General features: G+C 43.0%; 2 protein-coding genes across 2 annotated transcripts; both read right to left on the bottom strand.

Moving 5' to 3' along the window:
• Positions 1 to 6,580: 6,580 nt before the first annotated feature.
• sort1a (sortilin 1a) lies at positions 6,581 to 76,200 on the bottom strand. The gene is made up of 20 exons (XM_063065193.1): positions 75,970 to 76,200; positions 63,466 to 63,525; positions 55,412 to 55,485; positions 53,617 to 53,719; positions 48,762 to 48,926; positions 43,080 to 43,153; positions 38,204 to 38,253; positions 34,226 to 34,353; positions 33,683 to 33,827; positions 30,312 to 30,467; positions 29,296 to 29,402; positions 28,688 to 28,790; positions 24,107 to 24,278; positions 21,148 to 21,338; positions 18,665 to 18,854; positions 17,225 to 17,341; positions 13,968 to 14,076; positions 13,512 to 13,624; positions 10,965 to 11,079; positions 6,581 to 8,821 (listed from the first exon to the last, which is right to left on the bottom strand). The coding sequence occupies exons 1-20, from the start codon at positions 76,141 to 76,143 to the stop codon at positions 8,807 to 8,809; spliced, it is 2,361 nt and encodes a 786-aa protein (XP_062921263.1). The 5' UTR covers positions 76,144 to 76,200; the 3' UTR covers positions 6,581 to 8,806.
• A 15,512-nt stretch (positions 76,201 to 91,712) lies between these two features.
• psma5 (proteasome 20S subunit alpha 5) lies at positions 91,713 to 119,191 on the bottom strand. The gene is made up of 9 exons (XM_063066418.1): positions 119,041 to 119,191; positions 107,644 to 107,710; positions 105,330 to 105,456; positions 100,842 to 100,909; positions 99,427 to 99,534; positions 97,979 to 98,037; positions 93,936 to 94,038; positions 93,318 to 93,404; positions 91,713 to 92,026 (listed from the first exon to the last, which is right to left on the bottom strand). Exons 1-9 carry the CDS (start codon positions 119,067 to 119,069, stop codon positions 91,949 to 91,951), a joined length of 726 nt encoding a protein of 241 aa, XP_062922488.1. The 5' UTR covers positions 119,070 to 119,191; the 3' UTR covers positions 91,713 to 91,948.
• Positions 119,192 to 122,334: the final 3,143 nt, after the last annotated feature.

The raw sequence follows: 122,334 nt of genomic DNA, 5'->3' as shown, positions 1-122,334 counted from the left end.
GACCTGCTGAGTTCCTCCAGCGTTTTGTGTGTGTTACTCTGGATTTACAGCGTCTGCAGAATTTCTTTGTTTTCCAAACATTGGTGACCACTTTGACCATTTTGCACTAAAATAGACTTTATTTGTTTCTAATTGCATTGTTTCTTGCTGAAGTGTGTTTGATTTACGTTTTCCTTGTGGATGCTGTTTATCTGATGCTGTGTTTGTAGTGCTGCGGCAAGGCAGGTTTTCCATGGCATTCTCTGCACAGGCACACACTTTGCCAGACCACCGTAAGCTCTCTGATGACACATTAAACCTTTGGGACCTCCCGCCTCTATAGGAGAGTCAGTCATTAAATCAAACAGCGAAATTATCCTTGAAAGGAGTAGAATGGCTTTTTTCATCACTGCGGAGTCTGGGTCTCACCATGGTAACGCAGTCGGTGACACTTGCAGACAGCCTCCAGCGCATCCTTGGACTGTATTGGTTGTTGATGCAAATGATGCATTTTTCAAAGTTTCGATGCACACGCGATCTCAGCGGCTCAGGCGGGCTCTGTGGGTGGGGAATAGACAGTCAACGTTTCTAGCTGAGACCCAGTCCCAATGAACGGGGTCCCTGACGATGGACGCCGCTTTCTTGCGATAGCATTTCTTGTAGATGGTGGAGAGGGCTTTACCCATGATGGACTGGGCTATATCCACTTTTATTGGGATTTTCCGTTCAAGGGCGTTGGTGTTTCCACACCAGGCTGTGATATAGCCAGTCAATATACTCTCCATCATACATCAATAGAAGTTTGTCAAAGTTTTAGATGTCATGTGTTGTGTTGGTGCGTGGCCAAGTGGTTAAGGTGTTCGTCTAGTGATCTGACGGTCGCTAGTTCGAGCCTTGGCCGAGGCAGCGTGTTGTGTCCTTGAGCAAGGCACTTAACCGCACATTGCTCTGCGACGACACTGCTGCCAAGCTGTATGGGTCCTAATGCCCTTCCCTTGGTCAACTTTGGTGGCGTGGAGAGGGGAGACTTGCAGCACAGGCAACTGCCGATCTTCCATACAACCTTGCCCAGGCCTGCGCCCTGGAAACTTTCCAAGGCGCAAACCCATGGTCTCATGAGACTAACGGATGCCTATAGATGTCATGTCAAATCTGTACAAACTTCTGGGGAAGACGAGGCACTGCTGTGCTTCCCCTGTAATTACACTTACATGCTGGGCCCAAGACAGGTCCTCCAAAATAATACTGCTGAGAAATTTAAAGTTGCTGACCTTCTCTACCTCTGATCCCCCCGATGACGACTGGCTCCTGGACGTCTGGTTTCCCCCTCCTGACATTGAGTAAGAGGTTCTTGTTTTGGTACCACTCAGCCAGATTTTCACTCTCCCTCCTGTATACTGATTGATTCATCACCACCTTCGAATCCGCTGTAACAGTGGTGTCGCCATCAAACTTGAATGTGGCAATGGAGCTGTGCTTAGCCTCACAGTCATAAGTGCAAAGCAAATAGAGCAGGGGGCTGAGCACACAGCCTTGGGGTGCACCTGTACTGATGGAAATTGTGGAGGAGATGTTGTTGCCAATTTGAACTGACTAGGGTCTGCAAGTTAGGGAAGTGAGGATCCAATTGTACAAGGTGGTCTTGAAGTTATTGATTAGTTTTGAGGGGATGGTGATATTGAATGCCGAGCTATAGCCAATAAAGAGCATCCTGATGTATGCATCCTTCCTGTTCAGATGTTCCAGGGTTGAGTGAAGAGCCAATGAGGTGGCACCTACTGTGGACCTGTTGTGACGGTAGGGAAACTGGAGTGGATCCAAGTCCTTCTCAGTTGATATGTTTGATCATCAACCTCTCAAAGCACTTCAGCACAGCAGACGAGTGCTCCTGGATGATAGTCATTGAGGCAGGCTTAGGCACCAGTAGGATAGAAGTCTGCATGAAGTAGGTGGGTACCTCAGACTGCCAGAGTGAGAGGGTTAAGATCTCAGTGAACTCTCCAGGTCAGCACAGGTCTTTAGTGTTCAGCCAGTTGCCCCATCTGGGCTGGATGCTCTTTGTGAGCTCACCCTCCTGAAGGTACGTCAGCCTCAGAGACTGAAATCAGAGGGTCACTGGGCACTGAGGGTTCCTCCCTGTTTTGATGGTCAAAGCGAGCACAGGAGGCATTGTGTTCATCTGGGAGTGAAGCCTTGTTGCCACCTATGTTGCAAAGTTTCACTTTGTAAGAGGTGATAGCACTCAAGCCCTGTCACAGCTGTCGAACATCCTCCAGTAAGTTAGGTTTGGTCCCGAATTGCCACTTTGCCCGTGAGATGGCTCTGCAGAAGTAAACCTTGCTGCACCGAGACTTTCATTTTGCACCTGTGCACACATGGACTGGTGCACCTGACAATAAACACAACGTTGTCTTTAGACCTTAAGTTCCCTCTCCTTTCTTGATTCACATTTTGTACTGTAGTAATTTTAGGTCTTTGCGCTGTACTGCTGCCGCAAAGGAAGACATTTCCCATCATATACGACAGTGATAATAAACCTGATTCTGCTTTAATACCTTCTACTCCCCGGGTGGTCGCACGAGCAGCCGGTGCACATCACAAGTCCTGGTTATGCCACCACTGACACCAGACAGATGATCTCTGAAGAGTATTGATAATGGCTGGGCTCACCAGTCTTGTAAAGACACTGCCCAGAGGAAGGCAATGGCAAACCTCTTCTCTTCTGCAGAAAAACTTGCCAAGGACAATCATGGTGATGGAGGGACTGTGGCTGCCCAAGTCGAGACAGTGTGGAACAGGCCCCTTCAGCCAGATGAGGCACACTGCCCAGCAACACTCAGCACAGTGACAGGAGGAAACTAGAGATCAGATTGGTCATTAGGGACAGGGAAATGACACAGCACATTATGAACGAACAAACCCTCTAACTCCAAATCTAGATTCTTCGGCTACATTACCAAATCTCCTCAAATTCCTAACAAAGTAGAAGATAAACACAAGAGATTCTGCAGATGCTGGAAATCCAGAGCAACGCCCACAAAATACTGGAGGAACTCAACAGATCGGTCAGGCAGCATCTATGGAGAGGAATAAACAGTCGATGTTTCTGTCCAAGACCTGAGATCCTCCAGCATTTTGTGTGTGTTACCTGAACAAAGAGGAGTTGCTTCATAATTGCGTCACCGTGTTCAGCCCGGGTCAGATCCTTGAGTACATTAACACCCAGGAACTCGAAGCTGCTCACCCTTTCCACTGCTGATCCCTCGGTGAGGACTGGAGTGTCTTACTGACAATGAGTGCAAGGCTGTTGTTATGACACCACTCAATCAGCTGATCTACCTCACTCCCGTACCCCTCCTCATAGATGTCTGAGATTTTAACAATAGCAGTGTCACCTGTGAATTTATAGATGGTGTTTGACCTGTGCCTAGCCACGCAGTCATGAGTGTAGAGAGAGTAGAGCAGTGGGCTAAGCACAAATCCTTGAGGTGTTCCTCTGTTGACTATCAGATGGGATTATGCGTACAAAGGAGGATTTTACAAAGACTTTTAGATTAGATTAGATTAGATTCAACTTTATTGTCATTGTGCTGAGTACAGATACAAAGCCAATGAAATGCATTTAGCATCTGACCAGAAATGCAAAGAATAGTGTTAGTTACAAAATAACTGTGAATAAAAAAGTGCTACAGCAAACAAATATAAAAGTACTGAGACAGTACAATACGGATGCAATACTGCTTAGCGCTGTGATGAGAGGTTCAGCAGGGTCACAGCCTCAGGGAAGAAGCTCTTCCTGTGCCTGCTGGTGCGGGAGCGGAGGCTCCTGTAGCACCTACCGGATGGGAGGAGAGTAAAAAGCCTGTGGTTAGGGTGAGATGCATCCCTGATAATGCTTTTCGCCCTGCCCAGGCAGCATTTATGGTAGATGTTCTCAATGGTGGGCAATTGGGTGCCGATAATCCGCTGGGCAGTTTTCACCACACGCTGGAGTGCTTTGCGGTCCGATACGGGACAATGAGATGCAGTTGGTGAGTATGCTCTCAATGGTACAGCGGTAAAAGTCCGTCAGTATCCTGGGGCAGAGGTCAGCTTTCTTCATGCTCCACAGGAAATAAAGGCCGTATTCAGTATATAAATCACATATTAGAGGTATGTTGGCATCAGAACTCAGTGTATTCCTCACCAACATTCGATGTTCCGTTCTCGCCATCCCATTATAGAAAGAATGTGTAATAAGTAGACAGGATGATGCCCTGATTAGAGAGCATGTCTTCTGAGGATAGGGTAAGCGAACTAGAGCTTTTCTGTTTGGAGTGAAGGAGGGTGAGAGGTGACTTGATAGAGGTGTGCAAGATGATGAGCCATAGATTGATTGGATAGCCAGAGACCTTTTCCCCCAGGGTGGAAATGCCTAATGAACACCCTTCCAGAGGTGGTAAAGGCAGATACATTAGGGGCATTTAAGAAACTCTTGGATGATAGAGAATGGAAGGTTATGTGAGAGGGAAGGGTCAGATTGATCATGGGATGGCTCTGTTCTGCGTAAACAAGAACTCCCTGTTGGGGAAATCCAAAGGAGGTGGAATTCACAACGTTTGGTGCACAATTCATCTGTAGTTAGCAGTCACTGCTCAGGGGAAATTGAGTATCTTACAATTAAATGCCAATCACATTACTTGCTCAGGGAATTTGCTGTTGTGTTCATCATCGCTGTCTACATCCCCTCCAGTATGAATGCCAAGGGCACACTGGGAGAGCTTTATTAGCTCTCTACAAAGCAACCATTCAGCTGGTCTCTTCAGACTTCAGTCATGCTAACCTATAGGACATTTTACCCAAATTCCACCAACATGCCACCATGGCCACTAGGGGAACAAACGGACTGGACCACGTTTATACAAACAGACTCGGTACTTACAAAGCCACCCTGCACCCCCAGTTAGGCCTCTCTGACCACATCTCCATAATGTTAATTCCAGCGTACTGGTGGCCACTGAGAATGGAGAAACCAGTTAAATCCATCAGGTCTATTTTTACCAGAAGGAGAGATCTGTACTCATGCCATCAGGTTGTATGTCAACCAGACACAATATAAGGTGTACACAAGAGGAATTCTGCAGATGCTGGAAATTCAAGCAACACACATAAAAGTTGCTGGTGAACGCAGCAGGCCAAGCAGCATCTATAGGAAGAGGTGCAGTCGACGTTTCAGGCCGAGACCCTTCGTCAGGACTAACTGAAGGAAGAGTGAGTAAGGGATTTGAAAGTTGGAGGGGGAGGGGGAGATCCAAAATGATAGGAGAAGACAGGAGGCGGAGGGATGGAGCCAAGAGCTGGACAGGTGATAGGCAAAAGGGATACGATAGGATCATGGGACAGGAGGTCTGGGAAGAAAAACAAGGCGGGGGGACCCAGAGGATGGGCAACTTTTATACAATATAAGGTGTTACTCCTCCACCCTGAGGATGCCTCATCTTGGCACAAGGGGAGGCCACGGACCAACATGTCAGAATGGGAATCAGAATTAAAACTTTTGGCCACCAGTAAGCTCTGCTTTTGTCAGATGGAGCGGAGGTGCTAGATGCTGCCTGACCTGCTGAATTCCCCCAGCATTTTGTGCATGTGACGCTCTGGATTTCGTGTTTAAAGATATTGACCCTTTGCTGTTTACTATCCTCAGCACACCAGCTATCTGCTGATGGAATCAATTCCTATTTTGGTGTGAAGCTAACTGTAAGTGAATCAATCCACATTTTTCTCTTCCAGGCTGGGAAGAGCTGAGCCTGACCCCAACCCTGGTTCCATCTGTAATCCAGGATGGTGCATGGAGGGACTCAGCCAGTCAAACCAAATTCTACCGCTGTGCTCAGGTAGCCATCTTCGAGGAGTGTGCTGAGAAAATGGTCTTCAGTGAGGATTGCAAGTGTTGTACTTGGCCTCGGGTCAAGGATGCTCAGGAATCAGAGTGCAGCTCTAAACATGATGGAAATTCCCTCAGACCTGGCGTTCACGCTGCTACTTGGATAATAAACGACTACAATAACAGGGCTGTTTAGAAATTATATTTTTCAACATTCTTTTTACTGGCCTTTCAAAGCAATCTATTGAAAATTCAACTCATTCAGAACGCCACTGCTAAACTTTTACCCAAAACCAGGACGAGAGAGCTCATCACTCCTGTACTAACTATTCTGCATTGGCTTCTTGTATCTTTTAGAATTGAATTTAAAGGTCTCTTACTCGTTTTTAGGTTCTTAATATTCTGCGACCAGAGTGAGTCACAGAATCACTTTCTTTTAACAATGCTGATCGAGTTTCTTCCACTATCTCTTAAATTTAAACAATCTCCCTCAAAAGATAATTGGCAGGTCAGTTTTTTTGAACTAAGCTCATAAACTCTGGAATTTCAATGCCTAAAACTATAAGGGATGCAGACTCAGTTGACACTTTTAAACACCAGTTCAACCCTATTTACTTAACCTTGTTTTTAACTAATATCATTTTGTTTTTTCATGTTTGCACTTTATCCCATTGAAAAGCACTTTGAATTACATCGTCTGTATGAACTGTGTTCTATAAATAAGTTATTTTTTTAATTCAAGATTGCTCACATCATAAGCATACATTTAATACCATGGTTCTGGAGGGCCAGAATTTTGCTCACTGACAGAATATAAAGTTGAAACAAAGATTATGGGAAGATACATGCAGCAAAATTATGCACAAAACCCAATGTGCAAAGCATAACAATAATATGATGAAGCTTGCATAGGTCAAAATCCAGTAGAAGAATATTCAAAGTTTGAATCATACAGTGATGCTTATATTGGACAGCAGTAAATCATCACATTTCCCTACACAGACAAAAGTAACAAATATAGCCATGAATAAATGCGTAAGGTGGAAAGCCCCTTCTAAAATCACAGTACTGAAGTTTCAGAGCCTCCGTCACCTCATAAACTGCATGCACAATCAGAGCATTTGCTTGCTTGAGGGAGTTTATGGGTAGGTATACTGCGACATCGGTTCACAGAGAGACATTTCCATTCTTCCCATTCACAATGTACATGGGCAGCATAAAGCAAAGAACAATTCAATATCATCTTCAAAAGCAAGAAACTGATTCGTTATTAAAGCTTTTCGAATTCAAGAGGTGTAAGTGTAGAATATTGTTAACAAATAAATTAACAGCTGTAGAGTATTCCCAGAAGAGTTTTCCCAAATTAATGTATATACTCAATTAACTTGCGACTTCTTCAAAATAAATAGCACTGAGATAACACACTAGAAGTGAAAAGGCACAACAATTTTACATGGCTCTCCAATTTAGCACTGAACCATGTAAAGACAAATGTCAGCTGGAAAGATTCATACTCTTAGTGGATTGTCAGAGAGGCGCTCGGGCCATGAATCAGATATTATTCGATTTATTGAATTCTCCTTTCATCCCCATTTCTCTCTTCTTTTTCCACTCCCATTCTGGTTCGCCTCTCACTCCTTCTCTTCTCCTCACCTGCCCATCATGTCCATCCGGTTTCTCTCCTCCACCCCTTTCTCCCATGGCCTACTGTCCTCTCCTATCAGATTCCTCCTTCTTCAGCCCTTCACCTCTTCCACCTATCACCTCCCAGCTTCTTACTTCACCCCACTTCCCCCCCTCACCTATCACCTGCCAGTTTATACTCCTCCTCCTGCGCCCCCGTTCTTCCTCTGGCTTATCCCTCCTTCCTTTCCAGTCCTGATGAAGGGGCTCGGCCCAAAACATCGACTGGTTTTTCCCCTCCATAGATGCTGCCTGACCTGCGCCATTTCCTGTGCGCGCGCGCGTGTGTGTGTTGCTCTGAGGTTATTGAATACCTCTTTAAAAATATATTCACCAGCAATGAAAGAAACAGGGAAAAAAAAGTGCAGCAGGTTAGGACACAAGCATTCAATTTTAATTTAAAATTAAAGTACAATTGACAATTGATTAGGATTGACTCTAAATGTGAATGCTCTCATTAATTACTTCTTCATGATTTAAGTATAACACTTTCAAATGGTAAATTAAAACAGTATGTCTGATTTAATACATTGCTGAACTAGTTTTCATATATCAATATGTGCATCTCTAATGTCAAGTATATAGAGCAATATCTCTATAACAGAGTTCCTATGTGATCGTTGCTTTTCAGGGTTTAACTTTCCTAATTAAAAGCTTGTTATGAGAAAGAAATTCCAAGACCACTAATCCAAACATGTGGCGCAACATGTTGAGTAGTTTTGCGAAAAGGACTGTGCTAAAGTTAATGCCACTTTTGAAGCCTAGGTGTAGAACTCTGACTGGGTTTGTGGATTCAATGGGGCTCCAAGCTATATTACTATTTATGAATTCACCCAGTGAATTTAATTTGTCACATTACTAGTCCCAAGACAAAAAAAAAGTTTATGTTCGTTAGTGAGGCCTTTTTTTTCCCCAAAAGTGGCAGATCATATAAAAATAAGCCCATTAGAGTGTTGTATACCCAGAAGGAGATTTTAAAAAGCTCTGAAAAGAAATCAAAATCAAAAAATCACAGAAGATTCCCCTTCATTAATGAAGACATCTCTGGTCAACACCAATTCTCTTCTCTCCTCACAATTCCAGTGAACCAGGACAGCTGTCCCACGTTGAGTGTAGATATAGATACACCACATTCATAAAAGTATCACATCGCCTGCACCTGCTGTCGAATCAGAGTTTAATTTTTCGAGAACATCCGAACGGAGGCAGCAGCATTTCTACAGAACTAAAGTGATGTTTGTTTGGCAAGAACAGAATCTTGTAACTTCAAAATAGTTTTCTCTACTCCAGAAGATCCTGTTAAAAGAAATAATATCAGCTTAAAATTTTTTTAAGACTACCTTTATTTGTTACATGTAAATATACCTAATGACATACACCCAATGACTTGTCCTCCACAGCCGTCTGTGGCAATGAATTCCACACATTCACCACCTCCTGGCTAAAGAAACTCCTCCTCATCTCCATTCTAAAGGGACATCCCTCTAGTCTGAGGCTGTGTCCTCTGGTTCTACTCTCCCCCACTATAGGAAATGTTCTCTCCACATCCACCTATCTTGGTCTTTCAGTATACCACAGGCTTCAGAGAGATCCAAGCTGGCATTGGAGGTGATTTGGATGCCAGAAAGAGTAGTGAGGGAAATGACCCCTCTCCCCACCCCTACAGACAGCAGAGCGGAGTAGCTGGTCGAGCCACTGCCTCTCAGTGCCAGAGAAGAGTTCAATCCTGATCCTGCATGCTATTGATGTGAAGTTAGCACATTCTCTCTGTGATCCAGTGAGTTTCTTCCCGTTTCCTCGCACAAGACAAAAGGCACAATTTACAGAGCAGATTAACCTGCGAACCCCTTCACATGAAGGTTGGCATGTCAGCCTTGTTTCTGTAAATTGTGCCGGTACCGTATTGGATCGATAGCGAGAACAAGGCAGGTATGCATGTGGCCAAACGATTTGATCAGGCCTCCGATGCATGGAGGGCTTTCTCTCTTCAGAGCGTGGGCTTTTAAATGCGCAGGTCTTTTGATTCAGCTGGCCCAGTCCATCACTCCCACACTTACCCAGCATGTACGTTACTAACATGACTGAGCTTGAAAACCTTTAATTATACGACCCTGTTGCCATTCTTGCTGCGCCCAGACGTAATGCTGCATATTGTGTAGATGAGTGGCAGAATCTTCTGTGGGGGTTGTGGGTTGATGTGAAAATGAAAAGAATATACAAAGTGAATTTCTGTAGGATTAGGGCAAATGATTTGCTGAGGGTCAGCATGGACTTGGTGGGCTGAAGGGCCTGTTTCAGTGCCTCCTCTCAGTGACTATTACACTGGACAACAAAGATTTTGCTTCCCAAATACTTCTGGGTGTATCTTATAGATTTTGGACTACTGATCATAAGACCATGACCATAAGACATGGGAGCAGAATTAGGGCATCTGGCCCATCCAGTCTGCTTTGCCATTCAATCACAGCTGATCCTTTTTCCTACCTCCTCCTCACCGCAGTTCCTGGCCTTCTCACTGTAACCTTTGATGCCATGTCCATAAAAATCACAATGAAATTTCCCCATCATACGCCATTCCTTTTGAAATGGCCTATACTTATTTCAATTCATAATTCAAGTCAGAGTAATTGATGCCCAGATTAAGGAATGCATTTTTGTTGGTCCACATATCAAACAGGTCATTAATGACAGGCAATTCAAAGAACTTCTAGTGGGACCGGAGAAAATCGCATGGAAGGTATTCAAGGATGTTGCTGAAAATATTCTTGGCAACTCCATGTAGCTGGTTGACAACATGCTTCAACCATATAAAACCATAAAGTGCAACATGTCACTAAAGATTCATTTTCTGCATTCCCATTTAGACTCTTCCCTGCAAATCTTGGTGCTGTCAGTGATGAGCATGGTGAAAGGTTGCACCAGGACATTGTGATCACGGAGAAACGGTATCAGGGCAACTGAAATCCATCAATGCTGGCCGATTATTGTTGGACACTTAAGCAAGAAGCCTCAGACACTGAGTACAAATAAAAATCACCAACAAAACATTTTTAGTTTAGTTGAACTATTGCAAAGCATCTGCATCATTATGTAATTAAGCAATTAGGGTAAATTTCTTGTTTCTCCAAATTCCTACGTGATGCAAGTAGTTTGAAATTATATTTGCATTCAGCTTCAAGCAGCCTATCATAAACAAAGAAAAATTTCTGAGGAAGCAACATATTCTAAAAAAATGATTGCCCGTGTTATTAAGAGCGATGATTCAATATCAGTAGAACACCCTGCTCAAATTCAGAGCATTGCAAACTTCTGACCACCTCTCGGACAGGTAGATCTGAAGATGGCCTGAAAACACTAATCAAGTGCCAACAATCAAACTAGCAGAGAGAGCTACTGGCATTTGCCCGTGGTACTTCAAAATAAACTATTCTACACTTGCCTCATCGGAGTCATCATGGTACTCTGGTTTATTGGCAGATATTGCCTTGTCTAGTTCATCTGCAGCATTTGACTCCACGTGCTGCTGTAGGACTGAGTACCGATGTACCAAAAATCTGAAAGATGAAAACAAACGGAGAAATTACAGTTTGGTTATTAGTTCAATGCTCATAAACCATTTTCATTGGAGAAAGTGCGTGAGAAGAAACTGGTCTTCCAGTCTCAGCCGATACTAAGAACAGGCAGCAGCCATATTCTAGAGGTACATCTGGAGGTATGTCACAGGTAGATAGGGTCATAAATTTTGGCACACTGGCCTTCATAAATCAAAGTATTTAGCACAGGAGATGGGATATTATGTTAAAGTTGTATAAGACTTTGATGAGGCCTAATTCGGAGTAGTGTGTGCAGTTCAGGTCACCTACCTACAGGAAAGATGTAAATAAGGTTGAAAGAGTACAGAGAAGATTTACAAGGATGTTGCTGGGTCTGGAGGACCCGAGTTATAAGGAAAGAATGAATAAGTTATGACTTCATCAAATCTCCTCTCAATCTTCTATATTCTAAGGAATTGAGGTGGATGGCCCTGAGTTCAAATCCGGCCGGGTCCCAACCTGGGCAGCTGCTGTATCTACGCAGAAGAAAGGCCTGGCAATCTGCTTCCATATCTCACCACAAAAACCCTATGGACAACTATCCTACCCATCCAGTCACTATAAGTCGACAACAATTCAACTGCACTCAACAACAACTAACAATAGATAGAGTAAATGAAAGCAGGTTTTTTCCACGGAGGTTGGGAGGTTAACATTACCATTAATTTGAGTGAATCTTCAGGTTAAGGGTGAAAGGTGAAAAGTTTACGGGGAAACTTCTTTCACTCAGAGTTGTGAGAGTGGGGAATGAGCTGCCAGTGCAAGTGGTGCACGTGAGCTTGACTTCAACATTTAAGTAAAGTTTGGATAGGTACATGGATGGTATGGAAGGCTATGGTCCTGGTGCAGGTCAATGGGAGTAGGTAGCTTAAATGGTCTCAGCATGGACTAGATGGGCCGAATGGCCTGTTTTTCGTGCTGTACTTTTCTTTGACTCTGTGGCATTTGAGCAAACCTATTGGGTCTCAGTTAATGGCGTACGTTGAGATTACGACCTCAATTGAAAATAGAGAATTATAGGGAGTCTATTATGTTAGAACGGAGGAATACAAATCCTTTTCACTTGGTTCCTCAAATTTTTACTCAAGATTTAGCAAGTTATGGAAACCAGAAACATGCACCGACCTCTTTAAAGGATTATATACTTCAAGTAAATACTAAACACGCATGATTCCAAGGAGCACATATAAAATTGCAGATGGAAACAGCATGATTTCATCTGCATTTTGTCATCTTGACTCCATGATCCTTCCCAAAGGGATAAAAAAATATTCTTTTGCTTTTGTCATCTTTATATGTGATACCTGTACTTTAAGATTCACTTAGATTAATGGTAATGCTAAACGCTTCACACACAGGTTCCCAGTGTGTACCATATTCAAATCTGACCCAAGATTTATGCTACAATTCTAATGAAAGCCATTGCACATTAAACTAGGACCTTACTGAAGCCTGTGAAGTGGATAAACCTTGAATATTTCATTCTAAGGTGCAGGAGTCTTGGGTCTTGGGCAAGGTTTGATTGCCGCAGTTTGTGGAGTGGACTCATTTTAAAAGAATCTGCTGTTCATGTTATGTGTGTTCTGGTTTCTGATGACCCCTTTCATCATCGCTATTTTGCACTATTTTGATTGGAACGGGTTGGCTCTGCAGCCTGTAGTCAATGAACAACACAGCACTAAATAGAACTGAACGTTCCCAGCCTGTTTCAAGACTCTGAAGTCTGATGTTTAATATTCTGTGTGCTATTTGCTCGTGTTTTGGCATTTGCACAATTTGTTCTTTTTCTTTTGCATGTTTGCGCGTTTGAGGTTTTCTTTGAATGGGTTCCATGGTACTACTTTGCTTTGTGACTGTCTGCAGGAAGACGAATCTCGGGCGTTATATACTGTATACATACCCTGATAACAAATACACTTTGAACCTTGACCTGCACTTCTCAGCCAAATAAAGGTAGCTGGCTGATCCCAATTTACACAGGTGCATTTTTTCTCCCTTTCAAAGCATTCCTAAAAGGTGCTCAGCTCACTGGGGAGTGATGCATCACAGCCATTTATGACGTTAATTTTTGCCCCGTAGGAGGTAATGGCCAGCAAACCCTGCTACAGCTGACAGGCTTTTGAACAAATGCACTATTAGAAATCCCCAAGACAACTGCATGTACAAATTTAATTCATGGGTAACTTAACAGCGCATTCTAAATGGCTCAAAGACAGCAAGCAAAATACAGCCTGAAATACAAATCAACTTCCCTGCACTGAACCCCCATCACCGGAGAAAAAAAATTGGATTTGTTCCCTTCCAGTTTCAAAATCATTTTCTAACTGGACAATGACCTGAAGTGGAAAATTAAAGTTTGTTACGTATAACAACAGAAAGTCACATCTACTTACCGTCCACCGCATACATATTTCTTGATAAAGATCACTCCAAAGATTACCACGATCAGTAAAAGTACTATTACTGTGGCAATAATTGGCACAGAGTTGGTACTGTGTGAACCAAGCTGAAATCAAAGGAAATTTTATTTAATCCATATAGTGTTATAATCAGAGATTTCAGTTCCCTCTTCAAGCCACTTTGACGGTGCTCCCAAAAGCTAAGTCAGTATTACCAAGGACTGAACAGCAGCATTTAAACCAGAATCAGTCTTGCCAATTTTAATATCTTACAATTCAATACAAACAATTAGCCATAATTGTCAAATTGAAAATGTTTGCAGAATAAAAGCTAACACTACTTGTGCATATTTTAACCAAGAAATTTATTATTCTATCCAAAATGTTATTTTTGTTTCTGTCTAAGTCAAAATGCCCTCATTCGCAAATCTTGACTACAGGTGCACTTACCAGCTCCTGGGGTTCAATCAAAGTACTGACACATTTTTTACTGATATCCTTCACAGTGCGATCCACTTGGACACCTCCATAACACTGGTCTCCAGGAATCTTTCGGTATCTAAAGTACAAGATATTTACAAATCTGTCAGCATATTAAACTTTAAAATGGTCCAGAATGAATTAAATATAATAACCGGTCTTCAGTGTGTTTAGCTCATGGTAAAGTCATGACTAGATTCAGAGTACTACAGCACAGAAACAAGCCCCTTGGCCCATCTATTCCATGCTCAACCATTATTCTGCCTACTCTCATAGACCCACACCTGAACCGCAGCCCTCCACACCCCTCGTGTCCATGCACATAATCGAAACATCTCTTAAATATTGAAATTGAAACTGTATCCACATGTCTGCAGGCAGCTTGTTCCACGTTCACACCATCCTCAGAGCGAACAAGATCGCCCACAGGTTCCCCTTAAATATTTCATCTTTCACTCTTACCCAGTGACCTCTGGTTCCAGCCTCACGGGAGGTAGCCTGTTGGCGTTATTTTTATTTTAGGAATACAACGTGAATTAGCCCTTCAAGCTGCACTGACCAGCAACCCCTGACAACCCTAACTAACCTAACCACAGCACAATTTACAATGATCAACTGACCTAGCCAGGAGACTGTGACTGTGGGAGGAAACCAGAGGACCTGGAGAAAACCTATGCCCTATCGCCCCCAACTTTGCATACCCCCTTCAAATCTCCCCTCATTCTCCTGTGCTCCATGGAAAATAGCCCTAACCTATTCTGGACTACACCAGAAAATTTAAGTGAACAATTTTTATGGCGAACTTTTCGAAAGAGCACATGACCGACTTAAAGATCTCAAGTATAATTGACAAAGTGGACGTGTTATCTTAAGCAAAAAAAGTCCTTTATGTAAAATTGCAAATCACATTAAATGAGGAGAATACATGGAGGTTGCTGATAAGGTCAAACGTTTAATAGGAATCATATCCTTTATGCTTCAGTTCCTGTTTATTGCCTCATTTAAAAAAATCACAAACGTTAGCAAATTCTGTACAAGTACTGGATTTCTGTGCAGCTCATACATACAAATGAGTATTTGGGACACCACGGGGTGGCTTTGCCAGGTGCTGCAGGCAACCGTTCTTGACACTACTTGAAACTTTGCCACATCAAACCCAAGAAGAATATTTTCTAGTTAACCCACTGATACCCACTTTAAGAATCCTGTTTAGGGATACAACACCCAGGCCAGCAGCAGTGTCCTTTGTAAAACCACCAAAAACTCGTCTGCAGGCCATATTTGTTAACATCAGCTTCATTATTAAAAATGGTAAAAACAAAAAAATGTGGAAAGCAGGAGAATGGGGTTGAGAGGGATAATAAATCAGCCAGGATCAAATGGCAGAGCAGGCTTGATGGGATGAATACTTCTGCATCTTATAGTGTAAGATTTAAAATGCTTCTCCAGGCTCACTGTTTCCGTGGAAAACAGACCTTTCCAGGCACCTTCTGCCCTGTAGGAACTGTTTTTGGGGCTGCATTTCCAAATTATGAACTGCCCAGGTTACGAAGAGTTTCAGAAATGGAGCCCTGTCGTCACCTGGGGAGGACCTGCTGGAAGTGGAGTTTATAGAACACGTTTGGCAATCAGAATACGTCCACTGCTTAGTGGATTCAATGCTATCCTTCCCTGTCAGTTCTGAACAACTTGTCCACCAAGGAACAAGGTGCTTCTCATCCTCTCTACACATGCCGGAAGCCGGTTGGGGTACTGAGCTCAAAACTTTGAATCCTTGGTGTGTATTGGGCCAGGACTTACTGGCCCATTGCTCCACACCAGTAGTTACCTAATAGATCATCCGTCTGGTTCTCAGTAAACAACAGACTGGGCCTGACCCATCAGTAAACCTGGGACATGGGTTTTCTGATATTCACAATAAAGGCACGACAGCACCTCTACTTTCTTGGACGTTGGTACAGACTTGGCACAACACCAAAAACTTTGACAAACTTCAATACATGCACAGCGGAGGGATTCTACCTACATCATGGTCTGGTATGGAAACACCAATGCCCAGAAATAGAAATGGCTACAAAAAGAAGTGGATACAGCTCAGTCCATCACAGGGAAAGGCCTCCCCACATGGAGTACTGCCACAAGAAAGCAGCATCCATAATCAAAGACTCTCACCATCTAGGCCATGCACTCTTCTTGCTGCTCTCGTCCGGCAGGAGGTGCAGAAACCCTAGTTCCCACACCACCAGGCTCAGGAACAGTTTTGACCCAAGAACTATCAGGCTCATGAACCAGTATGGATAACTTCACTCACCACAACTTGGGATTGATTCTACAGCCTATAGACCTAAAGAACTTTTTGCAACTCATGTTCTCAGTATTATTACTTTCATTTATTTGTGCATTTTGTCTTCTTTTGCACATTGAACCATAGAATCATAGAACATTACAGCACAGAAACAGGCCTTTTGGCCCTTCTTGGCTGTGCCGTGCCTTTTCCCTGCCTAGTCCCACTGACCTGCGCCTGGACCATATCCCTCTATACACCTCCATCCATGGTTATCAGTGTAGGTTTATCTTTATAATTTCTATTGTACTTTATATTTTTCTGTTAAAACCTGCAAGAAAGTAAATCTCAAGGTAGTATTTAGTAATATAACTACTTTCAAGTCAAGTCAAGTCACTTTTTATTGTCATTTTGACCATAACTGCTGGTACAGTACACAGTAAAAACGAGAGAATGTTTTTCAGGACCATGGTGCTACATGAACAATACAAAAACTACACTGAACTATGTAAAACAACACAAAACTATGCTAGACTACAGACCTACCCAGGACTGCATAAAGTGCACAAAACAGTGCAGGCATTACAATAAATAATAAACAAGACAATAGGTACAGTAGAGGGCAGTAGGTTGGTGTCAGTCCAGGCTCTGGGTATTGAGGAGTCTGACGGCTTACATAATAAATGTTACTTTGACTTTGTGCTTCCATGGATGTCACAGACTAACTGTTTAAACTATGGGGGAAAACTGCTGGATTAGCCAGAGATTTCTAGTGCTTAATTCTGGTGGGCATACACATCACCAAGTCAGGTTGTCTGACAACCTAACAGGAGTACAGACAAAATGATGCTCTTGACCTGGAATGAAATTTACACAGAAGTTTGTGCAAATCTATAAATCCGTCCCCCGCCCCTGCATGAATTTGGTTAAGATACATTCATACCCATTTGTCTTCAGTATTTCTTTTTTCCCTTGTAGACAGAACTCCAGGTCGTGGCCCTTGAGATCAGACTGCTCGATACATTCTGAGCTATTCTCCTTTCGATAGTATCCAAAGTCACTGGAGAGGAAAAGATAACAAGCTTGAGAAATAAAGTCTTTCCAGGACTATTTATCAAACCTCAAAATTCATCTAAAACTGCTGTCGGTTGACTCGGAGGTTTCCGAAGCTGTATAGAACTACATTTTAGATCAGTACTGTACAGAACAGGCCCTTCGACCCACAATGTTGTGCTGATCTTTTAATCTACTCCAAAATCAAACTAACGCTTCCCTCTCACATATCCCTTCATTTTCCTTTCATCTATGTGTTTAAGGGTCTCCTAAATGTCCCTAATGCATCACTCTCTACCACCACCCGGGCAGCATATTCTACGCACCTACCACTCTCTGTAGAAATTTATCTCTGACATCTCCCCCATACTTTCCTCCAATCACCTTAAAATTATGCTGTCTCATGTTAAACCATTTCTGCCACGGATAAAATTCACTGGTCGTCCACTCTATCTATGCCTCTTACCTTTTACACTTCTAATCAAGTCACCTCTCACCCTCCTTCGCTTCGAAGAGAAAAGTCCTAGCCAGCTTAATCTATCCCCATAAGGTGTACTCTCCAATACACGCAGAATTCTGGTAGATCTTCTCTGCACCTCACAGCTGGCTGTGGTCGGCTGCTTCCAAGGCATCGGCAAGTTGACGGTGCCTGGAGGTTTATGGCAGGGAGTTTCTCCCTTTTGCCGCCTGCTATCGGGGATTCGGGAGTCGATCGACTCGGGGACTTTGAGACTTTTTTTTACCGTGCCCATGGTTTGTTCTTCATCAAATTATGGTATTGCTTTGCACTGCTGTAACTATATGTTATAATTATGTGGTTCTGTCAGCGTTAGTCTTTGGTTTGTCCTGTTCTCTGTGATATCACTCCGGAGAAACATTGTATCATTTCTTAATGCATGTATGCATTTCTAAATGACAATAAAAGAGGACCGAGTGTTCTCATATTCTAAAGGTATGATGTGTTCAGTTCTGAGGCGACCAGAACTGTAATACAATACTCCAAGTGGGGTCGAACCAGTGTTTTATAGAGCTGCAACTTTACCTCATGGCTCTTGAACTTGATCCTTCAACTAATACATGCCAACACACACCATGTACCTTCTTAACAACCCTAACAAATTGTATGAAAACTTTGAGGGATCTACGGGTGAAGACCCCGATATCCCTCTGCTCCCACACAAAGCCAACCTCGTCCACGTTTGCCCACTACAAGGTACTTCACAGATTTCTAGACATTTGTAATAATCAGCTGATTTACCAAATGCTACATATTTCAAACAGTTAGAATGGATGAAGAGATGTAACGTGAACCATTGGATAAGCAGCATACCACAGATAATCATCCAGGGTACAGGGACAGACATTGGGCTGTTTATTGACGATGTAGCCATGTCCATTCCGGCACAGCGATGATTTCCTCAAGCGGCGGAACTTCTCTTTGTAGCCCAACATACAGCCATCATTGGGATCATTAACGTTACTCGAATGGGCAAGCCACTGTATGTAGTCATCATCAGAACCTGGCGAAATAAGAAGTAAACACTGAGTCAGTGAAGAATCTGGCCCTTCACCACACCTGGAGTATTGTGTGCAGTTTTGGTCCCCTAATCTGAGGAAAGACATCTTTGCCATAGAGGGAGTACAAAGAAGGTTCACCAGATTGATTCCTGGGATGGCAGGACTTTCATATGAAGAAAGACTGGATGAACTGGGCTTGTACTCGTTGGAATTTAGAAGATTGAGGGGGGATCTGATTGAAACGTATAAGATCCTAAAGGGATTGGACAGGCTAGATGCAGGAAGATTGTTCCCGATGTTGGGGAAGTCCAGAACGAGGGGCCACAGTTTGAGGATAGAGGGGAAGCCTTTTAGGACCGAGATTAGGAAAAATTTCTTCACACAGAGAGTGGTGAATCTGTGGAATTCTCTGCCACAGGAAACAGTTGAGGTCAGTTCATTGGCTATATTTAAGAGGGAGTTAGATATGGCCCTTGTGGCTACGGGGGTCAGGGGGTATGGAGGGAAGGCTGGGGCGGGGTTCTGAGTTGGATGATCAGCCATGATCATAATAAATGGAGGTGCAGGCTCGAAGGGCCGAATGGCCTACTCCTGCACCTATTTTCTATGTTTCTATGTGTTAATGCTAACTCAAAAGCATGTACCTCTACTAATCCCAGCACTCACACCGTAGTTTTCTATGGTATTGCTCATCAATTGCTCTTTTAAATACTAATTAGTTACTGTGAACAGCCCAAGTGGTCATCTCAGTGTTGTGATGTCTGAGATGCCGTTGGTCCACCCCAAGACTCGAGGGATTGAGGTAGAGGAGACATTGGACAGACCAGGACAATTCTCCTTGGAGTAGGGCTCCCAGCCTGCAGTCCATAGATCCCTCAGTTAATGGTAGGGATCATGGAATTAAAAAAGATTGGAAACCCTGCCTTAGAGCATAGGAAACTGAGGGGTGATTTTATATAAAGGCTGAGGAGTATTTAGTCCAAGGTTCGGAAATTAAGAACTAGATGCCATTGGTTTAAGGTGAGAGAATAAAGACTTAATAGGAACTCAAGAGGCAACTTTTTCCACACAGAGGCTGGTATACGTGCACGGGTTGAGCTGCCAGAGGAAGTGCTGGAGGTGGGTAGAACCACATTTAAACGACACAGACAGGTATATGGATAGGGAAATTTTGGAGTGGTATGGGTCGAACCCAGGCAATGGGACTAGCTTAGGATGTTCAGCATGGATGAGGCGGGCTGAAGACCCATACTGTATTTGTGCTGTGTGACTCAGACTCTATGATCTGTCTGTCACAAAGGGCACAAGAGCCTGCAAGTCAGGGCCAGGGACCGGAGCTTGGAGGCCTGATGTCTGAGAGTCCGAGGTCAAGGCCTATATGTATGTGTGTGTGAGTGAGTGAGTGGAAGGGGCTTGTTTTGCTGTTAGCGTTGCTCTGCTGAACATGGTGGGAATGCTACGTTGGTGCCGGAATGTGTGGTGACATTTGCGGGCTGCCCCCAGCACATACTAAGGCTGCGTTGGCTGATAACACAAATGATGGACTTCACTGTGTGTTTTGATGAACGCGCGATTAAATAATTGAATCCGATCTGATCAAGAGAACCCAACGATGGCACCACGGTAGTGTAGTGGTTAGCACAACTCTATTACAGCTCGGGACGGTCTGCTACTCCATGTTCAATTCCGACACCATTCTGTAGAGAGTCTGTACTGTAGAATGCATGGGTTTTCCCCAGGTGCTCTGGTTTCTTCCCACAGTGCAAAGGTTAGTTGGTCATTATAAATTGTCCCATGACTAGTTTAGGATTAAATGAGGTTGTGGGGTTGCCGGGGCAGCACGGCTTAAAGAGCCAGAAGGGCCTCTGTACTGTATCGCTCAATAAATAACATTAAAGGGCAAGGAAATATATTTATTTTAACTAGTGTTAATCCATTTACTAAATTGAATAGCCGAGTCATTCATCATTGCAGAGCCTTTATGTTCAAACCAAGCTGTATTTGGTTTAAAATAAACCACTTGCTGCAATATGACAGTGGTTCCAGTAACTTCTCTCCACAAACGCATTCAACAGTGGAGGGCATAAAGATCACAGTGACGACAAATCATCAGAAAGAGACCCGGCGCTAAACAACCTAACTCATTTGTCAGCCTGCGCAGTAACAGCCTACAATCTTTCGAGTACTTGCAACTTAAATGACACTCAGCAACAACGAGACAGTTCGAATTCAATAACGGCCAAGGTGTTTCACTTAAACTGTACTGGCTCTCCAGAGGAATGAATCTGAACTCACAGTCTCTTGTAAGGAGCTCTTCAAAGTCGATGGTGACTGAGACCCAGCTTTGTGTAAGTATGAGGTTCACATATCCCCAGACACTGACATTCATCGATCTAGCTCCTGGTTCCGAAGCAAGGCCAGTAAATATAATGGGGTCTTTGGTGAATTTATATGAATACCAGCACTGTCCCTCATCGATTGAAAACCTAGAAACCAAAGAAACTCACTGAGACATAGAACTACAGAAGAGACTCACTTTCAAGGACTCTTCATCTCATGTTCTCAATATTTATTGCTTATTTATGTATTATTATTATTTTTCTTTTCCTATTTGCACAGTTTGTTGTCTTCTGCACTCTGGTTGAGCACCCAAGTTGGGCGGTCTTTCATTGCTTTCTGTCAAAAGAGAATGATGATCAAATTAAATCCACCTCATCAAGGTTCTGCCAAACTACCAGACGAGCCAGTGAAGCATAGATATATGAACCAGAATCAAAATTAACTTTAAAATAACATTTCAAAGAGGCTTAGAATAGTAAGCTCAGAAAAACTGTCCTCTTTTACAATAATCAGGGAGAGAAATTTAGGAAGCTGGTATTAAATGGCTAATACAAGGGGTCATAAACTTTCAGGAGTTGAGAAGAAAGTATAGGGGGATGTCAGAGGTAGGTGTTCTTTTTTTTTACACAGAGTGGTTGGTGTCTGGAATATGCGGCCAGATACATCAGGGACATTTTAAAGACTTTTACATAGGTACATGGATTAAATAAAGATAGAGGGATATGTAGGAGGGAAATTCCACCAAGCCCGTCTGCGAAAGGAGGAAGGTCAGGCATGGGCTGGCAACCCCATTCTGTCAAAACCCAGAGCTACAGAAATGTCAACAGAGGTTGCAAAGACCTCATCCCTCCCTGATACTAGAAGGATCATTGCCTAGACTAGGATGAGGTGGGCTACACCTGGGGACAAATTGAAAGTCTGGCTCAGGACAGAAGACTATGTCAATCTGCTGTCAGTGGCCTGTGGCCAGTAGGGGTGATGGGCTGAAGGATGTAGGAAGGAAAGGTTAGATCGATGTTAGAATACGCTAAAAACGTGGGCAAAGAGCCTGAACTGTGCTATACTGTTCTGTGCGCTATGTTCTATTCAGATAGTTTTTTTCAAAAACCCATTCAATAAATCAGAAGAATAAACCCATGGATGCATGGGTTATGCACAAAGGCTAGGTACTGCGGTCAATCCATCCTGAACTTGCAACATTAATAACGCTGTTCCATTAACAAAAAAAAAATCAGCTGTTGATGACAAACTGCAGTTTCTGTTCATTATTGTCCAGTTAATTCTCCAGTAAAACAAGAAAGGACAAGCTGACAGGCACCTGGAGGGTTTTGAATTAGAGTTTGGTTGGATGACCAAGTTCCAAAGCACTGACTGAAGTGAGGGGAACAGGGAATGACAGGTCTTCATCTTAGCATTAATGCTGGATGAGTTGGGCACGGACGTTAAAGATGAATGATGAGTGGAAATTAGGAAAATAGCACTGTAAAATGCATCTTGCATAACTTATTAGCCCATGTACTCCCTTGGGGGCAGGGGGAATTTTTTTTACCAGACGGAAAAATCGATATTCATGCCATCAGGTTGGAGGCTACCCCGACGGAATATACAAGGGGTTGCTCCTCTACCCTGAGGGTGGCCTCATCTTGGCTGGAAAGGAGGCCATGGACTGACACGTTGGAACAGGAATGGGAACCGGAATTAAAATGTTTGGCCACCGGAAGGCGCTGCTTGTGGCAGGTGGTGTAGAGATGCTCAACGAAGCGGTCCCCCAATAAACGTCTGGATACCCGCAACCCGATGGTATAAATATCGATTCCACCGCCCCCCCCCCACTTCCTCCGTTCTCCAGTCCGAATTTATACTTCCTTTGACCTATCACTTCCCCCGGGTCCTCTCCTCCTTCCCTTTCTCCGATCGTCCACTCTCCTCTCCTATCCAGCCCTTGACCCTTCCTACCCACTTAGCTTCACCTATCACCTTCCAGCTTGCCTCCTCCCCTTTCCTTCTCAGCCCGAAATGTCGACCATTTAATCTTTTCCACAGATGCTGCCTGACCGGCCGAGTTCCTCTAGCACTTTGTGTGTGTTGCTTTGGATTTCCAATATCCGCACACTTCCTCGTGTTGATATATAGGTAGGGGGTTTAAGATTTTTGCACAGAAATGTAGTAATTTTATGTAGTGCACTGTACTGCTGCCACAAAAAAAAAACAAATTTCATGACATACGTGAGTGATGATAAACCTGATTCTGATATGAGTCTCTCTTAATCTAAACATTTCATGAACAAATTTCCTCATGACTATCTCTAGCTTTCAAAACTGCCTGCTTCTCCAGTCTGTTTGTCACTGAAATCCCCCTTTCCCTTCCTATTTTAGTAATTCTCTTTCGAGAGCACTTCAAGGATGGAACATTCACTTGAATCCATGTTGTATTTTTGAGATTCAGCAAGATGCATGCTATTTTTCAAAAGAGCCAAGGATTCTATTTTTATTTTTAAAAAATCTATTGCTAGATCATGATGATACTGATTTTCCTTGATTAGCTTTATTAGTCTTTTGTTTTTACTGAACTTTGATTGAGTAGGCGTGGAAGTCCAAACCTGTTATTTTCTATGCTCCTAATACAACGTGATATTGTAACCGCTTCTGTACAAAATCTAAACCCCCACGAACCAAATGACTCACCACACAGGGGGAAAAAAAATCAAATTTTAAGATCTTTGGAAGTATTCTGAAATGCTACCAACCACATATGTTCTACGGACATACAGTATAATTAGTATGCTTATGAAAATGCAGGCACCTCATGGTTGAATATATTGAAGAAATTGCTTCTCACTCCTGACACTACGCAACTATTTCCAGGAGACTGACAATCAAATACACTGGCATGTTATTGAGCAACAATACTTACTTGATGGTATTGACACGCTGATACAAGTTATACTCCACAGCAACTATCAAGCCTCCAGAATCCAGGATGGCATAATAATGGGGTCCCTTTAAAGCCTTAAACCAAGAGTATCCACCATCATCAGACACGTACACATCAGGATTCATTACAGAGATAGCATCCCCCACGCTGCCTAGAAATGACAAAACAGAAATTACAACTATTGGGTGACTAAAAACCGAGCAATTACCTCTGTGATAAAATCTCACATTGCTGAAAACTGTAGATATGCAACCCCATCACTTAACAATTTGCTACAACAGTAGAAGAACATTTAATAGTTTTACTCTCACTTAAAGGAACATCTTAAATGACTAGGAAGAAGTTCTAATGCAGAAAGGGAACATTAAAATTTAATAGCCATGCATTAAAGAGAACAGATTGGTACTATAAACTAGCTGCTGTTCAAAAACATTAGCTAGTTTTGTGCAGTGTTGTTTGTCGTGGCGATCATGGTCTTTCCATGACCACATTGTTCTTGGCAAATCTTTTCTACTTAAGTGGTTTTCCATTAGCCCTTCTTAAACACCAAGAGCAGCATTATTGATTTTCAATAAACATCTGCACTGAAGAAAATCTGTTTTATTTGATACAGTCTGAGCAAGAACAACTTCTTCCACACCATAATCAGATTTCTGAATAGCCCATGAACTATTTTTGCTCTCTTTTTGTATCACTGATCTATTTTTAATATGTTTTTATTGTAATTTACAGCACATAGCTCCAAAAGGGCGACAATCATGCCGCAGGTTTTAGAGGCCTATGTGCCTCAGTGACCTGGAGAGCTGTGTTGGCTGGAGTCAGGGCTTTATGCTTTGGCACTTGGTAGGGTCACCCATATCAAACAGGTCAAAGGGCAGAGGCCACAGGCCAGAATAAGAGTAGTTCACCAGCCCTCCAGGTTCGGGGGTTCAACTCAGGGCTAACAATCCTGACTGGTAAAACAAAACTGTTATGGAAACAGTAATGAAAATCCTTCTACATCTGAGTGGGATGGTATTCCTGACTCTCCATCTAGGACTTGCACGACTGAGAGCAGTGAAAACTGAGCTACTGTCAAGATGAAGGAAGCCCTGGACATGGTCAGAGATGGAGGACCTTCATTACTGCCCTAAACGCCAGTGACATAACAGGCAGTACAGAGTATTGCACCGTACTGTTGCTGCCAGACAACAATTTTCACTACATATGTCAGTGATAATAAACCTGATTCTGAAGTACTTAATTGATTCAAACGACATGTTAGCAAGATGCTATAACAATACTTGGGTTTTCCTTAACGGCATTAATATACTTTTTGCTCAGCATCTCTCCTGTGGCTCAAAAAGTAAAAGATGCAAGTACTCAATATCTAAAGTGCATTCCACAACAAAATTATAGACAAACTTTAGAGTGACATGTTAATGCCACTCTGCTGGCAATATTGAAGGATCATTCAGTTCCTGCCTGTGTGCAGCAGAGACCCACGTCCTGATGATCTACCATTATGAGCTATTACGATTTCTGGGAGGAAGGTACTCAAGATAAGCAACAATCAGCTAATGCAAGTGGACCAAGAAGGGAAACAGCAGAATTAAAATCTACCACTACACAAAATCACCAATGCTTCCAAAATCAGAATCAGGTTCATTGTCACTGACATGTTCTGCTGTTTATTGGCTACAGCCCAGCATTCAACATACCCTGAGTTCTAATTAACAAACTCCAAGACCCAGGCCTCTATACTTCCCCCTGTGACTGGACCTTTCACTTCCTCACTGGCAGATGAGTGCAGATCAGAAGTAACACCTCCTCCTCACTGACAATCAGTGATGGCGTGCTTAACCCACTGCTCTACTTTCTCTACACCCACAACTGTGTGGCTAGGCACAGGTCAACGGCATTATAAATTCACCAGCAACACAACTACTGTTGGCAGAATTTCAGGTGGTGACAAGAAGGCATACAGGAGCGGAATAGGACAGATGGTTGAGTGGTGTCACAACAGTAACCTTGTATTCAGTGTCAGTAAGACCAAGGAATTGATTGTGGACTTCTGGAAGGGGGAGTTGAGGGAACACACAGCACCCCACATCGAGGGGTCACAGCAGTTTCTGTCTCTAAGGATCTATCCTGGGCTCAACATATTGATGCAATTACAAAGACACAAAAAGTGGCTATACTTCATTAGAAGTTTGAGATTTAGTATGTCACCAAAGACGCTTGCAAATTTCTACAGAGAGCATTCTAACTGCATCACCGTCTGGCATGTAGGGGTCAGGCCACAGGATCGGAAAACAGGTAGAAAACTGTAAACTCAGTCAGCTTCATCACGGGCAGTAGCCTCCCCAGCATCCAGGGCACCTTCAAAAGGTGATGCTTCAAAAAGATGTCATCCATCATTAAGGGCCCCCTTCACCTAAGACACGAGCTCTTCTCACTGTTACCATCAAAGAGGAGGTACAGGAGCCTGAAAACACACACTCAACATTTCAGGAACAGCTTCTTTTCCTCTGCTGTCAGGTTTCTAAATAGACAATGAACCCATTTACACTTCCTCAGCATCTTCCCTCTCTTTTTGCACAGATTATTTATTTATTTTTATATATACTTATTGTAATTTAGTCTTTTTTTCCCCTACAATGCCTTGATAAAGTAATCAGCCCCCAATTCTTTGTTCACATCAATGAGTATTACAACCAGGATTTTGATCAATTTAACTGAGAATTTTTATTTGTGAATCACACGCTCCTTTTTTCACAGTAACCTCCTCCAAAAAAAAACAGAAAATTATAAAGCATCAAAAGCTAAAAAATTCAGAAACTTTGAAATGTCAACAGTTCAAAGTATTCATACTCCTTTGCTCAGTACTCAGCTGAACCACCTCTCAGCTATCACAGCCAGTAGCCTTTTTGGACAAGTCTGTATTAGCTTTGCACAATATGATGAAGCAAAATTTTTCCCATTCCTCCTTGTAAAATTGATCAAGTTGTGCCAGGTTAGTTGTGAGCGGCATTGGCCAGCAATCGAGGCTTAGCCAGATCTGGTTAAGGTCAGAACTCTGACTGGGCCACTCAAGGACATCAATTTTCTTCATTTGAAGCCACTCCGTGGTTGCTCTGGCAGTGTGCTTTGGGTCATTGTCCTGCTGAAAGACAAACTTATTCCCCAGTTTAAGCTTTCTGGCAGAGGTGAGCAGATTTTTATCCAGGGTCTCTCTATAGAGCAGCTTTCATCTTCCCATCAGTCCTGACCAGATTTCCAGTCCCTCCTACAGAAAAGACATCCCCACATCATGACGTTACCTCCACCATACTTTACCTGGCTGATGCGCAGTAATACGTATTGCTTAGTGTTGAGGCCAGAAAGTTCCACTTTAGTCTCATCAGACCACAAGACATTCTTCCACATCTTTACAGTATCTTCTAAGTGTAGCTTCGCAAAGTTTTTATGGGCAAGGTTAAGCGCTTTTTTTTTAAAAGCCAGGGATTCTTTGCTACTCTCCTACAAAACCCTTTTTTGCACAAGGCCTTAGAAATTGTGGAGCCATGAGCTTCAAATGCAGCCACTGACTTCTGCAGCTCCTTCAGAGTGACTGTTGGCATCACAGTAGCCTCTCTTATAGGTGCCATTGTTCTCTGGCAACTAAGTTTAGAGGGGTGGCCTGACCTAACCAACGGTCATATTTTTCCACTTTTTCATGATGGACTGCACTGAGCGCCAAGGTATGTTCAGTGCCTTTGAGCTGGATTTGTGCCCTTCCCCAGATTTGTGCTTCTCTATTATCATGTCCCTGACTTGTCTTGAATGCTCTTTTGCTTTATCTATTTGGTTTGATTTATTGAAAATCTACCACACTGTTTGACATTACAGAGAAAGGGGGTATTTATTATGAATTCATTGAAAATAGGTGATCCTCCAATTTTCTACATCAACAAATTGGGTGAGTTGGTAGGGTAATACGCAGTACTGCACCCGAGGAAAGTCAGCGTAGTAATTACAAAGGGGATGAATTCTTTTTCAGCCTCACAATTTTGGTTTTTAAATTTTAGTAAACTGTTGACAAGTTTTGTAATTTCTCTTTTGATTTGGCATGATGCACAATTGTTTGTAGATTAGTTCTAAAAATCCTGCTTCAATATATTTTAAATTTAGAAAATGAGACAGTAAAATGTAAAAATAGTTGTTGGGGTTGAAATACTTTTGCAAGGCACTGTATGTATTGCAACGCACTGCTGCCCAAATCAATAAATCTCACGACACATGTCGGTGATACTAAACCTGATTCTGAAATGCTGTGGAATTTGGATTTTTAGAACTAATCCACAAACAATTGTGCATCATGTCAAATCAAAAGAGAAATTACAAAACTTGTAAACAATTTACTAAAAATTAAAAGACAAAACTGTTTTGTGGCAGCAGTAAAGCACAATTAAAGGTTACTAGAAGTTACAATAAAAATAGTGCTAAAGGGGAATAGTGAAATAGACAAATAGCTTAGATGATATTGTAGTGTCTAGAGAGAGAAAACACTGAGATGATTAAAAAGTTTTAGATTAATACCGTGTGCAATGATCAGACCAACAGCATTGGGTTCAGACAGCGGTGGCATCGGTACATTCAGTTTCTGAGAAATGCTGTAGGATGCATGGATGTGCAGACTACACTGGAGAATCAAAGACAAGAATTAGGACTACTCAATAATGAATCAAACTGCAGAGATAGTATCTGTTAAGATAAAAATATTTTAAAAGTAAATATTAGAATAAACATATACTTTGGCAGAGGGACAACACTCAGGAGGCATGAATTATATCTAATAACAAATTAATGGTTCTGTTCTGAGGTAAACTTTATTAAAATGGCTCTTTTTTTACCGGTATACCAGCGGAAGATGTGAATTAGAAAGTTCTACCATTTTTAAATGATTTGAATTATACTTGACTTATCTATTAGATAGGAACATGGATGAAAGTGGAGGGCTACGTGGGAGTAAAAGGTTAGCTTGATCTTGGAGTAGGCCAAAAGGTCAGCACAACATAGTGGGCCGAAGGGCCTGTACTGTGCTTACTGTTCGATGTTCTATACACAAATCCTTCATTAGCAGGCGGCAGAGGAAAGATCTTAACACATCACGAGGACTCAGAGCTACATCTTCAGCATATACTCACCTCATCCTTATTTTTGGCAGTTGAATCACAATCACTGTTTTCTGGTTTTCTTAACGGCTGCCATTTCCCTCCTCTATCAAATGTAATGACAGACTGAACAGAACCATCTAAAGAGAAAACACAAACAGTATTTAATAGTCTAGACATGATACCAAAATCTAATTACAACTACTGGAGGTTTCAGCAGTGAAGTGACATTAAATTAGAAGCCAGGTTGCAGTGAGTGACAAACATTTCCGTCACTGTATAACCTACAATAGTATTTTGGCCCAATCACAGAGCCGCAGATTCTCAGCTTAAGGTGCAATTCATTAGCCAACACAAAAACTGTAAGCAGAGAGCAGTTCGGCCATCTTACCCCTTCCACATGAAACAAAGATGCAGGAAGACGAAGGGGGAAAAAAAGATAGCCATTAAGCAAGTTCTCAGAGCGTCTAATAAACAGAAGACTTGTGCACCAGTCAAGCACATACTGAATACCAAAACCAGAACATCACAGTTTAATAATAAAAGCTTGCACTAAAGCCACTAATCACCTAATACGGAAACTGTTATATTTACTAATTTTTGCTTACTTATCTCCCTTTCTTTGTTACTTTTCAGAAAAAGGGACACAAGAGAGTCTGCAGATGCTGGAAATATTAAGTAAAACACAGAAAATGCTGGAGGAACTCATGTCAGGCAGCATCAACTTGTCTGACATGCTGAGTTCCTCCAGCATCTTGCATGTGTTTTTCAGAAAAGGGAACAAGATTCCAAATAATATCAAGCTTAACATAATGCAATTTTACATGCTTGCTTTTAAGAAAGAGTTTAATTATACTGCTAAAGTTTTAAAGTGCATTCTTCATCAAAATTAGATCCAACCTCAGAAGTTTTTATCTAATCGCACTGTAGGAGTCACACTCCAGATGGTCAAAGCAGTGACTTCCACTACTTTGCAGATGATTAGAGATAAGCAATTAACACTAGTTTGACCAACAATACCTCCACCCTGTAAACAAGAGTTTCCTTACCTTCTGCAAGTATGCTACTAACATATACTCCACGCAGTGAGGTAATATTTGTGAAGTCCGTCTCGCCTCTTGTCGCTGTGTACAAGTGTCGCTCAAGGGATTTAGAATACACTATTCCGCGATCATCTGAAGCATAAATGGTACCATAGCCTGTGTCTGGATGGGGAAGAAAACCAAAATTTAATGCTATGAGTTAGTTGAACAGAATAAGCCATACAGAGCAATGTGGTGTAGATGTTGGAAATCTTAGGCAAGTTCAGATGCTTTTAAAAAGGTACTGTAGTGCACATGAATACCACTGCAATTTTAATCAATGCAGATCAGTGAGATAGAATTAAATTACTGCAGTAATTTATTAATTTAAAAAAGCTCAATTCCAGGCACTGGTAGTCCCTTGATTAAGCAAGGGTTCCATTCCCGAGAACTGGAGCAGCAGACTCGACAGCCAGAGGAGAAGTAACTTGTGACATTTAAACCGTGAGTGCATGGTATTCCTCCAGATGATCCGGTTTCCTCTCACAGTTCAAAGACGTACTGGTTGGCAGATTAATTGTAAATTGTCCTGTGATTAGGCTAGGATTAAATCGGGGGAATTGCTGGGCAGCACAGTTCAAAGGACCGGAAGGGCCTATTCCATGCCGCATCTCAATAAAATTCTAATTGGAATTTCTATTGCAAACAAGCCTTAAACATCTTTTAAAATCCTTTAACATCTGTTGGACGATGCTGAGGATGTTCTACGAATCTGTGGTGGACAGTGCTATCATGTTTGCTGTTGTGTGCTGGGGCAGCAGGCTGAGGGTAGCAGACACCAACAGAATCAACAAACTCATTCGTAAGGCCAGTGATGTTGTGGGGATGGAACTGGACTCTCTGATGGTGGTGTCTGAAAAGAGGATGCTGTCCAAGTTGCATGCCATCTTGGACGATGTCTCCTATCCACTACATAATGTACTGGGTGGGTACAGGAGTACATTCAGCCAGAGACTCATTCCACCAAGATGCAGCACAGAGCATCATAGGAAGTCATTCCTGCCTGTGGCCATCAAACTTTATAACTCCTCCCTTGGAGGGTCAGACACCCTGAGCCAATAGACTGGTCCTGGAATTATTTCCTGGCATAATTTACATATTACTATTTAATTATTTATGGTGCAACGAAAACCAATTTCCCCTGGGATCAATATGACTATGACTTAAAGACAGTTTACTATTAGACAAGCAACAGGAAATCTGCAGATGCTGTTAATTCAAGCAACACACAGCAAAGTTGCTGGTGAACGCAGCAGGCTAGGCAGCATCTCTAGGAAGAGGTACAGTCGACGTTTTGGGCCGAGACCCTTCGTCAGGACTAACTGAAGGACAAACTACATGGAGTCCCCTAACAAGTGCTTAAGATAAGTTGAGGATTCAAGTTATCAACCGTTTGATTTGGTGGCTCAAAATGCTTTCAGAATTCAAAACCATGAATGATATCAAACAATGCGGGGTAACAAAAGGGCACTTCAGAAAGTAATACCAGTCTTTCATGTCACCCTAGTCAGAAAAATACCAGGAAGGGACTGGCAAAACGTTTGATAAGAAGCAGCAAATCATAAACACTAGAGATTCTGCAGATTCTGGAATTCCAGGGCAATAAGCAAAACTATGGAAAACTCAGCAGGTCAGGCAGTATCCATGGAGAAGACTCGAAAAGAGTTGCGGCCCAAAACATTGGCTCTTTATTCCTCTCCATTGAAAATTCTGACCTGCTGAGTGATTAGGTGCAGGTTTCCTGAAACACCTTCAGAACAGGACACCCTAATGACACAAGTTTGAGTTAAGTTATGGGGTTGAGTGGGATCCAGGATCAGCCATGCTGGAATAGCAGGGCTCTCGATGGGCTGAATGGTCTAATTCTGTTCCTATGTCTTATGGTCTAAGGAACAAGTGAGTGGATAGTTAAACTACTACGTAAAATCTTAGACACACGTATAGGTACATATATAGCTAGGGTGCCTAGGAACTTTGCACAGTATGGTACTTGTCAACATAGAGCTGAGAGCCAATTTGTAGATCTGGTGGGAGCAAAGGATATTGGGAATGGCAAGGGTGCAGCGCTGTGGGAGGGGTGTGGGACAGTAGGAGCGGTGGGGTGGGGTGGTGGCGTGGATGCAGACACACCCTGCCCTGAGATACCAGGCAAGATCGTTTGATTCCAAACAATTGGGTTATTGATCATTATAGAACATCTCTCTGGTGCTTCCCACTCCCTCCCTCTCCCCAACCATGATTTCTCTCTCCCTGTTCCCTTCCCACTCTTAGTCCACAATAGAGAACGATATCAGAATCAGGTTTATCATTATTCACATCGGTCATGAAATTTGTTTGGGTTTTTTTTGCAGAAGCAGCAGTATAGTGCAATACATAAAATTACTAGAGTACTGTGCAAAAGTCTTTCGGACCCTGGCAATATACATGTGCCAAAGACTTTTGCATAGTACTGTATAAGCTAGCGAAGATGCACAAACACAAGAGATTCTGCAGATGCTGGCAACACGCACAAAATGCTGGAGGAATTCAGCAAGTCAGGCAACACCTATGGAAATGAACAAACAGTTGACGTTTTGGGTTGAGACTTTTCTTCAGGACACAAAGGGAAGAAGGAAGAAAGCAAGTTCTGAAGGAGGCTCTCTGCCTGAATCATCAGCTGTTTATTCATTTCCATAGATGCTGCCTGACCTGTTGAGCTCCTCCAGCATTTAATGAGAGATGCACAAAAGAGCAAATCTGAACTTTAGAGTTGTGAAGGAGTAGAACTGGAAAGCACATTAAAAATAATTACAATTTTAAAGTGAAGGCTTTGAGGAGAACAGAGCTAGGCAAAGTCAACAAGGACTTGGTTGATGGATGCAGTGCAGGACAGAACAAGGGTAGATTTGCTCCAAATATACCCAAGTTAAAATTTCTCGAATTGAATTTTACGGGAAGTCTCCTAGAAGGCTAATGGAATAATCAGGTTGCAGAATGACAAAGGTAAAAACTTCAGTGGCTGGTGGGCTGACACTTGGCAAGTGGAAATCGTCTATTGGTATAATAAGATGACAACAGAGTCCAATATTCTGGCTGGAGAAACAGTTTTGGTGATGCTGATGGGCCAAGGTAACTTTTGAAAAGAGGTGAAGGGGAGCAATTAAATCAATGGCTGGAATCTAGCACGGAAATCAATAGTTAATCTTTCTGATATTTAACTGTACAGAGACTGTGCAGGGAAAAAGGAGATGATGGAAGCAAAGAAGGAGATGCTTTGGCACACAAATGGCAGCTGATCATCTATCTACAGACAAGGGAGAGTGTAGTCAAATGAGAGGAAGATAACCGTGACTACCTACCACCAGGATCATCGACGTGCATAAACACCATGTCGTCATTGGCAGCCAGAATGGAGTAGAACTGCTCAGTGGTTACGTGAGGCAACTGTGCTATATTCCAGGTCTCTCCCATATCCTTAGACACGTGGAGTGCCCTTAAACTGGCCTAAGTGACAATGTAAATAATGAAAACTTTTTAATGAATAATGGTGAGAACATCGAAGGATTACAAAAACCAACATTTGTATGGCACATTTAATACGTAAATTAAAACTACACAGCCATACTGAATAAAGTAATAAGTGTGGAACAAACAGCCAGCAGAAGTAGTGGATCTAGGTTCAATTGCAACATTTAAGAGAAATTTGGATAAATGCACGGATGGGAGGGGTATGAAGGTCTATGGCCCAGGTGCAGGTCAATGAGTCTGGACAGAGTTATAGCTTGGCATGGACTAGATGAGCCAAAGATCCTGTTTCTGTGCTGCGGTGCTTTATGTCTGTATGACTAAGAGAAATTCAAGTTGTGTAAAAAATTTGAGTATTTCTAAAAAAAAATCTTTACCTTGTCTGTCATAACTGAAGCAAAGAGGAAACTGCCCCCTAGTCCAAATGAGTAAACTTTTGACGCAATAGTTTTGAAAGTATTTCCAAAATCATCTGTTCGTTTGAGCTCCAACAAACCCTTTGCAGCTACAAAAACAAAAGTTCATGGGTTGCGAAACACATTACTAACAGGTATCTTGTTTAACATTTACTAGAATATTTAAATCAACATTTTGCATAGCAGTTAACACATACAAATAAGCTCCAATACATTTGGACTACGAAAAACAAATGCTTTGTATTATAAACTCAAAAATCTGGCCGCCTGATTGAAACAAAATCCGTGATGATTTGATCTGCAATCTGTAAAGAACAATACTGGAGAGTTTACTGTGATTTATGTTCAATGTTTCACTAAAATAGGGAAACAACCAAAAACGGGTGTTGCAAAATCAGCGTGCACAAAAAGCACGGTAAAAGAAAATAAATATATGCAGTTATTACTGATGGATACACAGATTCTGGTACCAACAAGTTTGCTCCTTAATGGAGGATCGAATCAATTCTAGGCAAGAGTTTTACACAGTTAAAAAGACTGAATTCATGAATACTAGCAAGAGACTTACATGAAGTAAAACTGAATATATAGAAAAAAGTTGACTATTTTACAAAAGTATTTTTTTTATTTGGATAAGGAATTCACAATTATCATGTACTTTTTTCACACATATAACCTTTTCCATTTTTTTATATGTATAAAACTACAATTATTTATACATTCTTAAGTACACATTGAGATGATATAAAAGGAAAATAAACATTTAAATAGATAATTATGTACTGTGGTAAATCTAATCTATTAGGCTAAGTAATGAAATTAGTTGTTAAGAAAAATGGTAATAATAGTTTCCATACAACCCTTCTGGACCATTTCCACTGGTCCAAAATGTTGCATACAAGCCTATATACCAACCATTGTAGGTGTTTATATCCCAATTTGTTCGTGCTTGTTCCTGCCCGCAGACATAATTATCCAATCCCTATGTACTTATTTACTTAATTTTTTCATTTTTTTTTTATCCCTTTCCCAAATCTTTCCCTTTACTTGTGTTAATTCTCTATTTTCCAAAAAAAAACAAACATTTAGACTAGGGGTGCTTACGTTAGCAATATTACTGTGTTGATGAGAAGAGCAATATAAATCATTAGGAGAGTCATCTAAAGTCTGCTCGCATTGGGGTTATATATTCAATCCATTTATTCCAGATTTGATAAAATGTTTCTTTTTGAGTTCTCAGGGAGTAAGTCAACTTTTCCATTTTAAATAGTTCCAAGATAATTTCGTACCAATCTTCTAATGTAGGTGGTATTGGATTTAGCCATTTTCTAGTGATTGATTTCTTACTTGCCGCTAAGAGGGCCTGCAGCAACTTTATATCTTCCTTCTGTTCAAGGAACAATACATGCCCCAAATAGAGCGTCTCAAAGTTCAGAGGTATCTGGGACCTAAGTACCTTAACTAATGTTCTATGAATACCTTCCCAAAATAGACTTAATTTAGGGCAATCCCAGAAAATATGAAAATGATTTGCCTCCTTGGAGCCGCACCTTCTCCAACACATCACATTTGTATCTTTATATTTTTCCTGATATGGGGTCTTGAAGTATCTTATAATGTTTTTCCAACAATGTTCTCTCCAAGTCAAAGAATTAGTCGAGGACCATTGAAAGCTGCAGATTTTCCCCCAAGCCTCCTCTGAAAGTACCAACCCCGCTTCTTTCTCCCACTTCTCTTTAATATACAGTGTATTTACATTTTTAGCATGGGAGAGTGCATTATATAGGCGAGAAACTGATTTACTAGGTATTGAACTGCAAGCCGAATTCAGAATCTTGAAAAATTCTAATTCTACTGTTGATAGGTCTGTATATCTACAACTCTGATTAACATAGTTTCGTATTTGAAGGTACCTAAAAAAGTCATTATGTTCTAGGCCATGTTTGTCCTGCAGGATTTGGAAACTTTGTAATACCCTTTTATCTATAAATGAGAGGTAGGTTGTAAGACCTTTCTTTATCCATAGCTCAAATCTTTTATCTCCTCTGTTGGGAAGGAATTCGGTATCATATGCACACCATCTAAAGAGTTTTAACATGTTATTAATTCCACATGAATTAACCACCTTCTGCCATACTTTTAATGTAAGATTTATCCAAGCATTATTAAATTTTTCCAACTGGGCCATCAATCCTTTGTCAGCTATTGAGGCCTGAAGAGGAAAACTGTCAACTAATCCAAATTCTATTTCCTTCCCTCTAGCCTTATATTCCCTATTACACCAATATAACTGAGGGGGTTATCTGTGAGGCATAAAAATAATTTCTCAGGCAAGGAAGAACCATACCTCCTCCTTCCTTCCCTAACTGTAAGGTGTTATATCGAATTCTAGGTTTCCTTCCTTGCCCAAAAGTATTTTTAAAAGTAATTAAACATTTAAGTTCCCTTGAAAAGGCACTCAGAATATTGTACTGGTAACTCAACCAACACAACTGACCAAAGGAGACTCACTCTTCTGTAACTACAGAAGCAAAACTTGAGCAATAATAGCTTGTTTGCATTTCTGCTAACTCACACCATTTTGTCAGCCACAAAAAAACTTTGAAAATGGTTTACTCAGCAGATTCACTCAAACCAGTTACAGGACTACACAACTGTCCCGCCTTTCAACTTCCTCTTTCTCCCTGAACAAGGAGAATGGTGTGGGTGCACTTTTGCTAATGCTGAACTGTTAGCAGAACTACTTGTGACGGATCGCTAAAGATCGGGTTATTGTCACACAACGTGATAACGAGGGAGCTTGCTTTGAACAAATTTTTTGTTGCGTCCTTACAGTGGCTGCACTTTAAATATTTGTGTTACGGTGTTTCTGGGGTTAGTACTTCAGCAACTAACTTCAGCCACCAATCTTCAAATCTGAATATGGACTGTAGGTTAAATTTAAAATGCAACTCTAAACAATGGGTTCCTAAGGGCCATGAATCACAGCTAAAATTCATTAGAGTGTCTGTAGTGTGGGTGCAAAGAGGGTGCTGTGTGTAATTCAAAGGAAGCATTGTGGATGCATTGTAAATATGGAATTGTCCTCTGATCTTTAGCATATAGAATGTGATGTAGTGTTGGGTCAAGCAGATCTCTTCCTCTGAAAGGGTCTCAATATGATGCCTGCTGTGCCTCATTTGGTCAGCCAAGTCTCTCCGGTGATTTTGTTCACACGACAACAATTTGCTTTTAGTGTTAAAGGGATGGGGAAAATTTAAAGGAGATGTGCGATGTGAGTTTTTATTTCCTTTTGATTTGAAGTACACAGAAGTGTTTGGAGCCTGGAACAGGCTGCCAGTGGAGATGGTGGAAGCAACAGCAATGTTTAAGGGCCATTTAGACAGGCACAAGAACATGGAATAGAGGGACATAGATCCATTGCAAGCGGATATGGAGTTTAAATTAGAACCATGTTCAGCATAGGCTGAAGGGCCTGTTCCTGTGCAGGTATGTAATGGGTGACGGGTGACACGTATTGTTCAGAATAGAAAATGTTCTACATAATTCAGAAACACTGTCATTGAGTTGTTGTGTTCACTTTAGGAGATGGTTTCTGACGTAGTGTCATCAATACAAGGTGACCGACTGATTTTGGTTTGTTCATAATGAAGGAAAAGGGCGGCAACTTTCGTTATGCGCACAAAACCTGCCAGAGCAGCTTTATTTGCAAAATCTTATGCAATACCGTTTTATATTCTATATAATTCTTTCAGTAGTAAATGTGATGCCAACATAAGAACCATACCCTTAAAAGCACACAAATGGAAGCAGAGAAGTACAAGAGACCTGTATATCAACGTTACACTTTGAATTATGAACCAAGACAAAAAACATTTCGGAGAGCTTGTCATGAGGTATTGGGATGTGGGATTTAAGTGCTTCGGAGAGGCAACTTACTGCAAGATCCATTCAGGTGGGTAGTGAAGAAAACTCTATTTTTTGGCCCCCTGAGGACAAAAAGAAAGAGAAACAAATGATGATAATGCATGAATTATAGACAGGAACTAAAAAACAGATGTACGAGTTAGATTTGCAAATTAAACACCACTAGCAAAACCCTGGAGTTTTAAACATGAACTAATTCATGGCAATGTATCTGATGAGTGGGAGACATTTCAGTTCTTCATATACACTGAATCAGATATATGAGAGAACATGCTACCATCTCTGGACACTAATAATTTTTTTTTGTTAACACTGTTTAGTAATAAAAGCGTCTAGATAACACAATAACCACAAAGATGATATTGTATTTACTGATCGGTCAAGGACTATAAAACAATACTATGCTTCATAAATTACACAGTCAGTCACAAATGTCCCAAAAAACATTCCATAGAAACCATAGAAACTACAGCACAGAAACAGGCCTTTTGGCCCTTCTTGGCTGTGCCGAACCATTTTTTGCCTAGTCCCACTGACCTGCACACGGACCATATCCCTCCATACACCTCCCATCCATGTATCTGTCCAATTTATTCTTAAATGTTAAAAAAGAACCCGCATTTACCACCTCGTCTGGCAGCTCATTCCATACTCCCACCACTCTCTGTGTGAAGAAGCCCCCCCAATGTTCCCTTTAAACTTTCCCCCCTCACCCTAAACCCATGTCCTCTGGTTTTTTTCTCCCCTTGCCTCAGTGGAAAAAGCCTGCTTGTATTCACTCTATCTATACCCATCATAATTTTATATACCTCTACCAAATCTCCCCTCATTCATCTACGCTCCAGGGAATAAAGTCCCAACCTATTCAACCTTTCTCTGTAACTGAGTTTCTCAAGTCCCGGCAACATCCTTGTAAACCTTCTCTGCACTCTTTCAACCTTATTTATATCCTTCCTGTAACTTGGTGACCAAAACTGAACACAATACTCCATATTCGGCCTCACCAATGCCTTATACAACCTCATCATAACATTCCAGCTCTTATACTCAATACTTTGATTAATAAAGGCCAATGTACCAAAAGCTCTCTTTACGACCCTATCTGCCTGTGATGACACTTTTAGGGAATTTTGTATCTGTATTCCCAGATCCCTCTGTTCCACTGCACTCCTCAGTGCCTTACCATTAACCCTGTATGTTCTACATTGGTTCGTCCTTCCAACATGTAATACCTCACACTTGTCAGTATTAAACTCCATCTGCCATTTTTTAGCCCATTTTTCCAGCTGGTCCAAGTCCCTCTGCAGGCTCTGAAAACCTTCCTCATTGTCTACTACACCTCCAATCTTTGTATCATCAGCAAACTTGCTGATCCAATTTACCACATTATCATCCAGATCATTGATATAGATGACAAATAACAATGGACCCAGCACTGATCCCTGTGGCACACCACTAGTCACAGGCCTCCACTCAGAGAAGCAATTCTCTACCACCACTCTCTGGCTTCTTCCATCGAGCCAATGTCTAATCCAATTTACCACCTCTCCATGTATACCTAGCGACTGAATTTTCCTAACTAACCTCCCATGCGGGACCTTGTCAAAGGCCTTACTGAAGTCCATGTAGACAATATCCACTGCCTTCCCTTCATCCACTTTCCTGGTAACCTCCTCGAAAAACTCCAATAGATTGGTCAAACATGACCTACAATGCACAAAGCCATGTTGACTCTCCCTAATAAGTCCCAGTCTATCCAAATGCTTGTAGATTCTGTCTCTTAGTACTCCCTCCAATAACTTACCTACTACCGACGTTAAACTTACTGGCCTATAATTTCCCGGATTACTTTTCAATCCTTTTTTAAACAATGGAATAACATGAGCCACTTTATTAAGTTAACCTCCTTGTTAATGCAAATATCTATTCAGCCAATCATGTAGCAACAAGTCAATGCATAAAAGCATGCGGACATGATCAAGAGATTCAGTTGTTGTTCAGATGAAAAATCAAATTGGGGAAGGAATGTGATCGAAGTGACTTTGACTGTTCAATGACTGTTGGTGCCACAAGCATCTCAGAAACAGCTGTTAGTCATAAAGTCACAGAAAATGACAACACAGAAACAGACCCTTTGGCTATCTAGTCTGCGCCAAACCATAAATCTTAATCCCATCAACCAGCACCCTGACCATAGCCCTCCATACCCTTCCCATCCACGTACCTTATCCAAATTTCTCTGAAATGTTTAATACCCACATTCACCACTTGCACTGGCAGCTCGGTCCACACTCACCACCCTGAGTAAAGTTGTTTCCCTCATGTTCTTCTTAAACTTCTCACCCATTACCCTTAACCCATAACCTCTGATTGTTGTCCCAAACAACCTCAGTGGAAAAAGCCTGCTTGTATTTACTCTGTCTCTACCCCTCATAATGCTGTCTACCTCCAGCAAATCTCCCTATGTTCTAGGGAATAAACCTTCTACGTTCTAGGGAATGAAGTCCTAATCTACTTAACCTTTCCCTATAACTCAGGTCCTCGAGACCTGGCAACATCCTTGTAAGTTTTCTCTGCACTCTTTCAATTTTGTTCCCACCTTTCCTGTACCTGGGTGACTAAAACTGTACACAATACACCAAATTAGGCCTCACCAATGCTTTGTACAATTTGAACATAAAATCTCAACTCCTGTACTCAATACATCGAGTTATGAAGGCCAATGTGCCAAAAGCTTTCTTTACAACCCTTTCCATCTGTGATGCCACTTTCAAGGAATTATTGATCTATAGTCCCAGTTCCCTCTGTCCTTCCGCACTTCTCGGTGCCCTACCTCTTACCATGTAAGACCTACCCTGGTTGGGCTTCCCAAAGTGAAATACCTCACACCAGTCTGCATTAAATCCCTTCTGCCAATTTTCAGCCCATTTTTCTAACTGGTTCAGATCCCGCTGCAAGCTATGATAGACTTCCTCGCTGTCCTCTACACCCCCAATCTCGGTTCATGTATAAATTTTCTGCTCCATTTTACCACATTATCATCCAGATTGCTGACATGGATGACAAACAACAACAGACCCAGCACCAATCCCTGAGGCACACCACTTGTCACAGGCCTCCAGTCAGAGAGACAACCATCTACTACCACTCTTTGGCTTCTTCTGTGATGCCAATGTCTAATCCAATTTACTACCTCATGAATGCCAAATGACTGAACCTTCTTGACCAATTTTGCATGTGGGATCTCGTCAAAGGCCTTGCCTTCAACTTTCTTGGTTAGACACGACTTACCACACACAAAGCTATGTTGACTATTCCTAATTACTCACTAACTACCCAAATATATATTCATTCCTTCAGGATATCTTTCAATAACTATCTCATTACTCATATCATACTCACCGACATACAATTTCCTGCCTTATCCTTGGAGCCTTTTTTAAAGTTCAAAACAACATTGGTTGTCCTCCAGCCCTCCGGTATCTCACCAGTGACTAAGGATGTTCTACACATCTCTGCTCGGGCTCCTGCAATTTTGCACTAGCATCCCACAGGGTCCGAAGGAACAACCCACCAGACCCCGGGGATCTATCCACCCTAATTTGTCTCAAAACTGCAAACACATTCCCCTTTGAAATCTGTATGTCCTACGCTCTGTCCACCAGAAAAAGCGGGATCTCCCAGGGTCCACCCATTTTAATTCCACTTCCCATTCCGACATGTCAGTTTCCTCTACTGTTGCAATGAGGCCACACTCAGACTACAGGAGCAACACCTTATATTCCGTCTGGGTAGCCTCCAACCTGATAGCAAGAACATAGATTCCTCAAACTTCTGCTAATGCCCCCCCACCCTCTCCTTCACCATTCCCCTCTCTCACCTTATCTCCTTACCTGCCTATCACCTCTCTCTGGTGCTCCTCCACATTATCTTTCTTCTTCTCCTATCAGATTCCTCCTTCCCCAACCCTGTATCTCTTTCACTAATCAACTTCCCAGCTCTTTACTTCACCCCTCCTCCCCTCCCGGTTTCACCCATTACCTTGTGGTTTTTCCTCCCTCCCCCAACTTTCTTACTCTGACTCATCTTTTTTTCCCAGTTCTGATGAAGGGTCTCAGCCTAAAACGTCGTCTGTTTACTCCTTTCCAAAGATGCTGTCTGGCCTGCTGAGTTCCTCCAGCACTGTGCGTGTATTACCATCACAACCTAATGTTCCTTGCAGCAATCTGCAATCTCTCTACAAATTTGCACCTGTAAATTCTGCAGAGTGTTGGGTGGGTTTTAAAATAGTCCCACCAATGTGGTCATACCTTTCTTATTCCTCAGTTCTACCCATAAAGCCTCACTGGACAAGCTCTGCAGTCTGGTTGAGCACTGCTATGAAATCCTCCCTGACTGGTAATGTCATCCCTCCCCCTTTAATCCCTCCTGCTCTGTCACGTCTACAACAATAAAACCCCAGAACATTGAGCTGCTAGTAAGGGCTCCCAACCTGGAGTCTACGGACTCCTTGCTTAATGGTATTGATCCATGGTATAAAAAAGGCTGGGAACCTCTGCTCCGTAGCTTCACATCCATTCTATTATAGTTGTCTCTTGCAAGGCAGCCCTGAAATAAGGTCATTAATAAACTCTTTGGAGTTGCCTTCATAAACCAGAGGTGACTATAGCGGGTACACTTCAAATCACACTGAAGTTTACTTGTCTTACAAACCCTCCACATTCTCCAACCACACTAGCCAACTTCCCACCTCACTTTTAACGGAGAGCTTGGACCACTCTAGACTTGGAAATGGTGCCATATTAAACAAAAAGTTCAAGTCTAATTAGTTATTGCAAATGTTAAAATAAACTGCCACTGAGGTAACCATTAACCAAATTTTACTTACCACTTCACAAGGCATACAAAGTCATGTATTTTTCTCCATATTTCACCAAAATCAGGGGAAAACCACAACTCATTCTGGAATATTATTGAATAAAACAGCAGTCAAAAGAAAAACAGGATTAGACAAATCAATGTGTCATGAGTACACAGTGGATTCTGGTTCATTGGGCATCAGTTAACCAGGCAACCCGTTATTTGGGACAACTCTTACAGAAAAACTCATTGAGAAAATAGCCAGGATTCCTTTGCTTACTTGGGAAACTATGCTGCTTAATTGGAACAAGAGACTGTTACCTAACAGTTTCTAACTAGCCTCAGTCGTGTGAACTTGTGTGGCCGTTAAGACACTACACTGCTCTTAGAGCAATCAGTTTTTAAATAGCGTCAGTTGTGTGTGTTTGTGTTCAAACAGCAGTGATTTTTGTCACTGATAACTGGCAAGAAATGAGCAGTAAGACATTTCAGAACTGTTTTGCTCACTGTGGTTTCAAGTATTCAGGCTTGGAGGTGCAGAAATAGCTGGGATTGGGAATGAAAACGAAACAAATTATATACTTAAATAAACTTAGAACAGTACCAATGCTATTACAGTACTATAAAACTGAACTGGTCCTAATAATTATTGCCGGAGGAATTCATCCAGTGTATAATACTTCAACAAGTTAGAAGCTGCAAAGAATTTGAAGGTATCAACAATCATCGTCAATGTTACAATGAAAATGAAGATTTAGGTCAGGGGATCCCAACCTTTATTTGCCATGGACCCCAACCATTAATTGAGGGGTCCATGGACCCCAGGTTGGGAAACCCTGATTAAGAGGATGCAATCATCAAAAGCAATATAGGAAGACATTATCCGCACAAGGTGTCTGTGCTAATGTTGTTCACTTACAATCAATCAAAAGAACACAGACCATACACTGGATGACTTCCTCCGGCGATAACTATTAGACTACTACAGTTTTATACTGTTGTAGTACTGGTAGTGTTCTAAGTCGTTCTGTATTTCATTGAAATATATTATTTATTACTCAGTTACACAGTCTGCCTCCTTTATACCTTTTTAACTATTTTCATGAAACTTCAAATAATTGGGACTGCTGCCTAATTGGGCCAAAGTGTACTGATCCTGATGTGTCCCAATTAACTGGAATCCACTGTTTTCCCAATGCAAAAATAATCTCATTTGTATAATGAAACCAATTTAGATTACCAGCATCTATATTCCAATCAACACACACAAAATGCTGGAGAAACTCAGCAGGCTATCAATAGAAAAGAGTAAACAGTGGACATTTCGAGCCAAGACCTTTAATTGAGACTGGGGAAAAAAGATGAAAGGTCAGAGTGAGGTGGTGAGGGGAGGGGAGGGAATAGTACAAAGTGGTAGGTGATAAGTGAAACTGGGAGAGGGGGAGTGGTGACGTAAAGAGCTGGGAAGTTGATTGGTGAAACAGATAAAGGGCTGGAGAAAGGAATCTAACAGAAGGTCATGGAAAAAAGGGAACGGGGAGGAACACCAGAGGGAGGTAATGGGCAGGTATGGTGAGAAAGGAAATGGGAATGAGGCATGGTGAAGAAGGGGGGTGCAAGGAAGTTTGAAAAATTGATGTTTATGCCATCAGATTGGAGGCTACTCAGATGGAATGCAAGGTGTTACTCCTCCAACCTGAGTGTGGCTTCATCGCGGCGGTAGAGAAACCTGTTGGAATGGGAATAGGTATTTCAATGATTGTTTTGTTCTATATAAACATTCCCAGCTCACTGACAAACATTCGTTTGTTGTAGAAATGCACGTAACAAAACAATATGCCTTGTGGCTTAAACGTTGACTTCTCGGTATCTGCCTCTCTTGAGCTAACTCCCATTCATGTAATAAACTACTTTAGAATATCCAGTGCATGGTGACAAGCAAAAAGCAGCAAGGGATGAATTAAGGGAGAAAAAGTGATCTTCAAAGAAGGACATTGCTTGGGGTGCAATCTTACAACATCCAGTAAACTTCCACCCGATTGGTTTTAGTGATAATTTAAAGAAAATATATTATGAATTTTATAATTATGTTTATCAATACTATAAAGTGTATGTTATTTTATACTACCCTAAGATTAATTTTCTTGCAGGGGTTTACAGCAAGAAGTACAATAGAATTTAGCTTTGTTGGAATACCACAGTTAAGTAACATCGAAACAGCAAGCTGTTGGCCTTTACTCTCACTGTAGCAGGAGCACTCTCTCAATACCTCTCTCGATGGACTCTAGATCATGGTCTCTGGGGGTTTGCCATTGCTTGCGTGGTGGGGTGGGGGGGTCGATGTTTTTGCTGGAGCAAGTGGTTGGACGGTTGTGCGTGGGAGGGGTTCTGTGGGGGTCCAACTTTTTTCTCTTATTCATTCTTTGGGAGTTTCTTTCTCTGTTTCAAGGATGCCGGCAAAGAGTAAATATTTCAGGTTGTATAATGTATACATTATTTAATATTAAATTGAACCATTGAATTATTAAACCATTAAGAAAGATTAGAAACTTTGAATTTTGCTAATTCAACTGCAAATGTTATTTTTTGCCAACAACATATTGCACATTTCAAGGTGGAATTGGGGAATTGGTTGATTATGAAGATTAGCTTTATCTGTCACATGTACATCAAAACATACAGTGAAATGTACGATGAAGTTCCGATAAAGGTCCTCAGCAGGAAACATCGACTGTTTATTTTTTTCCATAGATGCTGCCTGGCCTGCTGAGTTCCTCCAGCATTTTGTGAGTATTACTTTGATTTCCAACATCTGCAGACTTTCTCATTTGCGATACAGTGAAATGCGTTGTTTGCGTCAACGACCAACATAGTCTGAGGAAGTGCTGGGGCAGCCTGCTCCTGGTGCCAACATACCATGCCCACAACTGACTGACCTGATCTTGGGAACGTGTGAGATAACAAAACATCCAGAGCAACACCCACAAAATTCTGGAGAAATGTTCACAGGAAGAACTAACAAACTCCTTACAGACTGTGGCGGGAATAGAACCCCCATCTTAGAGTTGGTACTGTGAAACGTTTGGTTAACCACGCTGCATTGGTCAATGTTCACTTTTTGCTACGCTATTTTGCCTAATTAGTTTTTTTAGTTAAATTTTAAAGCTGCAGGCTCAGATCACTGCCTATAGCTTTCAATATTTTTTGTAACAAACCAGAAACGTGAATGCAAATTGCAAACCTGTGGGAAGCAACAGTGGCTGTGCCTCTGGCACAGAGTCTGGCCCTGTGGCTCAGAAGGGTAGGGAAAGGAAGAGGATGGCAGCAGTGATAGGGGACTCTATAGTTAAGGGGTCAGACAGGCAATTCTGTGGATGCAGGAAAGAAGCACGGATGGTAGTTTGCCTCCCAGGTGCCAGGGCTGGGATGTTTCTGACCACGTCCATGATATCCTGAAGTGCAAAGCAGAACAGCCAGAGGTTGTGGTACATATTGGTACCAACGACATAGGCAGGAAAAAGGAGGAGGTCCTGAAAGCAGACTACAGGGAGTTAGGAAGAAAGTTGAGAAGCAGGACCACAAAAGTAGTCACTTCGGGATTACTGCCTGTGCCAAGCGATAGTGAGTATAGGAATAGAGTGAGGTGGAGTAAATGTGTGGCTGAGGGATTGGAGCAAGGGGCAGGGATTCAGATTTCTGGATCATTGGGTCGTCTTTTGGGGCAGGCATGACCTGTACAAAAAGGATGGGTTGCACTTGAATCCCAGGGGGACCCATATCCTGGCACGGAGGTTTGCTAAGGCAGTTGGGGAGAGTTTAAACTAGGATTCCTGGGGGGTGGGAACCAAACTGAAGAGATGGAGGAAGAGGCAGTTGGCTCACAAATAGAGAAAGCTTGGAGACAGTGCGAAAAGGGGGATAGGCAGGTGATCGAGAGGGGACGCACTCAGACCAACGGTTTGAGATGTGTCTATTTTAATGCAAGGAGTATTACGAACAAAGCAGATGAGCTTAGAGTGTGGATCAGTACTTGGAGCTGTGATGTTGTGGCCATTTCAAATACTTGGATTTCAGCAAAGCATTTGACAAGGAACCCATGCAAGGCTTATTGAGAAAGTAAGGAGGGATAGGATCCAAGGGGGCCTTGCTTTGTGGATCCAGAACTGGCTTGCCCACAGAAGGCAAAGAATGGTTGTAGACGGGTCATATTCTGCATGAAGTTCGGTGACCAGTGATGTGCCTCAGGGATCAGTTCTGGGACCCTTACTCTTTGTGATTTTTATAAATGACCTGGATGAGGAAGTCGAGGGACTGGTTAGTAAACTTGCTGATGACACAAAGGTTGGAGGTATTGTGGATAGTGTGGGGGGCTGTCAGAGGTTACATCGGGACATTGATAGGATGCAAAAATGGGCAGAGAAGTGGCAGATGGTGTTCAACCCAGATAAGTGTGAGGTGGTTCATTTTGGTAGATCAAATGTGATGACAGAATAGAGTATTAGTGGTAAGACTCTTGGCAGCATGGAAGATCAGAAGGATCTTGGGCTTTGAGTCCATAGGACACTCAAGGCTGCTGCGCAGGTTGAATCTGTGGTTAAGAGAGCATATGGAGAATTGGCCTTCATCAACCGTGGGATTGAGTTTAGGAGCCGAGAGGTAATGTTGCAGCTGTATAGGACCTTGGTCAGACCCCACTTGGAATACTGTGCTCATTTCTGGTCGCCTCACTACAGGAAAGATGTGGAAGCCATAGAAAGGGTGCAGAGGAGATTCACAAGGATGTTGCCTGGATTGGGGAGCATGCCTTATGAGAACAAGTTGTGTGAACTTGGCCTTTTTTCCTTGGAGCGACGGAGGATGAGAGGTGACCTCATAGAGATATATAAGATGATGAGAGGTATTGTGTGGATAGTCAGAGGCTTTTTCCCCCAGAGCTGAAATGGCTAGCACGAGAGGACACAGTTTTAAGGTGCTTGGAAGTAGGTACAGAAGAGATATCAGTTTTTTTTATGCAAAGAGTGGTGAGTGCGTGGAATGGGCTGCCGGCAACGGTGGTGGAGGCGGATACGAATACGATAGGGTCTTTTAAGAGACTCCTGGACAGGTATATGGAGCTCAGAAAAGTAGAGGACTATGGGTAACCCTAGGTAATTTCTCAGGTAAGGACATGTTCGGCACAACTTTGTGGGTTGAAGGGCCTGTATTGTGCTGTAGGTTTTCTATGTCTCTATGTAAACAGAGATCTGATGTCTCATCCTTCAGAAAGAGAATTATACAAATGCTAAGCACAGAGAAGCCCCATTATCTATTAGGTGAATGAATTTCAAAAAGTGAAAAGATGTACTGTGATGAGACTGACAGAAGGGACAATGGTGCAAGGGGAAGTGTGGTGGAATAAAATAGCTTGGGCCAGAGGGAAGTGTAGTGTGGCACAGTGGTGTAGTGGATAGTGTAACAGTTTGCAGCTGTTCCAGCACATCTTTAGACTGTTAGTCATTGACATAAAACAAAACACGTACTGTATTTCAGCAAGCTAATCTTGATTTTTTAATAATACAAGATGACATTGATTCCAGAAAGCCATGAATGTGTCAAATCAAAAGATGCTGATTATAATGACAAAACTAATTGCAGAAGGCTAAAAATGGCACAAACAAAACATTTTGTATTTTCCAAAAATTGACTAGTATTTTCTCTCTGATATACTTACATCGATGCTTAATGCCAACAGATGTTCCGAATTCTCTGAATGATAAAGGATTTGCAATAGTGGATGGAAAGGAAGGTTTGTGGCGACAAAATTCTTTCCAAAATCACTTGATCTAAATATTCTCCCACCACTACTCCTTCCAGAAACATCAGCAGTAAGGATCACCTAAAATAAAAGGAAAAAGCACAATCAATATTTTAAAATCCACAGCTAAAATTCCATTTAAAATACAGAGTAAGTTCTCAAGTTGTTTATCAATGCTGTCCAGAATATTACAGTGTCACAGCTAAAACTGTTACCTCACAATCCCAGCTGCCCCATTCAATCCTCACATCTGGTGCCGTCACTGTGGAATGCACACATTATCCTCATGACCAGTGCTCCCAAAAGTGTGCAGGCTGGTGGTAACTGCCCAATGTGCGTGTCCGTGAGTGGGAGAATCTTGGGGCAGTTTATGGGTTAAGAAGAAAATAAAATTGTATCAATGTAGGCCCACGAACCCCCTGGTTAATGGTAAGGGTCTATGGGAACCCATCAGTTTTTATCATCAGTGCAGAGTCAATGGGTGAGAAGGTCTGTTTTTGTATAGTACTACTGAACTCTGATAACAAAACAGCACCCAACAGACCCTTTGGCTCATCACACTTTTCGTCCCTCTTCCCTCCAGGAGAAGGCTCAGGAGCTTGAAGACTTGTACGGCCAGATTTGGGAACAGCTTCTTTCCAACTGTGATAAGACTGCTGAACGGATCCTGACCCGGATCTGGGCCGTACCCTCCAAATATCTGGACCTGCCTCTCCGTTTTTTTGCCCTACCTTACATTTTTCTATTTTCTATTTATAATTTATAATTTAAATTTTTAATATTTACTAATTTTTACTATTTTTAATATTTAATATTTGTAATCCAGGGAGTGTGAAGCGCAGAATCAAGTATCACTGTGATGATTGTACGTACCAGTATCACTTGTTTGGCGACAATAAAGTATAAAGTATAAACAAGAGAAAATCTGCAGATGCTGGAAATCATTGTGGGCTGAAGGGCCTATACTGTACTGAGCAACACACACAAAATGCTGAAGGAACTCAGCAGGCCAGGCAGCATCTACGGAAAAAAGTACAGTCAACGTTTTGGGCCAAAACCCTTCGGCAGGACTGGAGAAAAATAGCTGAGGAGTAGATTTAAAAGGTGGGGGGAGGGGACAGAGAACTATCATGTTGTGTGGAAGTAATTAAATGCCTAAACTAATCCCTTTTGGCTACACAATGTCCATAGCCCTCCATTCGCTACACATTATGTGCTATCTAAGAACATTTTAAATGCTTCTATCATATTTGCCTCCACTTAAAACCTTGCTAGACCATTCCAGGCACCCCACAGTGTAAACCAAAACTGACCCTCACGTCTCCTTTGAACTTAACCCCTCCCCAGCTTGAAACGTATGCCCTCAAGTACTAGACATTTCAACCCCCAGGGAAAAAGGTACCCCTTCCAAAGCATCCACATCTTTTCCATAATGGGGTGATACTACAGATGTGGCCCAACAAAAGTTTTTATATAACTGCCAACAACTTCCCAACTTCATGAACTCAATTCCTCAACCAATAAAGGCAAGCATGCCATATGCCTTATTTACTGTAGGTTCACGAGGTTAATTCCTGGGATGGCGGGACTGTCATATGTTGAAAGATTGGAGTGACTGGGGTTGTATACACTGGAATTTAGAAGGATGAGAAGGGATCTGATTGAAACATATAAGATTATTAAGGGATTGGACATGCTAGAGGCAGGAAACATGTTCCCGATGTTGGGGGAGTCCAGAACCAGAGGCCACAGTTTAAGAATAAGGGGTAGACAATTTAGAACGGAGTTGAGGAAAAACTTTTTCACACAGAGGGTTGTGGTTCTGTGGAATGCTCTGCCTCAGAAGGCAGTGGAGGCCAATTCTCTGGATTCTTTCAAGAAAGAATTAGATAGAGCTCTTAAAGATAGCGAAGTGAAGGGATATGGGGAGAAGGCAGGAAAAGGGTACTGATTGTGGATGATCAGCCATGATCACAGTGAATGGTGGTGCTGGCTCGAAGGACTGAATGGCCTACTGCACCTATTGTCTATTTACCGTCACTAAGCTGTGCAGTCGCTTACAGCAAGCTATGACTTGAACCCCAAGATTCCTTTGAACATATTCACTGTTATTTTTGTATCATCTGCAAATTTACCTTAATATTTTCATTCAGGTTATTTATAATTTATCACACAATCCGTAGTGGTCTTATTGCAGTTCCTGTGGAACAGTACTAACCATGTACCTCTAGACATACATTATCACTTCACATGCTGATGAAATGGAATGAATAGCCACAAATTTACAAAAGCAAGATTTGGACATCTTCATGAAGACGCTTCAAATCCATTTAACTCCGACAGGCAGATGTAAACCCAAACGAAATCCTAATTCATTCACCATGACAACACTGCGATGTCGGGGGCAGGGGAAGCAATTATCAGAAGCTTGAGAAATTTATGTTCATGTCATCAGGCTTGAAGCTACATTTCACCTGTGAGTCTGTTGGGGTCATCTTGCCCCCCCCCCTTCACCATTCCCCACTCCCGTTTCTCTCTCTCTCACACCTCATCTCTTTTCCTACCCATCACCTCCTCCACCTTCCCTTCCTTTCATGGTCTTCTACCCTCTCCTATCAAATTTCCCTTCTCCAGCCCTTTATCTCTTTCACCTATCAACTTCCCAGTTCTTTACTTCATCCCCTCCCGGTTTCATCTATCATTTACCTCCCCCACCCCAGCTCCTTGCTCTGACTTCTCATCTTCTTTTCCCCAGTCCTGATGAAAAGGTCTCAGTCCAAAACGTCGACTATGTACTCTTTTCCACAGATGTTGCCTGGCTGGCTGAGTTCCTCCAGCCTTTTGTGTGTGTTGCGGGGCTAAGCAGGTGCTACACCAAGTCCAAGGGTGACCTGCAGGAGGGAGCGAGCACTTTACACCTCCTTTGGTAGAGACGCATCCCCACCCAAAGTGTATCTACACCCTCCCCCCAACCCAATTTAGGGTATCCCAGTTGCTACTGAGAAAATGACTTCCTTTCTACGGTAGAAAGGAAAGGCAGAATTGGACGCCTGCTTTCAGCAACATCAAAAGAGAGAGCAAATTTCCATTTGCCAGTCACTTCAGTGATCATGTTGACTTCTTTCTGTCCTTAGCCTCTGATATATTGGCAACAGGTGCAAAGCACACTCATGAAACAGAAGCTCATCTTCCATCCAAGCACAGTTCAAATCCTTGGAAATCAAAACTTATCTGAACAACTTCAGATAAAACCTGAGCTGATTAGTTTTAATGTAGGCTCTCCAGCTGTAACTTTCCTAGTTTACCCGCCCTACTATCCAATCTGCTGACTGTCCCAACGTTTTATTTGCTACTTCTAACTACCTGAACCCTGCCACGGACAGTCCCAAGCCTGGCTGTGAAAGGACGAGGGTCGGGAATGGAGCTAGCAACCCCAATCCATAAAACACAGAGCTACAGAAATGCCAACAGAGGCTCCAAAGACCTTGAGGATTCTGGCAAGCCGCTATCAACAGCTGATGCCCCAGTAGGGGTGATGGGCTTATAGAAAAACAGAAAAAACTTGTGTATTTTGGAACAGCTTCTTCCCCACCACCACTAGATTATATATACATAAGACATAGGAGCATAATTAGGCCATTCGGTTCATCGAGTCTGTTCCACCATTCCATCATTGCTGATTTATTATTTCCCTCAACCCCATTCTCCTTGTAACCTTTTACACCTTAACTAATCAAAAAATTATCAACCTCTGCTTTAAATACACTCAATGATTGGCCTCCACAGCAGTTCATTCAATGAACTTGACAGATTCGTGACCCTCTGGCCGAAGAAATTCCTCCATTTCCGTTCTAAATAAACGTTTCTCTATTCTGAGGCTGTACCCTCTATTCCTAGACTCTCCTACTGTAGCAAACATTTTCTCCATGTCCACTCTATGTCCACTTGCCTTTAAATATTTGATAGGTTTCAATGAGATCTAATAATATATCATTGTAATTAGTTTTCTATGTAAAGCACTATACTGCTGCTGCAAATCAACAAATTTCACGATATTTGTCAGTGCTATTAAACCTGATTCATATTCTCTTGTTGATATTTATCAAATAGCATTAGTAAAAAAAATGTCTTATTTCATAGTTGAGTTATTAAAAATCTTTTCCTACTTTTAAGTCTTCCTGTATCGATTAAGCTACCCATATATGCCTGATCAAGTTTTTCACTAATATTTTCCATACCCTGAGTTTATTGTCATAGAACTATACACATGCATATAAATGAGAGAAAGTTTCTCTGAACCAGGGAGTAAAGCACTGCAGCATACATAACACATATTAACTTATGAAAATAAGGATGAAATCTACAGATGGTTCACAAATAAATGAACAAACTAAAGTGCATAAATTAAATATTGTAAGGTACGTAACAGATTAACCAGTGACACTTTGAATGTGATGCCACAGGGAGTTCAGAAGCTTAATAATTTGAAGGAAGAAACTGTTTCCCCTCCTGACTGTTCTTGTTTTTTATGCAAAGCAGCCCAAAATGATCATTTTCACTGATATGAGCATGGCATACCACACCAGTGCTGACTACACAGAATGGACGACACCTGCAGTTTTACATGATGCAGCAAAATAATCCAGGGCTGTCAATCCTAACCTTGACTACAGCAGGAGGTCCAAAATCAATAAAATGTAAGGACATTTTAAAAACAATAAAAAGTAGCATTATATCATTTGAACAGATCTAGCAATCAAATATGATTTACCTTTCCAGAGTTGTCAGGACCAATAGCAATTCCAAATTCAGTACGAATGAATGTATTATTGATGAGCTTTGTAATATCAGAGTAAGTCTTCCCATAATTATCACTGAAACGAAAGTAAAATACAATAAAGCCCAGGATAATTAAACAATATTTGAAAGTGCCGAGTATCATGAGCAGTTTTGGGCCCCTTATCTAAGAAAGGATGTGCTGGTATTGGAGAGTCCAGACGAGGTTCACAAGAATTAACATGGGAATGAAAAGGTTAACGTATGAAGAGCTCTGGGCCTGTACTTGGAGTTTAGGATCTCATTGAAACCTATTGAATATTGAAATGCCTACTGGACATGGAGGTGATGTTTCCTATAGTGAGGGAGTCTAGGACCAGCGGGCATTGCTTCAGATTGTAAGAAAGTCCCTCAGAACAGAGAACAGGAGGAATTTCTTTTGCCAGGAGGTGATGAATCTGTGGAATTCATTGCCACAGAAAGCTCTGGAGGCCAACTTATTGGATACGTTTAAAGTGGATGTTAATAAATTCTTGATTAGTTGGGGCATCAAGGGTTACTGGGAGAAGGCAGGAGAATGGGGTTAAGAGGCAAAATAATTCAGTCAAGATGAACTGGTGAAGTGGACTAGATGGGCTAAATAGCCTAATTCTATTCCAATGACTTAATTCACTCACTTGAGGTATATACAGTGAATCTGAGGTCAAATTAACATGTTGGCCTTTATTAGGCTGTTTGCTATTTGTATTAATTGCTTGGATAAAAATATGTACTATACAAGTCTGCAACTGATGCAAAGCTAGGTGAAAAATGAGGTATGAGAATTTGTAAGGAGGCAAAGAGGCACAGACAGAATGAGTGCAGGAAGGCACCAAATGTGTTCTGTGGGACCACATTCAAGAGAACAAAAATTCTTTAAATATCGAGAAATTTGCAAATGTTGGTGTACAAAGGGCTCAGCGTATTAGTTGATGAGGCAAATATACAGGTAGAGCGTGAAGACAAGAATTGGCAAAAGGCAGAATCCGATACAAAATATTGGAAGACATCAGAGGCTCAAGCAGAATCAGTGGACACAAATGCTGTAAGTTGATGTTTCAGGTCAAGACCCTGCATCAGGATGGAGGGAAGAGGAAAGATTACCAGTATATTGGTAAATTGGTTTATTACAGAGACATATATCTCTAAAAAGGAGGTATGAAGCACTCCTTCCCTCCACGAGCCTGCAGGTTACCCTTGGGCAAGGTGTAGCACCTGCTTAGACCACCACCCCCCCACCCCAGATCAGGATCATGTGAAGCCTTGGAAGTAGCTGGTGGATGGTCATATCAACAGCGGGTTCATATCAAGTCCTGGTTATGCGACCATTGACGCCAGACAATCTCTGAAGAATATTGATAATGGCTGGGGTCACCCATTTTGTAAAGACACTGCCCAGAAGAAGGCAATGACAAACCACTTCTGTAGAAAAATTTCCCAAGAACAATCATGGTCATGGAAAGACCATGATTGTCGACGTCATACCTCTCTGCACAAATGAAGGAAATTGTCTGAAGAGATATGCAGGATGCTCTGTTGTAAGTGAGACAGCTGTCACTGCTATTCCTTACTTTAAAAGGAATTTATTTTTCAGACATCCCTAACTTCAGCATGGTCTATTAATCACCCAAAATTGTTTTCTGCAATGGGATTTATTATTCTCCAAACCTACAAGTTGAAACTCATTAATGTAACATCCTCGGTTGTCTCAAATTTCCATTTCAAAAGACACTGAAAGCTTTATACACTACCTTCTGTACAACTGTGATTGTCCAAAGTGTTTGCCCAACAACGGCAACTGGAAAGTTGTTAATGCCAAGAGAACCTGTGATGGAAAAAAATACATATAATCACATGACCAAACTTTCCACCGTATCAGCACAAAATGCTTAGAACCAAAACAGTTTGAACTCCAAAAACAAAATATTTACATTCATAGATGTGGGGGGAGAAAAAGCTATCCAACTCAACTCCCATTTTCTAGTTTTTGATTTATGGCCAATAGGTCAGTAATCACAGCAGCATGGTAGAGTAGTGGTCAGCACAAAGCTTTATAGTGCCAGTGACCCAGATTCAATTCCTGCTGCTGCCTGTAAGGAGTTTGTATGTTCTCCTTGTGACCACGTGAGTTTCTTCAGGAACTCTGCTTTCCTCCCACAGTCCAAAGACAAACTGGTTGGCAGGTTAACTGGTCAATGTAAATTGTCCTGTGATTAGGTTAGGATTAAATTAGATTAGATTAGATTATGAGGACACGCAGTCCTCTTTTATTGTTATTTAGTAATACATGCATTAAGAAATGATACAATGTTCCTCCAGAATGTTATCACAGAAACACAAAACAAATCAAGACTGAAAAACTGACAAAAACCATATAATTATAACATGTAGTTACAACAGTGCAAAGCAATACCGTAATTTGATAAAGAACAGACCATGGCCACGGTAAAAAAAAATCTCAAAGTCTCTCGAAAGTCCCATCATCTCATGCAGACGATAGAAGGAAGAAAAAAAACTCTTCCTGCCATGAGCTTCCAGCGCCGCAAACTTGCCGATGCAGCACCCTGGAAGGACCCAACCACAGCCGACTCGAGTCCGTCCGAAAACTTCGAGCCTCCGACCAGCCCTCCAACACCGAGTACCGTGAACCATCTCTGCCGAGCGCTTCAACCCCGGCCCTGGCAACAGGCAATAGGCAAAGCCAAGGATTTGGGGCCTTCCCCTCCGGGGATTCGCACAGTAGCAGCGGCAGCGAAGCGGGCATTTCAGAAGTTTCTCCAGATGTTCCTCCATGCTTCTCACGTCTGTCTCCATCAAATCAAGATTCTGCACGGCCCCTACTTAACAAATATGATATCATTTCGGAGCGGCTGTGCGTGCTGCATCGCGCCGCCATCTTCCCCTCCCCTCCCTTAAACTGGGAGATTGCTGGGTAGCACAGCTCAAAGGGCCAGAGGGCCTAAACCACACTGTATATCAATAAATAATAAATAAATATACCAGATGAGCATTCAAGAAAAAGTTAAACAGACCCCAATCAAGCTTCCGTTCCGTAGAGCCAGGCAACACATAGCAAGCTGATAGTTGAGGTTTAAGAAATTTGCAAGCTGATAGTTGTGGTTTATGAAATTTGTTCCACAAAATAATGACAAACAGGATAACACGGTGAGTATTTCTTACTACTATGTGGGGAAGACACCCATGCTTTACTTTAAAAGACTTTACATATTTGGTATGTGACCCTGAATTACCCCTATGAACTGTGCTCCATTACCCCTATGAACTGTGCTCCATTACCCCTATGAACTGTGCTTTTGAAAAAAGAGACAGAGAGAGAGCGAGAGAGAGATTTTAACACTGACATCTTGTTTTTAAGAGAGAGAGCGAAAGAGAGAGAGAGGCGAAGACTGCTCACAGTATGTTTACATTTCTACAAAGATGCTGCCTGCTTGGAAATTCTTACAGACAGAGAAGGGAGGAGCTGTTTGAGTGGCAGTTGGTATTCAGCACAGGGAGATAAATAGAAGGTCAGATGATAGACCTTAGACACATGGTTTTGGACACTGAATGACCTTTGTTGTGCCCACAGAAAAAGTGGGTTTTGGAGGATCGATCAGTGGCTCTCGCAGTGTGAACAGGGTGTGACCGGTGGGGAGTTATTTGTGTGCCAACCCTTGCCTGGGTTGATAATTCCACCACAGAAGAATGGTCCCCTTTGTTGTGGTCACAGTCGGTGACTTCTAAAGGATTTTGCAGGACAACGGGAAGATCGACGGCATCAGCTCACCTGAAGACTCAAATCTCTCCCTCTTTCTCCATCACTACTCAACTCAATACCACGAACTGAACTGAACTTTATTCATCATCGTAAGACTGTATCTATTTACCCCTAGACTTGAAGAAGCTTGGTCTTCATATATTTCCACACTTACTGATATACTTACTTATATATAATCATTGCTAATCTGTTTGATTTATCGGCATTTAAATTACTGTATTGCGTAGTTACTAATAAATTCCATTAGTTAACAGCAATAACAGACTCTAAAATGTTTTCCATTTCTGCTGGTTCTTTAACCTGTCACGGAGTACGTGACAAAATTGGGGGCTCATCCGGGATATGAACAAGTTGTGTGGGAGGCTTGTTTGAATTGATTGGGGAAAATCCCTTTTGATTTGCTTGTCTGGAATGACAGCAGAAAAGGAGTTTGAGGTTAGTAATTTTATGGCAGAACCAACCCCTGAAGCATTGGATGATGCTAAAAGGGATGTGCTGTTGGCAATCGCTCAAAAGTTAAGACTAAAGGTGACCACTAAAATGAGGAAGGCTGAGATGCAGACGGCAATAGCCCAGCATTATATAACTAAGGGGAAGTTTGCTGAGGAGGTGTTAGAGTTATTCGTTGAAGGTAAGGTACTTACTGAGGCTGAGGTTCAGTTGCAATTGAAATTGAAATTAAAACAGCACGAGGCTGATGAAGCAGAAAAGCAGAGGGTTCGTGAGGCTAGAAAGGCAGACAGAGAGAAGAGGCAGACAAATGGAAAGAAGAGATAGAACGACAGAGACAGTTTGAGAGGGAGGTGTGGCAGCTGAGAGGTTTAGTGTCGCACCCTGACGATTTTTACAGCTCGGAAGAGCTTGTTTTGTTTGACGAATTAAAAGTTGTGTCCCCTATGATGTAAGGGCATACCTAGATGAAGAGGATGCTGCCACCCTGTGGGGGTCCGCTAAGAAAGCAGACGAAATTGTTTTAACCCACAAGGTTGAGTTTGCTCCAGATGAGAGTTACCCAGAGAGTAGCTGGGAGGTTCGGGGTGACCTTGAATTTGAAACTGGGACATGTGATCAAAGCCCAGAAGAGGCAGCTGTCCCGATTGCCTGTGTTCAGGTTGTTGAGGTACCTGTGGATTCACAGGATACTGAACCTTGTGTTGAAACTCAGTTAAGGTCTGAGGTGTCTGGCTTGGTTGGAAAGGAATGCAGTTCTTTTGTGTCAGATGGTTTTGGTTCAGTGAATAAGGGGTTAACCTTGGTACCAGTGGAAATTGAGAATTCTCAGTCACTTGTATTAGACAGTGTTTTAAAAGTTAGTAATGAGATAAAAATTGGTGAGGTAAGTGTTACTGAAAATAATGGGAGAAGTGTTGTTCCTGGACTTTTGAATAAAGTACTGGGTGAGGTTAAATTGGTTGCATGACCTTTGACCCAGACAAAGGCCTGCTGAGGAAGTATGTCCCCCTCTGTTGAATTTTGTTTCAACATTTTGGAGGTAAACACCTTCAAGATCATGATTGTTCAAGTTTGGGGTGTGGAGAGACAAAACTTGAGGGGTTGTTGCGACCAGGAGGGATCACTGGTGGAAGTTGCTATGGAGACAAGTCGAAGTAAAGGTCGTAGAAATTTGATAAATGGATTGTTTGGCCTCTTCCACAATGTACACATGGTTCTTATAAGTCTGGTGATGGTGCTAAGTTTAGTAAACAATGTGGGGAGGTTGACACCTCTCCAAGGAAAGGGTGATTTAACAATTTGACTAGTAAGCAAAGTTGCTGCTAGTGAACCACACAGAAAGACTGATGTTTATCCCACATGCGTAATTACTCCAAGCACGTTTAGAAAGTCTGCTGAGGCCCATGATAGCAAAACCAGAGGTTTAAAGTCTCATGATGTGTCACAGACTTCTCTACCTTCCATGTTACAACAGGATTTAGAGAGTAAGGTGTATGAGAAAGGTTTGTCGAGGAAGGAATTTATAGAGGAACAGAATAAAGATTCTGAAATGGTGGGTTTAAAAGAGACAGCTCTCTCTGAGGATGAAGTTCAGAAAGAGACAGTGGGATATTACCCGAAAGATGAGGTGTTGATGAGGAAGTGGAGACCAGCCACTGTGCCTGCAAGTGAGGTTTGGGCTATTGTGCAGGTGATTCCGAAAGTTTACAGGGCTGAAATGTTAAATGTGGCTTACAATATGTCTTTAGGTGGATATTTTAGAGTGAGAAAGACAGGGAACAGATTTATGAAGGAATTCTACTGGCCTAATTTAAAAGGGGATGTTGTGAATCTTTGCAGGACTTGCCATACCTGCCAGGTTGAGGGGAAACTTAATCAGGTTATTCAAGTAATACCACTTAAACCGATACCTGCTTTTGATGAACCTTTTTCTAGGGTCACAGTGGATTGTGTAGGCCCACTGCTAAAGACTGCAGCTGGTCATCAGTATCTGTTAACAATTATGTGTGCTGTGGCTAGGTTCCCTGAAGCCAAGCCTCTCGGAAACATCAAGTCCAAGAATGTGGTAAAAGCATTAAGTTTTTCACACTGATAGGTCTGTCCAAAGAAATTCAACTTGACCAGGGTAGTAACTTTACTTCGAGAACATTCCAGGGGATAGTTGGAGAACTGGGAGCTAAGCACATTGTGTCATCTGCATATCACACAGAGTCCAAGGAAACCTTGGAATAGTTCAACTCCACTCTTAAGACCATGATTAAAACATATTGTGTGAAAAATGGGAAAAACTGGGAAGAGGGGGTTCCCCTACTCTTATTTGCTGTTGGAGATACGATTCAAAAATCACTGGAAGGTAGTCTGTTTGAACCTGTGTTCGGTCACAGGCCAAAAGGACCTTTGACCCTACTCAGAGAACTGTGGTCTGATGTGGAAATATGGGTCAATATGCGGAAAAGATTTAATAAGGTTTGTGACCTTGCAAAGGGAAGTTTGCAGAATGTTCAAATTAAAATAAAACACTTGTTTGATAAGGTAGCACCTGTGGGTACTGTTATAAAAACAAATGGAGTCATGGAGGCTGAAAATGAGATGAAAAATCATTTTAACCCGCTGAATCAACAAGATTTAAGAATTCCCTTGTTTTGAAAACTATTACTGAGAAGGTCCATCAGTTTTAACCTACACTGCAAAAACAAGTGAAGGAATTAATTAGCAAGCATAAAGATTTATTCCCTGACATTCTAAGACAGTGTACAGCTGAAGGGCATGACGTCATTGTAAATTCAGCCCAGCCCATCAGAGAGCATCCTTACAGAATGAAATTAGAGGAAAGTAAAATGGTTGAACAAGAAATTGGAAACAAGAAGGAACAAGGAGAGAGTGGATGACTCTTTACCTTATAAAGATTGTCTTGTTAAAAGGATATTGGTGTGTTCCTTTGACAGAAAGGGCTAAGGAGATATCAGCATTTGTGACACCATCTGTACTGTATGAATATAATGTTTTACCCTTGGGGATGAAAAATGCTCCGGGGACATTTCAAAGAATGATCAATTCTGTGATTAGAGGTTTAGAAAACACAGAGGCCTATATTGACGATTTAGTGGTCTGGAATGACACGTGGGATATTGCAGCGGTAGAAAAACTGTTTGACAGACTTTCTAAGGCCAATCTTACTGTGAACCTTGCTAAAAGTGAGTTTGGTCATGCCACAGTTACATATCTGGGCTATGTAGTAGGCCAGACCCAACTGGATCCTGTATAGGCCAAGGTTCAACCTATTGCTGAGGTTCCTATTCCAACCGGCAAGAAAGCTTTAAGAAGATTTTTAGGAATGGTTGGGTATTATCGTAAGTTTTGTAAGAACTTTGCTGATGTCGCTCTCCCCTTACCAAAACTCCTAGGGAAGAGTGAAAGATTTGTATGGAGTGATTTTTGCCAGGAGGCATTTGAACATCTGAAAACCATTCTGTGTTATCATCCTGTGCTCAAGGCACCTGATTTTTCCCAAGCCACTTTCTATAGCAACAGATGCTAGTGACGAAGCTGCTGGGGCGGTACTTTTACAGAAGGGAGTGGATGACATTGAACACCCAGCAGCCTATTTCCCAAAGAAATTTAATGTGCACCAGAAAAATTACTCCACCATCGAAAAGGAATTGCTAGCACTTATTCTGGCTTTACAACATTTTGAAGTCTATGTCTGTCCTGCTCAGAGGCCACTTGTGGTTTACACGGATCACAATCCGTTGGTTTTTCTAACTAAGATGAAGGATAAGAATAGAAGGTTATTAAATTGGAGTCTGCTATTGCAAGAATATGACCTGAAAATCAAACATGTGAAAGGTACTGACAATATTATAGCTGATTGTTTATCCAGATGTTAAGTTGGAAATTGTGCACGTTTTGCTCCGTCATCTGATGAATATATATGTATTGTTTCAAGCTCTGAAATTTCCAGTTAAACAAAAATTTTGTCTTCTTCAAAATTTTTTCTCTCAAGGGGGTGTGATGGGGTCCTGAATTACCCCTATGAACTGTGCTTGATTAGCCCTATGAACTGTGCTTTTGAAAAGAGAGAGAGAGAGAGAGAGGTACTTAACACCAACTGCTTGGAAATTCTTACAGACAGAGAAGGGAGGAGCTATTCGAGTGGCAGTTGGTATTAAGCACAGGAAGATAAATAGGAGGTCAGATGATAAACCTCAGACACATGGTTTTGGACACTGAATGAGCTTTGTTGTGCCCACAGAAAAAATGGGTTTTGAAGGATCGATCAGTGGCTCTCGCAGTGTGAACAGGGTGTGACCGGTGGGGAGTTATTTGTGTGTCCAACTCTTGCCTGGTTTGATAGCTCCACCACAGAAGAACGGTCCCCTTTGTTGTGGTCACAGTCGGTGACTTCTAAAGGATTTCGCAGGACAATGGGAAGATTGATGGCGTTAGCTCACCTGAAGACTCAAATCTCTCCCTCTCTCTTCATCACTACTCAACTCAATACCACGAACTGAACTGAACTTTACTCATCATCGTTAGACTGTATCTATTTACCCCTAGACTTGAAGAAGCTTGGTCTTCATATATTTCCACACTTACTGATATACTTACTTATATATAATCATTGCTAATCTGTTTGATTTATTGCATTTATATTACTGTATTGCGTAGTTACTAATAAATGCCATTAGTTAATAGCAATACCGGACTCCAAAGTGTTTTACATTTCTGCTGCTTCTTTAACCCATCATGGGGTACGTGACAGGTATGTGTCACTATTTGTAATTCGCAGTCAAAAGAAAATTATCTGATGGTCAAAACATGACACACATTCACGAATTCTGTTCAGCTGCCTCTACAGCAGCCAGAGCAACACATTTCCCATACCAGCAGACCGTGAGGAAGATCTTTAATAATATTGCCAAGGATCAAAGATCAACTTTATTCAACATATACATTTGGATGTATTAGAAATTTGTTGTAATATGTTGGTGGAACTTGCAATGAAAACAATTATAATTATAATAATAAACTTATAAGTTAAAGTACAGATATGGAATAAAATGGGTATGTACATAAATATATTCACATATTACAATGTAAACAGAATTATAGAAAAAGTGGTTTAAAGTGTTTACAAATTTCTGTAACCCAAATGGCGAAAAGGCAGGTTGGCTAATACTATCATTTACCCTGATAGCAATCACAAGTCACTGCCCTAAATTTGAGATATGGAATAAATTCATCCGTATATAATATGTGGACAAACAAATTTGTTGTAGAAAGTTCTTTCAAAACATGCTACATAAAAGATTACTTTAATATGCACATAAAATTTCTGCCATTCAATACCATAATAAAAGTGTCAACTTCAAAACTGATTAAATCTCATTTTTGTTTTCTCAAATTTGACTAGGTTTATCTTACATTCCACAAGATGTACGTACAGGCTCCAGAGAACATTTAATGCTTCGTTTAAAATAGCCGCCCACCTCTTTGTTTCAGCATGGTGCTGACATTTGAGGTTACAAAATGTACAGACAAAACTAAGAAAAACATAGCTCAGATCATACTTACACCAGTTCCATCACCAACCCATGCCAATGTCACAGATCCACTCAGGTCCACAAACCGATACTGCAAAAATAAAGTGTTTAGCATTTTTATTGCAAAGAAAAATGTCATATCCTGATTTGTACTTATGTACTATGGGGCAGAGTTCTTCCTGCCGCTACTCCATAACACAGCTAACCTGTCTCAGAGTTGCCTTGCAGCGCTGTATGGAGTTTGCATGCTCTCGAGTAACACAAACAAAATGCTGGAGGAACTCCGTAGGTCAGGCAGCATCCATGGAGAGAACTTTCTCCAAGGTTTCCATATTCTCGCTGTGACCATCTGGATTGCTACAGCTCCCTTCCATGCCCCAAAGTTACAGACTCTGGTAAGTTAATTGGCTACACTAACATTATGGGTGGTGGGCTGGAGATATGTCTCTACCAAAGGAGGTGTAAGGCGCTCCTTCCCTCCGCTGGCCTGCAGGTCACCCTTGGACAAGGTGTAGCATCCGCTTAGCCCCCCTCCTCCTCCTCCCCCCCCCCCCAAAATCAGGGTTGAGTGAAGCCATGGGATCAGGTGGTGGATGGTCAAATGAGCAGCTAGTGCAGATCATAAGTCTTGGTTATGTGACCACTGACACCAGGCAGACAACCTCTGAAGAGTATTGATAATGGCTGGGGTCGCCTGTTTCGTAAAGACACTGCCCCGAAGAGAGCAACGGCAAGCCACTTCTGTAGAAAGATTTACCAAGAACAATCATGCTCAGGGAAAGACCATGATCACCTACGTTATACATCACAGCACACTATGATTGACTGAACACTAACATTACCCCTGGTGTTGGGGTGGGGGGGGGTTAGAACAATCAAGGGGTTGGGGAGAAGGATGTGCCTGTTCTCTCATTCTTTACAATATTGCATAGTGAAACTCAAGAGTGAATACTAAAATTGAAATTTTGAAAGGTCTAGGTAGTGAGGATCTAGATACAATGCTTCCAGTGGTGGGGGAGTCTAGGATCAGAGGGCACATCTCATCTCTTTGGAAGATTCAAGATTCAGAAAACTTTACTGTCATTCTAACTGTACATCAGCTCTGCAGGGCAGAATGAGACAGCGTTTCTCAGGGGCAGTGCAATCATAACATAACAAACACAACACTAAATAAACATAACAATAAATAGTAAAACACAACAGCAACATGTCAGTTAAAATCAAGTAATAAGTGTCCAGTGCAAGTTAAAAGTGTCCAAAGCAGAGTCAGGTAGAGCAGCTATTTAGCAGTCTGACTGCCTGTGGGAGGAAGCTGTTTAGTAGCCTTCTGGTTTTAGTTTTGATGCTCCTGTAACATTTGCCTGATGGCAGAAGAACAAACAGTTCATGGAGAGGGTGTGAGGGGTCTTTAATGATGTACCGTGTCTTCTGGAGGCATCGACTCTGAAAGAGGTCTTGGACAGAAGGTAGGGAGACCCCAATAATCTTCTCTGCTCCCCTAACCACCCTCTGCAAGGCTTTTTTGTCGACAGCACTGCAGCTGGAGTACCAGGTTGTGATGCAAAAGGTCATCAGAATAGAAGGATGTCCCTTTAGAAAAGAGATGAGGAGACATTTCTTTAGCCAGAAGGTACTGAGTCTGTGAAATTCATTGCTACAGACGGGTGTGGAGGCTAAGTCATTAGAAACTGTATATTTAAAGCAGAGCTTGACAGCCCCTTGATTAGTGAGGGCTTCAAAAGATATGGGCAGAAAGCAGGAGAATGAGTTGGAGAGGGAAACTGAACTTTATACGCCTGTGTTTCAGCATTTCCACTGACCAGTTACAATTGCCACCAACACCACCCTTGATATTACTGAACATGTCTGGTTGCCTCAAATACTTCCAACTTTCTAGATTTTACATGGAATTCCTTGCTAGCTGGTCCAACTTGAAAATTTGTCCTTAAAGGTTATGCATGGCAGAAGGACGAAGTAACCATGGTTGCAAAATATGCTTGGCCAACAAAATGTATTAACGTTCAAAGTATGTGATGTGTGGTAAATGACAAATAATTATCCAAACAAGTGCCTGTCACAGCACATTCAAAATCCCATTTAAATTTGATCTGAGGGGATGGTAACAATCTCTTAGAGAAAAAAGGCTGCAAGTAGTGGATCATCCAAGCCATGATTGCTAATACAATTGGGTAGGAGGTATAGGAGCCTTGAGATCCTACACCACCAGGTTCAGGAATGGTTATTATCCTACAACCATCAGGCTCCTAATCTAGTGTGGATAAGCTCATTCACCTCAACACCGAACACTAACTATGGACACACTTTCAAGAAGTCTACGATACATGTACTCAGCATTATTTATTTATTATTATCCTTTTTTTACACAGTTTGTCTTCTTTTGCACCTTGGTTGCCTGTCAGTCTTTGTGAGTAGTCATCTACAAGGACAACCTTCTTCTTGGGCACTAGCCTACAAAGGATCCTGGACATCTTCAAGGACTGGTGTCTCAGAAAGGCAGCATCCATTATTAAGGACATCCAGCACCCAGAGCATGCCCTTTTCTCACTGTTACCATCAGGTAATAATAATAAATAATAAAGGCATCCGTTAGTCTTGCAAGACCATGGATCTGCGCCTGGAAAGTCTTCACTCTCCAGGGAGCAGGCCTGGGCAAGGTTGTATGGAAGACCGGCAGTTGTCCATGCAGCAAGTCTCCCCTCTCCACGACACCAATGTTGTCCAAGGGGAGGGCATTAGGACCCATACAGCTTGGCACCAGTGTCGTCGCAGAGCAATGTGTGATTAAGTGCCTTGCTCAAGGACACAAGACGTTCCCTCGGATGGGGCTCGAACTCACGACCCTCAGGACACTAGTCCAATGCCTTAACCACTTGGCCACGTGCCCACAAATACCATCAGGTAGGAGGTACAGAAGACTGAAGGCACACACTTAGCGATTCAGGAACAGCTTCTTCCCCTCTGCCATCCGATTCCTAAATGGACATTGAACCCTTAGACACTACCTCACTTTTTTAATATACATCTTATTTCTGGTTTTTTTTGCACGATTTTTAACCTATATTATTAATTTTTTCCCCTTCTATATTATGTATTGCATTGAACTGCTGCTGCTAAGTTAACAAATTTCACGGCACATGCCAGTGATAATAAACCCGATTCTGAGAAGCAGCATCCACCATCCTGGCCATGCTTTGTTCCTGCTGCTGCCATCAGGCAGGAGGCACAGAAGCCTTAGGTCCCATACCACCAGGTTCAGGAACGGTTATTATCCTTCAACCATCAGACTCCTGAACTGGCGTGGATAACTTCACACCCCTCAACTCTGAACTGACTCCACAAACTACAGACTCGCCTTCAAAAACTCCCCAACTCATGTTCTCAGAATTCATCATTCTTCTTTTTTATTTATTATTTGCACGATTAATCCTGTTTTGCACATTGGATGTATGTCAGTCTTTGTTATCTATAGTCTCTCATAAACCCTGTGGTATTTCTTTATTTTCCTGTAATGCCCACAAGAAACTGAATCTCAAGATTACATATGGTGATATGATGATAAAGTTACTTTGAACTTTAATGCCAATGACATTTTAACTTTTCAATGAGTGTGCTTCGAATAATTTTCTTTAATGCACGGTGAACATCAGTATGGTTGTTGCTAGCTGACAGCTGGTGATCAGGTGCCTGGTATTTTCTGAGAGAGGGGAAAAGTTTATTCAGCAGCTGTTGACAGCCTTTGCTGGTCATGTTTGACAGCAACTGGAAGAGCTGTGAAAAATTTGATCCCATCCCAAAGATCAGGCATCATTCAGAACTATTGAGAGTTCTTGTAACAGTCAATTAGATGGAAAATTCATCTACCTTAATTGCTCAGATCACATGCACTACGAAGATTAATTTGTTGTTCTATTACCAAATTTCACAATCTGCAGACTGAACACAATCTTGCATCAACTTTTCTGAAATACCAATTACTGAAAGAGTGACTCTTTCCTCTCCACTGCTCTCCCTCCTAGCACTTAACCCTACAAGTGGGACAAGCACTACACCTGCTTCTCACCGCCTTTCAAGGTCCTGATGTAGACTGGGGGAGCGCTTCGTTAAGCACATTCGCTCTATCCGCCGCAAAAGGCAGGAATTCCTAGTGGCTACCCATTTCAATTTGACTTCCCATTCTCATTCTGACATGTTGGTCCATGGCCTCCTCTACTGCCAATATGAGGCCGAACTCAGGTTGGGAGGAGCAATACCTTATATTCCGTCTGGGTAGCCTCCAATCTTCTCTCCATTCTGGTTCCCCTGTCACCCCACCTCTTTTCCTCACCTGTCGATCACTTCCCTCTAGGTCCCCTCCTCTTTCCCTTTCTTCCATGGTCCTCTCCTATTGGATTCCTTCTTTTCAGTGGAAAAGTTAGTCTTGCAAAAAAAAAGTTCAGTCGAACACATGAAAACAGTTTCTGTTTGCCACACAAACAAAGCTATTGCCTCAGTACTGCTTGGGCAAAATATGTTTTGTGTGGGATACCAAAACATTAAGGCTATTGGGCTTCGCTCAAATTTGAAAACAGCTTTCAAGTGATTTTAAGTCTATTACCCCTAAGCTAAGAGTAAAAGAAGGGAATAGAACGTTTAGAACCATCTAAGAAGTTCTGCACGATTATAGTGCTGCAGTTCAGATTGTGCAGCAGCAAAACACCAACACTGAACCAAGTGAAGAACCAATTTCAGACTATTTGGCAGAATAGCACATCACACAGGAAGATGGAACTATTTCAGTACAGCAGTTAACCGCTTAACTGTTGAGGCCATACGCTTCTGTACCCAAATGCAGATAACACCATAAAAAGCTATTTTTGTAGCAGACAGGAAAATTCACTAAGACAAAGTGAACTTAGCTATACAACTAAGTTTATGTACTGCAAACACTCTGCAAACTTAAAAAATATTGCGTACAAGGCAATTTATATTCTATTAAGGAATTTCTGGGTTTTGGGGCTATATTACCATGGCAACCAATACCAGAGAACACAGGCGAGCTACAAGTCAAGAATATTCCAGCTTATTTGTACAGATGGTGGCATATTTTTCTAAAGAGAAAGAAACTTAAACTTGAAACCTGAAATAACCAAAATGACTCTGCGGGTTTCAAACAGGTCATTGACTTGGAATGTTGAGTACTTCCATCACTGCGTTGTTTACAGCAAGTTACAAAGGACCTGGCTGGAAAATTAACTGGTCACTGTAACTTGCTAAGTGTGTAGGTGAGAAGTGGAGTCTGGAGAGAGATTGTGTGAATGTAGGCATGGGAAGGGAATTTAGGGGAACATGGAGACTTCTGTAAATGGACCTTGGATGGTTGTGTGCAGATTCAGTGAGATAAAGGGTCTGTTTCCATATTGTATCTAACTAGCACAAAACCTTAAATACAAGCCCCACTTTTAGAACATAGAATATTACAGCATAGTACAGGCCATCTAGTCGACAATGTTGTGTTGACCCTTCACCTACTCCAAGATCAACCTAACCCTTCCCTCCCACATAGGCCTCCATTTCTCTTTCTGCTATGTGCCTATCTAAGTCTCTTAAATCTCCCTAATGTATCTGCCTCCACCACCACCCTTGGCAGGGTGATTCAAACATCCACCACTCTGTGTACAAACCTACCTCCTCTTTCCTCCAATCACCTTAAAATCATGCCCCCTTGTAGTAGCCATTTCTGCCCTGGGGAAAAGTCTCTGGCTGTCCACTCAATCTACACCTCTTTGTTACTTATTCGGGTGCAGCACGGAATAAGCTCTTCCGGTCCTTCGAGCCGCACCACCCAGCAATCTCCCAATTTAACCCAAGCCTAATCATGGGCAATTTACAATGACCAATTAACCTACCAACCTTTGGACTGTGGGAGGAAACCCACAGGGTCATGGGCAGAACGTACAAACTCCTTACAGGCAGCAGCGGGAATTGAACCCGGGACGCCTGTACTGTAAAGTGTTATGCTAACCACTATGCTACCATGCCGCCCCATCTTGTCATCTTGAACAGTTTTATGAAGTCATCTCTCATCTTCCTTTCCTTCAAAGAAGAAATCCAATTAATTCTCGAAAGACATGCTCACCAATCCAGGCATTTCCCTGGTAAATCCCCTCTGAACCCTCTCTAAAGATTCCACATCCTTCCTAAAATGGGATGACCAGAAATGAACACAATATTCCAGGAACACACATCAAAGTTGCTGGTGAACGCAGCAGGCCAGGCAGCATCTCTAGGAAGAGGTGCAGTCGACGTTTCAGGCCGAGACCCTTCTTCAGGACTAACTGAAGGAAGAGTGACTCTCTTCTTTCAGTTAGTCCTGAAGATGGGTCTCGGCCTGAAACGTCGACTGCACCTCTTCCTAGAGATGCTGCCTGGCCTGCTGCGTTCACCAGCAACTTTGAAGTGTGTTGCTTGAATTTCCAGCATTTGCAGAATTCCTGTTGTTTACAATATTCCAGGTAAAGTTTTGGTCCATTACTTGATCTTGAATATGCACTTAGTTCAAAGCTTGAAGATGTTTTAAACAACAACTAAAAGGCACTCATGGAATTGTCACTTAAGCTCAAGTGTTACTAATGCAGTATTTTATTTTAAATACCAGTTATCAAAAACTCAGATGATGGTATTTTTACCAAGATTTCACCCCCACTATATACTAAAATTAAAAGTTCACCAAAACAATTCCAGTTTCTGAACAGGTGGGATTGAAACAAAATAAGACTGCACTACAAAGGGAGTTAAATTTAGGATTTCAAGGAATAGTTCTCCCCCCAGAGTATAATTTTAAAGCAACCAGTCTTCACTCCCTTCACAGGGAACAATCAACCACAAAAACGTTGACCCATAAATTTGGATAAATTTGTCTTTTAAACTGTTGGAACCACAGATTCTGCCTCCTAATTTTTTTTTTAATTGCCGTGGCAGATGCTAAAGAAAATAATACCGGAGCTATATTCTAATCAGAATGAGCCAACAATTAGAGGTGAGTTACACAGTAATTATTTTATAAAGCTTGACAAGGAGGAAAATTGTAGTGAACCAGATTTTTTATAAAGGAAAACAAGGTATCAACAAAGTAAGGCAAAAAGCAAACTCGTACCATGCACCAGTAAAAGTAACTGATGTAATCAGTAGAAATGGATTAAAAATCAACAATGCAAGTGAAAAAATAAACACAACAGAGAAAAATACTGCCCAAGTTACAAACAGTAATCTTCTACACAAACTGAGACGCTCCAGTCAGAAACAAAACATACAACTTAACAGCACAGTACAGGCACTTTGGCCAACAATATTGGGCCACCCTTTCAACCTGCTCCAAGATTAATCTAACCCTTCCCTTGTACATGGTAAAGCAGTTTTCTATCATACACATGCCCATCTAAGTTTCTTAAATGGCCTAAGGTATCTGTCTCTACCACCAATCCTGGCAGCACATTCTATGTACCTATCACTCTGTATATAAAAAAAACTATCTCCTATACTTTCCTCCAATCACCTTAAAATTATGCCCCCTCGTATTAGCCATTTCCGTCCTGGGAGAAAATCTCTGATTCTCCACTCAATTTATACCAATTCAGCTTTCAGCCTCCTTTGTTCCAAAGAGAAAAGCCCTAGCTCACTCAACCTATCCTCATATGAAATGTCTGAAATAAAATTAGAATCTTGAAGTTGCAATTTGGCTTGTACATAAACTTAAGGAAGTTCTGAACAAGGACCAGCAGAAACACTGAAAATTGCAAGTCTCACATACACTTTAAAGAACGCAGATAACACCTACTTTAAAAACTTGCACATTTTCACAACTGCAATTCATAAATTGTGACTGCTTTTGAAACTACAGCACTTGTTTCAAAAATAAATTAAAATAATCAAATCACAAAATACTTAGGATTCTGAATATGAATTGTTCTGACATGCCTGTCACTACAAATACACAAGCCTCAAAAAGAGAACAGATTCTACCCCCTACGTTACTTAGTGACCACAGCATGCAACCACGTGTTGAGCAGTATAAACTGGTTTATATAGCAAGTGAGGATTTTAGTACACACGCCGTTATAATCTGACGAACACATCTCATGATCTTCACTGTTACCAAATTTGACAGCACATTTCCAATAACAGTAGCTTCTGAAAATTCAAAATGCTTACTTAAAATCAAAGCATCTAGTTTCATACCAATTAAAATCAGAATCTTCTACACCCATGGTATTTATGAAATTATATTGATTAGGAGGATATTTTTAAGAACATGAATTGCGTTGGATGAAAATACTCTTTACTCAGTATGTTCACAAACCCTGATGCTCACAAAGTAGTTTAACTGTATTTATGGCATTACAGGAGTGATAAACAAACTCATTAAAAACCTTTTACTTTTAAAAATTCTGATGCAACTTTGTGTCTTAAAAAAGTTAAGGGTATTCTAAAGATTAAATGACATTACTTGTGTATGTACTCCATTTTTGTTGACAGGTAAGGTGGACTTAAATATGCAGAAAGTGGAAATGATCAACAGGCAGCATCAATGGAAAGGAATAAACAGTCAATGTTTCAGACCGAGAACTTTCTGCAGGACTTCTTTAGGTCTCAGCCTGAAATGTTGACTATTTATTGCTTTCTATAGATGCTGCTTGACCTGCTGAGTTCGTCCAGCATTTTCTGTGCGTTGCTTACAATTCCAGCATCTGCAGACTTTCTTCTGTTTATGCTATAATTTGCGTCAAATCAGTTATATTTCAAACTGATACTGAGAAGATAAGGAACCAGAAGACAAGCAAAAGAAAGCAGATGCAATGAGAGAGCAAAGCTGAACTTCAAAGTTCCTGAAATTCAGGAATGGAATTAATTTTAGAACATTTTTTAAACCTCAGGACATTATAAATCACTTCACAAATGTTAATCAATGCCAATTTTTAAAAATAATTCCTGACAGAGCAGAAACATTTTTCAGTAAACACAGTTTTTTTAAAAAAGTGCAGTTACTAGCGCAATGTCTGAAATAAGACAAGCAATTTACATACAGCCAGCAGCCCAAAAATGTGATAACGACCAGATGTTTAGTCACACAGACAGAATATGTAAGGTTAAGCACCTGCCACTACACTTCCAAAGAGTTTCATATCACAAGACAGCATCAGGGTAGGATGAAGCCTCGCAGGTCACCAGGTTCAAGAATAGTTATTATCGTTCAACCATCAGGCTCCTGAACCAGCATGGATAACTTCACTCACCTCAATACTGAACTGATTCCATCAACTACAGACTCACTTTCAGGGACTCGTGCTCTGAGTTTTTTTTTGCAGTTTGTCTTGCACATTGGTTGTTTACCAATTAACCTACCCAGTATGTCTTTGGACTGTGGCAGAAAACCAGAGAACCTGGAGAAAACCCATGCATTCCATGGGGTGAATATACAGAGTCTCCTTACAGAGGACGCCAGGATTGAACTGCGAACTCCGACGCCCAAAGCTGTAATAACACCATGCCAACCACAGCTTATTAATCACAGTTTAGCTGTCTTTTTTGTTATAAAAATATGTATATTGCAAATTTACAATTCTACAACAAAATGGAGACAATAAAAGGGACTGAGACAAACATTCCCAACCCTATCTAGGATGACATTCAGCCACTGTGTTGCTCACGATCCTGGACACATCTGTCTGGAGATGTAAACGGGGGTGGTGGAGGAGCTGACAGAACGGAGCAGAGGGCAAAGTCACTGCTGGAACTTTGAGACATACTTCACTGCTTTAGCTAGACATCTGAAAATAATCTCTCTGAACTACCTAGCAGGTCAGACAACACCTGGAGAGAGACAGCCAACCCTTGTGTAACAGGTTGGTGAAGTTTCATCAGAACTGGTCAGTTCCAACAAAACTGAACAAGTTGGTTACCTGAACAAGATGGTGCCAGCCAACAGCGCAACCAACGGTGACGTTACGAAACTACTTATTTCAAATATGATTCCGCTACTGAGCTGGGTGCGATTGGAATGTGTGAGCTGTTTCGATGGTGTGTTTTCAGGCCAATTGAGCGATCTGATGCTTTGCTGTCTCTAAGGGAGTTTGGTGAGGTTTGGAGCAGAGTGTGCAGCCTGGAGGCCTGGACACCATGATCAACTCCACTGCTTCTCTTCCACTGAGGTGTTGAGCAAGGTTGAAGTCGACGAGGATGAGAGCTGAGGTTTTTTGGTCCACTCTGCCTGTGTTTGACCGGTCTTCCTCTTCCTCTCCTAGCTGCTGTCGGTGGAACGTGCAGGAGCCTTGGGGTCAATGCTGGAAGGATTGATCAGCGAGGCTGTGGAGTCATTTTGGGGGACTTTGAGGTTCACATTGGGCACATGGCCAAGTGGGCTGAAGGTCGCTAGTTCGAGTCTCAGCTGTAGCAGCGTGTTTGTGTCCTTGAACAAGGCACTTAACCACACATTACTCTAGTCTGTGCGAGGAGTGGCGCCCCACACAGACTTCCAATCTGCGCCTTATAAGGCATGAAAATGCCTGACGCAGGCATCTCATGGTCTGAGTCGACGTTCCTTCCCTCCCTCCCTTGAGGTTCATGGTGGATGGACTTCTGGATTTTGGTTACTCTTTTTGCTGTTTTTGAGCGGTCTGATGAGGGCAATCAAAACGGACTGGGGTGCTTCAGTGAAGAATGGCTCTGCGTGCAGCCCACAGTGGGCTAGCTGCACAGCGCTGAACTAAACTAAACTGAATACTGCTGGACTCCTGGTTCGATGTTTTATATTCTATGTGTTATTCGCCTGCTTTTTGCCGCTTGCGCAATTTGTTCTTTTATCGCGCGGTGGGTATTTTATTGTTTTCTTGAACAAATTCCAACATGTTTCTATTTCGTACCTGCCTGTGGGAGGACGAAACTCAAAAGTCGTATTCTGCATACATACAGTAATTTGATAATAAAAGTACTTTGAACCTTTTAATCTTTGAATCTGAAGTTCCTGTAGGGTGTGACGTACTTCAACAGGAGATGGATCACTGGCCCAGGCTTGTGTTCAGCTTCACTGGATTGGCACAAGAAGTCATAAACACAGGGATGGAGAGTCAAAGTGGCCACCAACTTCAAAGTAAATTTATTATCAAAGTATGCATACATCACCATATACTACTACCCTGACGTTCATTTTCTTGCAAGCATTTACAGTAGAACAAAGAAATAGGAATCATTGAAAGACTACACACAAAAAACTGACAAATGACCAATGTGCAAGGGACAGCAAGCTGCAAATTCAAAAAATATAGAAATAGTAAAAGTAAATAACATGGAGAACATGAGTTGTGGAGTCCTTAAAAGTGAGTCCGTAGGTTGTGGTATCAGTTCAGTGTTGAGGTAAGTGCTGGTTCAGAAGCCTGTTGGTTGAGGTATAATAACTGTTCCTGAACCTGGTGGTGTGTGACCCAAGACCCCTGTACCTTCTCAATCACTCCTGCAGACTGAACAGAATAGTCACACATTTGATTTCTCTGATGCAGATGGGGCCTCATCCTGAGCACTGAATTTAACACACTATATTAGAAGAACTGCTTTGCCTGGATAAGCTGGTTGGGTCCTCGTGGCGACAGAAAGGAAACAGGTGCTGCCTTCCTTGTATTTCGATTGGGCAGTGCTGTGAGTTGACATCGATGGAGATAGACTAGAGTCAGGGGGGAATGGTCCCTTTAGACGTTGGAAGAGAGCAAGTGAGAATTTCCTGGTGCTGGCAAGATGATTATGGAGGGAGATCTGTAAACGGTGGGGTGCAATGCAAGAACAAAATGAACCCTATCTTTTCACTGAGTGGGAGGAGAGGGCAAGAGCAGAAAACACAATAATTCAATTCAGATGTCAACTAAGTGAAGGCTTAACCAGAGATGACTGAAGCTCTGGTATGTAAAATGTGTTTATCTGATAGAGTCGGGGGGAGAGAAGGGAATTCTTACAGGAACCGGAGGTGGAGACCATGTGACCATAAAACATTGGAGCTGAATTAGGCAATTCGGCCCATCGAGGCCGCTCTTCGGCCTGGCAAACAGATGGACAGTATGAGACCTGCGGACGATCGCCCAGGGAAACATCGCAACAAAACCCCGGTTTGCCAAGTGCCAGCACCTTGTGGAACGAATGCCTCACCCTTCAACATCAGGTGAAATGTCACAGTCGATGCATCATATATAACGCTAAGTGCGACTGCAGACACCGAGGCTCCGCAACGATCCTCCAACCGGAGCCACGGCTGGACTCGCCTGTCCCCCAGGCCGTACTGCCCCGAATAACCTCCTTTCAAGACCACGTCCGGATCACCAGCTGGACCTCCCCATTCCCCGTCCCCCGTCCCCCGTCCCCCAGCCTTATCGCCTGGACCCCCAGGTATCACTCTACCAAGATCGCCGTCCCCGGGACCTCCGCTCCGACTCCCACCCCCGATCTCCCTAATCTCCACCCTTGGCGGATGGCGGACCCCCGGGACCCCCCCGTTCACCTCGTGCGTGTGTTCGGTCAGGTTGTCCTGGAAAGCCCGGCTCTGCTGACAGGAGACCCCTTCGGCTTCGCTGACGCTACCGCGGGGCAGTCGTGAAGCGGAGACCAGGGCGGGAGTCGCGGCGGCGACCGCCGCCAACAGCAGCAGCCGGAGCAGCCCCGCCGCCTCGGACATGTTCACCTCACGCAGCACCGTCAGCGCCAAGCCGGCATCACGGCCGCTTTAAAGCTTCGTCTCCGCCTCGCCCAAGGTGTTGTCCAATGGGCTGACCCCATGCCCACAACGCCGCCGGTGACTGGCGGATCCCACATCAATCCGATCGCGTGACATAACTAGGCCCGCCTCCTGTTCGGCGTCTGCAGTTCGGGGTACCACAAGAATGCAATGACGCAGCTCTCACAGTGATGCAACAGGAGTTCAACAACACCGTAACACAGTCTCCACAGTGCTTCAACAACACCGTAACGCACTCTCCACAGTGCTTCAACAACACCGTAACACAGTCTCCACAGTGCTTCAACAACACCGTAACGCACTCTCCACAGTGCTTCAACAACACCGTAACACAGTCTCCACAGTGCTTCAACAACACCGTAACGCACTCTCCACAGTGCTTCAACAACACCGTAACGCACTCTCCACAGTGCTTCAACAACACCGTAACGGAGTCTCCACAGTGCTTCAACAACACCGTAACGCAGTCTCCACAGTGCTTCAACAACACCGTAACGCGCTCTCCACAGTGGTTCACACAACACCGTAACGCACTCTCCACAGTGCTTCAACAACACCGTAACGGAGTCTCCACAGTGCTTCAACAACACCGTAACGCACTCTCCACAGTGCTTCAACAACACCGTAACGGAGTCTCCACAGTGCTTCAACAACACCGTAACGCACTCTCCACAGTGCTTCAACAACACCGTAACGGAGTCTCCACAGTGCTTCAACAACACCGTAACGCACTCTCCACAGTGCTTCAACAACACCGTAACGGAGTCTCCACAGTGCTTCAACAACACCGTAACGCACTCTCCACAGTGCTTCAGCAACACCGTAACGCAGTCTCCACAGCGGTTCAACAATGCCGTAACGCAGTCTCCACAGCGGTTCAGCAACACCGTAACACAGTCTCCACAGCGCTTCAGCAACACCGTAACGCAGTCTCCACAGCGGTTCACACAACACCGTAATGCACTCTCCACAGTGGTTCAACAACACCGTAACGCAGTCTCCACAGTGGTTCAACAACACCGTAACGCAGTCTCCACAGTGGTTCACACAACACCGTAACGCAGTCTCCACAGCGCTTCAGCAACACCGTAACGCAGTCTCCACAGCGGTTCAACAACACCGTAACGCAGTCTCCACAGTGCTTCAACAACACCGTAACGCAGTCTCCACAGCGGTTCAACAACACCGTAACGCAGTCTCCACAGTGCTTCAACAACACCGTAACGCAGTCTCCACAGCGGTTCAGCAACACCGTAACGCAGTCTCCACAGCGGTTCAACAACACCGTAACGCAGTCTCCACAGTGCTTCAGCAACACCGTAACGCACTCTCCACAGCGGTTCAACAACACCGTAACCCACTCTCCACAGCGGTTCAACAACACCGTAACGCAGTCTCCACAGCGGTTCACACAACACCGTAACGCAGTCTCCACAGCGGTTCAACAACACCGTAACGGAGTCTCCACAGCGGTTCACACAACACCGTAACGCGGTCTCCACAGTGCTTCAACAACACCTTAACGGAGTCTCCACAGCGGTTCAACAACACCGTAACGCAGTCTCCACAGTGCTTCAACAACACCGTAACGCACTCTCCACAGCGGTTCAACAACACCGTAATGCAATCTCCACAGCGGTTCAACAACACCGTAACGCAGTCTCCACAGTGCTTCAACAACACCGTAACGCAGTCTCCACAGCGGTTCAACAACACCGTAACGCAGTCTCCACAGTGCTTCAACAACACCGTAACGCAGTCTCCACAGCGGTTCAGCAACACCGTAACGCAGTCTCCACAGTGGTTCAACAACACCGTAACGCAGTCTCCACAGTGCTTCAGCAACACCGTAACGCAGTCTCCACAGCGGTTCAACAACACCGTAACCCACTCTCCACAGCGGTTCAACAACACCGTAACGCAGTCTCCACAGCGGTTCACACAACACCGTAACGCAGTCTCCACAGCGGTTCAACAACACTGTAACGCGGTCTCCACAGTGGTTCACACAACACCGTAACGCGGTCTCCACAGTGCTTCAACAACACCGTAACGGAGTCTCCACAGCGGTTCAACAACACCGTAACGCAGTCTCCACAGTGCTTCAACAACACTGTAACGCACTCTCCACAGCGGTTCAACAACACCGTAACGCACTCTCCACAGCGGTTCAGCAACACCGTAACGCAGTCTCCACAGCGCTTCAACAACACCGTAACGCACTCTCCACAGTGGTTCACACAACACCGTAACACAGACTCCACAGTGCTTCAACAACACCGTAACGCAGTCTCCACAGTGCTTCAACAACACCGTAACGCAGTCTCCACAGTGGTTCACACAACACCGTAACGCAGTCTCCACAGTGGTTCAACAACACCGTAACGCCGTCTCCACAGCGGCTCACACAACACCGTAACACAGTCTCCACAGGGGTTCACACAACACCGTAACGCAGTCTCCACAGTGCTTCAACAACACCGTAACGGAGTCTCCACAGTACTTCAGCAACACCGTAACGCAGTCTCCACAGCGGTTCACACAACACCGTAATGCACTCTCCACAGTGGTTCAACAACACCGTAACGCAGTCTCCACAGTGCTTCAACAACACCGTAACGCAGTCTCCACAGCGGTTCAACAACACCGTAACGCACTCTCCACAGTGATTCAACAACACCGTAACCCACTCTCCACAGTGGTTCACACAACACCGTAATGCACTCTCCACAGTGGTTCAACAACACCGTAACGCACTCTCCATAGTGGTTCACACAACACTGTAACGCAGTCTCCACAGTGGTTCACACAACACCGTAACGCAGTCTCCACAGTGGTTCAACAACACCGTAACGCACTCTCCACAGTGGTTCAACAACACCGTAACGCAGTCTCCACAGTGGTTCACACAACACCGTAACGCAGTCTCCACAGTGGTTCAACAACCCCGTAACGCACTCTCCACAGTGGTTCAACAACCCCGTAACGCAGTCTCCACAGTGGTTCAACAACACAGTAACGCAGTCTCCACAGTGGTTCACACAACACCGTAACGCAGTATCCACAGTGGTTCAACAACACCGTAACGCAGTCTCCACAGTGGTTCACACAACACCGTAACACAGTCTCCACAGTGGTTCAACAACACCGTAACGCACTCTCCACAGTGGTTCACACAACACCGTAACGCAGTCTCCACAGTGGTTCAACAACACCGTAACGCACTCTCCACAGTGGTTCAACAACACCGTAACGCAGTCTCCACAGTGGTTCACACAACACCGTAACGCAGTCTCCACAGTGGTTCAACAACCCCGTAACGCAGTCTCCACAGTGGTTCACACAACACCATAACGCAGTCTCCACAGTGGTTCAACAACACCGTAACGCAGTCTCCACAGTGGTTCACACAACACCGTAACGCAGTCTCCACAGTGGTTCAACAACACCGTAACGCACTCTCCACAGTGGTTCACACAACACCGTAACGCAGTATCCACAGTGGTTCAACAACACCGTAACGCAGTCTCCACAGTGGTTCACACAACACCGTAACGCAGTCTCCACAGTGGTTCAACAACACCGTAACGCACTCTCCACAGTGATTCACACAACACCATAACGCACTCTCCACAGTGGTTCAACAACACCGTAACGCAGTCTCCACAGTGGTTCACACAACACCGTAACGCAGTCTCCACGGTGGTTCAACAACACCGTAACGCAGTCTCCACAATGGTTCACACAACACTCTAACGCACTCTCCACAGTGGTTCAACAACCCTGTAACACACTCTCCACAGTGGTTCACACAACACCGTAACGCAGTCTCCACAGTGATTCACACAACACCGTAACGCAGTCTCCACAGTGGTTCAACAACACCGTAACGCAGTCTCCACAGTGGCTCACACAACACCATAACGCAGTCTCCACAGTGGTGCAACAACACCGTAACGCAGTCTCCACAGTGGTTCAACAACACCGTAACGCAGTCTCCACAGTGGTGCAACAACACCGTAACGCAGTCTCCACAGTGGTGCAACAACACCGTAACGCAGTCTCCACGGTTCACACAACACCGTAACACACTCTCCACAGTGGTTCAACAACACCGTAACGCAGTCTCCACAGTGGTTCAACAACACCATAACGCACTCTCCACAGTGGTTCACACAACACCGTAACGCAGTCTCCACAGTGGTTCACACAACACCATAACGCACTCTCCACAGTGGTTCAACAACACCGTAACGCAGTCTCCACAGTGGTTCACACAACACCGTAACGCAGTCTCCACAGTGGTTCAACAACACCATAACGCACTCTCCACAGTGGTTCACACAACACCGTAACGCACTCTCCACAGTGGTTCAACAACACTGTAACGCACTCTCCACAGTGGTTCACACAACACCGTAACGCACTCTCCACAGTGGTTCACACAACACCGTAACGCAGTCTCCACAGTGGTTCAACAACACCGTAACGCAGTCTCCACAGTGGTTCACACAACACCGTAACGCAGTCTCCACAGTGGTTCAGCAACACCGTAACGCAGTCTCCACAGTGGTTCACACAACACCGTAACGCACTCTCCACAGTGGTTCACACAACACTCTAACACACTCTCCACAGTGGTTCAACAACCCTGTAACACACTCTCCACAGTGGTTCACACAACACCGTAACGCAGTCTCTACAGTGGTTCAACAACACTGTAACGCAGTTGCTACAGTGGTTCAACAACCCTGTAACACACTCTCCACAGTAGTTCAACAACACTGACACGCTCTCCACAGTGGTACAACAGGTCAACAACACTGTAACACACTCTCCACAGTGGTTCAACACGACACTGTAACACGCTCTCCACAGTGGTACAACAGCCCAACAACATCATAATGCAGTCTCTACAGTGGTACAACAACAGGTCAACAACACTGTAACACTCTCCTCAGTGGTATAACATGTCAGCAACACTAACACCCTCTCCACAGTGGTACAACAGTTCAAGAACATTGTAACACACTCTCCATAGTGGTATAACAGGTTAGCAAGACTGTAACACACTCTCCACGGTGGTACAACAGTTCAACATTGTAACACACTCTCCACAGTGGTAGAACAACAGTTCAACACTGTAACACAGTCTCCACAATGGTACAACAGTCCAACAACACCAACACAGTCTCTACAGTGGTATGACAACAGTTGAACAACACTGTAACACTATCCTTAGTGGTATAACATGTCAGTAACACTGTAACACACTTTCCACATTGGTACAACAGTTTCCAGAATGGTACAGTCCAACAACACTGCAACACAGTCTCCACAATGGTACAACAGTCCAGCACTAACACAGTCTCCACAGTGGTACAACAGTCCAACAACACTGTAACACACTCTACACAGTGGTACAAGAGTCCAACAACAATGCAACAACATTAACAATGGTACAATTTCAAGAATAAGAATATTACCACAACATAGTGCAGCAACAATAACAACAATGCAACAGCAGTGCAGCAACTTCAAAGGTGTTCCAATATATACACCAACTGCTGTGAAACAATACCAACAGAAGCCTTACAATGGCAAAACAGCTACTGTGCAACAATAGCAGTATATTAACAATCGCCAACTGTAGTTCAGCAAAACAACCACAGTACATCAACAATATAACAACAGTCAACCTAGAACATCACCAGCAGCAAAACCAAGTATCATACAACAATCCCAACAACCATGGTACAACACCACCCAAAACCAATGACAACATAAGTACAATACTGTGGTGTTTTTAACATTTCAGTGATATTGAACTAATCTTTTAAAAATGTTGTTGATTAGGCATTCTTTGTTCATTTAAGTAATTCATTACGGGTTAATTGTTAAAATAAATGAATTGTATACATCATGATGCTACCACATGATATATGTGTGCCACACTTAAGGTATAAACTAAGTTAGCATCACACCTTTTGGACTCTCCATCTTTTCTTTTAAATTAGATTTATGTTTTGGACTTACAACATATAAAAAATATCAACAACAGCATAACAACAATACCAACCGGTATATAACAACCACCGCGCAATGCTAACTCCAGTTCAGCCATTTTACCTGGTTCAGACCGGAGTGCCTGGTTTTGACCATGTGAACAGTTCGGCCGCCCCTACTGAGATCACTCAATGTAATAGGGAGATATTGGCCAAGGAGAGTTCATGGATGGTGGCGAATTTATCCTGTCAGTGGTTCTGGCTTACTGCCCGTTATACCACTGGCATTTAGGGCAGCTATGGAGGTCCTCCAACTCTATTGATGTTCAGAGTTTCCTTCATCGTGTCAGCAGCTTCCTCTCGGTTTTCACTACTGTCAGTCATACAAGTCCCGGATGGAGACTCAGGAATACCATCACACTCGGATGTTTCCTTAGCAATTTTGTTTCACCAGTCTGGGTTGTTAGCCCTGAGCTGAACCCCTGAACCTGGAGGACCACTGGACCACTCTTAGTTTGGCCTCTACCCTTTGACCTGATTGTCATGGGTGACCCTACCAAGATCCAATCTCTTCAGTGGATTTGGAGGAAATTCCAAAGACAGCGGTATCCTTCCGTACTTCCGGCTAAGATGGCACTACTGAATGTGTGCAACAGCTCACTGGCAGTTCAAAAGGCAAGAAATTTGAGTAAAAACGTCACCAAAAACACCTTTTCTGAGGCAAATTGTATAAAATTATCACTGCAAACAGTGAGGGGGCGAGTGATTCTGTGGCGAGTTCGGGGGATGAGCCGGGCTGGTGTGTTGCAGGAGTGAGCCATTCAGAGAGGAGAAGTGGGGGCAGAGGAGCTTTGATGCCCGTACAACTGCCCCAGGTGCAAGGTTGGATCGCTCTGGGCTCCGAGCTGATTTGAAGAGCTTGAGAGGGGCTTCGGGCTGGGCGACAAAATCTGGGCCCAGAGCAAGCTGCTGGGCAGCATGGTCTAGGCCCCAAGCCCTTTGCATCAGCTGGGTCCTAGTGCAAGGAACAATCCAAAGAGAGAGGATGCTCTCAATTGTGCCCCTGTAGAAAGTCCTTAGGATTTGGGGATTCATGCCAAACTTCAACCGTCTGAGGTGAAAGAGGCACTATTGTGCTTTTTTCCCACCACACAGCTGGTATGTATGAGATCCTTGGTGAAGTGTACGCCAAGGAACTTAAAGCTATTCACCCTCTCAACCCCCGATCCATTGATGGCATTAGGGCTGAGCCTGTCTCCATTCCTCCTGTAGTCCACACCTAGCTCCTTTGTTTTTGTGACATTGAGGGAGAGGTTGTCAGACATCCCACCCTGCAAAAACTCATTTCAGGGAAGTAGCACCATCAATTTGCGGGAGACTCCTGGAACTTCCGGGAGAGGTGGGATGTCTGCAATAGAGTAGCTCCTTAGCAGCTGGCCAGCTAGTTTAAATAACGTTAGCTATGCTAATGAACGAACGACACCTGTTAAACTCACCTCAACATGTCTTTTACAGTCTTAACCCACCATGGGCAATAGAAAAGTCACTGTTGCAAACAGTGCAGCGAGCAACACTGTCTTTATTTTTGAACCCTATTAGGCAGGGGTACACTTTAGTGTAGTCTGGAGTGACGTACGTTTTATATTTTCTTGTTTTGGAACACTCTGCCATGGCGCGCGTTCGCGCGCTCTCTCTCTCTCTTGTGGTCGCTCTCACAAAAATTGATTTCCGGGACATTGTATATAATTTGCGGGCATCAGGGAGCTACTATTAATATGCGGGAGACTCCCGGAACTTCCAGGAGGGGTGGGATGTCTGAGTTGTTTTCCTGACACCACTGTTTTCTTGGTAGGCTGCCTCATTATTATTTGAGATAAGGCCAATCAGTGTAGTGTCATCAGCAAATTTAATTAGCAGATTGGAGCTGTGGGTGGTGACACAGTCATGGGTATACAGGGAGTAAAGGAGGGGGCTTAGGATACAGCCCTGTGGGGCTCCTGTGTTGAGGGTCAGGGGTGAGGAAGCCCACTCTTAACACCTGCTGGCGATCTTACAGGAAGTACAGGAAGTCCACCATTACTGATTTTGTCCCTTTGTTTTCTCAACACCAGTACAACATCAGTGATCCTCCAGTCATCAGGCGCTGCTCCTGCAGCCAGGTAGGAAAGTTGTAGCTCGGGCTTCTGCGCATTCTTCTTTAATGGACTATGGACTTTTCTGTCTTATGGTTTTTATATTCTGTCTTGTTGTTTCTTTGAGCAGGGTTCCTTCTTGTTGCGTTCTGTGCTGAAGGGGCGGGGGGGGTGGATTTGATGATTATGCTGCATTCTTTTTCTCATGCAGAGGGGTAGGTTTGTTGTTTCTCTTTGAACCATGTTTCTCCATGGTTTTCCTTTGTTTTGGGGGGCTAACTGGAGAAGGTGAATCTTAAGAGTTGTATAATGCATACACACTTTGATAACAAATGAACCTTTGATTCTTTTAATGGCCTGCAATAGATTTCGTTCCACCCTGGTGAATTGTGCCTTTATTACTTCCTCATGCAATCCCATGCTTTATCTCTGGAATTTTGCTCAATTCCTCCTTTACTCCTGCACATGTACAGACACCACAGAATATTCACTGCAAACATTGCCCATATACTCAGTCTCCACACATTTCCTCTTTCCTCTGCTGCCCTCTTGCTCTTTATATAATGATACAACAGTGAAAAAGTGGGAGGCCAGAGTCAATTATCAAAGTGAATGCAGTATATTTCTAAAGTCAGAATCTGATCAAGCAGTGTCAAGCAAGGCTTCACAACAGAAAGAAGTCACTTATCTTTATTATTTGAGGAAGTATTAGCCAGAGTAGATAGAGGGCAAACAGTAGATGTAACATTTTTGCATTTGCAAAAGGTATTTGACAAGGTAGCACATAAAGACAAGACGAGAGGTCGAGGTATTACACACAGGTCTATCTAACCAACAGGAAGCAGCAACTAAGGATGACAGGGTCTTTTTTGCATTGTCAAACTATGACCAACAATGGACCACAGCTGTTTACGGTAAATATTAATGATATATTGGAAAGTGAATGAATTTCAGCCAATACATGTAACAAATAAAGCTAATCTTTAATCAGTCAGTCTTTAGAAACACCTTACACATGTTCTCACTTTATTTGTCTTACTTTAAGGACTCCTTCTCATTTCATAGTCATTATTTATTGCTATTTATATTTGCATTTGCACAGCTTGTTGTTCATTGATCTTCTTTACAGTTCCTGTTCTATAGATTTCTCACAGGAAAAAGAATCTCAGAATTGTATGTGGTGACATGTATGTACTCTGATAATAAATTTACTTTTAACTTTGACAAATCTGCGTGATGGGATGAAGTAGAAATAGAAAACAATTAAACAGATAGGAGGAAGGAAGACGACAGGAACGGCAAATTTAGCTTAACATGTCACTACCTCACACTGTAATACTGAACAAAAAGTTATAAAGAAAGTCAAGGTGAGTTTATTGTAATCTGCACAAATGCAATGAAAACCTTCCTTGAAGCAGTATCACCAGCACCATAGTAAAAGGCACAAAGTTTTCATGGTAAACATTCCTGTGGAAGACCCATACATACAAGGGGGCATCATTTTCAAAGTTCAAAGTATATATATATATATATATATGTCCCCATATACAACCTTGAGATTCGTTTTCTTGTGGGCATAGTCAATAAATCCAATAACCATAGTAGAATCAATGGAAGACTGCACCTACAGGGCAGATAACCAGTGTGCAAGAGACAAAAATCTGTGCAAATACGAAAATAATAAATAAATAGATAGATAAATATAAAGAACATGAGGTGAAGAGTCCTTGAAATTGAGTCCATGGGTTGTGAGAACAGTTTAGTGATGGGGCAAGTGAAGTTCTCCCCTCTGGTTGAGGGATAATAACTATTTCTGAGCCTGGAAGGTGTGAGTCCTGAAGCTCTTGTACCTTCTTCCTGACAGCAGTACCAAGAACAGAGCATGACCTGGGTAGAGGGAGACCCTGATGATGGACGTTGCTTTCCTGCATCAACGCTCCATGCAGATATCCTCGCCGTTGGGGAGGGCTTTACCCATAATGGACTAGGCCGTATCCACTACTTCAATTTAATATTAAAGTGGTTTTTGGAAAGTATTGGGGGATGTCAGAGGTATGTTTTTTTATGCAGAGGCATGGGTTTTGGTGGTAGAGGCAGATTCATTTAAGGTAGGCACATTGTTGAAAGAAAAATGGAGGGCTATATAGAGGGGAAAGGTTAGTTTGGTCTTGGAGTAAGTTAAAATGTCAGCACAGCATGATGGGCTGAAGGGCTCATACTGTTCTATGTTCTATCAGTAAATTGATCAGCCTGAATGACCACAAGCTGTTTATTAGAGTTTAGTGAATTTTGAAGCCCAATATCAATCAAATTCGAGCACCATTCTGTGTTGGTTTACTGAAGTTGTTCAATTTCAACCTGAGCATACAAGGGGAAAACAGCATTTACATTGTTTACTGCAAAACACAAGGTTCTGCAGATATAACCATATAACAATTACAGCACGGAAACAGGCCATCTCGGCCCTTCTAGTCCATGTCGATCTACTCTCACCTAGTCCCACCGACCTGCACTCGGTCCATAACCCTCCCCTCCTTTCCTGTCCATATATCTATCCAATTTAACTTTAAATGACAACATCGAACCCGCCTCAACCACTTCTGCTGGAAGCTCGTTCCACACAGCTACTTACTTTGTACTCTGCCTTGGAGTTTGTCCTTCCAAAGTGTACCACCTCACACTTCTCCGGGTTGAATTCCATCTGCCACTTCTCAGCCCACTTCTGCATCCTATCAATGTCTCTCTGATGCTGAAAATCCAGAGCAACACAGACAAAATGCTGGATGAACTCAGCAGGCCAGGCAGCATCAATGGAAAGGAATGAACAGTCAATGTTTCAGGCCGAGACTCTTCATTAGGACTGAAAAGGAAGGGGAAGATGCCAGAAAGAAAGGTGAGGGGAAGGAGTATAACTAAAAAGAGTTCGGTGGGTGGGAAAGATAGAGGGTTGGAGAGGAAGGAATCTGATAGGAGAGTGGACCAGAGGAGAAAGGGAAGAAGAGGACCCAGGGGAAAGTGATAAGCAGGTGAGAAGAGGTAAGAGGTCAGACTGTGGAAAAGGGAAAGGATTTTTTTCTACTGGAAGGAGAAATCAATATTCATGCCATCGGTTGGAGGCTACCCAGACAGAATAGGCGTTGCTCCTCTACCCTGAGGGTGCCCTCATCTTGGCACAAGAGGAAGCCACGGATTGACCCATCAGAACAGGAATCAGAATTCAAATGTTTGGCCACTGGCAAATTCCACTTTTGGCGGATGGAGCGGAGGTGCTCGACGAAGTGGTACACTGCACATAAGATTATCAGTATACTGTGACCTTAATGAAAATCTTGAGTGGTATTCTCTTTCCCTGGGAGACCATTCTTTATTTAACATCAAAGTTGCTGGTGAATGCAGCAGGCCAGGCAGCATCCCTAGGAAGAGGTACAGTTGACGTTTCGGGCCGAAACCCTTCGTCAGGACTAACTGAAGGAAGAGCTAGTAAGAGATTTGAAAGTGGGAGGGGGAGGGGGAGATCCAAAATGATAGGAGAAGACAAGAGAGGGAGGGATGGAGCCAAGAGCTGGACAGTTGATTGGCAAAAGGGATATGAGAGGATCACAGGACAGGAGGCCCAGGGAGAAAGAAAAGGGGAAGGGGGGGGGAAAGCCTAGAGGATGGGCAAGGGGTATAGTGAGAGGGACAGAAGGAGAAAAAGGAGAGAGAGAAAAAGAATGTGTGTATATAAATAAATAAATAACGGATGGTGTACGAGGGGGAGGTGGGGCATTAGCAGAAGTTCGAGAAATCAATGTTCATGCCATCAGGTTGGAGGCTACCCAGACGGAATAAACTCCAGCTCTTGGCTCCATCCCCCACCCCCCGCCCCCGCCTCCTTCTCTTATCATTTTGGATCTCCCCCTCTCCCTCCCACTTTCAAATCTCTTACTAGCTCTTCTTTTAGTTAGTCCTGATGAAGGGTCTCAGCCCGAAACGTCGACTGTACCTCTTCCTAGAGATGCTGCCTGACCTGCTGCGTTCACCAGCAACTTTGATGTGTGTTGCTTGAATTTCCAGCATCTGCAGATTTCCTCTCGTTTGCATTCTTTATTTAATTGGGCTATTCTTATTAGGGCTTTTTGTGGTATTCTGTGCTATTTTGTGCATTCTGTAAGACCAGTACTTTATGTTACTTTACCAGCAATTGACAGCCCGAGAAAATAACCCATTCAAATCCAAATATAATGGTTAGGAAATGTAGTAATTAAAAACTAAATCTGGAATAAAGCTCGGAGCAGTCATCCTAACTGTGAAAGTACTCTTAGTCTCTCACTCTTCTCTCCTATCAGATATCTTCTTCTTCAGCCCTTTACCTTTCCCACCTCTCAATTCCAGCTTACTTCATCCCCTCTTCCCCACTCAGTCACCTGGACTCACCTATCATCTGCCAGCTTGTATTCCTTCCTCCCCTCCCCCCCCACCACCTTCTTATTTTGGCTTCTGCCCCCTTCCTTTCCAGTTCTGATGAAGAGTCTCAGCCTGAAACGTTGACTGTTTATTTCCCTCCATAGATGCGGCCTGACCTACTGAGTTCCTCCAGCACTTGGGAGTGTGTTGCTCTGAAAACCAGCCAGTTCACTGGGGTCCTAGAGGGACGGAACTCTTACTTCACCTAGTTTGGTTTCAGAAATTGCCCAGGTCACTCGGTTCAAGGTGTGGTAGTGCTGGGCATAAATACCAGTCATGTCCAGGCAATTAGAAGCAAAATCACCAGCTTCAGGCTGCAAGGTTCTCGTACTTAACTTCAGGTACATTTTGAATACTGTATTTACTTCATGTGTTTAATTATGATCCTTTTTTCAGATTTTCTCAATTGCTTACTCCCAGCTAAAAGTAACTGACGCACACTAAATATAACGAGGGCTTAACTGGGTATTTTGAGCAAGCGAAAATATGCTGACTCAGTTTCCAGCTACATCAATCCCAGACGCGTCTCTGTATCTCGCAGAGCTGCGTGAGTTACTCCACCTCAGCTACGCGGCCCGAAGGTCAACCCCGTGGTCAGCGCGTCCTGGGGTCGATAAATTCCAGAGGTCGAACGATGGCTGCAGTATATGGAATGAGCCGCCAGAGGAAGTGGTTGAAGCAGATACATTAACGTTTCAAATTCAAGTTCAATTTCCAGTTTTTTTTTGTCATCAGGCTGTACGCAGCTAAACAAAACAATGTTCCTCTGGGACCAAGGTGCAAACAGTACATTAAATACCCACGCAGTGATATTAACAGATAATTTTTAAAATATGTAGATGAACAAGCTGCTATAAAGTGTGCATATACAACATATAGCTTAATATGGTGGTTGTCCATTGTATCTGATGACAGGAAACCTGTGCAGGGGAATTTTTAAAGTGGAAAAGCCACTGGAGCAGTTCCACTCTCTTGATGTTAGGAGTCCAGGTCCAGTGATCATGGCAAACATCTAATTGCTAGATGCTTCTTCTTCTTCTAAATAAGATTAATGACCCATAAGAGTTAAACCTTCACTGTGACACAATCTAACCTCATTTTTAAAAAATGGTGGTGGGGTGGAGACATGTCTCTACCAAAGGAGGTGTAAGACGCTCCTTCCCTCTGCCAGCCTGCAGGTCACCCTTGGGCAAGGTGTAGCACCTGCTTAGCCCCCGATCAGCTGGTGCATATCACAAGTCCTGGTTATGCGACCACTGACACCAGGCAGACAATCTCTGAAGGATATTGATAATGGCTTGGGCCATCCGTCTCATAAAGACACTGCTCCGAGCCAATGGCAATGGCAAACCACTTCTGGAGAAAAAACAGCTAAGGACAACCATGGTCATGAAACTATGATTGCCTACATCATACAACACAGCACATAATGATATATATATAAATTAGAGGTGGCGGGGGCTTTATTCTAAGACACTTATCTCTCAGGGTGCAAGAGCCATGATGTAATGTTGCTGCACTCTAAAACCCTGGTTACACTTGGGAATTTTGTGTTCAGTTCTGGTTGCCTCATTATAGGAAGAATGTGGAAGCTTTAGAGCAGGGGTAGGCAAGCTTAAGCACAAATGATTTTCTAGCATGCGTTATTCATTAATTTGCAGCAAAACATAACCAGATGTATTTGAATGAATAATTCCCATAGTTCAAGTTTTTTTTATTGGCATTTATCCGGTCCACAGAGGCAAAAAGGTTGCCTACCCCTGCTTTAAAGGGTGCTGAAAAGATTAACCAGGATGCTGCCTGGATTACAGAGCTTGTCTTATGAAGTTAGGTTGAGGAAGCTAGTGATTTTTAATGTGGAGCAAAGGAGAATGAGAGGTGACTTGATAGAGGTGTACATGACTGTAAGAGATATTGATCAATTGGACAGCCAGTGACATTTTCCCCAGAGTTGAAATGGCTATTACGGGGGAGCACAATTTTAAGGTGATTGGAGGAAAGTATAGGGGGGGATGTCAGAGATACATTCCCACCCCCCCCCCAGAGAGTGGTGGGTGTGTGGAACATGCTGCTGGGGTGGTGATAGAGCAACATACATAATTGCTGGAGGAACTCAGTGGGTCAGCCAGCATCTATGGAAAAGAGAAAACAGTTGATGTTTCGGGCCGAGACTCTTCATCAGGGCTGCCTGGCCTGCTGAATTCCTCCAGCATTTTGTGTGTGTTGCTTGGATTTCCAGCATCTGATTTTATTGGGGTGGCAGCAAGAGGTAGGTACATTAGACACATTTAAGAAACTCTTAGATAGGCACATGAATGATAGAAAAATGGAGGGCTATGTCAGTGGGGTTAGATTGCAAAATAATTACATGAATTATGATACAAATGTATTATGAAGTCTACAGAAAGTGGTGGACAGATACAACCCAGCCCATCACAGGCAAAGCTCTCCCCACCAATGAGTACATTTATATGGAATGCTGCCACAAGAAAGCAAAACCCGAAGATCCCCACCATCTAGGCCATGCTCTTTTCTCACTATGACCATAGGGAAGAAAGTACAGAGGAATTAGGTTCAGGAACAGTTATTACCATACAACCATCAAGCTCCTGAACCAGTGTGGATAACTTAACTCATAATTCTGAACTGATCTACAACCTATGGACTCACTTTCAAGGACCCTACAGCTCATGACCACAATACTTTCTCTATTTGCACAATGTCTTCTTTCACACATTGGTAGTTTTGTTTGTCTTTATGTATAGTTTTTGTAAATTCAATGTTTTTTTATTTTCCTGCAAATGCCTGAAGAAAATAAATCTCAAAGTAGTATACAGTCATGTATGCATACATTGACAATGAATTTTACTTTGATTTTGATAAATTCATCTCATTCTCTTGAGAAAAGAAAGCAGCACACAGCATAAAGGATTTTGGCAATACACCATCAGTAACAAAAATTTATTTAGTTCCATTTGGTTCATAATAATGGTTTTCAATGCAGTATGTACAGAGATTTTTCAAAACCAAGTTAAAACTAGTACTACATACGTAGAAACTATCTGAAAGCGTTATTCCACAAACTGGAAACCTTCAGAGCTTGTAACTTTGATTGCTTGAATTTATACTCAAGAAAACCAGTGGCTGGGCCAGAATTCAAATTTAGATTTTCTTTATTTCTTCTTCCAGCTCCTCCTTTGTGTACATGTGAAATGCTTTTGAAGGCTCTATTGTTGCAAGCTGAAAAGAGAATTAATCAGTTAATACACTCCAGCTTCAGCAGCTATAGAAGAGTGACGAAAGGAGCCGAGGTTAACTACCCCTACAGCTTTTCTTTAGCTCATTGTTAGGAGTAAATGATCAAGCTGAGACAACTTTTCTAAATGTATTTTCTATTTTCACCATACGTTGCAGGTTGAGTCAGTAGTAAGGAAGGCAAATACAACTTTTACATTCATTTTGAGGCATCTAGAATATAAAAGCAAAGTTGTAATGGTGAGGCTTTATAAGGCATTAGTCAGACTGCACTTCCGAGTATTATGAGCAGCTTTAGAAAAGTTGTGCTGGCATTGGAGAAGGTCCAGAGAAGATTTACAAGAATTAATCCAGGAAGGAAAGGGTTAATGTATGAGGAACATTTGATGGCTCCAGGCCAGTACTTGCTGGAGTTTAGAAGAATGAGGAGAAAAATCTCACTGAATCTTAGCAAATATTGAAAGGCTTAGGATAGAGTGGATGTGGTGAAGATGTTTCCTATAGTGCGGGAGTCTAGGACTAGGGGGCACAGCCTCAGAATACAAGGATATTCCTTCAAAACAGAGATGAGATGGATTTTATTTAGGCAGAGGGTGGTGAATCTGTGGAACTCATTGCTACAGACAGCCCTGGAGACCCAGTCATTGGGTATATATAAAGCAGAGGTTGATAGTTTCTTGATTAAAAAGGGTGTCAAAGCTTACAGAGAGAAGGCAGGAAAATGGGATTGAAGAAGATAATAAATCAGCCATGATTGAATGCTGAAGTAGACTCAATGGGCCAAGTGTCTAATGCCCCGAGAAGCTACCCCACCATCCTGCTGCAACTTTTGACAGTACTTTGTGCTCTTCTCCAAGGAGACGTGTCAATACATAGAATGTACTGGATAATACTTCCCATCTACATTTTGAGGCAAATGTCTTCACCCTCATGTAAAGTGCTGGGATGAGAGTGGAATAGTGGATAGTTGTCCATCAGAGGTGGGGGGGGGGCGGGGAACAAAACACACAAGCCCATTCCTATAGAGTGACATCCCTTTAGAACAGATGAGGAGGAATTTCTTGAGGGGGATAATAAATCAGCCACAATTAAACAGCAGAGGAGACTGGATGGATAAAAGGCCTAATTCTGCTCCTGTGTCTTATGGTCTTATTCACCCATGCCATGTTGATCAGAATAAATTTCTCATACTTAAGGGTTGGAAATCTCTAAATAAAAGAACACTGTCCCAGTCAAACATAGAGTTACTGGCTCATCATATACAAAATGTTCATACCTCAATATTAGTAGCACTTAGTTTTTCTTCCATTACTTGTTTCAGGATGGTCAGTGCTTCCTTCTTTGCCTCATCTAATGTCATAGACTGAAATTTTAATGATCACTAAGGTCAGCATTTGTACATACCAATACCAAAGATATGACACAAATTAGACCCTTCAAACCACGCCACCCCAGCAAACCTCTCTCCCCCCGCACCCAACAACCCCAATTTAACACTAACCTATTCATGGGGCAATTTACAATCAACTAACCTACCCAGTACATCTTTGGACAGATGGCAGAAACCGGAGGACCCAGAGAAAATCTACGCCTTCCACAGCTGAGACAGAGAGACTCCTTACAGAGGATGCTGGGATTGAGCAGTGGTGAGGGTTCAATTCCTGCTGCTGTCTGTAATGAGCTTGTAAGTTCTCCCCAAGACTGTGTGGGTTTCCTCCGGGTGCTCCAGTTTCCTCCCACGTTGCAAAGATGTGTGAGGTCAGGTTAGCGGGTATGCTTTGCTGATGCCGGAAATGTGGCAACAGTTCCACAATCGATGCATTTCACTGTACGATTTGATGTACACATGATAAATAAATCTGAATCTTGAATGATCGGTGACTGGTTGATATACCTTGTGATAAACCTCCTGTAGAGCACTCTGAGCTCCCTCTGAAGCTGAGCCGATTGCTCTAGCAACACATTGCACAAAAGTCCCAGATGGATCCATGTGATACCTGCACAAGAAACAAACAGGCTGTGCTCATAACCACTCTACCTTTAGAATTCAGCAATGAAACAGACCACAAACTGCTCACTGTAAGTACTGGTGGCAACTCTAAATAACTGGCATCAAGATTGGCATGACTGACGGAACAAGAAAGGTTGAGAGGACGAGGACTTTTCTCTGTGTAGCGAAGGAAGATGAGAGGTGACTTGATAGATAAGAGGCTCAGATAAGAGTGGACAGCCAGAGACTTTTCCCAGGGCTAATACAAGGGGATATCAAAGGAAAGTTTTATTTTTACACAGAGAGTGGTGGGTGCATGGAAGATGTTGCCGGGGTGCTGGTGGTAAAGGCAGACACATTAGGGACATTTAAGAAACTCCTGGGTAGGCACATAGATGAAAGAAAAATGGAGAGCTATTTGGGAGTGAAGGGTTAGAGTGATCTTAGAGTTAGTTAAAAGTCCGGCACAATGCTGAGGGTTGAAGTGCCTATACTGTGCAGTACTGTTCTATGTTCTAACACCATGGCCTGTCCAGGGATTCAAGATTGTTTTTGTCATTCTTCAGTACACCAACGTAAAGGAGAACATTGTTACTCTGGATCCAATGCAGCACAAAAAAGTAACCCAAAAAACACAATAACTATAAAAACAATCCTTCAAAACACATGGTGGTGGGGTGGAGATAAATCTCTACCAAAAAAAGTGCAAGACACTCTTTCCCTCTGCTAGCCTGCAGGTCACCCTCGGGCAAGGTGTAGCACCTGCTTAACCCCTGATCAGGGTCATGAGAAGCCATGGGAGCAGGTGGTGGATGGTCGTACGAGCAGCTGGTGCAGATCACAATTCCTGGTTATATGACACTGACGCCAGGTAGACAATCTCTGAAGGGATTGGCGAGTATCACTCATCTTTGTAAAGACACTGCCCAGAAGGCAGCAATAGCTGTAGAAAAATTTGCCAAGAACAATCATGGTCATGAAAAGACCATGATATCCTAAGTCATACGATGGCACATATCAAACAAACAAAAAACAATGTACAAGTAACTGAGTGCGGCCATATACACATACGATCAGCTTATATACATAGACAAAGCTCTATGTCCAAACTTCTTGAAGGGGAAAAGCTGCCATGGTTATGGCACACACAGGAATGGGGATAACTGAATTAGCTATTTGCATTACAGTAGTCATGTAACATTATGTGCTTCAGAAGATAATTTTGTTCAGACTCTTAAACAGACAAAGCCTACAAGCCCAGCTAATTCAGTAACAGAGACAGGATTATCAGCACAACTACCACAGAATAATTACAATTGCCAATTGAATACAATAGCAGACACTTGCTTAATATTGCTATGTCTATCTGTAAGTAGTACCCCACCATCAGGCAGAAGGTACCATAGCAGTAGGTAACAGCTTCTTCCCCAAGATATGAGATGACTGAACCTCCTGCTATTACCCAGGTCTCATCACTTATGAAGACACAGTAGCATATTAGCGTTTACTTTTTAAACTTCAATTGTAAATGAACATTATGCCAAATGGCAATCTTCAGGAATACATTTTATTTTTCCTCAATGTATGTGTAGTAATATTACTTTCTGTGTTGTGCGTGGGTTATACGCACTGTGCACCTTATTCAGGAGGTACATTGTTCCGTTTGGTGGTATACATATATAGGTTTGAATGACAATAAAGGTGAAATTAAACAACGCACACTGTGATAGACCTTGATGCAGTTTTACTGGAAGTGAAGCATGTTCAATTCTTCTCTTCTACCTTGTTGTAAAATCCTACCCTGGATCAGCCTCTCACTGTGCACTCATCTTGATAAAACGCAACTGCTTCACAGAACAACTTATAAAATTAACATATGCCACAACTATTTACAATGTGTAATGTTAACTAGCTCATAGATAGCAGCCTGAAAAACGGAACAGATTTAATTAGCAAACAGAGACAAAGAATAACTTCAGTAAGCACCAAATAACAATACTCTAAAGAAAATGGACAGGATAATCAGGAAATATTCTCTAAACTCCATGAAAAGCCTCGACAGTGGAGGTGGAGAGGAAGTTTTCTATAGTGGGGGAGTCCAGGACAAGAGGGCACAATTTCAGAATAGAAGGCCACCCATTTAGAACAGAGATGAGGAGTCAATTTATTTTGGCAGAGCGTGATGAATCTATGAATTAATTGCTGGATGTCTGTAGATGCCAAGTCATTGCGTATACTTAAATTGGAGATTTAATGGTTCGTGATTAGTAAGGGTGTCAAGGGTTATGGAGAGAAGGCAGGAGAATGGTGCTGTGAGGGATAATAAATCAGCTATGTTGGAATGACTCTGCTCTGTCGATGGGCCAAATGGCCTAATTCTGCTTCCATGTCTTACTTTATTACAAAGAGTTGAAGGTACTCGTGAAATGCAAATACAAACCAACATTCCAAGTTTAAAGCACTTATGTAAAATATTGAGGTAGAGTTGCTCAAAGAACCACCACAGAAACTGAGGCTTAGTATCTGGAACTATCAAGACAGACTCCTTAAAGTTGTTCTGCACCTGATGAGGCCACTTCAACATTTATACATCACACACAGAACAGTGGAGAAAATCAACAAGTCAGGCATGAGTAAACAATCAACATTTCAGGCCGAGACCCTTCTTCAGGATTGGAAAACAGGGAAGATGCCAGAATAGAAAGGTGGGAAGAGGGGAAGGAGGTCTAGCTAGAAGGTGATAGGTGAAGCAAGGCAGATGGGAAAGGTAAATTGCTGGAGAGGAAGGAATCTGATAGGACAGGAGAGTGGACCATGGGAGAAAGGGAAGGATGATGGGACCCAGGGGTGGGGGGGGGGTGATAGGCAGGTGAAAAGTGGAGATTAGAAGAAAGGAGAAGGGAATTTTATTTTTGCCATAAGGAGAATTTGATATTCATGTCATCAGGTTGGAGGCTACTCAGAATACAAGGTGCTGCTTCTCTATCCTGAGGGTGGCCTCATCTTGGCACAGAGGTGGTCATGGACTGACAAATTGAATGTGACTGGGAACCGCAATTAAAATATTTGGCCATAAAACATGTTGTGAAATCTTCAATCAACTGCTCAATACTATAGTCACACACTCTCACCTGGTCCCTCAACGCCAGCTCTATAGCCAAGAAAGCCCAGCAGCGTCTCTACTTTCTGCGAAGGCTGAGTAAAGTCCATCTCCCACCCCCTATCCTCACATTCTACAGAGGATGTATCAAGAGCATCCTGAGCAGCTGCATTACTGCCTGGTTCAGGAATTGCACGGTCTCGGATCGCAAGACCCTGCAGTGGATAGTGAGATCAGCTGAGAAGATCATCGGGGTCTCTGTTCCTGCCATCACAGACATTTGCACCACACGCTGCATCCGCAAAGCTAACAGTATAGTGAAGGACCCCACGCACCCCTCATACAAACTCTTCTCCCTCCTGCCATCCGGCAAAAGGTACCGAAGCATTCGGGCTCTCACGACCAGACTATGTAACAGTTTCTTCCCCCAAGCCATCAGACTCCTCAATATCCAGAGTCTAGACTGACATCTACATCATTTATTATATTGTAATCTGTCCTCTACTGTGCCTATTGTCTTGATTATTAATTATTGTACTACCCTGCACTGTTTTGTGCACTTTATGTAGCCCTGTGCAGTTTTTATGTTGTTTTATGTAGTCTAGTATAGCCTTGTGCTGTCTCACATAGTCTAGTGTAGTTTTGTGTTGTTTCATGTAGCATCAGGGTCCTGGAGGAATGTTGTTTTGTTTTTACTGTGTACTGTACCAGCAGCTTATGGTCGAAGTGACAATAAACTTGACTTGACTACAAGAAAAATTTGAGATGATTAATTACATTATTTGCTCTTATATATTATGAAGCTTTCTTGAATAAGGTAGCAAAATGCAATAGAAATAATGCTTACATTTGTGGCCCCTTTTCATCAATCCCTCCAAACAGCAATGCCACACCAAATGGTCGGCTCTGGGGAAATAAAATAGAGCATTCAAATCACATTTTCTCCCACCATAAATGACACTATCATAAAAGGCTACTCATAAGTTTTTAGGTATTAAAAGACTACTGAAGACAGGAGTGAGATAAATTGGCGAGTTGAGAGGTGTTGCAACAATAACCTTGCACTTAAAGTTAGTAAAACCGAGGAACTGATTGTGGCCTTCAGAAAGAACTTGGGAGAACACACATCAGTTTTCATCAAGGGGGTGAGCAGAGGAAAGGGTGAGCAGCTTCATATGCTGGTGTCAGCATCTCAGAGGACTAATCTTGGGTCCAACATATTGATACAATTACAGAGAAGTTATGCATGTGGTCCTACTTCATTAGGAGTTTATGACACCAAAGACTCACAAATTTTTATAGGTGTGTGGTGGACAGCATTCTGACTGGTTGCATCAGTGTCTGGTAATGAAGGCTCCAGATCACAAAAGACTAAAGAGGGTTGTGACTCAGCCAGCTCCATCATGGGCAAAACCTTCCTCACCATCAAGGGGAGCTTTAAGAGGCAAGTACCTGAAGACCCTCACCATCTGGGACACACGGATACAGGAGCCCGAAGACCCCCACTTCAATGATTCAGAACAGATTCTTCCCCTTCATCAGATTTCTGAACGATCCTTAAACACTACATTGTTATTCCTTTTGGTCTTGCACTATTTTTGTAGTTTATGATTTGTCTTTCCTCTGCTGCCGCAAAAAAACAAATTTCACATCATATGTCAGTGATAAGAAATCAGAATCTGACTCTGAATCAAGGGATATAGGGTTTGTGCAGGGATCTGTTGCTGAGATAAATATAAGCAGCGATTTTATTGAGTGGTAGGACAGAAAGGGCAAAATGGTCTCTTCCTGTGTGATGTCCTTTTCCCCTCCTCCACTCAAAAAAAAATTCAGATTATTTGTGATCAAACATGAACACCCTTCTTAAAGTGGACAAATCACATCCACCCTCACCCATTGTTTACCAATGGCCCCGAAAACATCAACTTGGCCAAGTCAAGGCTAAGTAATTAACTGCAGAGCTAAAATTTAACCATGTTACACTGCTTTTACTTTCAAAGGCATGAAGAATTACTATTATAACTTGACGTGGCACAGTAGCATAACTCTATTACAGTGCTAGCAACCCAGGTTTAATTCCTGGCGCTGTCTGTAAGTGGTTTGCATGTTCTCCCCTTAACCATGTGGATTTTCCCCGGGTGCTCTAGTTTCTTCCCACATTTCAAAAATTGGATCTGAAGTGCCTGCTACTGTGCTGTATCTCAAAATAAAAAAAATTAATAAAGCACACGTGAAGGGGTTATGTAATGTGGCTATGCCAGATACAGTAGTAACAGATTTAGCTAGAGATGTTACCATTGCACCAGGGTCTGCATCTTCTTCACCAAACTGCAAGGCCAAGTTGGAGACAGCCTGGGTCACACTTTCAACCGTCATATTTTCATTGTAAGTAAACCAGTGATTCTGAAGAATAAACACAATTATTAATGATGTCAGTTGAAGAAACAATACAGTAAGGCCTCTATAATACAGATCCCTTCAAATTCATTGGTTCACAAACCAGATTTTCCATACAATTGATGATTTTGACTTTTGGATGGACCCCCAACACGCTTTTCACTTTTTTTTGACGTTATTTTCCAGTGAATCCAGGAAAGGAAGCAGGGAACAGATCTGTTGAGTTTCATCTCATCAAAATAAGTTGAGTCAACGTTCCCTCTAATTTGTAATGACCACCGGGCGCAAAAATCTTGTGCTGTGCAATTTTTTTGCTCAGTGACAACAACACGTGCGCAGTGAATAATTTCTCTAATAAAAACAGTATAAATAAGCTAGTTCTAAAATCTTCAGACAAATTGCAAACTCCATGTCATCAACACCGTCCCCATCAGAAACTGGAAGAGGAAATGTGATTGTGTATGATCGTGAAATATACTTAACAAGCCAATGAGGTAGAGGTTGAGAACCTTTTGTGTGCAGCTTAAATTCCTTTATGTGTGCTCGTAGCAAAAGATGTGTGCCCTTGCACACGTTAGAAAGAACATTGGTTGAGGCTTACCCTCTGTGCCCTGGGTTCAGCCACAAAGCTACACAGGATCCTGATAGTTCGTCCCATGTTGACCCTGGATCCCCTGCAAATCAAGCTCACACTCTCAGCAATACACTGCCAACCTTGTGAGCTTGCCTGTCTGTAGATATTTGATCGGCAGAGATCGACCTATAGCAGGGTTGCCCAAAAATTTATGTCATGGACCTCCCCATCACCATTAACCAAAGGGTCTGTGAACCCCAGTCTGGGAACCCTGACATACAGGGCGTGTCTGACACCGATCTATCAGAACATAGAACTGTACATCAGAGGAACTAGCCTCAGCCCATAGTGTTGTGCCGAACTGATTAAGTTCATGACACCTAATCCCATGCACTTCAATGCACTTCCAAAAGAGGCATCCAACACCACAGTTTCCAACAATGTTAGGATATTTCTTTATCACTTCTCTTTACAACCCTCATCACTATGTCACTTCTATATTATTTCAAGATTTGCACAAAAACACTTGAAATAGCTCTGTGGACATAACAATTTTGCAATTATCAGTTCCAAAGTTACTGACTTTCGCTGGATAAACATTAAATATTAGTGACAACAGAATATGCATCCTAAGATGACATTACAGAAATTAATAATTTAACTGTTAGAAAACAGAACAAGTTTCACAGAAGCTTGCTTTAAGTTTAACATATTGTGAAATACTGAAATTTTAAATTACCTGTGTTTCAACTCGAGCTTTATCGATTAATGTTTTGGCATCAGCGATTAATCCACTCATTGCACAGCCTAATAAGAAAATAATTAATATTAATTTTAATTCTACAGGAGTGATACTATAATATTTTGTACAATCTCCTTACAGACAGCAGCTAGCTACCGTGCTAGAGGTGATACGGTAGTGTAGTGGTTAGCACATTTTACAGTACAGGTGATCCGGGTTTAACTCCTGCCACTGCCTGTAAGGAGTTTGTACATTCTCTTCATGACTGTGTGGGCTTTCTCCAGATGCTCCCCTTTCCTTCCACATCCCAAAGATGTACTGGTTAGTAGGTTAATTGGTCATTGCAAATTGTCCTCTGATTAGGCCAGGATTAAATCAGGGGATTGCTGGGCGGCACAACTCAGAGTGCCAGCAGGGGCAACTCTGCGCCGATCTCAATAAATAAAGTCACTTTTTTTTTAACCCATGCATTTTTTTTTATAAACACATAAGAAAAATCATAAATTAGCTGTCAAGTGAGCCAGAATGGTTAACTAGTGTACAAGAGGCCTGTTCAAGAGTGTTTAAACAGTTTTGTCACACACAAAATGCTGCAGGAAGTCAGCAAGCCAGGCAACATCTATGGAAAAATATAGTTGACGTTTTGGGTTGAAAACTGTTGGCAGGACTGGAGAAAAAAAAGCTGAGGAGTAGATTTGAAACGTGGGGGGGAGGGGAGACAGAAACGGCAGGCAATAGGTGAAACTTGGAGGGGGGGGAGGATGAAGGAAAGGGCTGGGATATTGATTGGTGAAAGAGACAGAAGGCCATGGAAGAAAGTAAAATAGGGAAGGAGCACCAGAGGGAGGCAATGGGCAGGGCAAGGAGATGGGTGAGGGGGGAAAGGGGATGGGAAATGGTGAAGGGGGGTGGGGGGAGCATTACTGGAAGTTTGAGAAAGCACTGTTCGTGCCATCAGGTTGGAGGCTACCCAAATGGAATACAAGGTGTTGTTCCTCCAACTTAAGAGGGGCCTCATCACAACAGTGGAGGAGCCCGTGGATAGACATATTGGAATGGGAATGGAAACTGGAATTAAAATGAGCAGCCACTAGGAGATCCCGTTTGCTCCAGCAGATGGAGTGCAGATGTTCATTGAAGCAGTCTCCCAATCTATATCAGGCCATACCAGGAGCCCCAAACACAGTAAATGACCCCAGCAGACTCACAGGTGAAGCGTCGCCTCACCTGGATGAACTGTTTAGGGCCCTGAATGGTAGGAAGGGAGGTGGTGTAGGGGCAAGTGTAGCACTTGTTCCGCTTGCAAGGAAGTGCCAGCGAAGGAGACATAGATTGGAGACTGTCTCATCAAGCACAGATGCTGCCTGGCCTGCTGAATTCCTCCAGCATTTTGTGTGTTGCTCAGATTTTCAGCATTTGCAGATTTTCTCTTGTTTGGGAACTTGTCCTTGAGCCTGGTGATAGGTTTCCAAGCCTTTGTCCAATGGGAGAGGGGAGAAGAGGCAATGACTAGAATTGGTGTGGGGGGGGTGGGCTTTGATTACATTATGCTTATTTGGGAAATCAGCAGAAGTATATACAGAGACAGCAGAAGGGAGACTGCAAACTAAATCAATTTTTCCTCAATAATTCCTCAATAATAAATGTCTTCTGCTTCTTCTTCAAGACTTTTGAGATCCTTTCCAAATGTTGGGTGCTCAAATCCAAAAGCAATTTAATTGTTTCAAAAAAAAATTATTTTCAGCATTGTTTCAGTTGCTGTTTTATACCCCAATCAATTATGTTATGCAAAGAAGATTGTGATTTCTGGCATGACACCCCACCGCTGTCTGTAAGGAAATTGTACGTTCTCCCAGTGATGCATGGGTTTCCTCCCACATTACAGGTTAGAGTTAGTGAGTTGTGGTTCTGCTTTATTCTTGCCATGCTTCAGGCGCCACTCATACAATCCTCGCTAATCTGATTTAACGCACAATCTCACAGTATACTTTGACGTACATGTGAAAAATAAAGGTGATCTTTATCTTTAACACAAGAAATTCTGATGGTGCTGGAAATCCAAATCAACACACACAAAATGCTGGAGGAACTCAGTAGGTCAAACGGCATCTATGGAAATGAACAGAATCATTGAGCCCCTTCTTCAGGACTGATAAAGAAGAGAGAGAGAAGACACCAGAATAAAAATCTGGGTATGGGGTAGGGGGAGGGTGGGGGTGTGAGAAGGACGATAGCTGGATAGGTGAAGTCAGGCAGGTGGGAAAGGTGAAGTGCTGGAGAGGAAGGAATCTGATAGGAGAAGAGAATGGACCATAGGAGAAAGGAGAGGAGGAGCAGCACCAGGGGGAGCTGACAGGCAGCTGAGAAGAGGCAAGCAGCCAGAATGGGGAGTAGAAGAAGTGGGGAGAGGGGAGGGAAAATTATTTTTTACTGGAAGGTGAAATCGATATTCATGCCATCAGGTTGGAGACTACCCAGACGGAATTATAAGGTGTTGCTGCTCCACCCCAAGGGTGGCTTCGTCATGACACAAGAGGCAGCCATGGACGCGTGGGAATGGGAATGGGAATTAAAATGCTTGGCAACTGGGAAGTTCTGCTATTGGCGGATGGAGTGGAGGTGCTTGACGAAATGGTACCCCAATTTACGACAGGTCTCACCTATGTAGAGGAGGCCGTGTCGGGAACACTGGATACAACAGACCCCAGCAGATTCACAGGTAAAGTGCAGCCTCAAAGGGAAGGACTGATTGGGGCCCTGAATGGAGATGAGGGAGGAGGTGAATGGGCAAGTGTAGTATGTTGGGCCGCTTGCAATTGTTATCTTTAAATACTTTCAAGTCTTCCTGCTCCTTTACCACTGGTGTGTAAATAACTTGCTCCACGAGCAGATGCTCGTATCTTACACATTCACAATTACAAACCTCAACTGCCTTTTGCTCCATTTGGTCACCATTAAGATTTCTCAAATTTGGCGTGTCATCTATATATAAACTTTTATTTTAGGAAATGACAATTAAGTATTGTCATATTTATTTTACTTTACAATAACATTTGCTTATTTACGAGGCCTGAGGTAATTTTTTTTATATATACACACGAGTGGAACCTGGGATAGTGGTAGAGGCAGATACAGTAGTAACATTTAAGAAACTCTTGGTAGGTACAAAGATGATAGAAAAATGGGGGGGGGGCGGGTTAAGTAGGAGGGAGAGTTAGATTGATATTGGGACACTCACAACACGCTGGAGGAACTCAGCAGGTTGGGCAGCATCCATGGAAATGATCAGTCAACATTTCGGGCCGGAACCCTTCGTCAGGACTGAAGAGGCAGAGGCCCTATCAAGAAACGTTGACTGATCATTTCCACGGATGCTGCCCGACCTGCTGAGTTCCTCCAGCGTGTTGTGAGTGTTGCTTTGAACCCAGCATCTGCAGAGTATTTTGTGTTTAAGATTGATATTGGGAGTAGGTTAAAAGGTCGGCGCACATAGCGGACCAAAAAGCGTGTACTATCCTGTTTTATGTTCTAAATTTTAGACAGCATCCCAATAAATGAAAAGACTAACTTATATTCATGTAAAACTACAACATTAACAAAAAACAAAATTAAAGGAGAAAAAATATTTGACAGAACCACTCAAGGATACAGTAGGGTGGATGACCCAAATAGAGTACAGCACAGAAACAGACCCCTGGACTCATCCAAGCCATTTAAACTGCCTACACCCTTGTCAGTCAGGTTTTAAACAAAATACTAACATAGGAGAAAGGTGGTGAGGTTTGGGATGAGAACTGTGGAAGTTTGGATGAACAAAGGCAGAGCCATCATGATTGGGTTGATTAAATTCAAGTTATTGACAGGGGGTTGAAAAGGGATTGTTTTCAAGAGGAGTGAATGGAGAGGGAGAATTAAGCCAAGGACAGACTGAGAAAGGACAAGATCCTGTATTAAAATTTAAGTGCTACTTTAACAGGCAAGCACGTGATGGTGAACCCAATATGCAAGTTAGTAAGTAGGAAGCAGAGCTTGAAACAACTCCAAGCCTACAAGCAGCAGGTTGAGGGAAGCCAAACTCAAGCATTTTAGAACACTAATTATTCAATGATCTGTATCTGCTATATGGGTAGGGGAAAATGGAAAAGGAAAATCCAAGTTCATCAAATAATTTGTAGGACAAAGGGTCCCAACCTTTTTTATGCCATTAACTAAGGAATCCGTGCACCCCAGGTTGGAAACCCTAGTGAAGGAATTTGAAACAGAAAACACCCCTGTGCCCAAATAAATATAAAAAGATTTGAACACAGGCTACAAATAAATAGTGGATTTCTGAAACCTTACTTTGACATAAAATACTTCAATCTCCATAAACATTTTACCCTTGTATTTTTTAAATGGGAATTACACATTTAGTAAAACTGAAGGACAAGTCCCAAAAACAAGGCAGTTAATTGTCTGATTCCCCTCCCTCCACAATATACTGACCTATGTGAGAATCAATTTCAACTATTTTCTCGATGCTGCTGGGTTCCATTAGTGGAGATGTGATCCTCTTCTCAACCGCGAGAACAACACCTTCACTGGTCTGGATTCCAATGGCGGTGGAACCCAACTGTGGAAACAGACAGCATAAATTTAATTTTCCCTGTTAAGGAAAATTTCACGAGTTATCTTGTTTAAGAGTACAATGAGGTGGCTTTTCTTATAGTACTCGACTCCAGCTGCATTGCATGGGAATATCAGCCTACACATCAAAGACTCCAGCAAATTTCTACAGATGTACCATGGAGAGCATTCCGACTGGTTGCATCACTGTCTGGTATGGAGGCACCAATGCGGAGGATTGGAAAAAAGCTGCAGAGGGCTGTAGACTCAGCCAACGTCAGTCCTGCACTAGAATGAATGCAAGCCCAGGATTGCGTCCTTAGTTCCAGTATATAGGTGGGGTGGGGGAAGTGGGCAGGGGCACAACCACAGCTTTTGATCAAAAGAGGTGCATGTTACTAGTAAAACACATTGATTACTGTCCCATGTTAAAACAGTCTTTGGAACTGCAAACTACCATGTCATTAAGACACCAGAGAGATACCTGTGCTCTTTGAAACAATCTCTCTGGATCTTTGACATTAACAAGGTACCAAATGAAGTCTGAGGTCAATACCTCAATATATATCAATCTTAGAATGTATTTAAATCTTACATCCACCCAACGCGAGGGAGTAAAAACCTTTGTGTTATGATTCCGTTGCAATGTACAGACATGTGCATGCAAAGAGTTGTAACTTTGGCAGTGATGAGCCTGGTACTTGGCTCTGGTCCCTGAATTGGAGCGGGAAGCCTCCTGAATGGGAGAGGGATGCACTAATACTAAGCCACAGCAGCTACCAAAACCTGTGGATACTCAGCGGGGTTATGAGAAAACTGTTTAACAACATATTTTGTTGAAATAGCCAAGTACAGAGTCGCAAATCAGAGGTAGGGTAATGAATTAGCTCACAGTGAGAATACACTGCACTGACACTTGCCATCTGTGCATCTTGACATCAAAAATAACAATTTATAGGTTCATTGATCCTATTTTATTTTAAACATCCAGCATAGAAGAGAGTGCCCCCAAACCCAGAAACAATGGTTCAAAGTTCAGTCAATTTATACAGATGTCACCACATACAACCCTGAGATTTATTATTTTGTGAGTATACCCAATAAATCTATAGGATAATAACCATAACAGAATCAATGAAAGATTGCCCAACTAGGGCATTCAACCAGAAGGCAGAAGACAACAAACTATGCAAATACAAAATAAAGAAATAAATAAGCAAAAATATCGAGGACATGAAATGAAGAGTCCTTGAAAGTGAATTCATAGATTGTGGGAGCATTGATGGGGCAAGGGAAGTTGAGTGATGTTAGCCCCTTTGGTTCAAGAGCCTGATGGTTGAGGGGTAGTGACTGTCCCTGAACCTGGTGGTATGAGTCCTGAGGTCCCTGTACCTTCTCCCTGATGGCAGCAGTGAGACAACAGCATGACCCAAGTGGTGGGGGTCACTGATTATGGATGCTGCCTTCCTGCTACAGCTTTTCATGTAGGTATGTTCAATGGTTGGAAGGGCTTTACTCGTGATGAAGTGGGCTGTAACAACTACCCGTTGTAGAATTTTCCATTCAAAGGCATTGGTGTTTCCATACCAGGCTGTGATGCAGCCAGACTATATACTCTCTACTACACATCTATAGAAGTTTGTCAAAGTTTTAGATGTTATGCTGAAGGCTATTAAGTGTTTTAAACTAGTAACTAGATTTATCATTGTCACATGTACCAAGGCACAGCAAAAAATTTGTCTTGTGTAGTCTTAATAAAGTTAATCTCTTGTTCTCTCCCCCGCCCCCCCCCCCACAGATGCTATCTGACCTGCTGGGTTTCTCCAGCATTTTGTGTGCATTGTCTTAATCATGGTTCATACAGGTTCAATTCGTTACAACAGTACATTGAGTAGTACAAGGTAAAACATACCAGAAAGCAGAATAAAATGTTACAATTACAGAGAAAATGAACCATAAGGTGTAAGGTTATGAGCTAGATTATGAGGACAAGAGTTATGTTTCGGATGGCATGTGATTATGAATGGAGCAATACCAATACAAGATGATTGGAAATGGTGAACGTTACCCAAGTTGTACATTAGATTTTAAAAAAGCATAACTAGCAAAGTGTGAGAGTTCTCCCACAGCATGGGCTGTGAGAATCTCTAGAGTTAACTCACCACTGTAAAACAAAGGCATTTTAAATACACACCTTAATGGCCTCTATAGCATATTCAACTTGAAATAGTCGGCCTTCTGGAGAGAATGTGTTAACGCCTCTGAAACACAAAATGAAAGAATTATTTCCTCAAAAAGAACCACAGAACACTAATGGCCACTCAGCCCATCTGAATTGTATAGTTAAGTACAGTATATTCTGGTTGATTGTACACATCGGGACCAGTACACTTTGGCCCAGTTAAACGGCTGCTCTATTTAGCCGAAGTTTCATGGAAATACTGAAAAAAAAGCATACAAACGACTGAGAAACAAATTATGTATTTAAGTTTAATTATCGTTCAACCACTCATAAATACAGCCAAATGAAACAGTGTTACTCCAGAGCCAAGGTGTAAAACACTATACCAACAATCATAAACAGAAAGCACATAACACATATCAGACAGCAGTAACCATACAGCCACATAAAAAAAATATAATCTAGGTCCCTTAGTGAAACGTCCTGTAAACCGATGATACACGTGTTGTTGGCAAGAACAAGCAGTTCTCAGCAGTCTGCAAAAGAACCCATGAATGTAATCCAGGTTGCCTTCCACTGAGTGAACACGAGGGAGGATCTATGTTTTTGGGTGGCGGGCAGTCCGAATCCAGCGTGGACACTGTCACATCGCCTCCAGCATCTCCCCTCCAGGCCGACTCCAACATGTACACCCACAGCATGAGCCCAGTCCTTACTGCAATCGAGGCCATGCAGCTCCCTGTTGTTAGTCATGTCAATAAACCAGTGAACCAGACTTCCAGTATTTTACATTCCCAATGTCCAACAGGGTTTTGTGCTCGCAAGGGTCCAAGATAATCACTTGCGGTCAGACTGCAGACCACCTTTGTGACCAACTCTGACACTCTTTCTGTAGCAGGCAGCAACACAGTCTGCACCAAGCCCAGCTCCTCTGCTGTCGAGCAACTAGCTGATAGCAGAGGAGCAAGTCTTGATGCAGACCATCTTGAAATGAAATACAAACAAATTAGCACACTATTAATACAGTCCCATAAAACTCTAGGTTCCTAATATTTGTTGACAGAAGAATTCACTCCAGTGTATGCTGCAACTATTCTTTGACCATAAATGAACAAAATCAACACTGACACCTAGTGTAGATAATGGATTGCCTTCATACAGTGCTATCGATGACTGCATTGTCCGAATTTTCATTGTACCATTCAAGATTGTTGATACCTTCAACTTCTTTGTAGTTCCTAACTCATTGGGAGTAGTGAAACCATTTCATTTTCACTTATGGCCATTACTGACATCGCCAAGCCTGAATGCATGAAAACGCAGGGAGCAAAAACAGTTCTGAATTGTCTTACTGCTGATCCCTCACCAACTATTCATGACAAAAATCACTGCTGTTTGAACACAAACACATGCAACTGATGCTGTTTAAAAACTGTTTGCTCTAACCACAGTGCAGTGTGTTAACGGCCATGCAAGTGCATGCGATTTATTTAAATAAATTTATTTAAAGCAAGTCTCCTGTCCCAATTAAACAGCATAGTGTTCCAAATAAACAAAGGGAATTCCAGCTGTTTTCTTGATTAGTTCTTGTGTGTGTGTGTGTTTTTTTTAAAAAGATGTGCCCCAGTCAACTGGAATCGACTGTGATTGGTTGAACTAAAGCGGGTGGGATGATAGCACAGCAGTCAGTGCAATCACGTCACAGTGCCAGCAATCACAGATCAGGGTTCAACGCCCGCTGCTGTCTGCAAGGAGTTTGCACGTTCTCTCCGTGAACACGTGGGTTTCCTCTGGGTGCTCCAGTTTCCTCCCCCATTTCAAAGACCTACAGTTCTGGTTGGGGTTATAAGTTGCAGGCATGCTATGTTGCTGATGGAAGCATGGCCACATTCCCATGGAGTGCCCCCAGCATGTCCTTGGACTGTGTTGCACATTGATGCATTTTACTACGTTTCAATGTACAGGTTTCCCCCGCTATCCGAAGGTAGAGCGTTCCTATGAAACGGTTCGTAAGCCGGAATGTTGTAAAGTGAATAAGCAATTACCATTTATTAATATGGGAAAAAATTTTGAGCGTTCCCAGACCCAAAAAATAACCTACAAGATCATGCCAAATAACACATAAAACCTAAAATAACAGCAACATATAGTAAAAGCAGGAATTATATGATAAATACACAGCCTATATGAAGTAGAAATACTTCTCTGCCGCACTGTCTGGCGCAGCGAAAATCTCGCGGAAGCACTCTCGGCAGAAACACTCTCTCTAGTAACCTTTAAGCTATGAAGCTGCCAAATCATACCAAATAACATATAAAAATACACAGCCTATATACAGTAGAAATAATGTACGTACAGTGTAGTTTCACTTATCTGAATCGGGAAGACTAATAAATTGCAGCTTCGTCACAGTTAAACACTTGCTTATACGAATAACCACCTGACACAATCGGCAATCGCCTCTGATCTGGGCTGACATTTACGTGCCGGGCGGCACCTAATTAATCAGCTTGGTTACTTAAGCTTTTTTCTTAAAGATGTGCTGGGTGCGTTTCAACTACCGCTGCATTCTTCGCGGCAATGTATCGGTTCACGGCCCAGAGGTTGGGGACCATTGCTTAAACTATGAAGCTGCCCTTACCTAAGAAACCGATCAAACCACCCATGACTACCTTTAAATTCCACTTTCATCACCAATGTCCAGTGCTTTCTGTTTCAGCTTATTAAAAAGACTGACTGATTTCTCCTTAAGTATAAGAAAACTTAACGGAACACCACGCTTTGTACACCCATCAATCCACTCAAGCAATAGACTTTCCATTTTATCCATTATTGGATGCCGACTAAGAGAGACCACGTTGCTACGAGCAGAACCAACAGTAACATCGGCAGCTTTCAAAATTCTTTCTCTCTGAGTATAAACAGTGCGAATGGTGGACGCAGGCAAGTTCAACACGCGGACAATGTCCTTACTTCGTTCACCACGATCGAAACGCTTATTTATGTCTAGTTTTACGCTAAGTGCAACACCCTTACAAGCTCTTTTATGCTTTTCCAATACCTTAGAACTCATCTTGCTAACAGATGCACAAAATAAATCGAGATAAAGCACGTGCTTAAGCAATGCAGGCTAGAACGTAGTTCTGGGGAGGAGCTTGGCTGCACGTGTGCACGCTGCCTTTTTTCGTAACAGTGAAAACAACTGTTAGAGAAAACAGGTAACTAATGTGGGTCTTTCGTAACAGCGAGGTGTCGTAAAGTGAACGTTCAGAAAACGGGGGCCACCTGTACATCTGACAAATAAAGCTAACCAACAGGTCCATTCCAATGGCATCTCCAGCCTTAGCCATGGGCAGCAGAGTTGACGATCACTAAGACAATGACATCATTGAAAACCGATTGGAAATCCCTACAGATGAGGCCTGGTGATCAGACCCTCATGGAGAGTAAGGTCCAAGTGTGCACTATCAGCCGGAATCATACTCCAGATCTGGCTGGCTCACTATCAGTATCAAGGATGCTATACAAATGAAGTGGAAAATGGAGGTAGTTTTGCAGCAAACAAGTTACAACAGGAAAATGATAGACAAAAACCTCAGAATTGAGGGACGTCCATTAACATAGAAACATAGAAAATAGGTGCAGGTGTAGGCCATTCGGCCCTTCGAGCCTGCACCGCCATTTATTACGATCATGGCTGATCATCCAACTCAGAACCCCGCCCCAGCCTTCCCTCCATACCCCCTGATCCCCGTAGCCACAAGGGCCATATCTAACTCCCTCTTAAATATAGCCAATGAACTGGCCTCAACTGTTTCCTGTGGCAGAGAATTCCACAGATTCACCACTCTCTGTGTGAAGAAGTTTTTCCTAATCTCGGTCCTAAAAGGCTTCCCCTTTATCCTCAAACTGTGACCCCTTGTTCTGGACTTCCCCAACATCGGGAACAATCTTCCTGCATCTAGCCTGTCCAATCCCTTTAGGATTTTATACGTTTCAATCAGATCCCCCCTCAATCTTCTAAATTCCAACGAGTACAAGCCCAGTTCATCCAGTCTTTCTTCATATGAAAGTCCTGCCATCCCAAGAATCAATCTGGTGAACCTTCTTTGTACTCCCTCTATGGCAAGGATGCCTTTCCTCAGATTAGGGGACCAAAACTGCACACAATACTCCAGGTGTGGTCTCACCAAGGCCTTGTACAACTGCAGTAGTACCTCCCTGCTCCTGTACTCGAATCCTCTCGCTATAAATGCCAGCATACCATTCGCCTTTTTCACTGCCTGCTGTACCTGCATGCCCACTTTCAATGACTGGTGTATAATGACACCCAGGTCTCGTTGCACCTCCCCTTTTCCTAATCGGCCACCATTCAGATAATAATCTGTTTTCCTATTTTTGCCACCAAAGTGGATAACTTCACATTTATCCACATTAAATTGCATCTGCCATGAATTTGCCCACTCACCCAACCTATCCAAGTCACTCTGCATCCTCCTCACAGCTAACACTGCCACCCAGCTTCGTGTCATCCGCAAACTTGGAGATGCTGCATTTAATTCCCTCATCCAAGTCATAAATATATATTGTAAACAACTGGGGTCCCAGCACTGAGCCTTGCGGTACCCCACTAGTCACCGCCTGCCATTCTGAAAAGGTCCCGTTTATTCCCACTCTTTGCTTCCTGTCTGCTAACCAATTCTCCATCCACATCAATACCTTGCCCCCAATACCGTGTGCTTTAAGTTTGCACACTAATCTCCTGTGTGGGACCTTGTCAAAAGCCTTTTGAAAATCCAAATATACCACATCCACTGGTTCTCCCCTATCCACTCTACTAGTTACATCCTCAAAAAATTCTATGAGATTCGTCAGACATGATTTTCCTTTCACAAATCCATGCTGACTTTGTCCGATCATTTCACCGCTTTCCAAATGTGCTGTTATCACATCCTTGATAACTGACTCCAGCAGTTTCCCCACCACCGACGTTAGGCTAACCGGCCTATAATTCCCCAGTTTCTCTCTCCCTCCTTTTTAAAAAAGTGGGGTTACATTAGCCACCCTCCAATCCTCAGGAACTAGTCCAGAATCTAACGAGTTTTGAAAAATTATCACTAATGCATCCACTATTTCTTGGGCTACTTCCTTAAGCACTCTAGGATGCAGACCATCTGGTCCTGGGGATTTATCTGCCTTCAATCCCTTCAATTTACCTAACACCACTTCCCTACTAACATGTATTTCGCTCAGTTCCTCCATCTCACTGGACCCTCTGTCCCATACTATTTCTGGAAGATTATTTATGTCCTCCTTAGTGAAGACAGAACCAAAGTAATTATTCAATTGGTCTGCCATGTCCTTGCTCCCCATAATCAATTCACCTGTTTCTGTCTGTAGGGGACCTACATTTGTCTTTACCAGTCTTTTCCTTTTTACATATCTATAAAAGCTTTTACAGTCAGTTTTTATGTTCCCTGCCAGTTTTCTCTCATAATCTTTTTTCCCCTTCCTAATTAAGCCCTTTGTCCTCCTCTGCTGAACTCTGAATTTCTCCCAGTCTTCAGGTGAGCCACTTTCTCTGGCTAATTTGTATGCTTCTTCTTTGGAATTGATACTATCCCTAATTTCTCTTGTCAGCCACGGGTGCACTACCTTCCTTGATTTATTCTTTTGCCAAACTGGGATGAACAATTGTTGTAGTTCATCCATGCAACCTTTAGATGCTTGCCATTGCATATCCACCGTCAATCCTTTAAGTGTCATTTGCCAGTCTATCTTAGCTAATTCACGTCTCATACCTTCAAAGTTACCCCTCTTTAAGTTCAGAACCTTTGTTTCTGAATTAACTATGTCACTCTCCATCTTAATGAAGAATTCCGCCATATTATGGTCACTCTTACCCAAGGGGCCTCTCACAACAAGATTGCTAATTAACCCTTCCTCATTGCTCAAAACCCAGTCCAGAATAGCCTGCTCTCTAGTTGGTTCCTCGACATGTTGGTTCAAAAAACCATCCCGCATACATTCCAAGGAGGAATTTATTTCACCAGTGAGTGCTGAATCTGTGGAATTTATTGCCAAGACACAAGGTATATTTAAGGCAGAGGCTGATACATTCCTGATTAGACACAGGGCATGAAGGGATACAGGGAGAAGACAGGTGTTGGGGCTGAGAAGGAAATGGATCAGACAAGATGAAATGGCAGAGCAGATCGATGGGCCAAATGGCCTAATTCTGCTCCTATATCTTTATGGTCTTAAAATGGGTGGAACTTGGATTTAATGGTTGGGTCTCTGAAACAGGGTAACTCCTTACCCAATCCTGGAACAGGACAGGATTGCGCAATGACCCCAGGACTAACAAGTGCGAAGATACACACTGAATTTGGGACTTGAAGAATCAAAGGTCTTCTACAAATCTGATCATCTCACACCTCAAGAGGCAATGTGCCGTGTAAAAGGAACAAAACTGTTGGAGGACCAGAAGGCACAGCCTCACAATTGAGGGACATCCCTTTAAAACAGAGATCAGGAAGAATTTCTGTAGCAAGAGTGTGGTGAATCTATGGAATTCATTGTCACAGATGGCTACGGAGGCCAAGTCATTAGGGTATATTTAAAACCGAGGTTGATAGGTTTCCTGATTGGTAAGGATATCAAAGGTTATGGGGTTGATAGGGATAATAAATCAGCCATGGCAGAATGGTCTAATTCTGCTCCTATGTCTTATGGTCAAGCAGTAACTATGGAGACTAGGGGTGCTGAAATGTGAATTGTCCATTTCCCTCTATAGGTGCTGCCCGACCTCCAGAAACACTGTTTGCCTCTCCAGATTCCATCACCTGTAATCTCTTGTGTCTCCAACATAGAGCTCAAGCTCAGAGTATTAGTCCTTGCAATTAAAAGTTTACCTTTCAACAACTGACAGCAGCATCTCTCTCTAATATGAAAGAGGCTTCAGCAGAATAATGGAAGGGACAAGCTGGGACAAGGAGAAATTCCTGAAGCTTTGGAATTCTCCAGCTTGGGGTATCTGGAGGTTCACTCCAACCAGGGGTGGATAGGTTCCTGGACATCATGGAAAGTGGCTAGGAATGGAGCTGGGACAGAAAACTTGTTTTGTACTCACTGTATTTATCATTACCACGTGCACTGGCAACTAGCTTAACATTGTCACACGTATTGAAACAGAGTGAAAAACCATTTCGTCTGACATTCAGTCAGATTATTCCAAACACAATTACATCAAGGTAAAATGAAAGGAAAAGAAATAGGAAAGCAGAAAAGAGTGTAACAGTCAGAGAGGAAGTGTGTGCAGGGAGACAATAAAATTCAAGTCCACAACCATGTATGTTTTCAGGTAGAGAGTCCTTTTTAACATACCAAATGGGAGGATAGAGGCTGTTCTTGACCCTGGTGATATGTGTTAGGAGTGGTTAAAGTGGGAGAGAATTGGTTTATTATTGTCACATGTTTCAAGGTACAGTGAAAAATCTTTGTTTTGTACATTATCCGTACAAATCAACTCATCACAACAGAGTATTGAGGTAGTACAAAGTAAAACAGTAACAGTCACAGGCAACAAGATACAAGGACCATGACCAGGTAGAACATGAAGCCAAGAATCCACATCATACAAGTCGATTTGATGGTCTTACAACAGCAGTATAGCTGTCCTTGAGCCAGTGTTATGTGTTGGGAGTGGTTATAGTGGGTGAGGATTGGTTATCAGACATCCCACCCTTCAAAAACTCATTTCAGGGAGGTAGCACCATCAATTTGCGGGAGACTCCCGGAACTTCCGGGAGAGGTGGAATGTCTGCAATAGAGTAGCTCCTTAGCAGCTAGCCAGCTAGTTTAAATAACGTTAGCTATGCTAATGAATGAATGACACCTGTTAAACTCACCTCAACGTGTCTTTTACAGTCTTAACCCACCATGGGCAATAGAAAAGTCACTGTTGTAAACAGTGCAGCGAGCAACGCTGTCATTATTTTTAACCCCTATTAGGCAGGGGTACGCTTTAGGGTAGTCTGGGGTGACATACTTTTTAGGCAAAATGAATAGGAATAAGGAACCTTGGTTCTAAGGGATATTGCAACTCTGATAAAGATGAGGAGGGAGTTGTATGAAATGTATAGGAAACAGGGGGTAAATCAGGTGCTTGAGGAGTATAAGAAGTGCAAGAAAATACTTAAGAAAGAAATCAGGAGGGCTAAAAGACATGAGGTTGCCTTGGCAGTCAAAGTGAAGGATAAGCCAAAGAGCTTTTACAAGTATATTAAGAGCAAAAGGATTGTAAGGGATAAAATTGGTCCTCTTGAAGATCAGAGTGGTCGGCTTTGTGCGGAACCAAAGGAAATGGGGGAGATCTTAAATAGGTTTTTTGCGTCTGTATTTACTAAGGAAGCTGGCATGAAATCTATGGAATTGAGGGAATCAAGTAGTGAGACCATGGAAACTGAACAGATTGAAAAGGAGGAGGTGCTTGCTGTCTTGAGGAAAATTAAAGTGGATAAATCCCCGGGACCTGACAGAGTGTTCCCTCGGACCTTGAAGGAGACTAGTGTTGAAATTGCGGGGGCCCTGGCAGAAATATTTAAAATGTCGCTGTCTACGGGTGAAGTGCCGGAGGATTAGAGAGTGGCTCATGTTGTTCCGTTGTTTAAAAAAGGATCGAAAAGTAATCCGGGAAATTATAGGCCGGTGAGTTTAATGTCAGTAGTAGGTAAGTTATTGGAGGGAGTACTAAGACACAGAATCTACAAGCATTTGGATAGACAGGGGCTTATTAGGGAGAGTCAACATGGCTTTGTGCGTGGTAGGTCATGTTTGACCAATCTGTTGGAGTTTTTTGAGGAGGTTACCAGGAAAGTGGATGAAGGGAAGGCAGTGGATATTGTCTACATGGACTCCAGTAAGGCCTTTGACAAGGTCCCGCATGGGAGGTTAGTTAGGAAAATTCAGTCGCGAGGTATACATGGAGAGGTGGTAAATTGGATTAGACATTGGCTCGATGGAAGAAGCCAGAGAGTGGTGGTAGAGAATTGCTTCTCTGAGTGGAGGCCTGTGACTAGTGGTGTGCCACAGGGATTAGTGCTGGGTCCATTGTTATTTGTCATCTATATCAATGATCTGGATGATAATGTGATAAATTGGACCAGCAAGTTTGCTGATGATACAAAGATTGGAGGTGTAGTAGACAGTGAGGAAGGTTTTCAGAGCCTGCAGAGGGACTTGGACCAGCTGGAAAAATGGGCTGAAAAATGGCAGATGGAGATTAATACTGACAAGTGTGAGGTATTGCACGTTGGAAGGACAAACCAACGTAGAACATACAGGCTTAATGGTAAGGCACTGAGGAGTGCAGTGGAACAGAGGGATCTGAGAATACAGATACAAAATTCCCTAAAAGTGTCGTCACAGGTAGATAGGGTTGTAAAGAGAGCTTTTGGTACATTGGCCTTTATTAATCAAAGTATTGAGTATAAGAGCTGGAATGTTATGATGAGGTTGTATAAGGCATTGGTGAGGCCGAATCTGGAGTATTGTGTTCAGTTTTGGTCACCAAATTACAGGAAGGATATAAATAAGGTTGAAAGAGTGCAGAGAAGGTTTACAAGGATGTTGCCGGGACTTGAGAAACTCAGTTACAGAGAAAGGTTGAATAGGTTAGGACTTTATTCCCTGGAGCGTAGAAGAAGGAGGGGAGATTTGACAGAGGTATATAAAATTATGATGGGTATAGATAGAATGAATGCAAGCAGGCTTTTTCCACTGAGGCAAGGGGAGAGAAAAAAAACCAGAGGACATGGGTTAAGGGTGAGGGGGGAAAAGTTTAAAGGGAACATTAGGGGAGGCTTCTTCACACAGAGAGTGGTGGGAGTATGGAATGAGCTGCCAGACGAGGTGGTAAATGCGGGTTTTTTTTAACATTTAAGAATAAATTGGACAGATACATGGATGGGAGGTGTATGGAGGGATATGGTCCGTGTGCAGGTCAGTGGGACTAGGCAGAAAATGGTTCGGCACAGCCAAGGGCCAAAGGGCCTGTTTCTGTGCTGTAGTTTCTATGGTTTTTTTGGAACACTCTGCCATGGCGCACACTCTCTCTCTCGTGGTCACTCTTGCTCTCAAAAAATTGATTTCAGGGTTATTGTATATAATTTGCAGGCATCAGAGAGCCACTATTAATTTGCTGGAGACTCCCAGAACTTCAGGGAGAGGTGGGATGTTTGGGTTATAGATGGTTTAATCAAGCAGTAGTAAATTAAGGCAACTGGCCTTGATGAGTTTTGCCACTCACCTGAGAGGCTTCTTCAGTTCTGATCCATGGTGGGTAGTTTTGCGGCTTATAAACTGAGCAGTTTAAAAGTACAGCAATCACATGAGGGTCGCAGAGGTAATGAGAGGGTCATTAGTCTTATCTTTGCAGGAATGGAGGTGTGAACTGTCGTGGAGACACTGGGGTAGAGATGTTAGGATTGTACTGTAAGTAGCTGATAGGTAGTGTCGTACTCCACCTGTTCAGGGACAGGTTTTCCAGTATGACAAAGATAGCTTCTTTAACTCCTCTTTTAAACCACATATCCTCCCGTCCAAAATGTGCACATTGTTACCAAACGATAACAATGCTTTAGTTGTAAATACAAGCCGAGACTTGACCTGAGCTATTAGCCCTCCTATGTTGGGACATTTGTTTGTGGGGTGGAGTGAAGTGGAGTGGAGTATAGAGGGCGTGGGGTACGACAGTGCATCTCTACCCCGGCGTCTCCACAACAGTTCACACCTCCAGTCACGCAAAGATAAGACTAATGACCCTCTCGTTGCCTCTACCAGTTGTCTTGATTTACTGCTGCTTGATATACAATGGCCTGAATGACTGAGAACCTTCACTGACTTAAATATGGTTGATTATTGTCACATGTAATGAGTGGTTAATCTTTATATAGCTATGCAGATCAAAGCATCTGTATGGCTCCATCAATTCATCAGGTAGATTGTTTAGTCAAGAATCAGTCTTATCGTTCGAGAGGCCCGTTCAACAGTCTCACAACAACGAGAGCACCACACTTGCAAATTGCTAAACTGAACTGGTTGCCGACTCGGCGCCTCAGCCCGTTTCCAGGCCCAGCCCCGGAACCGGCGCCGTGACTCAGCAGCCCCGGCTTGAATATGAAAATGAAACCTTGTCCTTTGTTAAAAGGCCCGAGGCCCGAGACCGACCCGGCGGCCGGAGACCAAAGCACCGTGACGCGAACGAGCGAGGACCCGGGACCCAGGCCCCAGGCCCAGGTGCGGGACATAACAGCAACAACAGCCGAGGCCCCGGGTCCAGGCCCGATTGACGGGGGATGGCTGATGTGCCCTCGGCGCAACGTGCGGCAGCGGGAAGGCGAGACTCACCTGTCGTACTCGGACCTGATGATAAACATCCTGGGCGGCAGGTGACTTGCGAGGCCGCACAGATGGAGAGGGACAAGGCGATGAGGAACAACAGGTCAGGGAGCGCGGCCTCTACCGGAGCCTGCGAACGTGCGGCCTGATCACGCCTATCCGTTTGGTGATTGGCTGTCCAGAGGCTGCGAGGCGGGGTCCTCTCCTAGATCCGTGTTTCTATTGGTCACCCTATGCATCTGGGGCGGGGGCAATTCCACCGCCGCACGTTCCGATTTGTCACCCTGTGATTCTGAGGCGGGTCATAATCCTTCCCGCCTCTCGCTCCCATTGGGCATCTTGTGGTTCAGGGACTGGGTTTATCGCCCTTCCCGCCTCCCGCTCCTATTGGTCACGCTATGGTTCCGGGGCGGAGATTTCTGCTGTCTGTCGTTGTGTGTATAGGGCGGGGCTTTAACCCAGCCGTCGTCGATGCGCGTTCCAATTGGTTGAACCTCTTGTCAATCGCCGCCAGCGCCTCAGGGTACTCGCAAGGAAGAGAGGGAGCGCCCCGGGAGGGAGCCCGCGCACCGCGGAGAGGGAGCGTCCCGGGAGGGAGCCCATGCACCGCGGAGAGGGAGCGGCGGGGGAACTGGGGAGGGGAGGAGAAGAAAGAAGAACCGAATGGGTAAAGATAAAAGAATATAAACAGCAGGGTTGCTGTAGATGCTGGAAATCCTGATCAACGCACGCGAAGTGGGTCAAGCAGCGTTTATGGAAACAGTCGACGTTTCGGGCCGAGACCCTTGTCTCGGAAGGAAGACTGGGAAGGAAGAGGGGAGAAGAACTACAAGCGGCAGGTGATAGTGGAGACCTAGTGAGGGGGAAGGAGGGTGTTGAAAAGGAATAGTTTAAGTTCAGTCCATTATGAGTATACCACCAAACAAAACAACGTTTCTCTGGGCCCCACACAGACACACACATACACACATAACGCAAAGTTGTTTTATCACAAATAATAAACCTGAGAAAATTTGCAGATGCTGGAAATCCAAGCAACACACACAAAATACTGGAGGAACTCAGCAGGCCAGGCTGTATGGATGGAAAAGAGTCAACAGTCGAGTTCTTGGATTGAGACCCTTCATCAGGACTGGGGAAAAAGGATGAGAAGTCAGATAAGAAGGTAGGGGGAGGGGAGCAAGAAGTTCAGGGTGGTAGATGAAGGTGAAACGGGGGGGTGAAGTAAAGAGCTGGGGAGTTGACTGGTGAAACAGATAAGGGGCTGGAGCATGGGGAATCTGATAAGGGAGGGTAGAAGACCATTGAATAAAGGGAAAGGTTGGAGCACAAGAGGGAGGTGGTGGGCAGGGACGGAGATAAAGTGAGAGAGGGAAATGGGAATGGGGAAGGGAGGGGGGCATTACCAGAAGTTCAAAAAATCAATGTTCATGCCACCAGATTGGAAACTACCCAGACAGAATGTAAGGTATTGCTCCTCCAACCTGAGTGGGCCTCGTCGTGACAATAGACAATAGGTGCAGGAGTCAGCCATTCGGCCCTTCGAGCCAGCGCTGCCATTCACTGTGATCATGGCTGATCATCCACAATCAGTATCCAGTTCCTGCCTTATCCCCATAACCTTTGATTCTGCTATCTTTAAGAGCTCTATCCAGGGGAGGCCATGGACCAAAATGTTGGAGTTGGAGTGGGAATGGGAAGTAGAATTGAAATGGGTGGCCATTGGGAGATCCCATTTACTTTGGCCCCAAACTGTCCTTCCAGGTGAGGTGACACTTTACCTGTGAGTCTGCTGGGGTCATCTACTGTTTCTAATGTTCCCACTGTGGCCTCCTGTATATCAGTGTGACCCAACGTAGATTGGGAGATGGCTTCGCTGAGCACCTGCGCTCCGTCAGCCAGAAAAGCGGGATTTCCCGGTGGCCACATTCCTTTGTAGGGTCTTGTGCTCAGATACCTTGCATTTCGTACACTAGATGGTGATGCAGCTGGTCAAGACGCTCTCAATGGTGCTCCTGTAAAAATTGATCAGAATGGGGGGGGGGGAGAGCCTCACTCACCCCAGTCTCCCCAGGGAATGGAGATGCTCCTGTGCTTTCTTGACTAAAGAGGTGGTGTTGGGGACCAGGTGTGGTCATCATAAACTTGGTGCTCCTAAATTTGCACGTTCATATGCAGTGAGGAATATTTAGCCTCCACCTTCCTGAAGTCCACAATCACCTCCTTAGCCTTATGAGAAGCAGGGAGGTAATTTCCCTTTCTCCCGTGGTCCACTGTCCTCTTCCATCAGATTTCTCCTTCTTTAGCGCTTTACCTCCTGCACCTTATTGCCCCTTCCTGGCTTCTCACACGAGCCCTGCACGTTTCGATGTACAAGTGACAAATAAAATTGAACTTTAAATCCTTCAAGAACACAATGAGAATGCTATGGTAGTGGAAGGGGTGGCCTGTTATTGAGGTAGAGTTTGGACTGCGCAGGTGAACTCAAGAACCTGATGGTTATGGGAAATTAGTTGTCCCAGAACCTGCTGGTGTGGAACCTCAGGCTTCTGTACCTCCTGTGCGATGGTAGCTGCGGGGAATGGGCATGTGCGAGTGGTGGGTATCCTTGATGACGGATGCTGCCTCCTAGAGGCAGCGCCCCCTGTAGGTGTTGCCAGTGCCATGGAAAGCTTGTGCCCATGATGGACTGGGCTGCATCCACCATTGCTTGCAGCGTCTCATGTTCCCGTGTGTTGAAAATGCCGTGACGCCAGCGGTCAGAATACTTGCAACACTGCAGCTGTCGAAGTTTGCTGGAGTATTTGGTGACGAGCCAAATTTCCTTAAACTTCTACGAAGGTAGAGGAGCTGGCGTGCATTCTTCGTGGTTGCATCTATGTGCTGGGCCCAGGATAGATCATTTGATACGTTAAAACCCAGGAAAATGGAACCACGTATTCTCTCCACCTTACCAATGAGAACTGGCTTGTGGTGTCCCAACTTCCCCTCACTGAACTCAGGGACATCTTCAAGGACCGATGCCTCAACAAGGCAACATCCATCATTAAGGACCCCTATCACCCAGGACTTGCCCTCTTCTCATTGCTACCATCAATGTACATACTCAATCTGTGCTCCAAACCTATTCTGGTACTGCTCCCCAACTTTTCCTTCGGTACATTGACGACTACATTGCTGCTGCTTCCTGCACCCATGCTGAGCTCGTCAATTTCATCGACTTTACTTCGAACTTCCACCCAGCCCTCAAATTCACTTGGTCTATCTCAGACACTTCTCTCCCCTTTCTTGATCTCTCGGCCT

Source organism: Mobula hypostoma, chromosome 13 (genome assembly GCF_963921235.1).
Source record: "Mobula hypostoma chromosome 13, sMobHyp1.1, whole genome shotgun sequence".
Classification (NCBI taxonomy): domain Eukaryota; kingdom Metazoa; phylum Chordata; class Chondrichthyes; order Myliobatiformes; family Myliobatidae; genus Mobula; species Mobula hypostoma.
Note: the sequence above shows the minus strand (reverse complement) of the source record. Positions and strands in the feature narration are given on the sequence as shown.

Bases quoted from the DNA above. Each gene is read 5' to 3' on its own strand.
- sort1a (XM_063065193.1), bottom strand. From the start codon at position 76,143: ATGTCCGAGGCGGCGGGGCTGCTCCGGCTGCTGCTGTTGGCGGCGGTC. The intron at 48,927-53,616 runs GTAAATCATATT...CTTTTATTTTAG, and splicing joins GTCCTGACAACTCTGGAAAG to GTGATCCTTACTGCTGATGT. The intron at 17,342-18,664 runs GTATGCTGCTTA...TTTCCTCTCCAG, and splicing joins ACCCTGGATGATTATCTGTG to TGACTTTGGATACTATCGAA.
- psma5 (XM_063066418.1), bottom strand. From the start codon at position 119,069: ATGTTTATCATCAGGTCCGAGTACGACAG. The intron at 98,038-99,426 runs GTAACATCTCTA...TTATTTCCCCAG, and splicing joins ATGCAGACCCTGGTGCAATG to AGCCGACCATTTGGTGTGGC. The intron at 93,405-93,935 runs GTATATCAACCA...TTAAAATTTCAG, and splicing joins TACAGGAGGTTTATCACAAG to TCTATGACATTAGATGAGGC.